This window comes from Brassica napus, chromosome C4, assembly GCF_020379485.1.
Source record: "Brassica napus cultivar Da-Ae chromosome C4, Da-Ae, whole genome shotgun sequence".
NCBI classification, from domain to species: domain Eukaryota; kingdom Viridiplantae; phylum Streptophyta; class Magnoliopsida; order Brassicales; family Brassicaceae; genus Brassica; species Brassica napus.
Window position 1 is genome coordinate 32773054 of NC_063447.1, and position 144179 is coordinate 32917232.

Here is a 144179-nt window from a genome sequence, read left to right on the forward strand (position 1 = left end):
TTTCGGTCACACTGAAGTCGGAATCAAAGAAGAGTCGTGGGGAATCTGTGAAGCTAAGGGTTACAACACCTGAAAGTATAGATGGAATGGTATTAGTAATGATACACATCCGTAGAGAAGTCTTTAAATGTGTAACTTTTCAAGTCTATGAATAACTACAATTACTATATGAAACATAAAGATGGAAAGAGACGTACCTCCAAGTATTTTTTTTGAATTTAGAGTGGTTAGCAAGAGTATTGACGTTTTTGTCTCAGTATCATTCCACCTACCTCGGAAAGTGGCTGCAAAACCAATCTAGACCCACTTTTAATCTTCTCACAGAGTCGGAACTTCTCTAACTGCATTATGATTTGTCTCGACGCTTTCTCCTAAAGTATTCACTGTCTAAATAATAGCACTCGAAGCAATGCTTATAGCTTCAACTCTGTCCATGAAAGCAACCTTCGGGAAGAAACAGATATTGTTTGAATCCGCAAGAAGAACCCATAAGCTTTTCTTTTTGCGGAAAGGGAAGTAAGCCGAATGAAGAATACCGCCTAATATTCCACTGAGGCGTTTCAGAGTGGCCACTGTCGTAAAGTTGCTTTCTCGAAAACTTCTTCACCTTTTGTTTTGCAAGTGACTTCTACATTCAGAGAGGTATCATTCTTACACCTTCACGATGTCCACAACATCGCTCTCCATCAAACCAGCAACCTCCGTGAGTGGTTAAGAATGTTCTTCCAGGTGCACCTCTTGAAACTCTCAAAATAATCCAACCTGCAACCCTATCCTTTTAGCATTAAATTTATTTAAATAAGGAAGTTGTAAGAAAGGAGCACTGAGAGAAACATCCTACAATCAAAGAACAACATTAATATACCTGAAAAATCCTTAAACGTTTTGGGCAAAACTGCAAAAGTATATTTGCAGAAAAAATCTTAATTCCTGAACAATGCACTGAGAGAGCTCCATTAATCAGAGTTGAGGATTTAACCATCCATGGCCTTGCTTATAGCGGGACTAACCCACCATTTGCAATAAACTCCATGATCAAGCTTCCGTGCACCTGATAAACCAGAGATAATTTCACAATTTTTTTTGATTTTCAATCAAACCCATTTTTCATAACAGGGAAAAAACCCACGATGCTTTTGATCAAATAATCAGAGGAAAAAGCTTACTTTATTGTATAAGATGTTAGGTGACGAAGTTTTTAAGCAGACATTGATAGAGTTAAAGAGAATTAGGTTTACAGATAGTCAAGTAATGAGAGAGAGAGAGAGAGAGAGAGAGAGAGAGAGAATTCGCCATTAGTAGAGTTGATGTTTAATAGTGATTGACCTTTGGGATTTGGTCGAATTGAGGCTGTTCATCGCAGGGACGGAACACATTTACGGAGCTTCGAACGGTTACGTTGGGGGATGATGAGGCCGAGTTAATGCGAAAGAGTGGGAGGAGTGGCAGGATCGACGTTAATGCTTGAGTAAATGGTATATGTTTGCCGAAAGCTGAATACGTTACAGAGCCATTGTTTGGTGTTTAGAGCTTCAGAGAATGAAGGTGCTGGTGATGAAGATTAACCAAACCTAATAACAACTGGGCCTAAGAGAGTGATAGCCCATCAAAGTATTAATCGTTTCAACATCGAAATCGAAACAAAATGAAAATAAATGAGGACAGGTGTCACAAAATGCCCGAAGCACATTGGTGAGGTGGCTCAAGGAGGAGAGAGACAAGCCAACTTTATTGTATAAGATTGCCCTACACATCTCAATTAATGAGTGTAAAGTTTTCAGTATATTGGAAACTGATAGTATCCACACGATTAAAAAATTCTATTTTGATCTAAGGATTGTTTTTTTATTATTTTAAATTTCCACAAAAAATTTCTAAACAATCACCTTACAACCACAACCATCCCCATAACCATCACCACCACCACCGCTTCCACCGGACTGAGCTCCGTTCATAGCCACCAACGCTACCTCCATAACCACCACCGCCAACGGTCTCCACATCCACCGCCTACGAGACTGAACTTCGTTCATAGCCACCACTGCCATCTCCATTACCACCACCGCCACCTCTACCACGGTCTCCACATCCACCGCTTCTACGGGACTGAACGAACTCTTAAACATTACGCTCGTGAAGGCCGGTTTCCGATTCTTGGATCTGACTTTAACAATTTACTTTTCTATTGCCCCATGGTTGGACCTGAAGTTATGAGATCAATCAAATCGATTTTGTGTGATAAAGTTTAGTTCTTTATTTCTGGGTTCTTTTGTATGCGAAGCTCTGAGTCCATGGGAAGCAATTAGGTCGTTGGGCAAGAATAACTTTATGCTGTGTGAAAAACCAGAGGAGGAGAAGAAGAAGACGAAAAAAAACAATAGAAAATCGAATTTCTCAATTAATAGAAGTACGAAATGAAACTTTAAGGCTTAAATTAACAAATCTTAAAAAGAAAGATCCATTAAAGTGAAAATCCAAAATTGATTAATTTTTCTGGGTTTGTATAACCTTTCTCTCTCGTACATAAGAAAGAGAAATATGATTAAAAAATATAACGACAAAAGAACAAAGACAACGAAATTTGATTTAGTTAAAAAACAAAAATGACATTACACATACTGAAAGTGTCTTTAGCAGAAAGTGTTCATTTATGTAATTAGAAATTGAAAAAGTGTCAATTGGAGTAATTTTTTCGTTAAGTAAACTACTACTTGATAATAGAGATCGTGTCTACTTTCTATTACAAGTTTTACGGTAGCTATATATATGCTATTGTGAAATTGCTTTTTGTCAAAAAAAGTGTCAAGAAAACTATTTTACGTTGGTTTTATAATACAAGAAAAAAAGATAAAGAGAAAGGAAGAGTATAACTACTGGTACATTAAGACCTGATAGAGAGGAAAGAGCTTCAATCTAAAAAGGCCGGCGTACGGCCGGTGCGTGAGCGTCCGTGCCGTCGCGGGGACCTTTGTTTCTGGTGAATAATGATCGCATGTGTTTCTCTTCGCCGCTTCTCACCACCGATAGCCTTATTGGAGCTCTGAAGTTTGTCTCCTTCCTTTTCGGTCGCGAGTAGTTTGGAGTAAAGACGCATCGGTGTTGTGTTCCAGGGCGTGGAGGTTTCGGCTCTTTTGCGCAAGTGGTTGTGGTCCGAGCGATGGAGGCTCTCTCAGCTTCGTCGACGTCGGTTTAGGTACCCGTCGTGTCTCCTGTTACGATAAAGGAGAACGGTCGGCTAAATTTTCCGCGTCGCCATACTCCTCGGTTGACGGCGGCTCTGTGTTGTTTTTTATGTTCGGTTTTATTTGCGGTTTCTCGTTCTGTGTCTTAGGCTCGTACGGTTTGGTTCCGACGAGGTAGAGGCGCAGATGGAAAGGGTCCATGGTGTAAGCGATGAAGTGGTAGTCGGTTGAGTCGAGAAGCTCCTCGACGGTGTTTTAAGATGGTTTCACGCGAAGTCTTCTTCTCGGTGTTGGCGGTGATTAGTGGTGGAGGAGATCTCGCAGGTGCGATTGAATCACTCCGATTAAGGAATCACCTGAGTCGAGACGTTTGCGGTGAAGAAGTGTTGGAGTGGTTGGCCTCCGGAGAGTTCTGGCGGTACGGTCAGGGGCTCGGAGGAGAGTTGCATGCGGCGGCAACACTCTTCGTTTCTAGAGTTTTCAATGTTTGGGCCTTTGGGTCGTATTTCGAGTGTGTTTGGGCTGGTGGCCCGGTTGTATGTGGGCTTTACCCCTTTTGTATTTTTGCTAGGCTCGGCCCGTTTCATTAATAAAATTGACGGAAAAAAAACTATTTTACGTTTTCAAAAGTTTTATACAGTACTAGTAACATTTTTGTTCACACCGAAATCCGTGAAAAGTCAAAAGCTGATATAACCCCATTTATGGCACTAACTGGTGATAATAATAATATACGACGCATTTATTGATTTTATAATTTCAACTTATAATATACTACTAGTACTAGGATAAGATCCGCGCCTTGCGCGGAATTAAGTTATTATTTTTATTATATTTTAGAGAATGAAACAATAGTTTGGCTTCATTTGGATTAGGGGTGTTCAATCCAGATATCGGGTTGGTTTCGATTCGGTTCGGTTTTTTTCGGTATTTTGGTTAGTAAAATATAACTACTATTCTAAATCCATATTTACTTTGACTTTAGTCTTTCACATACTTTTGAAAGATTTCAACTGGACAACTAAATTGATCAGCCAATCTTGTTGCTTTAAATCATTAGTATATATATATATATATATATATATATAAATATATATATATTATTTAGTTTGAATATTTATTAAATAAAAATTCATATGCATTATATTTTATGATCATTTGTAACTTATTATAACAAAAAAAATAATCTATTGATCACAAAATTTTCAGAGTGAGAATCTTCAAATTTCTAATAATATATAGACGTTTTGAAAAATTCAAAATATAACATATAAGAAATAATATAAATGTTTTTATTATATATTTAATGTGATTTTTTTAATATCTTTTAATAATATAAAATTAAAAAAAGAACTAAGATACCAAAATTGTTATCAAATATTTATTATTCATAATAATTAATTTTCATATATACGTTAATCATATTAGGTAATTTCGTAGCTTCTAATTAAGGAAAGTGCAAAAACAATATTTGGTATTTTATTTATCAATTCGAATATTCGATAGTTAGTTTAATAAAAAATATAATGTAAGTTAAGATGGACCAACCTATTTTTTTAAGAATAGTATATTTTATATAGTCATTTATTAAATGAGAATTTATAATCATACACTTCTATGAACATTCATATCGTTTTATAACTGAATATTTAAATCATCGATAACAAAATTTTCAATGTGAAATCTTTAATAAGTTTATAATTTATAAATGTTTTTGAAAATTCATTGAAAGTTTTAATATTAAAATATTTATGTAATCTTGTGGTATATAGTTTAATCTATATATATATATATATATATATGTTTTATTATTAAATGATATTTTTTACTCATATGGTTTTAAAATCATGTATATCTTCTTATAATATTAAATAAAAGTTCATATTAATACAATTTTATGATCATTTGTAACTTATTATGACAAAAAAAATAATCTATTGATCACAAAATTTTAAGAGTGGTGATCTTCAAATTTCTAATAATTTATAGACGTTTTGAAAAATTCAAAATATAACATATAAAAAATATAAATGTTTTTTTATTATATATTTAATGTGATTTTTAATATCTTTTAATAATATAAATTTTTTAAAAAGAACTAAGATACAAAAATTGTTATCAAATATTTATTATTCATAATAATTAATTTTCACATATATGTTAATCATATTAGGTAATTTCGTAGCTTTTATTTAAGGAAAGTGCAAAACATTTTTTGGCACGTTATTTATCAATTCGATAGTTAGTTTAATAAAAAGTGTAATATAAGTTAAGATGGACCAACCTATTTTTCTAAGAATAATATATTTTATATAGTTATTTATTAAATAAGAATTTATAATCATACGGTTCTATGATCATTCATATCATTTTATAACAAAATATTTAAATCATCGATAACAAAATTTTCAATCTGAAATCTTTAATAAGTTTATAATTTATAAATGTTCTCGAAAATTCATTGAAACTTTTAATATTAAAATATTTATGTAATCCTATGGTATATAGTGTTTAATCTATATATATATATATATATATTTTTTATTATTAAATGATATTTTTTACTCATATGGTTTTAAAATCATGTGTATCTTCTTATAATAAAAATGTTAAACCATTGATCATTAATTTCTAACATAATAATTTTAATTGTTTTAGTCATTTATTGTCGTTTTTAAAAATTTAAAATATAACATATACGAAAAAATCTAAATTTTACTTTTATAGCTAATTTGATTGTTTAATTTATTTTAATAATATAAAATTAAACAAAAAATGATGGAGGAGATATAAATTGTTATCAAATCTTTATTATTAAAATCATTAATTGTCATATATATATTAGTCATTTATGGTAATTCCGTAGGTTTGATTTAAGGAAAGAAAATAACATATCATATCATTATATCATATAGTTTGACCAACTTATGTATCTAACAACATATAAAAATCGAATGTGGACCTACTTATTTTTCAATTGAATGTAATTGACTACCTAATTGAGTGTCACCTATACATTGGAGCCTATTTTAATTAATACAAAATTGAGGTTACATCTTTTCAAATGTTCCTCAATTAATATATAGGGAATAGGTCAGAGACAGCAGGCTGGTCCTGCGGTGGGAAGAATAAATCAAATCCACCAATGGGATTAATTTTGTGCCGTTATCTGGTACGACCTATAAATTATTTATATTCAATAACTATATTTGATAAAAAAATATATTTAAAATAATATTAAGAATTTTATTCAAAATATCCCCAATTTATTTTCAAATTAACATTAATGTGACTCTTAAAAAACCAGTAATAACAAAAATAAAAGATAATCAGTGAAAATATAAAGGGTAAATTTGCGAGATAGCCAAAATCAAAAATGTAATTAGGAAACTGACTATGATTTTGACGTAATTGAATCGATGACATTTAATCTTTATATGATCCGGTTCTACCCTTTATTACAACAAGTTGCCGGTGAAGCAGGAATATAGATGACGTCGACTGTAATCTATGCGGCCCAACAAAAAAGTGAGTTGGTGGTAACTTATAAAAGAGAGGAGAACCACATGACTTATATATTTACCGTATACGGATTTGCTATGCGCAGTAATTGGTGGATTAAAATATATCTCCTTCCAATATATCTTGTATTCCATTTACCAACCTCAGTCACTCCATTTTTAAGATGAGCGCACGAAAAAGTTAATGTTTACCAGATTGTGCGTATACTATTCTATCTAGGTTGCATATATGCTATTTTATCTCTCGGACATAGTACATCATCCAAACATCCGCTGGAAACTATACATATAAAACCAACCACAACAGCTAAATAATATACCCAAACCCCTGTTTAGTAAATCTAAACCCTAGTAAAAAAACTATAAACCTAAATATAATCTATAAATTATTTTCCAATATTAAATCCAAATATAAATCCTAATCCCAAATAGAATGAAACAAAATAAATAACATAGTACATATTTATGAAATTCTGAAATGTCTATGATTGCATAGAAAAAGTTAATGTTGATCCCAATCATCCTCTCTTACCTTCTAAAAACTAAACCCTAAATTCTAATCACTAAACCCTAACCCAAATATAAACACTAAACTCAAATATCAAAATCTAAAAAATACATAATGTTATGTAATATTCAATTATATTATGTTATATTAAATTATATTATGTAACATGCCAATTATATATCACCAAAATTAAAACACATGATATGAAAGTTCAGAAGTGTTCTATTCCATATCACCGAAATAGTATATAACACCAACCCCATATCAGCTCCTCAATAATAAACCATATTTAAAACTTCATCACAAACCCCTTAATACTTAACATTAAACCATAATCACTACACTCTAAACTCAAATATAAACCCTACACCCAAATATAAACCATAAACCCAAATATTAAAAATATGTAAAGTTATTAATTTTCTTTAAATCATAAACCTAACCCCTAATTTCACTCAAGTTTACACTTATATTGATCTGGTAAACGAAGTGATAAAATTGAGTTTTAAATGCTAGTTTTGATCAATACGCATAAACTAAGATTCATATCAATGATACCGCAACAACAACAAAAATATAAATGGTAAAGATCATATATATATTCCATTTCACATGTATGGTCTTTCCATTTTACGATCTATTCTAGTTATATACACATTGCATCATTACATATAAATAAAAATATATTCACCACATGGCTCAAATCCAGTTTGGAACAATCTATTTGGCAGCCTAAATCTTCCATTAGGATCCATATAACAAAGTAAATGTTAAATAAAATGTATAGTATAACAATAATGTGGAATGAAAACAATGTAAGACATATCGATAACATAGATAACATATGAATTCAATGCATCTGCAAGACTTGTCCAAACTGTGACGCATTCAACATCGTCAGGTCCTCATCCTATAATACACTCTTTATCACCTCAATTCAACGGAGGTTGAAATAGCTGTTAACCCTTTTCTTTTTAGTGGGTTCAAACCCTATCTCAAACAATCTACTTCGAATGCCTAACTCGTCTATGCCAAACCTGACAGATGAAAATAAGAAGGGAAAATAGTGAGTATGGAGGAAGCTATACTATTGTATATATAAATTAATTTTTATGTAAAACAAAACAAGTATGGATAACGAATGGAAATGCATAAGATATGAATCTACAATTACATATGAAGTAGATAGCGTGCATTTATATTTAATTCCATTCCACTTCACATGGAATAGATCTACAACATACCATACTATATACAAACGACGAAACAACTATGTAATGCAAATGCTATTCCACACAACAATCAATCTGACAAGATTATGTATATGTGTATATTTGATAAAAAAAAACATCAAACAAACTTAAGAAAGAATAAGAACATACGGGGGAACCCCAACCGACTATAAATTGTAGAGGCCATTTCATCTAACAAATCTGACATTCAAAGTCGAAAAGGTTTTAGATTTAATAGTTATAGTATCCTAGTTCCGAGTATATCCAAAATAGAAAAGAAAATAACATGAGATGAAGAGAAGCGAAGGTTAAAACCCAAGAACTTAATTACCGTGGGTGAAGAGATCCGAGAAGAATCGAGTTTGTTAAATGGAATAGACACGGGTTGTTGGGAGGCGCCGCTGCGGACTTAACGCCGTCGATTGGGAGCCGACTTCAGAAGCGGAGTAGAGGCGGAAGTTTATAACAGAGAAAGAGATGTCAAAAATCGAAGAGAAGCAGGCAGAGGCGACATGGTTACTCCACTCTGTGCCGAAGACCTTTAAAATTCTACGAAATTACCTAAATAAGTAAAAAAGAAGATGTGGAGAAAAGTAAGCCACGATTTACTGTTTTACACCTAATAATTAACATCAAAAATTATTTTTTGTGTTGCAGGTTTCACCGGTTGACATAAGGAGAAACACAATATTAATATAGAAAAGTAACGACGTATATAAATCTGTTAGGGTTATTGTGTAGATAGTGAATTAGGCTTTTTTTGTGGCTATTTGGCCCGGCTTCCCAAATATAAATCATCAGATAAAGCCCAAAAGGCCCGACTAATATCGTGTTTAAAAAAAAACCCGTACCGTACAATAACCGAAACAGGTCTCTCTCTCTCTCTCGTTTATTTAACAGAACAGCTTAACGTTGCTTTCGTCCTACTCAAAATTGGCTAATTGGAGTAAAAAGCTTTTCTTCTTTTTTCTCTCAGACAAGACAGAGAAAGAAAGAGTCTACAGAACAACAATTCCTTCTTCTTGAAGTCTTCTGGAAGCTCTGTAAGAAAGAAAGAAAGAGCTATTTTAGTTCAGACTCTTTGACCGCCATTGATTCACCTTCTTCGCGTTAATTTCATCTACTCAAGCCTCTCTCTCCTTGGAGGTTCGTTTCCTGAGATTGTGAGGTTCCACGGCGAACGGAAAGTTTCTGAATTTGGTTTCCGACATCGTCGTAAGACGTCAGACGGTGGTGTTTATGGATCTGTCTGGACGATTTGGAGCTAGATCCGGCAACGGTGTGCCGTTCCGGGAAGTTACAGGGCTTGAATCGCTTCATCTCGGCGGCGGCGACGAGTTTCGGCAAATGGTACTTCCGGAGAACGGCGGTGGGTTCACGGCGTTGCTTGAGCTTCCGCCTACACGAGCCGTGGAGCTTCTCCATTCGTCTTCTTCTTCTTCTTCTCAAGCGACGCTTCACTCTGTCGGGACATTGACTTTTCCTTCTAACCCAATCCTCATGGAGCGAGCAGCTCGTTTCTCGGTGATTGCCACCGAGCAGAATCCAAACGGAAATATCTCCGGCGAGACCACGACGAGCTCTGTACCTTCCAACGAACACATTAAGACCGAGCCTGCCGAGACCGAGACTTCTGATCAAGCGGCGGTGGAGAAGCAGAACAATCGATGTGGCAAGAGGAAAGATTTCGACAAGAAGGTGAGAGAGAGAGACACAAAGTTAGTTTCTTTACATTCTGTTCCAGACACTGATTCATTGTCCCTAACATGTCTAGGTTAACAGCTCAACGAAGAAGAAGAGCAAAAGCTCTGAAGAGAACGAGAAGCTGCCATATGTTCATGTTAGAGCTCGTCGTGGTCAAGCAACAGATAGCCATAGCTTAGCAGAACGAGTAACTTTTGCATCTCTCACAAATCTTTATCGTTTAAAAAAAAAATCTTAATTAGTTAATTAATCGCTAATTTTTTGGATTAGGCAAGAAGGGAGAAGATTAATGCAAGAATGAAGCTGCTACAAGAACTGGTCCCAGGCTGTGATAAGGTTTGTCTCTCTCAGATATTGACGTGTTAATAATCAAATACGCTAATTAATCATTACCTCTTCATTTGTGATAATATTTCCTTAATAGATTCACCCTAAAAGTAAGAATATTGTATAGTTTTCATGATTTAGTTAAAGTTCTTAGTAATTCTTTTTTTTTTTTGTTCTCCACAAAAAGTGGCTTGCTTAATTGCTTTTTAATGAAGAAAAGTGGTTTCTGGTGTGATAAAGTGGCCAGTTAGGTAATTTATGTAAGGCCTTAAAGATCTTTACTTTATTATTTTGTGGAAAGGGTACATACTTAGTTTTAAGGTTAAAACTAGTCACACGGACGTGAGTGGAGATGGCTTTTTTCCTCTTCTCAATGTGTGCTTAATGTATTAGAGAATGACCTTAGGCAATGGAGATGCTAGCTGTGATGTGCCATTAATGTTTTGGGTTTAGGAGACAGATTTTGGTGGAAAGATGAAGATCAAAGTGTGTTATGGGGTCCATCTAATTGCAAGCTTTCTCTGGAAGGTGAGGAAGGGGTAGTATCGTCTCTAACACGTTAGGTATCTATCAAGAGAAAAAAGAGACAATGACTCTTAGAAGGACGATTAAAGCAAATGATCCTTTACAAAAAAAAATATGATATTGATTCTGAGTCCCACATACCTAATTAGTTGGAAACATGGATGTGACACTCCCCTCTAGACAACTAATTTAATCAAATGCATCCCTTATGTTAGATGTTAGAAGTTAGCAGCAATTATTGGTGAGATGAATGGAGATTTTTTGGTTTTTATTGGTGAGCAGTGTGAGTACTTGACTGACTGTTTCATGAACCACTAGAGTACTAATTACTTTTGCAAGTGATAAAGTTTAATTGTGATTGGGTATGCCTTTTATGTTTAGCTTTAGATTAAAGAATCATCTTCTTGATGTTTCTTTCACAGTGTATTTTAGAATCTTGGTGTCTTAACAAAGAGGTAGCTACTCTGTAAGGAATGTACCTAACATGAATCCTAAGCTCACCAGAAAGTTTTGACCTGCAGATTCAAGGTACCGCGTTGGTGCTGGATGAAATCATTAACCATGTCCAGTCTCTACAACGTCAAGTAGAGGTAAGACTTTCCGTGGTCCAATTTTGTTATTTATACCTATATATATTGTACAATAGCCACACAACCAAAATGTCAACTCAAAATGAATAGGTTTGTGTGTCACAGTCTCATCAAAGTTTAACTTGTTTTTTCTACAGATGCTATCAATGAGACTTGCTTCGGTAAACCCTAGGATCGACTTCAATCTCGACACGATATTGGCTTCAGAAGTAAGTGTCTTCACTTAGGTCCCTCTTAATACTCGTGTTTCTTATTTGAGTAAGCTATATGAAACTATACCTCTTTGAGTAGCTTCTAGTTTATATCACAAAAGGAGAAAATATTTGTGTATTTATTGATACAAACATTAAGTTAGACCATTTTAGAGCAAGGCGTAGGAAGATCAACGTCTAGTCTTTTGAAGGAAAACTCAGGGAAAGTAAATACACAATACACACACCGTACAAATTTACAGTACACACAAACAGCTTAGTGTGTCAAAACTAGGGCCACCTCTGTTCTGTAAACCTTTCTGTGTGTTTCTGTGACTTATGTCGGATGTGTATATTGCTGAGCTTTGATGGTTTAATTTTTTTTTATTTTATCCCTCATTAATGTTTGTGGGTCTCTTCCAAAGATCTTGTTGTTTCAAAGTTTTTCTTTTTTCGCCTATCTAATCTCATTCAATCTACAATACCAGACTTAAATTTTTCTCACCAAAAATCGTTTGGACCAAAGTTCATAAATGCTTGTACAAACCAATAAATAGTCATGGTTCCTCTCATGTAGTATAATACTCCATCCGTTTCTAATTGTAAGTAGTTTTGCTTAAAAGCACGAATATTTAAAAAATTGTTATTTAAAAAAATATATCATTTAACCAATTAATTCAACCAATTATTAAAAACCTAACATTATTTCATTGGTCACACAACATTCAATAAATGAAAAAGATGCATTGAAATATGTAAACTATTTGTATTGTGAAACAAACTGTTTTTACTAAAACTACTTAAGTTTAAGTTTAGAGAGGGAAGTAATAAACACATCAACAATTGTTGACTTCTTTTGACTAGATCAAGATCTCTACGAATGAATGATCCCTGAGCTGATATCTTTTCCGGGTTTGGCTCCCTTTTTTCTTTCTTTCTTTAACAGAACGGTTCTTTAATGGATGGGAGCTTCAACGGTACAACAATGCAGCTAGCGTGGCCTCATCAAGTGATGGAGACAGAACAGTCCTATCATCACCGGCAACTGCAACAACCACCACCACAGCAGTGGCCTTTCGATGGCTTGAACCAGCCGGTTTGGGGAAGAGAAGAGAATCAAGATCATGGCAATGACCACAACAGTTTGATGGTTGGTTCTGCTAGTTTGCACCCAAACCAGGTCAAAATGGAGTTGTAAGTTTGGGGGAAAACAGTAGATTATGAATGTGTAAATATGTCGTATAAGCTTTGTCTCTACATATATATTATAAATATATAAGAATTTGATCTGTTAAGAAGGTATTAGTCATTTGATTCGGAGGACAACCGGTATATGATAATTTCTTACTTTTACCAGATTTTCACAATATATAATCTAGAACATGTCTGTGCTACTGCTCAATTAGTAGATTATATTCTCATTTTAATTTTGTGAAAATCTTCAAATTAATTCCATGAAAGACGATCAAATAATCGGTTAAATTTTTATTGGCTAATTTTACACAGCAATAAAAAGGTAAAATAAAAAACATCATATATATTTTTGTTTATTAAAGGAGCAAAGTCGTTATGGTATAGGAAACAATAATACCTAAACCGACGTAATAGATAAGGAGAAATTCAAATATAAATACATACAAAAAGTGTGTATCACAGGAAAAAGAAGACAAACACCAAGTCAAATGAAAGAAAAGAGAAAGAGAGACCCTGTAGAGTTCGAACAACTACCACTAGTTCTTGTAGAAGAGCTCTAACCGAAACCTGAAATAAAATCGATTCACATCTGTTTCTAAGCAACGGAACTCACATCTGTTTCTAAGCAACGGAACTCACATCTATTTCTAAGCAACGGAACTCGATGATCAAATCAAAATACTTTGCATGAAGACATCTAGTCAGAGTGCAGTCATGAGTTCCTAATATCCTTATAGGCGGTGACTTTCACAATGAATCAAATCCTTACCCTTGTCTACGGACTTTGGAATCACATTATTCATCCACAAAGGTCAATTTTATCCCCAAACCCAGTAGATGAAGTCTTGCAGTTACTAGAAACTGTTAATTATAGTCTTGTTTGCATCTACGACTTTAGAAAAGTGATCTATGTCTTCAATCCAGTGATTAGATGGTCTCGATTTCTTCCTCAAGCTAAGTTTCAACAAACCAATTACATTAGATAAAATATAAATAGTAAAGTCTCACTTTTATATTATTTTCTAGGGCAAATCTCCAAAATAACATTTTCTAAGTTTATATCACAAAAATAGCACTCAAAAACTAAAATGACCAAAATAACACCTTTCTAAGTTTATCCTTTTAAAATTTTAATTTTTTTATTTTTCAAAATTTGAAATCTTATCCCCAAAACCTCATTTCTCAACTCTAAACCCTACACCCTAAACTCTAAACCCTAAACCCTAAACTCTAAACCCTAAACCCTAAACCATAAACCCTAAACCCTAAACTCTAAACCCTAAACCCTAAACTGTAAACCCTAAACCCTAAACCCTAAACCCTAAAATCTAAACCCTAAACTCTAAACCCTAAACCCTAAACCCTAAACCCTAAATCCTAAACCCCACCCTTTAACTCTAAACCCTAAGTTTGTGACTTTTGATAAAACATTAAGTGCTATTTTTGTGACTTTTGACCTTGAGTACTAGTTTGGGAACAAAAACTTGATTTAGTGCTATTTTTGTTTTTTTCTCTATTTTCTATTCATGCAAGTCTGTGAAAGGGGTGTTATTATTATAGGTTATGAAACGAAGTCTGAGAGGCAAGTATAATTTTTTTGGCTCACCAAGCTGGCACCATAAGCTGAAACGGTCTAACAACTACATTCTTCAGCATAATCTTCATAATTGCTCATTTGTAAATGTTTTCCAACAAGTTTTCAGGATTATGTTATGGTCATAAATGTTGTATCCTGTGAAATGATTCTCTTCCCTCTTTTCTTCTATCCATGTAGGAAGTTCAACGCTTGTGCAGTTTTTTGGGTGAGTGGTTAGATTGCTCTGAGCATCGAATTTGTTTCCACATGGGCAAGTGAATGCTAGATTATCTTTGAATGGCTCAATCGAGGAACGTGGTTTGCTAATCAATCGTTTCAATCAATGGTAATAAGAAGAAGAAATGCTGAGGAATCTGTAGCTAATCCTACTTTGAAGCAAGTTACTGGAGATTGCAATGGAGATGTTACACGCTAACTGGAGTTTCTGAAAAAAATTATAATCAAGATCACAAGAAACTTATTATTCAATCAATCAATCATTCAGTTTCATTCAAGAAAAGCAGAGGAATCAAGCCCTAAGTTACTTGCGATCTAAACAGACGTACATGCTGGAGTTTTTGCGAACTCGAAATCTACCTCTGCCTCTGACTTAGATACTTTGGTAGAATCAGAAATCATCTTCTCAATGATTGATGTCTTCGGTGGATCTTCTGCATCAAGAGGAGTTACAAAATTAAGATCACAAATAGGTGTACGATTATTACTCTAATCAGTCGTTTTTAAAAGTGGAATTTGTAACCTAAATTTTCCTAATCGGAATCCCTAAAAACTACTGGAGAACTACGATCGCAAAGTCTAGTAGGGCTGGCAAATAAACCGAATCCGATCTGATAAAAATGAATCCGAACCGATCTGAACCCGACATAAATACCAAATGGATCATGTTTTATGGTATTTCGGGTTATGAGTATTATCTGAACCGAACCCGAACCTAAATGGATACCCGATAGAACCCGAAAGATTCAATTTTTTTTAAAAAAACTTGTAGCAAACATGATCTCAATTCCTGATATGTATCCAAAATACACTATGATATTATTGAACATCTGAAATAATTATCTATTACATGAAGGTTGATGGTTGAAGGTGGCGGTTGAAGCTTGAAGTTCTTAGATTTTAGTTTTGTTTTCATTTAATAATGTTATTCATTTCATGAGAACTTGGTTTTTCGTTTTATGCTTTCATTGATTTGGTCTTCTTTCTATCAATAACTATGTTTACCTTTCGTTTGATTTTGAATGATCACGTGTGATGTTCCTTTTTTATTTTTGAATCGATTTTACTTATGTTTTGGTTACAAAATAGGTATTAATCAGGTATTTTTTAAACGAAAACCGATTTTACATATTTTTGTTACAAAGTGGATACAAATTAGTTATTTTTAAACATAAGAACCTATTGGGATCCGAACCCGAAAGTTGGGTTGTACGGGTTCGTTGAAGATGTACTAACCCCGACCTGAACCCGACAGAACCCGAACCGGTACCGAACTTTCATATAATCCGAATGGGGCTGATTTCGATAAATTTGAAAAATCGAAATCCTATTGGACAAAACTGGATTGGGACCCGAATGCCCAAACCTAAAGTCTAGTTCGATAGAGCAACAAGGAAGTTTCTTAAAACAGGTACCTTTGGGAGGTTTTGTGCGTTGATCTTTGTGATTGGCCATTAAAGACAGAGAGGAAAGCTTCGATGGGAGATTTTGAAGAAGAAGACTTGTGGAAGAGGGTTATGATTGTGTAACAAACTCTCACCATTTACTTTAGCTGAGCTAGGCCTGGGCATAAAATCCGGAACCCGAAATCCGAACCGAACCCGAACCGAAAAATCCGACCCGTTATCCCCCCGAAATGTAAAAATACCCGAACGGGTCTTGTAGGGTGGTACAAAAAATATCCGAACCTGAAATGTTATTAACCGAACCCAAACGAGTAACCCGAAAAATACGAAATTAATAGTCAATATAAATATTTTGAAATATATATAAGTATTTCAATTATTAAATTCAATATTTGTGGTAATATGATATATAATAATAAATATTAAAATATTTGTGGTAATATGATATATAATAATAAATATTAAAATTTTAATAAATGGTTTAAGTACCAATTAGTAATAAATAAGTATTTTATAATTTGCTCATTAAAATAAAAAGTCTACTCTCTATAAAATAATACATATTGTTTACAAATGATGTTTGTTTTCATACTTGATTTAACATTTTATTGTTATTTTATCAATTTTATGTGTGATAGATTAATTTTTATTTAATTTAGATGCTTTTCTTTATGTTTTGGTTCAACAATTTTGTTTTTTACTTCGGTTATATCCGAACCGAACCGATATAACCCGAATCTGTACGATATATGATTACTTTATGGGTTTTAGGACGCAATACAATTTTGAACCGAATCCGAATTGTTATTATCCAAACCCGAGCTGTACTAATAAAATTTTAGTATGGGACCTAAGAGCGTAAATCCGAAAACCCGAAAAATCCGATCCGAACGCCAACGGGTATCCGAACGCCCATGCCTAAGCTGAGCCATCCCAATTTTACCAAAATTAATGAATTTATTTTATTAATTTTTGGTCAACAAAAAAAATTTATTGGACTCAAGCGGAAAGATATAAACGTTACTAGACTCCATTGCTACATCATCAGTTTTTTTTATCAGGTGATTTTCAAATTCAAAATAAATGGTTTTCCTTTGCTACAAAAAGCAGATTTAAGGACCAAATTGTAAATAGTTTCATATGCGAGTGATTATTAGGGGTGTCAAAATGAGTTACATCACTCAACTCAGCTCATCTCATAGTGAGCTCAGCTCTATCATAAGGTAGCTCAGCTCATTTATTATATGAACTTCAATATGTAAACTCGAACTCAGATCATCTAGATCATGAGTTAAATGAGCTAACTCGTGATCTAAATAAAAATAATAATTATAAAATAATTATAAAATAAAATAGTGATAGAATAACTTCTATAATATTGTTCAAAATTTAAATATTAAAAAATCCAAAACATAAATATTAAATACTAAATAAAAACCAATACATGACAAAAATTAAAAAAACAACACCTAATATAAATTAAATTAAAACAAAACCAATGATCCAAATCCATATTCTTCGTGAGAGTCTTGAAACAATTCATCTTCAATGTTTTATATGTATGTTTTACATTTTAATTTTAGAAGAAAAATATGATTAATATAGATATTATCTTTTAAGAAGATTTGGTTTGACATTTTAATTTTAGAAGATAAATATGAAAATATAAAAAATATATATTTTTACATAAAAAATAGAAGTTATCCAAATATAATATATATATAATATTATATATAATTGTAAATATAAAAATGAACAAGCTCATGAGTCAGCACATGTTCATTAAAGATCGTTCATATAACTCGTGATTTAATTTAATCTTGATCATTAAACTCATTTATTAAATGAACTTAAAATATAGAGATCGTATTCATGAAAAAACGAGCTGAGCTGTTAGATCATGAGCTATAACTCATTTTGACATCCCTGGTGATTATACAAAACAAAAATCAAGAAAATCTACTAATAATCGACATTTAATATTTCACTTATTAAACGAACACGATTTATTCACCAACAATCACAAAACCAATACTAGAAGGGGAAATTACTAAGAAGTTTTTTTTTTAATAGAAAATGAGGGACTTTGGGTCGGTTTTGACTTTGCAAAAGAGTGTAGTTTTATTTAGTTCTTCTTACGAACTACAAAGATAATTTAATTTAACCCACATATTTTAGAATATTACAGATTTACTTACTAAGTTTACAATAACGATCTACCTTCCACTGTAGATATCTCAATTGACACTACACTTTGTATTTATTACAGATTTGACCAATAAAGTTTACAAAATATGTTCTATGCCCATCTCTCAATCCTTTTTAGTTCTTTTGCCACTTCCATCATCTTTGGAACATCATCTCTACGTACCTTTTCTTCTTACAGCCACCAATAACTTCGATCCCACTTGTTTCATCGCCTTCGAGGGGCTTCCTACGTGGTGGGGTAGAGGCATTATCGAAAACATAACTTACATGAGGTACCTTGCGGATAAAGGTATCGAACCTAAAGTGGTTGAGGTTACAATGATTTTCTCTTGTCTGCTCGGATGAGCAACCACGTCAGCTTTCTCAAACTATTAGGATGCTTCATGAAGTGATTGATCCGTGTTATAAAAATATGGAGAAAGACATGACAAGTGGTCAATGATTTAAAGTGGAAGCATGTGTTGCACTTGATCTCAGATGCTGTGAGAAGATAGATTAATACATACCGAAGATGATTGATGTAGCTAAAGAACTCAGGCGGATTCAGACATCACGTTAGAGATCCTCTCTGTTCTTGGACTGTAAAGCTAAGTTTTAAATTCATACATGCATAACATAGATTGTCACAGGGAAACTCCAAAATGAACGTGAGATTAATTAATCTGTTACATGACCGTAGTTGTAACGTTGGACGAATTATCCGAAGAGGATCGCTTAACGCTTAAGTACTCTGTTTCCACCTTCTGTGTCCTAAGTGTTTATAACCTCCGATGAAGTTTCATATGTTTATTTCATGCCAAATTATCCTTCTGAGTTGCAAACTTCAGAAGGAAATGATTGGATTGATAGTTCAATAACAGAGGATCTAACTTAGTCTGAGCATGATCTCAATCATGAGTCTGAATTTCCTTGTCCACTTGGCTGTATCCTCCAGCGTCTCAGACTTTAGATGTTAGAATCTAGTGTTCTATTCACTCAATCCGTTTGAGTTCTTTAGCTACTTGGATCATCTTCAGTCTGTCTTCATCTCTCTCCTCGCAGCATCTCAGAGAAAGTGTAATACACGCTTAATGTCTCTATGTATAATGATCTTAGGGAAGGCCAAGTGAAGATATGTCATTGTATTAGCAATCTCTTTTCCAATCTTCAACCTTAGACTCAAGGGCAGTACAGATTCTTGCCCATTAACCATAATACGTCCTGAATGACGTAGGAATCCATGCTCTGCGTATTCAAACACAAAGACTAAACTCGAAACAGCTTCTATATAGTTTGAGAAAGTTGTGGTTCATCATCCTAGCAGACAAGACAATGTCATTGTAAGCCTCTCCTATATTTTATGCTATTTATAATTCCTTACTTATAACTCCTTAAATTTGATTTCTTTTCAATTTGCCAGTTTATCTTGAGATTCATCGTCTCTAACTTCCTGTCGTTATGACTTTTGAGGGCTATATATTGGAGAAAGTGCTTAGTAGTTACATTGTATGATTCATTTATGGTCTGGTTTGTTTCTGTAAAGCTGTTTATTGTTAGTCCCTTGTCTTATGACCCTGCACATTGAGTTTATCTAGATTCACTTCAGTGATATTCTGGAGAGTAGGGGTGGTGGATGCTTTACCCAATATCCGAACACGTATCCGAAACCCTACCAAAAAACCCGAACCGAAATAGCAAAATACTCGAACGGGTATTGAATTAGGAGAGATTGGATATCCGAATCATGGATAATATCCGAACCCGAATGGATATCCGAATATAACCGAACATATGAATAATTGACCATATATTTCAAGTTTACTTCTTTAATTTTGTTCAAAATATTTATATTGATTCTGCTCATGGTTCAAAATATATATCATTTAAGTATATATTTTAAATAAAAAAAAATATATATTTGCTATTCACTTAAAATATATATCAAGTTCTTGTTTCTTACATTAACAAAAGTTGCATCCAAAATTTTAAAATAACAATTAAATTAGTGTATTTATATTTTTAAAGTTTTATTTTCAAACCTATTTATAGTTTAATCTATTAAAAATTAGAAACCAAGTTAAGTTAAAAGTATATATTTTAAATAAAAAAAATTTAAACAATGAATAATTTATTTTTTTCCTTCAAAATTTAAATATTCGAACCCGACCCAAAATAACTGAACCTAAACTTAAAATACCTGAACCCGACCGGAAATGTAGAAATACCCAAACATGTTCTATACTTCTATACCGAAATACCTGATCCGAATCCGAACGCCTACCCCTACTGCTACCGGAGAGTCTACAATAGACTAAACTAGTTTTTGTTATGGAAAGTTCTAACCTTCGTTTTGTGGTTATGGAAGCCTCAAGAAAGTTCATGACAATAGCTTAAAAGTCTACCTTGTAGGTAATCATATAAGCAATTTTTAGGATGTAACACGCTAGAATCATGTAATTTCATTTCCAAGCATACCCTGCCACATTTTCATGGTTTGACCAAATAGGCTCAACTGAAAAAGTTGGCATTTAATTTATTTGGATATTTGTTAGCTCCTTATGATTGCTCTACTTATTGTTGTTGCTAGCTGCATCGATGATAGTATTTATTTTAAATTGTTTGCATCTAGTTCCAAAAACATCATTTGCGTTATGTCGGTATTACTACTCATTTAAATTGACTTCTATTGAAGCAAACACTATTTTCTTGTTGTATTCTAATATACTCTCTGCGTTTCTAAATAATTCATGTTCTAATACTTTTTACTTGTTTTTAAAATCAATGTTTTAAATTTTCTATGTATTTTTAATAATGAATTGTAAACTTAAAAAAATGTTAATTAACAATTTTAGATTTATTGAATTGCTATTGGTTTAAATTTATGGAAAATTGTTATAAATTTAAAAGTTAATGCATTGAAAGTTAAATATTAATTTTTTTTAATATTTGTGAAAAAAATCTAAAACATGCATTATTTAGAAACATAGAGAATATTTTTCTTGTCGTCGACCAAACTCTCTCTTGACTTGTCTACAAACTTCTAAACTCAAATAATAAATACAGCCCCTTAAATAGATAATCATCTAAGTTATGCTTCTACATTGTCTTAAAATAAACAAAAGATATTTACATTTATTTCTTTGTGGATATAAAAACATAAAAATCCGAATCTGAATCACAATCACTGTTTGAGGAAGTGGAAGGCAAATAAGATCTGAAATGACGAAAGTGAAAGTGACAATACAGTCATCAATCATCATTGCATCGGTTAACTTAAAGTAAACGAGTACAATGTGACCGACAACTCTCGGTAAACCACTTGAACCACCGACAAAGCTGCCCGGTTAACATTAACGGCATCACTCACAACGACCACGATCTTCACGGTCCGTAATGTTATTAAATGCCTCTCATTTAAATCATGTTCTCCTATGCAACCCGCGAGCCAGATAAAGTTGCTTTTACGGTTTCTAGATAACGAAAGCTCTTTTGAGAAACTGGTGTATTGGTGATCCCCAAGTGAAGTAGTTGTTTTCTTGTTCTTGTTTTTGTGTTCTTCTTCTTTTTATGCTTCATATATTTCGATATTATGCACTTTACATTCTTCTTGTTTCTCTCTGAAACTGAACCATGATCATACTTCTTTGAAGTGAAGTTGTGTGGGTTGATCAAATCTATATGATGAAAATCATTCTTGTGATCATTCACTAGATACAAAGAGAATGCACTCATTTCTATAAACAACTAGGAACTTGTGAGAATCTATTTGATTGCTTGCCTTTTTAGTACTAGTATTATATAAATCTTTTTTTATGTGCCAATAATGTCGTTTTCCTTTTTATATCCTAATTTGCCTTGGGAATATACACAACTGATTGTTTTGTCATTTTCCTCTGTTCCTTTTCAGGCTTTTTAACTTGGAAGTTGTTAAGTAACTGCTGCATTTTCTGCAAAGGAGAAGAAGTGAAGAGAGTTTGGTGATATGATGAAGGGAAGAACATCTAACACTGCACCGTCGAATCGGTCTACAAAGAATGGGAGAAGAGATCAAAAGCCACAGAAGACGAACGGTGCTAAAAGATCTTTAGAGCAAGAAAGACTTAAGTCTCTAGAAGCTAAGGAAGAAGCTGAGGTCTCTGAAGCAGTAAGTGTTACAACCGCACAAGCAAATGATGATGCAGTGAATGGGTCTTCCGAGAATCATCAAGACTCAGAGTCTAGTGAAGTCACAGATAAACAAGAGAGTGTGAATGGTTTGGTGAAGGATGTTGATGATGATAAGAGAGCGGATCATTTGGTAGAAGAAGTTAAAGAAGATGCTTCAGACAATGACATTGGTAGTGGAAGTGAGAAGGAGGCAAGTGAGTATGACGAAGCATTGAAACAAAAGGTTGAGAGTTTGGAGACAAGAATTGAGAAACTTGAAGAAGAGCTAAGAGAAGTTGCAGCGCTCGAGATTTCTCTATATTCGGTTGTACCAGACCACTCTAGCTCAGCTCACAAGCTTCACACGCCTGCTAGAAGAGTTTCAAGACTCTACATACAAGCTTGTAAACATTGGAGTCAAGAAAAGCGAGCAACTGTTGCTAGAAACACAGTCTCTGGTCTCATTTTAGCTGCTAAATCTTGCGGAAATGATGTTTCCAGGTAACACAAAACACAACTTGACACCATGAGTCTAGTAGCTTTCAGGATCATGATTATCTCAGTTTTTTTCTTGGTTCCTTATGTTTCAGATTAACGTTCTGGTTATCAAACATAATCACTTTGAGAGAGATCACTACTTCACATGCATTCACGCAAACCTCTAAATCAAATGGGAGTGAAACCTTCACTCCAGCATTAGAGAAAGTCGAGTTCTGGATCTTCTCTAGAATTGTTGAATCTGTTTGGTGGCAGGTGAAGTATCATTCATTGAAATCTTAAGAAAGATCTTTTCATTTTCAGGTATCTCAAAACTTTTTTCTTGTTCTGTCCTGTCTTTCAGGTCTTCACTCCTCATATGCAATCCCCGGAAAATGTCGGTAAAAAGAATGAGAAACTAATGGGAGAACAAGAGAAAGGAAGCTTTTCAATTAGCTTATGGCAAAACGCTTTCAAAGTTGCACTATCACGTCTTTGTCCTACGCGAGGTGAAGGACATGAGTGTGGTTGCTTACCTATCTTGTCTAAAATGGTACTCATACTCTACAATTTTAAAGTCCAAGGTAATAGCATAAATAAGCTATTGTAGTCTTATTTGTCATCTGTCTTTTAACAGGTAATGGAGAAGTGTATAGCTAGAGTTGATGTAACCATGTTCAACGCTATACTACGCGAATCAGAACACCAGATTCCCACAGATCCTGTCTCTGATCCTATTCTTGATTCCAAAGTTCTGCCTATAACTGCTGGAGACTTAAGCTTTGGATCCGGGGCACAGCTTAAAAACGCGGTACAACTTCAAGAAACATGAATCATATCATTCACTTCACATAAGAACGTTTCTTGAATGTTATAATCTCTCACTTGTAGATTGGAAACTGGTGCAGATGCCTCGCTGAAGACTCTGTAGAAGAAGATGAGAAGTACTTCAGCTTGTTAAACGAACTTAGCGATCTACTTATGCTCCCTAAAGACATGCTTATGGACTTATCCGTTAGAGAAGAGGTTCTTGTTTTGATATCTATATGAATCTCAGGTTCTTGATCAACATAATGACTTTTTTTCTTTGATTGATTCATAGGTATGTCCATCGATCAGTCTTCCACTGATCAAAAGAATACTCTGCAACTTTACACCTGATGAGTTTTGTCCTGATCATGTCCCTGGAGCTGTCTTAGAAGAGCTTAACACCGAGGTAAACAAAATTCAAATTCTTCTTTCTTACTCTGTGCTCTTAGACACTCACTATAATCTTTGTTGTTGTTTGTTTGGTTTCATCAGAGCATTTCGGATCAGAAGTTATCAGGAGTTAACTTCCCTTATGAAGCTTCACCTGTTACATACATTCCTCCATCATCAATCAATGTAGCAGAGAAAATTGCAGAGGTAGGAGGAGACATCTCTAGAATGAAGAGGAATGCGTCTGTGATACAAAAAAAAGGATACACGAGCGACGAGGAGCTTGATGAGCTGGATTCTCCTCTTAGATTTGTTATTGACAAAGTGTCTGTATCACCAAGTTCGGGACACAATGGGAAGGTGAAGCAGAAAGATGAGCAAGTAGGTGCAGTGGTAGCGAATGTAAGATATGAGCTTCTTAGGGAAGTATGGTCGATGTGAGTGATTGGAAGCAAAACATGTTTAGATTTTTAGTGAAGCTCTTGTTACTTCTGAAACAAATTAAGTATTTTTCCAAGTTATTATATGTAGCTGTAAGGATTTTAATGAATACAGCGTCTGAAGTGGCAATAAACTCTTTTAACAACAGTCTCACACAGAGAAACTGATAAGTAGCAAAAGAGATGGAATGAACCCACTGAAAATTTCAAGGCTGTTTTGTATGAACTCAGTGGACAACCAATTTTATCCGTTTCTGCTTTCCAAGAACTCTTTTGAAGTTTCTGTGACCAATGGGAAAGAACCGACAGTTGAAACTTGAAAGTTAATCTGTGGAGACTAGTAGAGAGGCATTGGTCATAAGATAGAAAAGGATATTAATAGAGTCCCACATCGGTAAGATAGAAAAGGATATTAATAGAGTCCCACATCGGTAAGATAGAGAGGCATGGGTCATAAGCTAGATGGTATAAAAAGAAAGCCTAGCCTCACCTCCAAATCATACCTTTCTCGGCCTTTTGGCTAAGATCAAGTGTAGTAGTATCTGTTCTTATCAGTTTAGTATCTGATATGTGGTCCATCGGACCACATGATATTAACTTTATTTTTTGAGAGAGAAAGCCCATTAAGATAGCTTGCTACCTGCGCGAGTCGCCCATGCGTTGCACTTTTGCATGGGCTGGCTTAACCCACCAATCACAGTTCAACTCTTACCCAGTAGCTCTTGCCAAACGCTATGTGGAAGTGTATGAAACACATAAACAACCCACTTAGCTTTGCAGTTCTATTTGAATTCAAGAAAATGTTTGAAGACAGCTGTTGTGAAGGTTCTGCATATTCACAAACTAAGACCTGATATTCACTAATTTGAGGAAGTTTTTGTAACATATAAATTCCGTACAGGTGACACTATAATCTTTGTTGTTTGTTTGTGTGGTTTTCATCAGAGCATTTCGGATCAGAAGTTATCAGGAGTTACCTTCCCTTATGCAGCTCCACCTGTTACATACATTCCTCCAACATCAACCAATGTAGCAAAAAAAATTTCAGAGGTAGGAGGAGACATCTCTAGAATGTCGAGGAACCCGTCTGTAATACAAAGAAAGGATACACGGGCGACGAGGAGCTTGATGAGCTGGATTCTCCTCTTACGTTAGTTGTTGACAAAGTCTATATGTATCACTAAATTCAGGACACAATGGGAAGGTGAAGCAGCAAGACGAGCAAGTAGGTGAAGTGGTAGCGAATGTAAGATATGAGCTTCTTAAGGAAGTGTGGTCTATGTGAGTGATCTGAAGCTAAACATGTTGTGACTTTGGTGAAGCTCTTGTTACTACTGAAACAACGAAGTCTTATCGAAGTGATTATATTTAGCTGTAAGGATTTTAATGAATATTTTGTTAGCGAAAACTGTATATAGCGTCTTATGAAGTAATAAAACTCTTTTTAACAACAGTGTCACAAGAGGCACCAATAAGTATAGATGGAAAACTATTGGAGGAGAAAGGGTGAACAAAATCTTTTGTATAAAGTTTCCATTTTCTTCTTCTGGGTTTGTGAGGTTTCTGTGACTAATTGCAACAGTTAACATTTTTATGTAGTCTAGAACGTCATCGTACTGTCTTTGCTGATGCCTTCGACACTACAGAATTTAATTATATACTTCTAAGACCACTTCCATTGGAGAGTCCAATAAAGAGGTTTTTAAGAAAAACACAAAAAATAAATAAATCAAAAATTGTTATGAACATTGTGGATTGCCATTAACCAAGACAAGAAGAGATGGCCCATCAGGCCACGACCAGGCCCAACCACAGCTGTGTCCAAGAGAAGAGAGAGTCGGCGGCTGAGGAGAGAGAGTCGGCCTATCCTTTGGCCGACATTAGATATATGATGTTTTCCTTTTCTATGTTTTAGATCTTTTCCTATTTCATGTTGTATTAGGTTTTGAATAATTTCTTTTTTCCTATTCCTTGTAACCCCTATATAAGGGAACACTTTGGTTGAGTAATAATATACAGACACACACGAAATATTCAGTCTCAAACCCTTCGTTCACAACACGTTATCAGCACGATAGTCTCTAGACCCTGAGACAAAACCTAACCTAAAATCCGTCACACATAAACCCTAAATCAGGCGGAACTTCAAATCGATCTATCTCTCCAACCCCGAGGAACCAGAAGACGAGCCACATATCAAATTGAAGCTCTGGACGAGACGAATCTATCTGCGAAAACCGTTCGTCAATCCGATCTCAGACGCGTCCACAATCGCAGAAACAACAGACGGCGCCGACTTAGTTCTTAGGAACCCTAATCCGAATCTACAAGATTTTCTCGCCAATTTCAAATCATGTTGAAAGATAAGTTTATCATACCTCAGTTATTTGATGATACCTTGTTTAGAATATGCTGTTCATGTAATCTAATACCCCTTTGTTTTGTTTCATGAGCTGAGAGGAATTGGTGCAACAATGAGAGCACACATCTGTGACCAGACGCCAAACCGTCCGAAACAGCTCGCGATCCGATAGGAGCCAGCGTCCGTCCGCGTGAAGGATAGAGGTTCATCAGCTCTCTTGGTGGTTCGGTTCAACCCTTCAAACAGAGGTATACCGTGATCTGAGAACCTAGAAAGAACAAACCCTAAAATCCTAATCCATGATTATGGACTCCCTTTGTTCTTGATGAAACCCTAAATTGATATAACCTAGAATTGATCATCTCATAAATCACTAGATTAAAATCGATTCCCTAGAACATGTTTGATTGTTTGATTGTTTCTGATTTGAATTAAAGAAACCCTACATTTGGAATCGTAATCCTAAAAACCCTAAAACCCTAAAATCGGTTTTGACTTCATCTGATCTATTGATCATTGAGGTTTCTAAATTAATTTATTGATTGATGATCTGAGATATGAGGATTGTTTGATAGATTGATTGATAGATCTAAATCTCTAAATTCAAAATCTTTAAGGCCTTAAAACCCTTAATCGGCTACTTGAAAGTTTTAAGATCCTAAATCTCGTTTTGATTTCCTAAAGGTTTTGAAATCTTAAATCTAATAAAAGTTTTAAAAGATTGAAAGTTTAAAAATGGTTTTTGAATGTGAGTTAGGTTGCTAGATTGATTGATTCTAAAATCTAGTTGAAACATTACCAACCTTGAAATTGGTAAACTTGATATGTATTGTGTGGCATTGTGTTTTGTCATGAATCATATTGGACGACCGTAAGGTCTAATGCATTGCACACACACGTGGTTTTGTACACTTAAAGCCTTTTGGCTTAGTGCATATCTATGTAGCCATGTGGCCAAGCATCCGGATGGTTATAGAAACCAGATTGCATAATGATCCAATCCTTAGGATTGTTGTATCACATAATAATCGTAAAAGTCTAAGGCAAAGCCGTATGGCCTTATATCCGGATTGATATATAAACCGGATTGTATCATGAACTAATCTATAGGATTGTTGTATCACACTAACATGGCCGTATGACCTAATTGACACCATGATCGATTGTTTTCATAGATGTGTAAGACTTGTTTGTGGCCGAGCTTGTTAAATATCATGCGGCTACATGACCACATTGTGAACCTAAATTTTAAATGACAATGTGACTCAGATATCGAAAAGGGACTTGGTGATACAATCACCAAGGACAACAATGAGAATGAATTGGTACAGTATTCCATCATCTCATTGAAGGTCTAAAAGATCAGTACATCACTATGGAAAATCCACTAGACTTTGGGGATGCTTTACAGCATAGAAATTACCACCAGAAAACGGTGTTGCTTCCAAAGGCTAGAAATGACTAGAAGAATCTAAGATTCTTGGATTACAAAGTCATGGATGAGTACAACTCAGTCTTGTTTAAGATAGTCTCGATGCTGAGACTTTGTGGTGAAGTAGTAACCAAGGAAGAGTTACTAGAGAAGTCCTATTCCACATTACATATGTCGAAAGTCATACTGTAACAACAGTATAGAATAAAAGGCTTCGCCACTTATACTGATCTAATTTTCAAAGGGACCAAATTTCGATACGACTAGTCTTATTGCTTTATGATTGCATTCGTGTTTACTTTAACCTAAGGATCATTCACGATTTATATGGAATTGGTTTTAAGTTTATTAAATCTTGCCTAATCTTACTTAAACATATGAATGTTTTAAAGAGTTGCCTAAAGGGCAAAAAACCAAGTAAGAAATCATGAATGGTATAGAAAGCCTAGTAGGAAACTATGGCTAAGGCATTTGCCTATAAGGCATTATATACACCCAAAGAAATGTGGTCCATTGAAAGTTATAATGAATGGTTTCCAAATAAGAAACAATGGGCAAGAAAGGTAACAAAGTTCCTTTAGATCTTTAAGAATAAAAACGCCTAAGACCTTTGAAAGAAAGTGGTCGAGACTATACCGATGATCTCTACTGATTTATACTATGCTAAGGATCAGTATGATAAGAGGCAAGAGATGTGGTGACCATATTGAGAAACACCACGAAATTTTACATGGCATGATAGGATTAGCCATCCTAGTATAGAACTTGATGCAAAAGATCAATATTGAAAAGACACAGAGTTATCCCGTAAAGATCTCACGTTGTGAAACATGTACACATAGGGAAACTCATTAGGCTTAATTATCCCAAAGCACCACGACCTTATAGTATGGTCATGAGGGGGAGAGAGGATAAACCCATGATCAATACTACAAGTTCGTGTACTATGGTCTAAACACCATGATATATGGCTCGGCCATTACTAGACCATAAAGGGCTATTACCCGGCCAAAGAGAGGCCATGATACAAACGGTCAAACCAAAGAGGCCATCACCTATAAACAACTTGGCCATGACTTGGCCGTGACTTGTCTAGTGCAGGCTTGTCCGCACACAGTCCATGACTCGGCCAAAAGAAGCCGAAGAGACCATGAGAGACAACTGTCTGGCCGCAAAGGCCATAACCGGCCGGAAAGGCCATTACCTATAAAAGGTTCGGCCATTACCTATATGCTTGGGGACATTATGAATATACATGTACAGAATGATAATAAGCATCAGGCCATATAAGTGAGCATAGATATTCCCATCTAAAGAATGAATACGGGTCATTAAAACCAGACAAACCATCTTATGAGATTCTGATATAAAACCACCACATACATATATGTGCCGTATAAGATGGAACCTGATGCGGCCATCAGATCAGAAACTGAACCAGAGGTCAACCAAAAGCCCTACTCAACCAGTCCAGGCGCCAACCAGGATATACGTGCACTAAAAATGCCATATCTTACAAACCAGGAGGGTTTAAATCATGAGTCTAATTTTTATGGATTCTACACTCAAGAAGGAGTCCAGTCCAATTGGAATTGGGCCAATATATTCACGGAGCAAGAAGTTATGAATTATACAATTCAGAGGTTTCTCAACCCGTCCATCTGCAAGTACCCGACTTTAGAAGAAGATTCAAGCTCAATTAAGGAGCGGCCTGAAGAAAAGCCCATCATAGGAGTCAAGAGGAGTTTATCAGCTTTCCAGAAAGCCCAAGATCAGGAGAAATGGCCACGGAAATTAGGAGTTATGATCAATTCTCCAGAACCGGCCAAACCGACGTCATCTATGGAAAGTCTTCAACCAATTCAACTTGGTTCGACCCAGAGCTATTTATGGGAACCAGGAGATCATCTTAACAAATCAGGAGGTATTACAGAAGTCCTTTGCTGCACCAGAACCCAGAAGATCAGTTGGTTCAATGGAGAATCACTTAAACCCAACCGGAGCTATTTATGGAAAGATTGGACAATCTTTCGGTTTGATCCATTCCAAGCAATTCCAATCCAACCAGGAGAACCAGACGACGTCCAGACAAAACCAAGACATCCAGGAGAAATTATACATGAGCCAGAAGAGTTCTACAACTTCATCCCATGCACCAGCCCACATAGGAATAAGAAGATCCCCATTATCACCAAACTGCCTTATTTGGAGTCTCAAGCATTAAAACTCCAACAGCTCTTTTTCCTTCAGTCTATGCACGACATCAGCACCTACCATTAAGAAGATTCCCAGGAAGCTCACTTACCCCCTCAAACCGTCCAGATACAAGGAGGACACCATCTACATTCATTTGGCCAAGATTCTCATCATTAAGCCTCCAACGGCTAGTTTTCAAGGAGCCATCAATTCCTTTGCTTCCAAGTTTATTATTTTGATTTTATTTCTTTCCTTATGTCATTTTATGACTGTTAGAGAGTCCTTGGTCGAGCCTATAAAGCTCTAGTCTTTGTTTCATTGTAAATGACCCCATTTTGAAAGTAATAAGAATTATTCAGTTTTCTAGTTTTCTTAAAACTATTGTTTCAAGTTTTTTGAGTTTGTGTGAAGCAACTCCAAAGCACCTTGACTTATCAAGGCTCCTTTCCATAGAGTCTTGTGGCGTCCTCAACCCCCCCATCCTTCCATTCCAATTCGTTTGCCAAGCTTGAGAGTGATACACATCCAGCAAGCAAAGCACCATCTCAATCCACTTCAATCATCAACTGATTAGGCTGAGAGTGTCACACGATCAGCAGCCTAATTCCATCCTATTTATCTTTATTTATCTTGTTTTATCATATTAGAAATCATATCTCATTTGTTTTTGCATTTGTTTTCAGGATCATAACTTGCATTCCATCCTATCGCCCATCCGATCATATCTTTGGTCGATCCATCAAGCTTCCATCAACCATTTTGCCAACCCTGAATCCCAGCCTGCAACAGAACCTCAGAAGAGGATTGGGAATATATGTTGGATAGGAGTATTACTTTCTCCCCGAATTCAAAGAAAGCTTGAGCCAAAACATGGGTGATTAAAATAGTGGCCAAGTACGGATTGCATGATCAAATGGATCCGACTATCCAAACATTAAAGGAGAAAGATTATAAGCTGGATAAAGAAAGAGTAAAGGAATGATAAGAATGGTTTTTAACCATCATTGTCTTGGCAAGATCCTCGGACTATACATTATGATATAAGACGTCCAAAGAAAGATAATATAAAGATAGCCAATTGAGAAGCTAATCGAAATGCCAGACACTGACCCGAAAAAGAATGACTAACCAGCTTAGCACCAAACGAAATTTAAAGTCCTAGAAGAGACATAATCAAGTTGCTATATAGTCTATGCAAGATAGACCAAGTGTTCCATAAGAGTAAAGAAACTCGGATAGAAAGAAAAGGTGCATAGACAGATCCGAAGTCATGATAAGAGAAACCATACCAGACATAGAGATAAAGGCTGGCCAGCTACACATCTAAGGTACCAAACTAAGTAGTCTTGGGACGCCAAGCTGCTAGGTAACAAAGGTCCTGGATAATGAAATCTCAAAGTGATCAGATCATGTCTGGAACATAGTGGAATCACATGAAAGTGTCGACACACACATTTGTATAAAGATACATAAAGAGAATAGCACTTGAACATAAGCGAGGATCATGTACCCACGAATGAGTACTCATCATACAATCATAGAATCATAAAGATTATAAAGAATAGAAAGATAAACGTGGAGGTTCAAAGTATCTAAAGAGAGATGAGCGTATTGGCCATGTACATATACAGAAACGCCATCTGATAAACCAGTGAAATAGATGGATCTTGTGAGATAAAGAAACCGTGAGAGAGGACACATGATCACGTGGCCTAGAGTGTCTATGTCTTCATATTAATAGCATTAGATCATAGCTTGTTTACACAAGGTACTCACAGAGATCAAAGGAACAGATTATAAGGAGATGAACTCCTATGTGGTGATTGCTGCTACAAATTTTCGATATTAAACCAAGTCTGGTCATAAGAAAGAAAATAGATACACTAAATGTAGTAAGCAGCATATAGATCACTGGATAAAATAAGATAAGAGAACAGCTTTGTTCCTAAGCTGATTCATAGACTGAAGCAAAAGCAGCTGCATAAAGTATATAAAAGAAATTGATCAGACATGATCATTGATCTTGGAGTTGTGTAAAAGACAATCCAATAACAGTCCATATATATATGAGAATTTATAAAGAAATTCCTTGTGCTTATACTAAACCTAAAGAAGGTTAGTAGATATAGAATGAAATCTATGTGGGTGTCTGGCTAAAAACGTCCAACACACCAGCTAAGAGCATCCGGCTCTCTGGCCAAAAGCGTCCAGCCCTCAGGCTATAAGCATCCGGTCCTTTCTACCAAGGATGTCCGACTCATATCCTTTGATCACGGCTAGTATAAAAGATCAACCAACAGGTTGTAACCCGACATCAGATCCCTTAAGGATCCGGGATAGCATAATAGTTTACAGCTGCTGTGTAACCTACACAAGACTTTGTCGTGAGGATAATAGGAGATATTTGATCTACCCTTCCCGGTCGGATACCAAAAGTATTGTAAGCCCATGGAGTCAAGATCCATGACCTAACAATATATATTAAGCGTGTGATATGATCCACAACAACTAAGGTCATGAGACGCCATCATATGGCATTACCTAAGGCAAAGGAATCAATGTCCACATCCATGAGTGTGTTCGGCCTAAGAGCCACATCAATGATTGATCTTGAACACTCATGAAACAAGTAGTGAACATGTATAGACAAGGTCTATGACCTGGACATAGATCGACCAGATTGAAACATGGTCGAATGATAAACCATATTTAGTATGCTCTCCATAAGAACTTGGTCTGTCCGACCTAAGTAAAGGAGTTTGATAAGTAGACAGTCACATCTAGACTATGGACAGATGCAAACACGTTTTGCAAAGACAAACATGTGATTCCCGAGGACAATGTGGTTCACATTGCTTAACACACATGCTTAAAACGGGACACTCAGTGTCAAAGGACATGAGAAACGACCTAAGAGGTCTAAGTGGTCTTAATTACGGTGCAGTAATGAAACTGGCCGATTACTCCCTTCCTACACAGACATGATAGATCACGCATCAAGATGCGTAGTATGTAGAACCTACACCGAGGTTCACATCAGGGGGAGTAGTGCGTGTTGTACTTTTTTTCCTTCATCATGGTTTTGTCCCACTGGGTTTTCCTGATAAGGTTTTAATGAGGCAACATTAAGCGTACTACAAATCCTGTATGGTTATGACATCCAAGGGGGAGTGTTATGAACATTGTGGATTGCCATTAACCAAGACAAGAAGAGATGGCCCATCAGGCCACGACCAGGCCCAACCACAGCCGTGTCCAAGAGGAGAGAGAGTCGGCGGCTGAGGAGAGAGAGTCGGCCTATCCTTTGGCCGACATTAGATATATGATGTTTTCCTTTTCTATGTTTTAGATCTTTTCCTATTTCATGTTGTATTAGGTTTTGGATAATTTCCTTTTCTCTATTCCTTGTAACCCCTATATAAAGAAACACTTTGGTTGAGTAATAATATACAGACACACACGAAATATTCAGTCTCAAACCCTTCGTTCACAACAAAAATGCATTAAAAGAACAGAACCGGTGTCGAACATGGGACTTTAAGAATCACAGCCATTTTGTATTGGCTATTCGTTAAAGACAAAAGGGAGAAAAAGTTCCCATCTCTCGCTCTTTTTCGTCGGTTCTTCTTTCTCTCTTCTTCTTTCTCTGTTCGTCGTGCTGCTGATGGAAGGGCTTAATTTTGAGAAATGGTACTGCTTTCACCTCTCTCTTAAAGTCTTAATTTTTTTGATTTGTCGATTTGAGTTTTCTTATGGCTCAATCTTAGATTTGTGATACTCTGTTTTGGGATTTGATTCTAGTGAGGAATGTGGAGTTATGATCGCGATTGCTCTGTTTGATATGCACGAGTGCGGAGAGAAACGAAGTGAAGTGAAGAGATTCAAGTGCGTTTCGAGTGGCAAGTACGAGGAAGTCTCAGTTCCAGTAGTGGATGATCTCATCTTGATCTCTGATAAAGCTTACACTAGAAGAGAAGTACTGGATATGGTGAGTAATCATATCTCTCTTGATCATTAATCTAAAATATGGTTTGAGTTTCAGTTTCGGTTTACCTGTTTCTGCCTTGTATTGCAGGAGAAGCTAATGGCCAACACCTTGCAATTCAATTTCTCTTTGCCTACTCCGTATGTGTTCATGAGACGGTTCCTCAAAGCTGCTCAATCTGACAAAAAGGTAGCTTCAATCTTTTTTTTTTTTTGCAAGGAAGCTATCTCTAGCATTTTGTATCTAAAGTTGTGTGATGTGAAATTGTGGTTTCAGCTGCACTGTGTTTGCCTATGGACAGACTGGAACTGGGAAGACTTACACCATGGAAGGCGGCATGCCTAAAATGGTATATCATTTTTCTTGTGACTTGATTCATTTATGTTGTTGTTGTTGTCTAGGGAGGGGATTTACCTGCGGAGGCTGGAGTGATTCCAAGAGCTGTTCGTCACATTTTCGAAACTCTCGAGTCCCAAAAAGCTGACTACAGTATGAAAGTCACATTCTTGGAGCTGTACAACGAAGAAGTCACAGACCTGTTAGCTCAAGAAGACTCTTCAAGATCTTCTTCTGACGATAAGCAGAAGAAGCCTGTTTCTCTGATGGAAGACGAGAAAGGCTATGTGGTTCTACGCGGTCTCGAGGAAGAAGTTGTGTACAGTGCTAACGATATATACGCTCTTCAACGAGGCTCATCAAAAAGACTCACGGCGGATACGTTGTTGAATAAAAGAAGCAGCCGCTCTAGCGGGCTCCGAGAATATTTTGCGGTCAGGAAGAGTCTATGGGAGATGAGGAGTTGATCAAATGTGGGAAGCTTAACCTTGTGGATCTAGCGGGCTCCGAGAATATTTTGCGGTCAGGGTCGAGGGATGGTAGGGCGAGAGAAGCTGGGGAGATTAAGAAGAGCTTGCTTACGCTGGGGCGTGTGATTAATGCGCTTGTGGAACATTCTTCCCATATACCTTACAGGTACTTGCCCTTGTCCTACAAAACATTTGTGTGTTCTTGGAGTATAACGGTAGATCTTTGTCTTTGTAGGGATAGTGAGCTGACAAGGCTTTTACGAGACTCTCTAGGAGGGAAGACAAAGACTTGTATCATTGCTACAATCTCACCATCTGCTCATTCCTTGGAAGAAACTTTAAGCACTTTGGATTATGCCTATCGTGCCAAGAACATTAAGAACAAACCTGAGGTACTATCATATCTCAAGTTAGCTATATTAGTATACCTTTTATTTCCATCCTTCTAACTTAACGTTTCTCTGCAGGCAAACCAGAAGTTATCTAAAGATTTGTTGCTTAAAGACCTTTACTTGGAGCTTGAGAGAATGAAAGAAGGTTTACACATTACTTTCTCATGTATATCATCAGATGTAGATTTGTTATAACTGCTGTAAAATGGATGCAGATGTAATAGCGGCAAGGGATAGAAAAGGTTTACACACATTACTTTCTCATGTATATCATCAGATGAGCTAGTAGATTTCCAATACTGCTTCAACCATTTTCAGTAACATCTACAACCAAGCTCACACCAACAACTTGCAATTCAATTTCTCTTTGCCTATGTATATTGCCTATGTATGCTTTTCTTTCATGTTATGAAATCCAATAATTCAACTTACAAAAAAAAAAAAAACTTTTAAGAAACTCCCATTGGACGATGAGAAATTAATTACACTAACAAGAGTTCTAAACTTTTCAAATCACAAAATTAATTACTAATTTATTCATTAGAGTCCATACGGGTCTCTAACCAATGGACTTGCTCTAATGTCCCACATCGGTAAGATAGAGATGCATTGGTTATAAACTTCACATATAAAAAGGAATCTGAGCCTTTGTTGCAAATCATACCTTTCTCGACCTTTTGGCTGAGATCAAGTGTAGTATCTTTTCTTATCAGTTAATATCTGATATGTGGGCCACTGGTACGCTTGATATTAACTTTATTATTTTTGGGAAAAAGTCCACTACACTAAGATGGGCTTTCAAGAGTTGCCCATGCGTTGCACCACTGCACGCCTTGGCTCAACCCACCAAACAAAGTTTAACTCTTAACTGATAACTTTTGTCAATTGGTGTGTGGAAGTGATACAAAGATAGACAAATCCACTAAGCTTTGTAGAAGTTGTAGTTCTTGAGAAGGCAGTAACATTCCCAAACTTGAACTGTTGCAATGTACTCACAAACTAAGACCGGATTTTCAAATTCAAAATAGCATCCTAACAATTTGAGGAAGTTCCAAATTTTAGCAAAAAAAAAAAAAAAAAAACAATTTGAGGAAGTTCTTATTACCACTCATTGATGACTGCTGTAAGGATTTTAATGAATATGCTCTTAGAGAAAAACCCGTATACAGCGTCTGAAGTGGCAATAAACTCTTTTAACTAAAGTCTCACACAGAGAAACCGATAAGTAGCAAAAGAGATGGAAAACCATTGGAAGAGAAAGAATGAACCCACTTGAATATTTCAGGACTGTTTTGTATGAACTCAATGGAACCAGCGTCAAATCCTTGAACAACCTAGTTCATCCTGTTTCTGCGTTTGAAAAACTTTTGTGAAGTTTCCATCGTTCTTCTAGGTTTGTGAAGCTTCTGTAACTAATGGGAAAGAAAAAGGCATTGGAAATAAAATAAAAAAAAGGATATTTCTAAGAGTCCCACATCGTAAGACAGAAAGTCATTAGTCATAAACTTGACGCTATAAAAAGAAAGCCGGAACTCCACTAAGAAATCGTACATTTTCCAGGTTTTTGACTAAGATCAAGTGTAACATTTGTTCTTTGTCTTGTTATCAAGCAATCCATCTTATGATCAACACATGAGTACCCAAAAAAAGAAAAACTTTTTTCATTTTTTGTTGGCATCTTTTTATCGAAAGCCGCAAATGGGCCAGAAAAATACAACGAAATACAAGCTTTCGATACATATCTTATACAATTTAAGCCCATTAACCTACGAAGCCCACAAACCAATGGATAAGGATGGACGAGAAGTAACACGTGTCTTCCTTCCTTCTAGCCTCTTCTCAGATATCTGATATCGGACGCCACCGACATGAGCAAACAACCACTTTGTGTCACTGTCCAGAAGCGTTCAAGCTTGGCTTTCGTTGGTCACCTTCTGTTAATCACCAAGTGAGATGAACGGATTGACCAGCTGCAGCGTCGGATTAATTTATCCCACAAGCCATTCGCGTCGGTCATTCCTCTAAGCTCCGTCAAAACACGACCAGATGCTCTGAGTCTTCATGAACGGAAACGAATAACCCTAATCACTTGAAGAAACAATCAGAGAAAAACTTTTGCTCTTAGTCGATCTTAACAAAGCGAGCAGAGATTTACTTTCCCGTGACTGAAATTCAAGCAATTCCGAAGAGACATAGATCCTAACATCACACTGGAATGATTTCCAAAAACTAATCGGAAAAGAATTAAGGGCTTAGAAGGTTGTAACAAAAGATAAGCCGATATTTCAGAAGAAAACCGAAACAAGTCGAAGATTAAAGAAAGCAAAAGATAAAACTAAAGCCGGAGCATGTCGGAGATAAACCGATCTACTTTTATACATGATCGGACTACGTTCAAAAAACAAAAGGTCGGGTGGTTGCCGACGGCAAAGAAGCCCGCCGGCTACCGGAAAACAAAGCTTTTACGGGAAGGCTTCTAGAGAGATGTGAGAGCAAATAAGAGAGAGAAAGTTTTTAAGTGATGTTTACTTAACTGGAGTTTATTTCTTTAAATGAAAATATAAGATGGTTCAAGTTTTATCGGAAAATGAATAGCATTATAAAATATACCCGCCGCATGAAGAATGTAACACTGATAATGAAAGATAATGTGTTATAAGAAGAAGAAGGGATGGTGTATTACAATTGATCGAAACGATAAACTGAAAAAGTAGGATTTACTGTACGTGCATAGTGATGCGGACTCCACATAATATTCATACACAAGAAAATGTCAATTTTCGGTGCGTGTATTCTTGACATTCATCATTCAAGTTCATAACACTCCCCTTTGGAGACCGATGTCACTATCGTCTCTTGCTTAACGTTTTTTGTTGCTTCGTTAAAAACCTTTCAAGGAAAACCCAATGGGAAAAACCATAGTAAGGTAAAAAGAGTACAACTACGTAAGCTCCCCTTCGAATGAGCAATCATAGATCCTTCTGATGATGCATTCCAATGTTATGGACATGTTTTCTGAATACTGAAGTCGGGAGTGATTTTGTGAAGAGGCCAGCTGCATTGTCGCATGATCTGACATATCTCACTTCAATCTCTTTCTTCTTCTCGAGCTCTTGAGTATATGAGAAGAACTTCGGATGTATATGTTTTGTTCTATCACTTTTGATATATCCTTCTTTCGTTTGAGAAACACATGCCGCGTTATCTTCATATAGAATAGTTGGCTCCGTATTTTCGTCAATCCCACTGCTTGAACAGATGTGTCGACATATTTGTCTTAGCCATACACATTCCCTACTTGCTTCATGGAGTGCAATGATCTCATCATGATTTGAAGAAGTAGCCACGAGCGTTTGTTTCTGAGAACTCCAAAATATAGCAGTGCCTCTGATCGTGAAAACGTATCCTGTTTGCGATCGGGCTTTGTGTGGATCTGAAAGATATTCTGCATCTGCAAAACCAACCATTTGACCTTTTGAACTTTTAGGATAAAACAAGCCTAAATCAATGGTCCCTTGGAGGTAACGAAAAACATGTTTAATCTCATTCCAATGTCTTCGAGTTGGAGATGAGCTGAATCTTGCCAAAAGATTCACAGCAAATGATATATCAGGCCGTGTACAATTTGCAAGGTACATCAACGCTCTAATTACACTTAAATATGGTACTTCCGGACCAAGTATCTCTTCTTTCTCCTCAGGTGGTCGAAATGGATCACTTTCAATATTAAGTGACCTAACGACCATCGGGGTGCTAAGAGGAGTTGATTTATCCATGTTAAATCGTTTCAACACTCTTTCAGTGTATGTGGATTGATGCACAAATATACCATTTTGTGAATGTTCTATTTGTAGGCCAAGACAATACTGTATCTGTTCAAGATCTTTCATCTCAAATTCTCCTTTGAGATAGTCTGATGCCTTTTATATTTCCTTTTGTGTCCCGATAATGTTAAGATCATCAACATATACCGCGATTATTACAAATCCGGATATTGTTTTCTTGATGAAAACACATGGGCATATAAGATCATTCACATATCCTTCTTTTGTTAAATGATCACTGAGGCGATTATACCACATACGTCCAGATTGCTTTCACCCATATAGTGATCTTTGCAATTTTATTGCACATAACTCTTTAGGTTTGGAACTTAATGCTTCTGGCATTTTAAATCCATCAGGAACTTTCATGTAGATATCATTATCTAATGATCCATATAAATAAGCTGTAACAACATCCATGAGACGCATCTCTAGATTTTTATCAGCTGCGAGACTCATCAGGAATCAAAACTTGATTGCATCCATAACTGGAGAATACATTTCTTCATAATCGATTCCAGGTCTTTGAGAAAAACCTTGAGCCACTAGACAAGCTTTGTATCTCGTAACCTCATTTTTCTCATTTCACTTTCGAACGAAAACCCATTTGTACCCATCTGGTCTCACATCTGCAGGTGTGAGTACAATAGATCCAAATACTTCTCGTTTATTAAGCGAATCAAGTTCGGCTTGTATTGCATCTTTCCATTGTTCCCAATCATGTCTCTTTTGACATTCATAGACAGATCTTGGTTCTGGATCATCGATTTCTTCATTTATTTCACTTGATACAATATATGAGAAAGCATCATCAAGATCATCATGTTCATTTCTATTCCATATCTTCTTATTATGGATGTAGTTGATAAAAATTTCATGATTACTTTCCGACTCATGATGCTCAACTTTCTCAGTATCCTCATTATTTGTTTCTTCCAAAATACTTTCTGCTATTTTGGATGTGTCATTTATCTTGACATCCTTCTGTTTTCTAGGATTTTTATTCTTAGAACCAATAGGCCTGCCACGCTGCAAGCGTGTTTTAGACTCTCGTGTATTGTCTGCTTTTCCTTGATCATTTGATATTTTGATACAAGCAGGAGCATTCACGGCTGGTATATGAGATTTAGTTACGGTCTTGGTATCCGCAAATGCATCAGGTAGCTGATTAGCTATACTCTGTAAATGCATGATTCGTCGAACTTCTAGTTCAGATTCTTTAGTAGGAGGATCAAGAAATAGTAATGAAGGTACACTCCATTTGATATCATTTTCTACATTTTTGTTTTCTCCCCCTAGAACTGGGAATAATTTCTCATCAAAATGACAATCGGCGAAACGTGCCGTGAAGACGTCACCAATCTGTGGTTCTAGATATCGTATAATTGATGGAGAATCACAACCAACATATATTCTCAATCTTCTTTGTGATCCCATTTTTGTACGTTGTGGTGGTGCTATACCGCACAACCAAGGATTCTAAAGTGGGAAATGTTTGGTTCTCGACCAAACGCTAACTGTAGTGGGGAATACTTATGGTATGCACTCGGTCTGATCCGAATGAGTGCTTCTGCATGCAAAATGGCATGTCCCCATATAGAGGTTGGAAGTTTTGATCTCATGATCAATGGTCTTGCAATCAATTGCATATGCTTAATTAAAGATTCAGCCAAACCATTTTGCGTATGAACATGAGAAACCAAATGTTCAACTTCAATTCCCATTACCATACAATAGTCATTGAATGCTTGAGATGTGAATTCACCAGCGTTGTCTAGTTTAACTCTTTTAATAGTATAATCAGGAAACTGTGCTCGCAGTTTGATTATCTGAGTTAGAAATCTCACAAATGCCACATTTCGAGATCATAATAGACAAACGTGTGACCATCTACTGAATGCGTCAATTAATACCATAAAATAGTGGAATGGTCCACAAGGTGGGTGTATAGGTCCACATATATCACCTTGAATTCTTTCAAGGAACTTTGGTGATTCTTTATCGATTTTGGTTGGCGATGGCCTTACGATCAATTTTCCTAGAGAACATGCAACACATGTTATTTTATTCTTTTGAGAAATCTCCTGGATTTTTAGTGAATGACCATGTGAACTTTCTATGATTTTACGCATCATTGTAGTGCCTAGATGGCCGAGGCGATCATGCCATAATGTGAACTCTTCTGGGTTCCGTTTTACTACAAGATTTGATTCGATCTCATCGATATAAGGATGGTGTAGCCCCGAAGGAAGTTCTGGGGACTTTTCCAATATGTGTTTTCTGCCACATTACTCAGAAGTTACATACATGTATTTCTTTCCATCCTCAGTTGCAGACTGAGTATCATATCCGTGAAGATATATGTCTTTAAAACTCAACAAATTCCTTTCAGAACTCGGAGAATATAGAGCATTATTTATGGAAAATTTTGTTTCATTCGGCAACGTAAAGTTTGCTTTACCAGTTCATTCAATCACGTCTGCATGACCTGATATTGTATTGACGACAATTCTTGTCAGTTTTATATTAGAGAAATATCTCTTTTATCTCAGAATAGTGTGCGTTTTTCCACTATCTGGTATGCATATTTCACGAATCCGTTTCTTGGATTTTGCTCCATTAGCATTTTGATCCATTTCTGAAATTTTCATAAATATTAATAAAAGAAAACATAAAATTCATTCATATAATAATCATATAAGGAAACACACAATAATTATACACTAAGGTGACGTTAAAAACATCACTATTTGTTTAAAACAGGAAATGTAATAATTATACACGATAATACTGGAAACTATTCAATAGTCTTATTATAAGCATTTCAGCTCTTTTCAGGAGTAATATAGTCCAGTTCATTTGCGAAGTCGGAGGCATCGAGGTACGATGTCCCTTCAAAGTTTTCAGTGAGGTTCACTTCTTTAGCTTTGCCTTTCGTGGACTCTTGATATAACTTACGGAAGTGTGGAGGAGTACGACAGGTACGGGACCAATGTCCTTTACAACCACATCTGTAACACACTGTCCCATGCTTCTGGGTGATATCCTCTTGAGTTTCTTTACCCTTAGAAACTTGTTCGGATCTAACCCACTTGTTAGATCCCTTCCATTTGGGATTGTAAGTTTTTCCACGTTTGTTATTGAAACGGCGACCATGACCTCGGTTGGTCTAGTTTCTCATTTCCGAATTTTCTATCGCCATAGCATTCACTTCAGGAAATGCTTTGGCTCCCGTAGGTCGGGAATTGTGGTTTTTGATCAGGAGCTCATTGTTATTTTCAGCCAACATGAGCGCAACCATCAATTCAGAAAATCTCGTGTACCCGCATTTTCTGTAAATTTTGGGCAAGAAGTGAAGCTGTTTGTGGAAAGTATTGTATGTTTTATTCATCATTTCTGTCTCAGAGACAGGGTTACCACAATATTTCAAGAGTGAAACTATCCTCAGGACAGCAAAATTGTAATCCTCAACCTTTTGAAAATTTTGGAACCTCAGATTTTTCCACTCTTCTAGAGCGTGAGGGAGGTTGACTTCTCTCTGGTTATCAAACCTTACTTTTAAAGCTTGCCACAATTCAGCTGGGTCTTCTACGCTTGCATAGTCGTGCGTTAGATTCTCATCTAAATGTTTCTTCAGGAAGATTATCGCTTCGGCTATATGCTCGGGTGGCGATTTGTTACCGATTTTTATCGTTTTGGTTATCTTTTTCATTACAAGGTAAGGTTTCACATTTTTGACCCATCCGATGTAATTTTCAGAGTCGGGAGCTGAAGTTTCTCGATGTTTGCCATTTGTATTTCTAAAACATAAAATAATATATTTTATTAGAATTTCGTAATTTTAAAACGAACCATTTATATTAATAATACATGCAATTACAAGGAGAAACAACACATAGAAAAGTAAACCGACATTAAGCGTAAGTTCTTCATGAGCAAATTCTCCAATAAAAAGAACGTACATAGAAGCAAAAATTAAAATTGCACATAAAACCAAAAATATGCGAATCATCTTTCTTGCAATGAAAAACCAGAATGAAGCGATTTGAAAATATTTGAGAGAAGATGAAATGTTTTGGATGAAGTACATGAGTGAAGTATGAGTGTATTTATAGATGAAAAACATTGTTAATAGCCGTTGAAAAAGGTAAAAATTTTGAAAATTTTTCTTTGTGACCGTTGGGATTAAATCGCATGAACCAAAAATCAATCTGATAATACTGTAATAATCAGTCAACCAAATTCCGTAAATTTCATAATATTTGATATAGGTGACCACACATTTATATAATAACCATAATATAATAAACAAACAAATATCAATCATATTATGGGGATATAAAAATTATAACATTAAATAAATTATGCGGCGGCACAGCCAAGCCAATAATTATAGTGTAATTAACGATCAAAGTTTATTAACGAGGCGACATACCGCCCGCATTAACATATATAAATAATAATAATTAAAACAACCACTATAAAATTATTAATAATAATATAGGCGGTATACCAACCATTATAGCAGAGTAAATATGATACATATAAATAATATAGGCGGTATACCGGCCATTATAGCAGAGTAAATATGATACATATAAATTTTACCGAATCGCAGATTGATCGTGCTGATAACGTGTTATAAAATAACTTATAATTTTATAGTATCAAGAACTTTTAAATATGACAAAATTTTATACCCGTAGAAAGAAGATAACACTGATAATGAAAGAGAATGTGTTATAAGAAGAAGAAAGGATGATGTATTACAATTGATCGAAACGACCGTTTATATAGAAATGAAAAAGTAGGATTTACTGTGCGTGCATAGTGACGCGGACTCCACGTAATATTCATACACACGAAAATTGACTTGAGTGTATTCTTGACATTCATCATTCATAACATATAGAAGTAAATTTTGTTAACATATGTTGAATAATCAACATCCAATACGAAACATATAGACTCTAAATATTCATTTATTTCCTTTTGACTTGACTCTTTACCATACAAAACTTTTCCTTTGAACCATCCTCATTTTTTTTTCTCATCAGAAGAAAAAGGAAACTAAGAGTCTATCATTCACAAGGGAGATGGAATTTTGGAGAAGGAAGAAGAAGGCGAGAAAATGCTTCCTCAAAAGTGGAAGTATGTTTCTTCAACAACTCATAGCAGACTGTAATGGCATGTCAAACCCTATAAGAATGTTCTCTTCCGATCAAATGTCCAAGGCCACAGATCACTTCGATCCCATGTCTGCCCTCCCTAATTCATTTTGGTTCACCTTGTACAAGGGCGTTATCGAAGGCAGATCTTACGTGATCAAGAGATTTTCAGAGTATGTGGTCCGTGCAGAAGAAGCGAATGTTTACAACGACATAGCCTTGTCTGCTCGGGTAAGTAATCACAGTGGTTTCCTCAAACTCATTGGTTGCTGTCTCGAATTTCCTCGTCCGATAATGGTATTTGAAGACCTAGAATATATAGCCGTGAATGAGCGAGGAAGTCTTGGTTCGGAGGACGGGCCGTTGCTGCCTTGGAATGTACGATTGAAGATAGCGAAGGAGATTGCGACTGCTATAACTTATCTTCACTCTGCCTTCCCTAGAATCATTATACACAGAGATATATGTGCAAAAAATGTTTTCTTGGATAAGAATGGGACTGCTAAGCTCACTGATTTAACGGTTGCCGTAACACTTCCTGAAGGTAAATCGTGGATTGAAGATAGGGTGACTGGAATAATCGGATACATAGATCCTATTTATGCCAGGACGGGCATAGTGACAGAATATTCAGATGTGTACAGTTTTGGAATCTTTATGTTGGTTCTTCTTATGGGAAGAGAACCACTTTTTGTTGCATCTAGTGGTGTTCTTTGTAATATTCTTGAACATGTTGAGGATCTGCAGGAGAGAGGAGAACCTGTTGCGTTCGGGGGCGATTCCAACGACATGAGGCCTTGTCAGATGAAAATGTTTCTTGACCTGGCAATGAGATGCTGCGAGAAGAGGAATGAAGACAGGCCAAAGATGATCACGGTGGCAAAACAGATTAAGCTAATAGAAAAATGGATCACTTAATTGTTATGAGGATGCTCAAAATTAATATTTGAGATTATGCTCATACATAGTAGGGTTGTGTATTGCTGGATTTCTTTCAGTATATGATTTTCTAATAAGACTTTCATTTTGATTAAGAAAGAGTTTTGAGGGTACATAAATCTTTCTCTGAGGTTCTGAAAGTGAACCTAAAGACTAAGTAAGGATACTAGCAAGCATAGTTTCGAGAACTTACTTCAAATTGTTATTATTAAAACTGTTTTTATAGTCTCTGATTCATGAGCAAAACTTCATTTTAATCAAGAAAGACTATATAGGGTAACTATCTCAAGTCTGAAAGATCTCAAGTGAACAAGTTTGCGTTCAGATTCTGCGCGAAGAGTGTGGATAAGAGGCCAAAAATGATTGATGTCGCCAAGGAGTTTAATGTAGCAGAGAAAATTGCAGAGGTAGGAGGAGACATCTATAGAATGTCGAGGAATGCGTCTGTGATACAAAGAAAAGGATACGCTAGCGACGAGGAGCTTGATGAGCTGGATTCTCCTCTTACGTTTGTTATTGACAAAGTGTATGTATCACTAAGTTCGGGACACAATGAGAAGCTGAAGCAGCAAAATGAGCAAGTAGGTAAAATGGTAGCGAATGTAAGATATGAGCTTCTTAGGGAAGTGTTGGGACTATGGTGAAGCTCTTGTTACATTGAAACAACCAAGTCTTAATTATCAAAGTGATTATATTTAGCTGTAAGGATTTTAATGAATATGTTGTTAGAGAAAACTGTATTTAGCGTCTTAAGAGGCAATAAAGCTTTTTTTAACAACAGTCTCACTAGAGACACCCATAAATATATATGTAAATTAAACTGTTGGAGGAGAAAGAGTGAACAAAATCTTTTGTTTGACTTTTCAAAGTTTCCATTTTATTCTTCTAGGTTTTGTGAAGTTTCTGTGACCAATTGCAACAGTTTAAATTTTTATTTGTAGTCTAGCACGTCATTGTTTTGTTATTTCTTATGGCTTATAGGCACTACAGAAGGAAACTTCTAACATCCCACATCGGTAAGACAGAGATGCATTGGTTATAAGCTTCATACTTTTCTCGGCCTTTTGGCTAAGATCAAGTGTAGTATGTGTTCTTATCAGTTTAATATCTGATATGTGGGCTATCTGTCCACAAGATATTAACTCTATTTTTCAAGGGAGAAAGTCCGTAAAGATAGCTTGCTATCTGGGTTTTAATGAGTCGCCTTTGCGTTGCACTATTGCATGGGCTGGTTTAACCCGCCAAACAAAGTTCAACTCTTAACCAATACCTTTTGTCAATTGGTGTGTTGAAGTGAGACATAGATAGACAACCACTTAGCTTTGTAGAAGTGGTAATTCTTTTGAAAGAAGTAGCATTCCCAACTTCGACTGTTTTAATGTACACGTTCAGCATACTCGCAGACTAATATTGGATATTCAAATTCAAAACAGTATCCTAACAATTTGAGGAAGTTCTTGTGATCACTCACCATTGATGAGACCGCTCTATCGGGAAAGATCTGTTCTAACATATTAGATGTGTATAAATTCCTTATGGATCTTTTGATTAGGAAATGCCTGGTTCTCGAGAACACCTCTGTTTTGTACATAAACACTCCCAAAGAAACATGTGACTGCTCTCGCTGAAGTTGTTGGTGGACTATGATTAGATGATTTGGTTTGCAGATAAAGTTTTGATTGGATTTGATTTGCCATGCAAAACTTGATGAAATTTTCTAAGGTGACCTGTGTCTTAAGGAACAATAGCCGTTGATTTGTTTCTGAGTTTTTTTCTTCTTCGTTGTCTTGTTCATCAAGCAATCCATCTTCTGATTTCAGCACAGAAAAATGCTTGTGTGGAGATAATTTATCGAGGATGGTTCAAAGGGAAAGTGTTGTCGTGTGACAGGAATATCTATTAGCTATCCGGTTTACTAGACATTGGTTTAATTATTGTCTTTATGCATTTTGATTTAGCTTTATGGTTTAGTCTTTTGGTTTACAAAAACACTATATGTAATATCTTTCTCATTTATGGGAAATCAATAAAACATTAAAACAATCTTCTAAACCATCTCTGTTCATCATCCACCATTAAGAATCTTTGCTCTTCGGGTTGATCCTTCTTCCTTCGTGGTCATCCTCTAGGCTTTGATTCTCCGATCTACGGGGTTCTCGGTGAACCTCTGGATTGGGTTTATCTATCATTACTGGTTTTCCTGTCTCAGAGCCGTCCATCCTCGGCAAATCGGTTTCCATGGCTGCTCAACGCAAGATGCCTCTGAAATATTCATGTGAGGAAGTTTATGACCGGGTGTCAAATGGGTTATGCATATTTTGTGATGATCGAGATACACCTGGTCATCATAATTTGAAGCACAAAGGAGTGAAGATTCTCGTGACTGAGACAACGACGAGCTCATCCTTGAAGAAAGCTTGGTCGAATCTGATGAGTTTGTTACCAAAACTGTGATGAAGCCAGATTCTTTCTATGAATCGCTGGAGAGTTTCACTTCAGATTTGCAGATCTTTGATGTTGCAGGACAGAAATAAGAACAAAACAAAAGTGATGTAGATGATAACATGAGTTTCTCTCTTGGTAATAAGATCGACACATGGTGGGCGAACATACTCTAAAGGCTGATCGTATATGGGAACCAGGTGGATGTCTGGTCAAGACAGATCGACAGATGCTTCAGACTGAAGCAGTTTTACATGGCCAGGTACAATTTTCTGGGCCAGACAAGCTGAAGAACGATAAATTGCAGTCATGTATTGGTCTGAACTTATGTGAGTTTCGCGTTGATCATGGAGTTGATATCTTGTTTTCTCATCAAATGCATCGTGTCAAGGACATATATGTATTGCCTAAGAAAATATTAAGCCAAGCTTGTCCGTATCAAAAGGCTCATCTTGTATGGGAGCCAGGTGGGTCTGTAGGCAAGCAAGCACCGTGGAACTGCTCAGACAAGTACCTCAAGCATGGTGTAGTGCTAAAGTTAAACGCCAAAACTCATGAGACTTGTTTACATAATACTTTGGAGGTGTTCTCGGCAGAAGAAACCCAGACTTGGATGGTGAATGAAAAGATGAGCTTCAAGGTACTTCCTGATCTTAATCTAGAAGTATGGGTTAAGCTAGCAGTTTATGGTTTTAAGTATCAGAAGCTTATGTCACTGCTTGTTCGTGGAGGATTAACAGCTATGTGTGCTCTTGCGATCGTAACGCCTCCGTTTGATATTAGCTTTGACGATACGGTTATCCAAGAGATGAGGAAATCATGTGTTCTAATAGTTGTAGGCTCTGCAACTATGAGAATGATGAGATGGCTTCACATGATAGAGTTGGTGTGTTCAATGATGATAAAGCTTGATGTGAAGATATTCTCAAGGCCTTTTGGAGATATGGATGCTCGGTTTCAAGAGGAGATCGTGACTACTGCTCTTGGGATTGGAGTTTCTCTTGAATGTTTAGAGCCGTACCTCAGTCATGATGAAGTGTTGGGGTTAACTACAAAGACTCATTTGGCGAAGGAAACTCGAGAATGGAGTAATCAATCGACGTTAAAGATTCAGGTATGCACTGATTTTAACTTAGCAGCGTTGATTGAGTTTGAGAGCTATGACTGGAAGTGTAAGGAGCAGATGATCATTCTCGTTGATCACAGTCCAAGAGTATGGGAACCTGGTGGAGTAGTTACTGAACATGATCAGTGGAAAGAGGTAGAGAAAGGTTACGCTTACGGTAGATTGACGAGCTTAGTGCAAGAGATGGTCTTTGAAGTCAAAGTCATGTATATGATTGTGAAGAACAAGACTGTGATTGTTACTGATTCACACGCTCTGGTACTTGCGCAGAAATGGTTGCTTCATCTCTTACATATCCAGGAATGTAGAGGTTTTTCTCTGTTAACTGCTATGCATTTATCCCAAGAAGAAGAAGAGTTTCATTATTCTAGAGGGATGGAACATGACTCATCAAGTTGTGTTACAAGACAAGACAGAAGTTGTGTGATATTGTTAATGAACTCTAGTGTAAGTGTTTTTGAGCAAACGAGACAGTCTGGTTTCTGAGAAGAAGATGACAGAGATCTCCACGGAAGTTTGTTATGACTCACGTTACGGCTCTTACTCTAATATTGGGGTATCAGCTGCTACATTCCAGGGTGAGCTCAATTCAGTTTGCAGACTTTTGCTTGGTGTTTTCTTAACACAACAAAGAAGGGACTGTGGCTTCTTCGGAGTCCTTAGGCAGTGGAAATGGTACCCTCCAGAACAGTTTTACAAGGCTCTGAGTAACAGGTCTGTACTGTTGTGGACATGGCTGAAAACAGCGAAGTTCTTTCCATGGTTGGTCGTTGATATAGCGAAGAAGAAATTAAAAGACACCTGCAACGTTTTCTGCAAAGCTCTTGTTCAGTGGATAGAGCATCCTCCAGACCAAGCTACATGGAGGTTTCATATATTTTCTGTCCAATGGATGAAGCATAAAGCTTACAAGAGCTGTGAAGGTGACACTCCCTGAGGGTAAGTCGTGGATGAAAGAGCTGGTAGTGGGAATTAACGAATACGTTGATCCTATTTATCACTTGACGGGAATTCTGTCAGAATATTCAGATGTGTACAGTTTTGGAATCCTTATGTTGATTCTTCTGATGGGAAAACCATCACTTCTGGATGATTCAGATGGGCACTTGGTTTTTGATACTAATATTCTCGTACATGTGAAGGATCTGCAGCAGAGAGGAGAACCTGTTGAATTCGGGGGTGATTCGAACTGACATGAGGCCTGGTCAGATTCTCGACCTGGCACTCGGATGCTGCGAGGAGAGGACTGAGGACAGGCCTAAGATGATCTTGGTTGCAAAAGAGATTAAGCTTAGCAAGCATCACTAGATTGTTAAAAAGTTCAAATTCTGAGGATGTTCAGACAGGAAGTTTGAGATTATGCTCATACTTTAGTTGTGTATTGTGTATTGCTGTCTCATTTCTTACCTTTAATACTATGTAACATTTGATTCTTGAGTAAAACTTTCATCTTGATTAAGAAAGAGCTTTTAGGGTACATAAATTTATCTTTGGGTTCTGAAAGCAGGCAGAACATGTGAGATGTTTCTCATTTTCAGAAAAGCTTGATGTTGAACTACTTAACAAGTGATGATCTTAGCACTGATTAGATCAGAAAGCAGGAAGCAGAGTTTTGAAAACTTGCTTAAAAATGATTCTTGTTGATATTGTTTATCAAGGATTACGCTATAAATCTGAAACCACATGAAATTTTGGTGTTGATCATTCAGACTCCATATGCAAAAGGGTGAACTTCAAACTTGTTAACTGAAAGATATGGACCTACTTAGGCCTCGTATAATATTTTCATGAGGAGGCAACTTTGATTGCCATTAACATTTTAAGACTGCAAAAGCATTTCCTTTACTGATCTCCGAGGAAACAGAGGGTCGTTGGACAACGGTAGCACACTTCTCAATGGCTCATTGCTTGATGCAATGGTATAACAAATCCTCCCCGAAGCTTTTCTTCTGATCATGATCAAGATGTTTCCTGAGGAGATGAATATGGAAATGTTGGGCCCGCTTTGATACCATGTAAACTCAGAGAGAAACTGTATTTAGTAAACTGTGTGTGGATCTCATTGATCACGTTGGATACATATACTCGACCTTCGTATCTTTACAAGGAGATTCTACTTTATCTACATCTACCGTGCATCTTTATCTTCTAATACATTGTACTTATCTCAACAACCTTAACAACCCGAGTCTCGGTTTGGTTTAGTAGACCTTACTAAACCATACCACTCTTAACACCTTTCACCTGGTCAAAGATACATACGATTAGGTTCAGGAGACAAGTACTAGAGGGAAAGAAAGCTTTGTCTTCTAGCGAGAAAAACCAACAAACTGATTTCAAACTTTTTCCCAGTCCCTTGGTTGAATATTCCAACCACTGACTTACATTTTTGGGTCCACATTTGCTGATAGTTCAATCCGTGTCAGGCAGAACTAATTAATTAAAAAATGTTTTACTGGTAATATGCAAAAGGAAAAATATATTGTGTCAATATTGGTGCACATAAAGCATTTCAGTGCAGGCTATCTCGACTGTCAACACTGTGATCATTTGTTTATTTGCATAATTTTATATTTTTATTTAGTACAATACGTCAAATCAATGTACTTGTTGACGTAGTTGACTATTTGCACAATCGCTACGTAAGAGCAGGATTAACCCTGAGCCCCATTAAAAATATCTTAACTAATATTTAATAGTAATTGTGGGCTAACAGACTTAGTTAAAAGACGGCCCAATTAAATGTGGTACAATGCTAGTCTCTTAATTTAGGGTTCTTAAAAATTAAAAATTAATATATATAAAAAAAAATTATTTCTTAAATAAAACATGAATATAACATTTTAAACATTGATTTGAAAATAAAAACATGAAACAAAGATGAAACAAAGATGAAAAAACATGAAACATGAAACGAGAATAATTTGAAAGAACCATCGTAGTTCAGTTGTTGTCTTCATCACGTCCAAATTTACGCCATATATGTTCGACCAAATCATTTTTCAGCTGTTGATGCATTTGTCTATCACGAATTCTAGTGCGAACACCCATCATATTGGCGATGTTTGTAGGGACTGTATAATATGTGGAATCGACATGTGAACTTCCGTTGTCTTCTGCTTCTTGGAACTCTGAAATGTCAAATTGAGTGTATCCATCTCGTTCGTCTTCTGCTATCATATTATGGAGTATGATACAAGCTTTCATAATCTTTTCAATTTTGACTTTATCCAAAAAAAGTGCTGGATTTCTAACAATGGTAAAGCGAGCTTGCAGGACTCCAAAAGCACGCTCGACATCTTTTCGGACAGCTTCTTGTTGTTGAGCAAATAAAACTGCTTTCAGACCTTGTGGTAATGAAATTGATTGGATAAAAGTTGCACATTTCGGATAAATACCATCAGTGAGATAGTAAGCCAAATAATACTCTCTTCCATTGACAGAGTAAGTAACTTGTGGAGCTTGACCATTTATTATGTCATCAAAAACAGGTGAACGATCAAGAACATTGATATCATTTAAGGTACCTGGTGGTCCAAAAAACGCATGCCATATCCAGAGATCATACGAAGCAACCGCCTCCAAAACGATTGTTGGTTTACCCGAACCCCGAGAATATTGCCCTTTCCAAGCGGTGGGACAATTCTTCCACTCCTAATGCATACAATCGATGCTTCCTATCATCCCGGGAAATCCACGATACTCACCAATATCAAGTAGACGTTGAAGATCAGCAGGTGTAGGTCTTCTCAGGTACTCTTCGCCGAATAAAGAAATTATTCCGTCAACAAAATTCTCCAAACATGACCGAGTAGTAGTTTCACCGAGTCGGAGGTATTCGTCGACCGCATCAGCCGCACTACCATATCCCAAGACACGAATGGCTGCTGTACACTTTTGAAGTGGAGAGAGACTACGCCTGCCGAGACCATCTCTCTTTTGTTGAAAGAATTCAACTTCATTGGACAGTCGAGTAACAATGTGCATGAACAATGTCTTGTTCATTCGAAAGCGTCGTCTGAATAGATTTGGAGGATACGTTGGAGTTTCGCTGAAATAATCATTCCATAAACGTATATCGCATTCTTCACGATTTCTTTCGATATAAATTCTTTTTTTTCTTTTTTTCCCCTGTTCTTCTTGATCACCAAAATCGATGGAACATTTCTCGAACGCTTGCTCAAAATGTTGATCTAATTGTTGATCAAAATATTGATCAAAAGTATCATTATTTGATCCATCAAATGTGTTATGAGAAGAAGATGCCATTTTGTAAATTTATCTTGTTTGTTGACGAAGGGGAGAATGAGTTTGAATGATTTCTAGTTTGGTGAGAAGGAGTGAATGAGTTTGACAAATTTTGTAAACGATGAGAAGGAGAGAATGAGTTGGTTTGATCTTTGTATGGTAAGAATGAGAAATTATGAAACGGTTTGATCTTTGTATGGTGAGAATGAGAGATAATGCGTTGTTTTGAGAATGAGAGAATGAGATATGAGTTTGTTACACAACTACAACATAACTTTATATAGATATCAGATAATTTGGCACAACTACAATCCGTGACACAAGTACTACAACAAAACAAGAAAAAAAGTCCATGACACAAGACTCCAAGACTACATGAACACAAGACTCCAAAAGTACATGACGACAACAAGACCACAAGAAACAGAGAATCCGTGATACTTCCACTCCCAACGCTCCACTTGACCTGAAAGTAAAGACAGCTAACAAGTCAAACTTTAACATTATACCAAGAATTTATACCATTTCTTAAGAAACAGAAAGTTAAACTAATCATCATTTAAGCATTTCTACCAAGAACAATAAACACAGAGTTAACAAGCCCAAGAAACAGAGAACTTACACTTACCTAATTGAACATTAAATCACTGATGAGTTTCTTTTTGAGGGTTTCTTCATACTCGGCTAGAGGTTCTTTTCTTGCAACAAGAGAGTCAAGTAGACTCAGCTTGTGCAACCTTTCCTTCTGTGCGAAATCCTTCTGTTTAATGTCCCATATATTGTGAAACTCATTAAGCGAACGCTCCTTTTCCACACTCTTCTTCCCACTGGCCTTTGCTGCCTTTACACCCGCGGGACGTTTGGTTTCAGTTGATTGAAGGCTGGGTGAATCTTCATTGTCTTCACACTTTCTTTTCTTACCATCGTTTTTAGCAGTAGAAACTTCACACCACTTTTGATCGTTACTCAATTCCTTCCAAGCGTGCTCTAAAGTGAATTTCTTCATATGGTTAATATAGAATATTTCATGAGCCCTTTTGAGGACATCATTCTCATTGCAACCACTACTTTTCTCCCTTGTTGCCGCCTCGTACGATCCACAGAACTTGCAGACCAAGTCGTTGATCCTGTGCCAACGTTGCTTACAGTGAGAAGCCTCTATTTTTTCGCAGCCAGCAAGCTTGGGACTTGCTGCAAAGTAGGCTGCAATTCTCTTCCAGAATGCGCCTGATCTTTGCTCGTTTCCAACCACTGGATCTTTGCTCGTGTTTAGCCAAGAGCTTATCAGCACAACATCATCTGTGCGAGTCCACTTCCTTCGTTCCCGACGCTCACCAACATCATCCACGCCTTGAGAAGGAAGTTGAGATGAAGATAGATCGACATTATCTTCATAGTTACCAAAGGAGATATTTTGTTGGCTATAAAGTAGCCCAACAAAGTTTGATGTTTGCGTAAATGGATTGGAATCCATCTCCAAAACATGCGCAAGTAAGAGATAGGAGAAGGAAAGAGTGAGGAAGTGAGACGAGAAGGAAAGAGTGAGGAAGTGAGAGAAGCAGAACAAGGTTAGAAATGAATTCAAGAAAGAGGAGGAGAAAATGACTTTAACCTTAGCACCGAGTTGACATCTAGCTACCACATTCATCACTACACCATTGATTCCTATCTAACTACAACCTAACGATAAGTATGACATTAATTACTCTCGATTCTATTAACAGCAGAAGCTAAAACATTATAATTAAGACAAGAGCAAAGAGTAACAATAACACAGAACAAAGACAGAAGTATCAATGCACAACCAAACCGAGGTGACATCTATCTACCACATTCAACACTATACCATTGATTTATACCTAACCACAACCTAATTACCCTCGATTCTACCATAACATTAATAACAATTCAAAGCAGAAACTAAATCGATTCTAGACAGAACAAGGACAGAACGCTAACCTGAATAAAATCCTTCTCCTTTGTTCGATGAACTTGGTTACTTCTCTTGATCATTCGAGTTTCAGACACAAATCAAAAGCATTTTGATCCATCCATCTGACAAACAAAGACACAGAAAAATTAGTCAACAGCCACAAACAAACTTGAAGAAACAAACTTGCAAAACAAATAAATCGAACTTGATCCATCTATCTCTGGCAACAAAGAAAGGAAAAAAAATTTAATCAAGAGACAGAATCGCACACTACAAAAAAATCTACACACAGAATCGAGCACCACAACCAAATCAATTTTCTAAAACTTGAAGAACATGAATCAGAGCTTTACCTTTCCATTGGAGGAGAGCCACCGAGCTTGATGTCCCTCACCGTCGCAGAGAACCACCAAGAGACATAATCAAACGGACAAACCAATCAAAAGACATGCAACTTGATCAGAATAACAACAAGCAGAATCTAAAGACATGCAAAATTGAACACAAAAACAATTGATTTACCGTTTGATTCGAGGAGAGCCGCCGAGAGGGAGGTCCGTCGCCGTCCAGGAGAGCCACCGAGAGAGATGTCGCTGTCGAGAGCCACCGACTGAGAGATACAGAGAAATCAGAGAGACACCGAGAGAGAGGAGAAGTCGCCGTCGAGAGAGAGAATCCAGAGAAACGAGAGAGACCGACGGTTAGGTCTCCGACGAGAGCTACCCAGAGAGAGGGAGAAGCCAGAGAGCCGCCGATGTGTAGAGACTTCGCCGTCGAGAGAGAGAAACCAGAGAAAGAGAGAATAGAGGAGACACAGAGAGAAAGAGACAACACCGTTTCAAACACCCTCTACCCACTCTGGCTAGGACACCTGTCTCCAAGTCACCGTTCCTTCCAAGTCCTAATTAGGAGGCGTCCCTAACGTAAATCACTTTTTCCTTTTTATTTTTAATGTTAATTAACCTAGAGACATCATTAAGGCACCCGGTTAATCCTACTCAAGTCGCAAACACTACAACTTGACCGGTTGACCCCGACGACGCTTAGGAGGAAAATAAATAAAAAAAATAAAAAAATAAAAAGAAATGGTATTGAAAGTTGATTAGTCTAACATACTTTGAGATCCACTCATTGCCATATTAACTGATCACTGGATCTCGATCCGCACAACCGCACGGTTTTTTTTTCAATTATTTTTATATAAATATTTTAGTTTTCAATTCTAAATTGGTATATATTATAATACATATGTGTCTATCAATTTTTAAAACACAATAAGTTTACGGTATATTTTTTCATTGAATAGATTGTTTCAAACTTTTACATGTATTCGTATCTTCTTCTATATATATATTTTCGGATTATTATTTCATTATAAAAATCGTAACTATATATATAAAGATTAGTAAAATATTTTTTTATTGTCATATTCAAAAATATTGTAACATTTCACAAATTTAGAAAGTTTTTTAAAAATTAAACATTTAGTTTTTGTTTAATTTTTAAAATAAACTATATAGTTTAAAATTTGTTTTCATTGGTTTAAGGTAGTATAGATTAATCATTGTTAGATAATATGATTTTTGTTATTTAAAAAAAATCTTTATAATTTTAAAAGTTAACATCGACAAATATTTAAATAATTAACATATGGAGGTATAGTATTACAACATTAAATTATATCTATTTAATTTATACTATCTATAAATCCAATGAATCATCTATTGTTTAAATCCAATGATTGATAGCCCAATAAAAATTTATGGTAGGTCCAAAATTTAAATGATAAGATTATAGATTAAATGTAAGATGACTTTCTATCAATAGGTCCATTAGGTCTATTTTTTAAAATATCACACATGAATCAAGGTTGTGACTTCTTATATAAGATATACTAGGTGATAACCCGCGTCCTGCGCGGAATTATGGATTAAGGAGATTATAACTTTAAAACTACACTTCTTAATTTATCGGTGTAATTTAAATATATTTGAATTAAAAAAACTGTGAAAGTAAGCAAAGACTTATATAAATTTATTATGAGTTTAAGATAAAACAAAACATAAGCAATAGAATTATTGTCTTCATAATATAAATTATGAATATAAAATAAGAAAAACATAGACAATAAAACAATAAAATACTAAAAAAACAAATTATAAAAAAGAAATTAAATTCATAATTTTGAGAAGGAGACAGTGGTGAGGACTTTGTTTTGAGAAAGAGATGACCTAGTATTTATATATGCAATGCGCTAGTCTAGGGTATGTTTGCATAACTAATCGTCCTCGTAATTTTTGAAATTCAAATTAATATTAAATTTTGAGAACTTACCTTATTCCATGCTCGTCGAATCACATGGAATATTAAAGGAAACAAAGAGTTAATATGGTCAACTAAATTAAATTTTAAATCAATCAATTTTGATCAAAAATACATATTTTTATATCTTTTATTTTAGGAAAGCTTGTATATATATTGCTACCACTTTAAAAATATGAAATAGGACGGTATTGAGCCTATATGGCAATTCTGCGAATTTGATTCCTAGATTGGAGTTCTATAACCAGAATGAATTATATTCAAAGACGTATATTGTGGCTAATATTAATGGCATGATTATGCTGTTATGATAGTAATTATTGTGATGAGTGATTGTCAAAGTAAATATATGCCTATGGCTGGCGGATGTTTTGCAGTTTCCTGTTCGGACTATATTTATATTAATGAGTTATTGTCAATCAATATTTATGCCAATTACTGGCATCTTTTTTTTAATATATATTTATTAATATATTCATCCGTTAGATCTCGTTTTGATATACATGTATCATGCGTGAGTATATCTTATGTGATTATATGATATAATATATAGTAACCGGTTTTGATATAGTGTAATAAAAAGTATTCACGAAAGTAACATTAAAAATAAATGTTCTTTACGTATTCTTAGAAAACGTTCTTGTTCGAACCGGTTTTAAATAACATCTTCGTTTAGATCGCTAATTACCAATTAGTATGATTAAAACATTATGTTAAGCTCTACTATTTATATCAACACAGATCGTAGGTTTTTACTCTCCACGCCAAATTCAATCGAAGAAACCAATATTAATGCTCCTCCTTTAATACCATATATACCACTTACCTAATTTTGTTATTGCGTGATGCGTTTTCGTGAAATAGGTATTATAAGATCCGTGATGGTCACGCCAAAAATATATCAGAAATATTCCCCTATCGATTAAGGTAAGTATTTCGATTCTTTGAATTTTGTTTCCTTTTATACGTTAACAATATTATTGTGTTTCCTTAATATTTTGACCAATTAAGCGTAGGTTATAATTTGGAATATCGAGTTTGCATCGAGTATATTGAAATTCAATTGTGTTTCCTTTTTATTTTGACCAATTAACCAAAATATATCTGATATCCGTAACGTATAATTTTTTTTTCAACGTTGACAAAAATGTTGCCTTTTACAAAAGAGTTAATATTGCATTATAATTAACATTGACAAAAATGTTCATAAAACGTTCGATTATAATACTTGTTCCTAAAATAAGCATAAAATTGTTCATAAAATTATTCCCGTTTCTTTAGTTGCATTATAAAGAAATTTGATATTAGTTTATAAATGTTCATAAAATGTTGCATAAAAATGTTCATAAAATGTTGACTCGGTTTCAAAAAGGTTCATAAAACGTTGCATTATAATACGATTTGATATTAGTTTAAAAATGTTCATAAAATGTTGCATTATAATTAATGTAAACAAAAATATTCATAAAACGATTTGATAGATGTCGAACTTATTTTGTTGCCTTTTACAAAAAATTTAATATTCTGCCTGTCATAAATTCCCTTTTTTTTTCAAATTGGATTGTAATCATATAGTATAATGTATATGACCAATGGCATTTGGTTGTAATTATTCTAGTTCACAAGGGTTTTTTTTATAAAGTTAGTGAGAGTGCATGAAGTGATGACACATAGGAAATGACACTCATGTAATAAACACATGAGGCCAAGGTTTATTTATATGAATGTTCCTCCTTTAATAAGAAAGGGATAAGATTGTTCTTTAAAGATCGTCCCTCTCCTTGACTGTATCGGTAGAGATTGCAATCTGAGGCATCTTCCGCCATGAAATGCTGGAGAATAAAGGAGAAGGAGGAGTCAGAGAAGGAGGCAGGGAGAAAGTGTTTCCTCAAAAATGGAAGCATGTTTCTTGATCAACTCATAGCCGACTGTAACAGCATGTCAAACCCTATACGAATGTTCTCTTCCGATCAAATCTCCAAGGCCACCAATCACTTTGATTGTTGAGATAAGCTTGAAGATCAAGGAAACTTGGGGAGCAAGTAAAAGACCTAATCCTATTAAGATTGAGATTCATAATATATTTAGGAGTCATCTAGATATGTTTTCTAAATAGGATTAGGAAAATATAATCTCTATATAAAGGATATGTCAAAGTGTGACATAACTTGTGGATTAGAGATTGAGAGTTTGAGAGCTTAAGTTTTTGAGTTAGTTTTCTTAAGCATTAATAAAGAAGAGTTAGTTCTTTATATTGAGATACTTTCAATCTTTGATTCTAGATTTGGTATCAGAGCTTAGGGAAAGATGAGTGGTGAGATCGTTGCTACAGATACAAAACCGAAGGAAGGAGGTGGAACCTCGATCAAGTGCCCTATGCTTACACAAACGAATTATACGGTTTGGGAAATAAGAATGAAGATCGCTTTGAAGGTTCACAAGGTTCGGGAAGCTGTCGAAGAAGAAACCCTCGAAGGAGACAAAAACAACATGGCCATAGCTCTTCTGTTCCAGTCTATACCGGAGTCGCTGATTCTACAAGTAGGTGAACTCAACACGGCCAAGAAGGTTTGGGAGGCCATAAAAACTCGACATGTTGGGGGCAGAGAGAGTCAAGGAGGCAAGGTTGCAGACATTAATGTCCGAATTCGAAAGATTAAAGATGAAAGACACAGAGAAGATCGATGACTTTAGCGGGAAGTTATCCAAGATTGCATCAAAATCTGCAGCCTTAGGAGTGAATATAGAAGAACCTAAACTAGTCAAGAAATTCTTGACTAGTCTTCCAAGGAGAAAGTATATACACATCGTTGCTTCGCTTGAACAAGTATTAAACCTCAATGACACAAGTTTTGAAGACATTATTGGCCGGTTAAAAGCCTATGTAGAGCGTGTTGGCGAAGAAGAGGAACAACAAGAAGAGCAAAACAAGTTGATGTATGCAAACTATGAATCTAACCAAGACTATAACAAGAACTATCGAGGCAGAGGACGAGGAGGCCGGTCATATTACAGAGGACGTGGAAGAGGACGGTATAATGGAGAGAGAGATACTTCGAGAATCATGTGCTACCGTTGTGATAAGCTAGGTCATTACGCCACAGACTGTCCTGGCCGCCTTCTCAAGCTCCAAGAAGCCTAAGAGAATGATAACAGTGACACACAAGATGCTGATGAGTTGATGATGCACAAAGTTGTATATCTAAATGAGAAGAACTGCATACCCGAGAAGTACGAGACAAACACCGATACTGCCGACATATGGTACCTAGATAACGGAACCAGTAACCACATTACGGGAGATCAACGATATTTTTCTTCTCTGGATGATGGAGTGACAGGAAAGGTGAGGTTCGGGGATGATTAAGAGATCGATATGAAGGGAAAAGGTACCATCTCATTCACCAATCTTAATGGAGAAGCAAGAAAGATGAATGATGTGTATTTCATACCCAATCTACGAAGCAATATTATCAGCCTCGGTCAGGCAACAGAGTCAGGTTGTGATATAAGGTTGAAGGATGATTATCTGACGATGCGTGATCAGCAAGGAAATATCCTTGTGACTGCTAAAAGATCAAAGAATCGACTTTATAAGGTGCATATGGGAATCAGAGATACAACAAAACTTCACTTAAGTAAGATAAGCGAATAAAATAGGTGGCACTATAGACTTGGACACATAAACACGGCTACAATGAAGTTGATGATACAAAAGGAACTAGTTCTTGGAGTCCCTAACGTTGCCGTCTCAAAGGAGCTGTGCTCATCATGCCTGCTTGGAAAACAAGCAAGAAAGATTTTCCCTCTAGCAACGATGTATAGAGCAACTAAACCACTCGAACTAGTGCACGGAGTACTTCGGGAGGAAAATGGTACATATTTTTTGTGATTGATGATCACACACGTTACATGTGGTTAATCCTGCTTAAAGAGAAAGGTGAAGCTTTCGAGAAATTCAAAAGGCCAAAGGAGTTGATAGAGCAAGAAGTCGGAGAATCCATAATCACTTTCAGAACAGATCGTGGTGGAGAATTCACCTCTCGAGAGTTCAATATGTACTGTGAGGACAAAGGAATAAGAAGACATCTCACGGCACCATACACTCCTCAACAGAACGGGGTGGTAGAGAGAAGAAACAGATTGATAATGGAGATGGCGAGGAGCATCTTGAAGCATATGCACATGCCAAACTACCCCTGGGGAGAATCGGTGAGACACGCAACGTACTTGATCAACCGGATAGCAACAAGATCGCTTAAGGATCAAACTCCTTATGAAGTTCTGAGAGGTCGAAAGCCAAACCTAAATCATCTTCGAGTTTTCGGGTGTATAGGCTACACAAAGGTTGGTAAAGTCCATCTAAAGAAGCTAGATGACAGATCACGTGTGCTTGTCCATCTTGGTATCAGAGCGGTTGACGAGAAATCTGCAAGAAGACCAAAATACCCTTCGAGTAGGAATGAGACCCATCGAATTAGGATTGGGAGGTGTGTGTGGCAGATATCAAGGCCAGGGTCTAAGGCTTATAGGCTATATGACCCTGATACGAGAAGAATTGTGGTGTCTCGTGATGTTATCTTTGATGAAACCAAATGATGGAACTGGAAGAAGATCGACAGTGAAGCAAAAAATTACAATGACTTTGAGGTTATACTCGGAGAGTTTGGCAATCATGGGATATCTAAAGCAGGTGAAGCCATCAACAACAACCAACATGTGACAGAGCATCATAGAGGTGAAGATGATGTCACAGAAGGAGATGAGAATGTACCAGACACTCTAGAGACAAGTGTTACTCAAGATGAAAGTGAAGAAAATGAGAGTGATCATGAGGAAAGGCATTGAGAAGGAGTGAACGAGCAACAACAATGCCAAAGTACCTTGATGATTACGTCTTGATCGCAGATGGGAAGGAGAGATGATGTTGTTGTGTTTGAATGATGAACCTGGAAACTTTGTGGAAGCAAGCGAGCTTAAGGAGTGGATAGATGCGTGCTTAGATGAGTTAACTTCAATTGAGAAGAATGAAGTGTGGACTCTAGTTGATCTACCAGCTGGTGCAAAGCCAATTAGCCTCAGATGGATCTTTACGATCAAGCGAAACTCAGATGGGTAAAGTACAAAGCACGTCTTGTGGCAAAGGGCTACGTACAGCAATACAGAGTTGATTTCGACGAAGTTTTTGCACCCGTAGCTCGACTTGAAACCATCAGACTACTTGTTAGTATTGCAGTAACCTATGGATGGGAAGTTTATCACCTAGATGTCAAAACAGCATTCTTGCACGGAGAGCTTAATGAGGTCGTTTACGTTAATCAGCCGGAAGGCTTTGAGGTGAAAGGAAGCGAGATGAAGGTTTATAAACTTCATAAAGCACTGTATGGTTTGAAACAGGCTCCAAGGGCGTGAAACCACAAATTGAACCAGATTCTACTTGAGCTTGGGTTTAGGAAGTGCAGAAAGGAGGCCTCGGTGTATAGAAAGACGGTCAATTCAAGTATACTCGTGGTAGCTGTTTATGTCGATGATCTATTTGTTACCGGAGCTAATGAGAAGATCATTGATGTTTTTAAAAGAGAGATGGCCTCTAAGTTTGACATGAGTGATCTCGGTAAGCTGAGCTACTATCTAGGAATCGAAGTAAGTCAAGAAGAAGGATGCATAACTCTAAACCAAAGACGATATGCGCTGAAGATCCTAGAAGAAAGTGGTATGAAGAACTGTAACTTGTCTCACACGCCAATGGAGAGTGGACTCAAGCTGGCCAAGTCGATTGATGAAGCTGATGTTGATGATACGAGGTATCGAAGAAACGTTGGATGCCTGAGGTATCTCTTGCACACTAGACCAGATCTCTCTTTCACTGTTGGAGTCCTAAGTCGGTATATGCAATGTCCAAAGCAATCACATGAAGCAGCTATGAAACATTGTCTGAGATACTTGAAAGGGACGACATCACTTGGCCTTGTGTTCACAAGATCATCACCAAAGATTCCCAAGATCATAGGCTATAGTGATAGCAGCCACAACATCGATCCGGACGATGGAAGAAGCACCGCAGGTCATATATTCTACCTTGGAGATAGCTTGATCACATAGTGTTCTGCAAGCAGGATACAGTGGCCTTGTCGAGCTGCGAAGCTGAATTTATGGCTGGTACGGAGGCGGCCAAACAGGCTATATGGCTGCAAGAGCTATTAAGCGAGGTCATGGATCAAGCAGTCGAGAAGGCAGTGATCAGAATCGACAATCAGTCGGCTATATCCCTTACAAAAAATCCGGTGTTTCAGGGCAGAAGCAAACACATTCACTCAAGGTATCATTTCATTAGAGAGTGTGTTGAGCAAGGGAAAATCATTGTGGAGCATGTTTCCCGTGATCAACAAAAGGCGGACATTTTGACTAAAGCTCTTGGAAGAATCAAGTTCAAGGAGATGAAGGATTTGATTGGAATGCAATATTTGGAGAAGAATGATTTTAAGCTTAAGAGGGAGAATGTTGAGATAAGCTTGAAGATCAAGGAAACTTGAGGAGCAAGTAAAAGACCTAATCCTATTAAGATTGAGACTCATAATATATTTAGGAGTTATCTAGATATGTTTGTTAAATAGGATTAGGAAAATATAATCTATATATAAAGGATATGTCAAAGTGTGACATAACTTGTGGATTAGAGATTGAGAGTTTGAGAGCTTAAGTTTTTGAGTTAGTTTTCTTAAGCATTAATAAAGAAGAGTTAGTTCTTAATATTGAGATACTTTCAGTCTTTGATTCTAGATTGATCCCATGTGTTTTCTCCCTAATACTTCATATTCGTGGCCATCTGGTACAAGGGAGACACCGAAGGCAGATCTTACGTGATCAAGAAATTTACAAGGCCAGTGGGTGGAGAAGAAGAGCATGCATACAAGGACATTGTCTTGTCTGCTCGGGTAAGTAATAACAATGGTTTCCTCAAACTCATAGGATGTTGTCTCGAATTTCCTCATCCATTGATGGTATTTGAAGACGTAGAATATAAAGCTTTGAACATTCGAGGAAGTCTTGGTTCCGAGGACGTGCCGGTGTCGCCGTGGAATGTACTATTGAAGATTACAAAGGAGGTTGCGACTGCTATTACTTACCTTCACACTGCTTTCCCTAGAATCATTATACACAAAGACATCAAGGCAACTAATATTTTCTTGGATAAGAACTGGAAGGCTAAGCTCACTGATTTCTCCCTTGCTGTGACACTCCCTGCGGGTAAATCGTGGATTAAAGATAGGGTGAGTGGAACTCCTGGATACTTAGATAGTACTTATTCGTCTACGGGCAGCATAGTGACAGAATACGCAGATGTGTACAGCTTTGGAATCCTTATGTTGGTTCTTCTTATGGGAAGACGACCAGATATGGATGGACCAGAGTTTACTTATTATATTCTTGATTATGCGAGGGATCTGCAGGAGAGAGGAGAACTTATTGAATTCGGGGGCGGTTCGAAGGACATGAGGCCTGGTCAGAAGAAAATGTTTCTCGACCTGGCACTCAGATGCTGCGCGATGAGGAATGAAGACATGCCAAAGATGATCTTGGTTGCAAAAGAGATCTTGGTTACAAGTATCACTCTGAGGATACATCAAAACATTCCTCCATCATCAATCAATGTAGCAGAGAAATTTGCAGAGGTAGGAGGAGATATATCTCAAATGTCTAGGAATGCGACTGTGATACAAAGAAAATGATACACAAGCGACGAGGAGCTTGGTGAACTTGATTCTCTTCTTACATTTGTTATTGACAAAGTGTCTGTATCACTAAGTTCGGGACACAATGGGAAGGTGAAGCAGCAAGATGAGAAAGTAGGTGAAATGGTAGCGTATGTAAGATATGAGCTTCTTAGGGAAGTGTGGTCTATGTGACTGATATGAAGCCAGAACATGTTGAGATATTTTGGTGAAGCTCTTGTTACTTCTGAAGCAAACTATCTTTTTCATGTTATTATATGTAGCTCTAAGGATATTAATGAATATGCTCTTAGAGAAAAACTCTATTCAGCGTCTGAAGAGGCAATAAACTCTTTTAACAACAGTCTGATACAGAAACGCCAATAAGTAGAAAAAAGATAGAAAACCATTATATAAATGAATGGAACCAGCGTGAGTTTCCTGAGCAACCAAGTTCAACCGTTTCTGCTTTTAAATAATTTTGTGAAGTTTCCATGTTCTTCTAGGTTTGTGAAGTTTCTATGACCAACGGGAAAGAACCGACAGTTAATATGTAAAAGACTAGAGAGGCATTGGTAATAACTAATAAGATAGAAAAAGGATATATATGAGTCCCACATCGTAAGACAGAGAGTCATTAGTCATAAACTTCAGACTATAAAAAAAGAAGCCGAGTCTCTCTTCTAAAGCATACCTTTCTCGGCTTTTTGGCTAAGATCAAGTATATCTGTTCTTATCAGTTTAATATCTGATATCGGTCCACATGATATTAATTATATTTTTTAAAGGATAAAGCCCACAAAGATAGCTTGCTATTTGGGCTTTCACGAGTCGCCCATACGCTGCACTATTGCACGGGCCTGGCTCAACCCGCCAATATTCAAAGTCCAATTCTTAACCAGTTCCTCTTGCCATATGCTACTGTGTGGTAGTGAAACACACAGACACCCGTTTTACTTTGCAGAGTTCCCAATTGAATCGAAGAAAATGTCAGAAGGTTGTAGTTCTTCAGAAGACGGTGTGGAGCTAAGAAACCGCTATAGCTACCTCTTTTGCCGTCTTAATTCATCTTGCCAAACTTGGAGTGTCGTAATGTACACGTTCAGCATACTCGCAAAACTGAACCGGATATTCTCAAACTAAAGACATCATCCTTACAATTTGAGGAATTTCTTGTAACCACTCACCATTTATTGAAACAACTCTGTCATCAGATCTTTTCTAATGTATCATTTCTTTATGTTTTTTTCAAGCACACCTCTGTTTTTGTACATAAACACTCCAAGCGAAACAGGTGATTGCTGAAGTTTGTTGGTGGATTATGATTAGATGATTTGATTAGGAGCAAAAATTTTGATTTGTCAATGCAAAGCTCGATGAGATCTTCTAAGGAGACATTTTCATTCTCTTAAAACGATCTTAGCTGTTGATTTGCTTCAGAGTTTTTGTTGATATGCCTTGAATCTGGATGTTACATCTAGGCGATGGATGTTACTTCACATACATCATACCGACTCGGTTGCATCAAGAGCGTTGCATCAAGAGCGTTGCATCAAGTTATTATGGATGTTACATCTGATCGTGGGCTTAGGCCCATGAGTCCATAAAGTCTAGGGTCTTAGATACGGGATGCTACTATATGTATCCTGTATTCAAAGTAACCCTAAATTTGCACTTTGTAAGCTCAATATCGCCTCCAATAATAATATCTCTCTTTGCCCGTGGACATAGCCCTAGGAGTGAACCATGTTAAATATTTGTGTCGTAGTTACATCGTTTTTATTCATCTGTTTCCGCATCTGTTCCTTCTCACGTCCGTCACAACAAACTGGTATCAGAGCTCGGGCTTGGTGATCTGGTGAGAAGATGTCTAGAATAAACGCAAAGATCGACAAGTTTGATGGGAGAAATAGCTTCAGTCTTTGGCAGATTAAGACCATTGTCAGGAAAGAAATCTGAAGCAGCTGATTTGGAGGCTCTGGAAGAGAAAGTGTTCTCAACAATTTTGTTGTGTCTAACAGACAAGATTATCATCGAAGTGTCGGATGAGAAATCGGCTGCTAGTTTGTGGCAGAAGTTGGAGAGTTTGTACATGACAAAATCTCTGACGAATAAGCTACTTCTGAAGCAACACCTCTTCGTCTTGTGTATGCAAGAAGGTATTGAGCTTCGCGACCATTTTGACAAGCTAAATTCGATATTACTGGAGCTGCGTAACATCGATGTTAAAGTGGAGGATGAAGACGCGACACTAATCCTGTTGGTATCTCTGCCGAACTTCTTCGAGAACTTCGTGCAATCGTTCATTGTTGGCAAAGATACAGTGAAACTGGAAGAAGTTAGGTCAGCGCTTCACAGTCGGGAATTGCACCATAAGGCATCCAGCTCAGGGACATACAATCAAGCATCGGGGTTGTTTGTCAGTGGTGTGAAGGGGCATGGGAACAAAAGTACTTTGAAAGATAGGAAGTCGTTTCCAAGAGGTCCTAAAGCATCTGATATTTGCAAATATTGCAAAGAGAAGGGACATTGGAAGTCAGACTGTCCCAAGATGAAAGAGCAGCAGTTTGGGTCTGTTGCAGTAGCCGAGGATGAAACCAAGTCTGACGACGACATCGCTCTTATTGTGCATAGACACACACTCTTCTGATGTGTGGGTTCTTGATACGAGAGCATCCTACCATATGACACCGAGGTGAGAGTGGTATCAGAGTATACAGAGGTACTTGACATCAAGATTAAGATGGCAAACGACTTTGTCTGCAAAATTGTTGGGATCGGCTCAATCAAGCTCATGACACATGATGTTAGATTCTGCACATTGAACAAGGTTAGGCATGTTCCATCAATGACGAAGAATTTGATATCCGTGAGTCTTCTGGACAGGAAAGGGTTCAAATATTCGGGTGGCGATGGAGTTTTGAATGTCTACAAGGGTTCTGATGTGATTCCGGGGGGGTTTCATGAATGGTACTCTGTATTTACTGAAGGGTACAACGGTTACCGGTTCAGCAAATGTTGCTTCGCCAGAGATCCCAGAGGAAGATATGACTAAGATATGGCATATGAGGCATGGAAATATGGGTGAGCGTGGGATGCAACATCTGTCAAAGCAAGATATGTTTCATTCTGATATTGGTTTGGAACTCTGCTCGAAAGATTTTAAACAGTTTTGTAAGTATGCAACATCTGCCAAGCATCTTACAGACAGGGGAACACCATAGCGGGATGATGTTGCAAAATGGATAAACCAGATAATCCTAGAGAGAGCGATGTGCATGCTCTCGAGTGCTGGTTTGGAGAAGCGGCTTTGGGCTGAAGCAGTTAACACGACTTGCTACTTGATAAATTTTGGTCCCCACACAAGCATCGAGTGCTGGATACCTTCTGAGGTGTGGTCAGGTAGATCTACTGAATATTCACTTTTAAGAGTGTTTATGGGCTACAATGATGGAATCAAGGGATACATGGTATGGTCTCCATCAGAAAACCGAGTGGTTCTAAGCAGGAATGTTGTCTTTGATGAAACATCTATGGTTAGAAGCTCAAGGTCTAGTTCAGAAGCAGAAAAGGGTAGCACTGATAAACAGGTGGAGCTGCAAGATGATCTTGAAGTGATTGATGTGCATGAACTCACAGAAAATCAAGAGGAGCGTGTAGAAGATGTTCAGTTGGAGTCTACGGAGACTCAACCGCTTGACTCTACAGAGCGTAGCATCGCGAAGGATCGACCAAGAAGGGTTGATGTCAGGCCACCAGAGAGATAATGCTTTGACGATATGGTCGGTTATGCACTTCAGGTTGCAGAGGAAGTGAATGCGTCATCCACTTACATGGAAGCTGTTTCTAGTCCCGAGTCTGAGAAATGGCATGTTGCAACGAGAGACGTGGAGTCTCATCAGAAGAATCATACATGGGATCTGGTCACATTATCATCGGGGAGAAGGGATGTTACATACAAGTGGGTCTTCAAGATTAAGGATGGATCATCATCGGCAGAAGAAGTTAAGTATAAAGCTTGTGTTGTTGCAAGAGGGTTAAGTCAGAGAGAGGGAGTGGACTGCAATGAGATGTTCTCACCTGTGGTCAGAGATACTTCCATCAGAGTGTTGCTAGTGCTGGTAGCACGTCAGGACTTGGAGCTTGAGCAATTTGATGTGAAGACAGTGTTTCTTCATGGAGAGCTAGAGGAGATATACATGACTCAGCCGGATGGTTGTCGAGTTCCTGGAAAAGATTACTATGTGTGTACATTTCAGAAGTCACTTTGTGGATTTAAGCAGTCTCTCAGACGATGGTACAAGAGATTCGACAGCTATATAATCAAGTTGGGCTACATCAGAAGTCCTTTTGATTAGTGTGTTTACGTGAGTAAGTTTAAGGATGCGACGTTCATCTGTTTAGTACTAGATGTGGATGACATGATGATAGCTAAGGAGAAGTGTGACAACGAGAAGCTGGAGCTTTTGGGTTCTGAAGTTGAGATGAAGGACTTGGATGCAGCAGATCTTCAGAGATATGGAGAAGGAGTTGTTCTTGTCACATAAGGCCTACATTAATGAGGTGTTGACAAGGTTCGTGATGTCTTCAGATGAACCTATCTGTATTTTGTGCACTGTAAATGTTCATCTCACCATGTATATGGTTTAGCCCGTTGGGGCATCATGCCCGTCGGGGCATCTGGTCCGCAAGGACATCTGGCCCATTGGGGCATCTGGTTCGCAAGGACATCTGGCCCGTTGGGGCATCTGGTTCGTAAGGACATTTGGCCCGTTGGGGCATCTAGCCCGTTGGGGCATCTGGTCCGTTGGAACGTCTTGTCCGTTGGGACATCCGGCCCGTTGGGGCATCTAGTCCGTTGGGACGTCTGGTCCATTGGGACATCTAGTCCGTTGGGACATCTGGTCCGTTGGGACATCTAGTCCGTTGGGACATCCATTTGATGACGAACGTCTGGCTCTAGTTGAGCGTTAAAGGGCGTCTGGTTCGTCATAGCAACACATCTGGTCCGAAGGGACATCTGAGGCAAAGAGAGCGATAGTACATTTGGCGCTTGAAGAACGCATCTGGTACATTTGGCGTTGATGACGCATCGGCACTTGAAAGTGCATCTGGTACATTTAGCGCTGATGGCGCATCTGGTACATCTGGCGCAGAGACACGCATCTGATACATCTGACACTTGAAGGTGCATCTGGTACATCTGTTATTGGAAGGATTCAAGTCAAGGTGGAGATTTGTTGATATGCCTTGAATCTGGATGTTACATCTAGGCGATGGATGTTACATTACATACATCATACCGACTCGGTTGAATCAAGAGCGTTGCATCAAGTTATTATGGATGTTACATCTGATCGTGGGCTTAGGTATATGAGTCCATAAAGTCTAGGGTTTTAGATACGGGATGCTACTATATATATCTTGTATTCGAAGTAACCCTAAACTTGCACTTTGTAAGCTCAATATCGCCTCCAATAATAAGATCTCTCTTTGCCCGTAGACGTAGCACTAGAGGTGAACCACGTTAAATATCTGTGTCGTAATTACATCGTTTTTATTCATCTGTTTCCGCATATGTTCCTTCTCACGTTTTTCACAACAGTTTTTTTTTTGGTCTTGTGATCAACAACATGAGTAAAATAATTTAAAACAACTTAACTCGAGATGGCTTCTTTCGGAGAAAAGACGAGGATGGTTCAAAGGAAAAGTGATGTCGGAACACAAGTTGAGTCAAAAGGAACAATAATTGAAATATAAAATATAGATATTCCGTGAACTGTTTATTATTTCCCACAACACTTTCCCTTTGTCCTTTGAATTACAATCTCATCAAGAAAAAAGAAACTGTAAGATCGCCTCTCTCACTCACAAGGGCGATGGAATTCTGGAGAAGGAAGAAGGAGAAGGGCAAGGCGAGAAAGTTGTTTTTAAAAAATGGAAGTATGTTTCTTAAGCAACTTATAGCCGACTGTAACGGCATGTCAAACCCTATCAGAACAGAATGTTCTCTTCCTATCAAATCTCCAAAGCCATCAATAACTTCGATCCCAAGTATTCTCTCCCTGATATTCCATCACCCTTACGCTGGTACAAGGAAGTCATCGAAGGCAGATCTTACGTGATCAAGAGATTAACAAGGCAAGTGGGTGAAGAGAGTGCTTACAACGATATTGTGTTATCTGCTCGGGTAAGTAACCACATTGGTTTCCTCAAACTCATGGGATGCTGTCTCGAATTTCTTCATCCGGTGTTGGTATTTGAAGACCTAGAATATAGATCTTTGAACACTCGAGGAAGTGTTGGTAGCTTGGAGACGCCGGTGTTGCCGTGGAATGTACGTTTGAAGATTGCCAAAGAGGTTGCGGTTGCTATAACTTATCTTCACACTGCTTTCCCTAGAATCATTGTCCACAGAGATATTAAGGCAACTAATGTTTTGTTGGAAAAGAATGGGAGGGCTAAGCTCACTGGTTTCTCGCTTGCCGTTACACTCCCTGAGGGTAAGACGTGGATTCAAGATAGATTGGCTGGAACTTTCGGATACATAGATCCTATTTATCACTTGACGAAAATAGTGTCAGAATACACAGATGTGTACAGTTTTGGAATCTTTATGCTGGTTCTTCTGATGGGACGACCACAACTTCTATCAGATGGGCACTCAGTTTTTGGTACTAGTATTCTTAAACATGTGAAGGATCTGCTGGAGAGAGGAGAACCTGTTGAGTTCGGGGGTGGTTCGAACGACATGAGGCCTGGTCAGATGAGAATGTGTCTCGACCTGGCACTTGGATGCTGTGAGGAGAGGAATGAAGACAGGCCGAAGATGATCTTGGTGGCAAAAGAGATTAAGCTAATAGAACAAGCATCAATTTGAGATTATGCTCATACCTAGTAAGTTTGTGTATATGTGTATTGCTGGATTTCTTGTAGTATATGATTTTCTAGTAAGACTTCATCTAATATATTAATTTAGGGTCCTATTTTTATCTACTTACAAATAGTCTAGGTTGGTTCATTACATTTAACTATCTTTCCTATTATTTCTATTTATACCTAATTTAATTATTATTAAATATATACCCTAACCTAAAATTAAGGAACTAAATAACTAATCTATTTTTTAATAATGAATTGAATTTATGTTGACACTACTTTTAAGTAAATAATCAATTATATTTTATTTATTAATATAAAAGAATTATATATGCCTATTAATTCATATATACAGTTGTACTTTAATTCAAATGCAAAAAAACAATTTTTTTTAAAACCCTCACCAATTACATAATAATATAATTTTTTATACATAAAAGTATTAAAATTAGATATATATATATATATATATATATATATATATATATATATATTTTATAAAATAAATAGTGATAGTCGTTAATATTTAATGATATGTTGGAACATGTTATCATTGATATTTTTTATGAGTATAGTTTTACGGGTTATTCCAACACATATAAAATATTTATCAAATATAAAATTAATTGAACAAAACATAAAATATACTTAAAGTTATGCTTGAGCGTTCATGTACCCGTTGCGATACGAATTGGGTTTTTGGAATTTTGATTCTAATTTATTTCACATCTTAGGTCTCATTCTGTTAAATTTGTAAGTACAAAACAAGTTTGATATAACACATAGGTTTTACTTCTAAATTGTATCATATCTAAAATCCATAAAGTAACAATATATTGTTCCGATTTAGGTTATATGGGATCGGATATATCCGAAGTTAAATCCAAAACTGAAAAGCAAAACGTAAGAAATAGGATTGGATATTTAAGGTACTCATTGAAGATTTAAATACTTATTTTTATATATAATTTCAAAATAAGTATAGAATTGAATATTTGAAGTACATAGTTAAGTTTCATATATTTATATTTGCTATTGATTTAGAATTTTGGTCGGTTTTTGGATTTTTTTGGGTTTTTGGGTTTTCCGTTCGGGTTCGGATATTTGATGCACCACACTATAATACCTATTATGGGATTTTCTTATATTTCGGATTGGGTACTGATCACGTTTTTTGGGTTTGAGTTTGGTTGGATTTTGGATTACAGATTTTATGTCCAGACCTATTTTAAATGAAGAGAAAATGCAATTATATAAAAAATTACCAAAAAATATCATGCGCTTTAGCGCGGGTTAAAATCTAGTTTAAATTAAAAAAGAGTTTTGAGGATACATAAATCTTTCTTAGGTTCTGTTCCAGAATCCAAGTAGTAAGTAAGGATACTAGTAAGAACTTACTTCAAATTATTCTTATTAAAATTGTTTATCAGGATTAAGCTAAAAATCCAAAACCTGATGAAAATTTTGCGGTGGTCACTCTGATAAGCGATCAAGTACTCTTCTTATTGCTTATGGAACCAGTTACAATCTCAAGTCACCAAACGATGCCTTGAGCCATCAAATCCAGAGAACAATCTCTCCGAATCTGCCTTTTTGAAGAGATGAACTCAACAAGCCTATTGATCAAGTCTAACAAAACCGATCACCAACAAGAAAGGTAAAGCTTCTATTTATACTCTTTCATTAATCTTCTCCTCTCTAGCTGTCATCTCTTTTTCTCTTGCCAGCTCAACAACCCTCAGCCACATCAGCACTAGCATTCAGATCTATCACAATCAGACCCCATGGGATAAGGTAGTGTCTTGAATGCACTTTCAAGATTGACTCTTAGAGCCTTTAGGCCTTTCTTGTCTTTGGAGTTACGATACAGCATCTGATATTATAGTACTGTCTTGAATTCATTATAAAGATACGTTACAGCATCTGGAATCTTCATGGAGATCTTCAGTCTCACGTACCAATGTAAGTGATCTTTTTTTGTTTCTTCTTCTTCCCACTTGAAGATACTACAAGTGTTAGGTACAGATTATAGTAGCAATCTTGTGTTTCTATCCTATTTCTGCAAGCCAAACAGTTCATATACATAAACCTGGTTGCGAAACAAAAGCACCACTTTCATTTAACAGAAGTTGCGTTAAGAATCCAAAACAAGTTGTGACACCACTGAGAAAAGATATATCTCTCAAGTATTATAGTGCAAGCATATACACACACAACAAAATAAACAGGGGATCTTTAAAAATAATCATATCTCTCAAGTAGGTTTCTCTATCTTCTTGAGTTCTTCTGCAACATCTATCATGTGAAGCTCTTTTTCTCCTGGTCTTACACATCTAAAAGCAAGCTCAATGAATGCTTCCATTTGCATTCTTACATCCTCAGGTACGTCCCAACTCGCTGTCCAAGACGGGTCTATCATTTCAATCAAAGCAACTTGCCAACATAGACAGGCATACAGGAAGATATTCTGACTTTCCTGTCAAAAGGATAAGCATGATGATCCAAGGCTATATATGTTTACATTAATCTCAGAATGTTCTGTAAAGATCGATGAGCCAACTTTGGGCCAAATCAATGTGGATTGGGTTGAAGTATTTGGATTGGGCTGATACCATGTTAAGTTAGATAAACTTTCAACCTAAAACAATCGGTGATAAGTGTATTGGCTCATCTATCTTAAATATTGCTTAGGATCTCTTCCAACTACCGATGTTGGAGACTTAGTCTCTAATAAGTAATAACCATGTCGTTTACACTAGATTCTTCTTCTGGAATCAGTACACTGATACTGAAAGAAGAGAGCTTAGCAGTCAAGTTCTCACCCAAGAAGATATTTGCAAGCTTTTAGTTTCTATGGATTATAGTTCTTGGGAACTCGGTATTGAAAGAATTTGAGGATAAAGAGATTTAGATGAAGAACATTGAAGAACAGAGAGAGAGAGAGAAAGTAGATCTGGGAGAAACTCTATTCCCTTAATTTTTGAATTATGGATTTGGATACAAGTCTTTTAAAGGCAAGTTGCCTCATTACACAATACAATAAAATATTTATTGTTTAAAATATCTTCAACGGTCTCCTTCTCTCTTCTTCTTCTTCTTTGCTTCTCAAGTCTGGTCTTCTGATTCTAAACTCAAGTGTGGTGCTTTACTCAAATCTAGTGATCCTTATAAAGCCTTATAAAACCTTATAAACCTTATAAGTATTTTCAAGTCTGACAGCTTAATTCTCAAGTCTAGCAGCTTAATTCTGCTTCATCTCAACACTCCCCCTCAAGCTTGACCATGTGGAACAAGTCAAGCTTGGAAGCCATGAAGTATTCCCTCATTAAAACCTCAACTAGGTAAAACCCTTTGGGAGAAAACCCAAGTCAAGAAAAAAGAGTAGAACACTTCATGAAGGAGAGATCATTGACATGATAGGTCTATGAGTCCCTATTTTGGATGAATGAACTCACATACCTTAGTGCTTGCTGCCTTGGTGAAGATATCAGCTAGCTGATCTTCACTCCTTGTGTAGCACGGCAATATGATCTTCTGCTCCACGGCTTGTCTCACTTTGTGGCAATCTACCTCTATATGTTTAGTCCTTTCATGGAAGACTGAGTTGCTAGCAATGTGTATAGCAGCCTGGTTATCACAATGCATCGTGATTGGCGTTGTAACTTCAATTCCCAAGTCCTTAAGAAGTCCCTTGATCCAAATCAACTCGCTTGTGAGCTTCTTCATAGCTCTATATTCTGCCTCAGCACTTGAACAAGACACCACCTTCTGCTTCTTGCTCTTCCATGTTACCAAATTGCCTCTAATGAAGGTACAATATCCAGTAGTTGATCTCCTATCAACTCGATCTCCTGCCCAATCCGCATCACAGTACCCAACAATCTCAGTGCTTCTATTGCATCCCATCCATACTCCTTGGCATGGTGCCTCTCTTAGGTACCTGAGAATCCTCTCAACCATGTTCCAGTGGTGTACCTTGGGAGCTTGCATGTGTTGGCTTACTTGGTTTACTGCAAAGCATACATCTGGTCGGGTAATGGTAAGATAAATGAGTTTTCCCACCATTCTCCTATAGTGCTTTACATCTTCATATGACTTGTCTTCAATCTCCCCCTCACGCATCACTTTGTATCCTTCCTCTAGAGGTGTTTTGGCAGCTCTTCCACCAAGATCTCCAGTCTCATTTAGTAAGTCAAGGGTGTATTTCCTTTGAGATAGAAACAACCCTTCCTTAGACCTACACATCTCGATCCCTAGGAAGTATTTGAGCTCTCCCAAGTCCTTGATATCAAATGAAGCCTTAAGGAACGTCTTGGTCGAGATGATCCCTTCTTTGTCACTGCCCGTGATGATAATGTCATCAACATAGATGAGAATGATAATGATTCTTTGTTGGCTAGTGAGAGTGAATAGGGTATGATCAGCTTCAGACTTGGCAAAACCTCTTCCATTGAGTGTGGTGCTTAGTTTGTGGTACCACGCTCTTGGTGATTGTTTCAAACCATAGATGGCTTTCTTCAGCCTCAATACATTTCCTGGTTTGGTAAGGTGTTCCATACCAGGTGGTGGTCTCATGTAGACCTCATCTTCTAACTCTCCTTGTAGAAAAACATTCTTGACATCCATTTGCCACAGATCCCATTCTAAGTTCACAGCCAATGAGAGTACAATCCGTATCGTGTGAAGCTTAGCTACTGGTGCATAGGTGTGAAGGTAATCTTCACCATAGACTTGAGTGTAGCCTCTTGCAACAAGTCTGGTTTTTTTCCTTTCTGGTTGCCCATTAGCCAAGTACTTGATAGTGAATAATAACATGCTTGTGACAGCCTTCTTGCCTTTGGGAAGCTCACTCTCAAACCAAGTTCCATTTAGGATCATGGCACTGACCTCATCATCTACTGAGTCTCTCCATTCCTTTATCTCCATTGCCTCCTCATAGGTCCTCAGAATATACTCTTGATCTATGTTGGTGATGAAGGCTTGATGATCTCTTGGATAGTAAGCAAGGGAGCAAGTTGCTTGAGTGGGATGGGCTACTGCTTGACTGTTGAAATACTTCCAATTTGATGGACGCTTTCTCACCCTTGCGCTTCTCCTAAGCGGCTGGACCTCTCCAACAATCTCAGCTTCAACTTCATTTTGTTGATCTGATTCCTCTTGTTGTTGACTTTCATCCTGATCATGAACCTCTTGCTCTTGATCAGTAGTCTGCGGATCCTCTTGACCCATGTGTGGTTCCTCTTGACCAGTAGACGAATCCTCTTGATTCCCCCCTTCAGGATTAGGATGAGAAGCCTCTTCAGCCGCATCCATACCATTGGCTTGATCTAAACTATTTGCTGAACCAGTAGTTCTTTCATTTGGTGTCATGATGATACCTAGGCTCTCCATGATAATCCGTAGGTTGTTTGCCCTATCTGAGGCCCCTTGAGATAGATCCTTGAGATTGTCCCAACTTTTCTCCTCATAATAGCCTCTAGATTCCACAAACTTGACCTCTCTGGATACTAAGATTCTTCTTGTCTCTGGAGTGTAGCATTTGTAGCCTTTTTGAGTGGTAGAATACCCAATGAACATTGCCTTTGTGCTTCTGGCCTCAAGTTTTTTCCTATGATCACCTGTTTGCAATACATAGCACAAGCACCCAAATACCCGTAAATGGTCAATAGATGGTTTTCTTTTGTTCAATACCTCATAAGGTGTGGCATCATCAAGGACTCTTGTTGGAGTTCGGTTGATGAGATAGCATGCTCTCATGACTGCATCACTCCAGAACCTCTTAGGCATGTTGGTGTAGAACATCGTGGACCTGGCCACTTCCATCAGATGTCGGTTTTTCCTCTCAGCTACACCATTTTGTTGTAGAGTGTAAGGGCAGCTGGTTTGATGGCTTATTCCATGCTTGGCCAAGTGGGATTTGAAAGCTGTGCTTGTATATTCCCCTCCATTATCTGACCTGAATACTTTGATCTTAACATTGAACTGATTAGTTATGTAGCTCTGGAAGTTTATAAATGCATCTAGTACTCTATCTTTAGATGGTATCATAGTCAGCAATGTATATTTAGATTTCTGGTCTATGAAGGTGACAAAATATCTATGATTTTCCCTAGAAGTGCATGGTGCAGTCCAGACATCAGAGTGTATAAGATCAAAGCATTTCTCATAGATAGTAGATGACTTGGGAAACACAATCTTGCAATGTTTGCCAAGAATACATGCTTCACAACCATCAGTTTTGAAATAAACATTAGGCAATAACAAGACAGGGATTCCCCCTTGCATCAGAGCAAGGTGTCCTGAACTTCTGAGGCTTGAGGTGTGGGTGCCGTGACCTTTTTTCTTGCAAGGGTCACACACCCACACTTTCTTGTCTTCTGGCTTGTAATACCTCTTGTTAGCTATGCCCTCATGTTTGTGCTCATTTCCTTCAGCCTTGTTAGCTATGATGAGGTCTCCTTTGCCACCAAAGAGTCCCACTGAGCCTTGCTCCTTTTGAATCTGAGCACAAAGCTCCTCAAGTGATGGAAGCTTCTCACTTCTTAGAATGTGTTTGATTAGATCACTATAACCCGGGTTGAGAGTGAACAACAAAGCAAAGACCATGTCTTGCTCCTTTCTCTCATTAAGTACATCCGGATCAAGACTGGCCGGTCTTAGCATCTCTAACTCGGCCCACAACGATCTGAACTTCCCAAAATGCTTGGAAAATTCAGTGTCCTCTTGACTGAGAGTGTTGATAGCCCTCTTGACTTCAAACACCCTACTGAAGTTAGATATATTTCCATATACCTTCTGGAGAGTATCCCATAGCTCCTTGGAAGTTTCACAGTAGGAGTAAGCTTTCAAGACTATTCTGAATGATGGAAAGAACCATGAGATCCTTCTGACTTCTCTTTCCACCTCCTTCAGCCCCAGCAACAACTTCTTTACCATCCTCTCCTAGGATGGTCTTCTTGGTGTCTTTGCCGTCAACAACATACTCCCAAAGACCTCTGCCTCCAAGAGCGGTTTTGACAAGTCTAGACCACAGTAAGTAGTTGGTTCCCTTGAGGGTAACTAGAATAGACACGGATTTAAAGACATCAGTGTAGGAGTTTTCCATTTTTTTTTCTGGGAATGAAGAACAACTCAAGAATAGGATGAATTTTACCATAAATAGAAAGGGAAAATCAGAGATTTGCGGAAGTAAAGAGAATAGAGTAGAGAAGAATGAATCTCAGGAGCTTACTTGCTCTGATACCATGAAAGAATGTGAGGATAAAGAGATTTAGATGAAGAACATTGAAGAACACAGAGACAGAGAGAGAGAAAGTAGACCTGGGAGAAACTCTATTTCCTTAATTTTTGAATTGTGGATTTGGATACAAGTCTTTTAAAGGCAAGTTGTCTCATTACACAATACAATAAAATATTTATTGTTTAAAATATCTTCAACGGTCTCTTTCTCTCTTCTTCTTCTTCTTTGCTTCTCAAGTCTGGTCTTCAGATTCTAAACTCAAGTCTGGTGCTTTACTCAAATCTGGTGATCCTTATAAAGCCTTATAAAACCTTATAAAACCTTATAAGTATTTTCAAGTCTGACAGCTTAATTCTCAAGTCTAACAGCTTAATTCTTCTTCATGTCAACATGTATGACGATAGGTCACAGCTTCTGCAATCTCCTTATCAATCTTCAACCTTGCGTTCCAAGGAAACGGTCTTGTGGCTCCATATCTAGCACGTTTTATACAGTTTAAAGCTCAGTTCTCCGGTATTCACACACGAGAACGGGATGTTGAAACTCTAGACAACAGCCTAAGAGCTTAACAACGTTCTTATGGCTACTCATCAAAGATGGCAGTGATGTCATGGTGAGTCGAAAAGGGAACAGTCTTGGTATTTCTTGATCACTACGGGCTTGTTTTGGATCGTACCTCTGTACCATAGGAATCTGTCTTCGGAGGTTATATAGTTCCAGTCGAAGTTGTTTGTGGCTTGAAGGATTTGGTGGGAAGTAAATGTACGGATAGGGTTGTATATCTCTCCGGAAGATGCAATGAGTTCCTCCAACATTAAGCTCTCATTCTTCTGGAAATGAATCTCCTCTTCTTTATTCTTATTCTTCCTCTTGTACAAACCCAACATCTCTAAACACAGAATCTGAAGTTTGAAGATCGTCTAATGGATGCAAGAAAGAAAGAGAGAGAGTCAACTTTGGTAGGCTATGGTTCGGTAGGACCTTCCTTCCCCATCAGGTCAACTAAATATACTCTTGATATTTGAAGCATAATCTTTGTTAGTTAGGCCTTGTTTGCATTAGGAGGCCCATATACCTAAACCAATCCTTGGTTGCTTTTTTTTTTATTTGGAGTCTTTTTGATGGTTCTTCACGGATTCTTCTAATGGCAAAGAGAGAAGGAGTTATTGGCTGGCTTCATGAAAGACTTGTATGAGAAAGATAAGCTTGATGAAGTGACTGACACATTTTATACAAAGATGGTGAAAGACATGACAAGTGGTCAACGGTTTCAAATGGAAGCATGTGTTGCACTTGCTCTGAGATGCTGTGGGAAGGTAGATGAATCCAGGCCAAAGATGATCGAAGTAGCTAAAGAGCTCAAGCGGATCCAGACATCACTTTAGAGATCCTCTCTGTTCTTGGACTATAAAGCCAAGTAATAAATTTATACATGCATTGTCTTAGGGAAACGGACAATGAACAAGAGATTAATTAATCTGTTACATAAACTTAGTTATAACGCTTAAGTACTTTGCAAATTGCATCATTGCTTGTGACAGAATATATGCATGTGTACAGCTTTGGAGTCTTATTGATAATTCTTCTCAATCAGTTACTTCACAGGATCTGAAGCCTATCCAGTAGGTATTCTTGAATGTGTGAAAGGTTTATATGGGAATAAGATGCTCAATGAAGTGATTGACTCTATGATGATGAGATACACAGTACAAGTGCTCAAATCTTACAGGTGGAAGCTTGGTTTTTTTTACTTGCACTGACCGAAGATGATTCAGATAGCTAAAGAACTCAAGCGGATTTTGACATGATTTTTAAGAGATACTCTGTTCTGAACTTTACACAAGTTCTGTTACATTTGCTTGGACTATATGTAGCTACGTAACAATCATTGTATTATGTATATTATGAAGTATGGAAATTCAGTTTCTTTGCACCCTACGTATATCATTACAATATTTCACTAGTAAGACTGCATAATAGATAGATAAATCTGTTTTAAGTGTCTTACCAGAGAAGTTTGTCTTTTTGGTTTGTGAAGCTTCTTTGACCAATGTGAAAGAACCTACAGTTGAGGATGTCAGTTAGGCTATCCATGTCCAAATGGATTTATCCAGTTGGACAATTTCATTTTCTGGACATATTGGTCAAAGTCCAAATAGACCACGCCGAAATAAGACTAATCTAGACCATAACCGATTATCCATGGAGCCCAAAAAAATAAAAGTTTTATATTTTTGTTAGAATATTTTTTTTTTGTGATTTTATCAAAATACGTAACTTCACAGTTTTAGCAAAAAGATATAATTTTATGTTTTCGACGGCAAAACGTGATCTTACAATTTTACCGGAAAAACATTATTTTGCAGTTTTGGTGAGAAAAATTGATATGACATTATTAATGGGAAACATTATATTGGCGGTTTTTGCAGAAAAACATGATTTTGCGGTTTTGGCAGAATAACGTGATTTTGCGATCTTGACATAAAAAATGTGATTTTGCGGTTTTGGCGAAAAACATGATTTTACGAATTTTCCGATTGGGGGGGGATTTGATTTTACGATTTTGCAGGAAACATGATTTTACGGTTTTGGCGGGAAAATGTGATTTTGCGGTTTTGACGGAAAAATGAGATTTTACGATTTTGGCGGGAAAATGAAATTTTATAGTTTTGGTGGAAAACACGGTTTTGCGATTTTGGCGGAAAACGCAATTTTGCGATTTTGGCGAGAAAACATATTTTTGCGATTTTGGCAGAGAAACGTAATTTTACGATTTTGGCGAAAAATATGATTTTGCGACTCTGGAGGGAAAATTGATAGAACCCAGATCGAGCATCGACCGGTTCGGATCATGGACACGGCCCAAGGAGTTATTTCCCGACCAACTCAACAAGTTAAGACTGATGGTCGAGCTAGAATCCACTTTGGATGAGCTGGACGAAGTGTCACTTACTTGGATGAGCTGAGTGAGCTAAGTGACACTAGCTTGAAGCTGAATGAGCTAAGTGACACTGAACATGGAGCTGGTTTAGTTGCTGGGCGAAATGAGCCTTTTTCAGCCCTCGGAAAAATTCATAACAAATTCAATTTGGGTTTGTTTTACTCCAAATTTGACCAGGCCTTTGGTGATGGTCTTCTGCCCATTTGCATCAAGAAATATCAACAAAGGGAGTCAAAGTCGTGGTCATATCAAAGGGCATTCAACAACACACTTATTTCTAGTCAAAAAGTCTTAGTCTTTGTTTATGTTTTCTAAGTTTCTAGTTTTCTACAAAACTCTTAAATCTTTATTTGACTCATTGTACTATAAATATGTAAACTCTTCCATGAATAAAATCAGTCTATGTTTATGAGTTTATTTTCGTTTCTTCTCTTACTGAGAGAGAGAGTTCTTTAGCTAGTTCATTGGTGTGAACCGGCTTGTTGATTTGGTGGTCAACCATTTCATTTTTGTGTGTTGTTTGGTGGTTAGTCAACACACTACATTCTTTCTTAGGTGGTTAGCCTTAGATCGTGGATATATCAAGAGCCATTCCGCATCTCTTGACGATCCTTTCAATCCATCTCAGTTCCGGAAGAGCCATTTGCCTTCTCAGATCATATCCAACACACAGCTAAAGCGATCCTCCAATTTAGGGCGTATCAAGTGGTATCAGAGCCACTTTGGCTGGTTTGTTTTCATTTCATCTTTTCATCTTCTCACCTCTCCACGATTTTCTTTTCTTATTTATTGTTGGATCCGGGATGTTCCTTTACTCCCTTGTGATCGCCAGTTATTAAAAATAAAACACGATTAAAAAAAGAGAGTAAAAGTTTTGGCTTGAATCACTTCTGAAGAGAAATCCAAGGGGAGTGGTGGAAGAGAAACCATGCTGGCTGAAGAGAAACCCAGCTTTAGGACAGTTAAGGCGGATCCACATAAAAATTTGTTCATCTTTCTCTCTTTTCTTTTACCTATAAAAGGTTGTTTTGGTTTTTGATTGCTAAATTTTGACTGCCTATCATGCTTTGAACCAGTAAAAAGAACTCTAAGTGATCACCTAAAAATCGTGAGCTAAACACTTTGAGAGTGTGAGAATTTTTATTTGCTAACTCGTTTATTAAGTGTTTTCAGGATGTTTGGACTTCTAAGGAAAGAAAATCAGGCTTCAAAACCACAACAAGATGTTTTCTACCCTTTTAAAACCGTGTCTGAAAAAGAGCAATTGATTTTTAGAGATAAGAAACAGTTTGCTTCTAATGGATTTGATTTTGTGCAGAAGCAAAGAAACCAAAGGAAGAGGCAAGACATGTTCAATGAAGATGAGAAGAGGGTCAGAAATGGTGATCGTCCCTTCACCAAAGTCAAGAGAAGCAACCGAGATATGCTTGATCAGAACGAGCTTCAGACTTATGCTAGTTTGGAGAAGATGTTGCATAAGGCAATTTTTGCTATTCAGCAACTCAAAAAGAAGGGAAACACCAACACTTCTTATGCACCAAAACAGCAACATAATTTTTCTTCTCTTTCAAATTCCGATTTGAAAACTAATGTGTTTTCTTTTGATAAAAGGAAAGCTGTGAAACCCACAAGCAAAGCTCATTCTACCAGGTGCTTCAAATGCCATAGGATTGGTCATTATGCTAACAAGTGCCAAAACCAGAAACCGTTGGTGACTTTGGAGAATGACAAAGTTGAAACCGTGCCAGAAAAGGAGGAATTTTCAGACCTATTGCCAATTTTCGATGACTATGCACATGAGCCAATGGCAGTTTTGAAATCTTGTGAACATAAGAACTTATTTTCTTGTCAGTCTGAATCAATTCTTGACGAGTCTTGTTTGCAATTAAACATTTTACAACCAGAGAATCCAAGTAGTTTTGAATTAATTTCTCAGTTCGAAAAGGATTCTGAAAATGTTTTGAACAAGGATGAATTTTCTGGTCCTTTGAATGCTCTTGATATTGGTGCATATGTCCTTGGTCTTGGAAGCTTTGTGTCAATGCAGGAAGGGCCAGATGAAGAACAAAACAGTGGTCATCAAGCAAACCAAGAAAGATCTTCTTCCATTCAAAAACTAGACCAAACTCAAGGTGAGCATTGTGCTGATTATGATTCTTTTGCTTATAATCCTTTTCCTTTTAATGTTCCAGATTTGAAGACAAATATTTTTGAAGAGGGAGGGAATGATAGAACCCAAATCGAGCATCGACCGGTTCAGATCATGGACACGGCCCAAGGAGTTATTTCCCGACAAACTCAACAAGTTAAGACTGATGGTCGAGCTAGAATCCACTTTGGACGAGCTTGACGAAGTGTCACTTACTTGGATGAGCTGAGTGAGCTAAGTGACACTAGCTTGGAGCTGAATGAGCTAAGTGACACTGAAGATGGAGCTGGTTTAGTTGCTGGGCGAAATGGGCATTTTTCAGCCCCCGGAAGAATTCATAACAAATTCAATTTGGGTTTGTTTTACTCCAAATTCGACCAGGCCTTTGCTGATGGTCTTCTGCCCATTTGCATCAAGAAATATCAAAAAAGGAGTCAAAGTCGTGGTCATATCAAAGGACATTCAACAACACACTTCTTTCTAGTCAAAAGTCTTAGTCTTTGTTTATGTTTTCTAAGTTTCTAGTTTTCTACAAAACTCTTAGATCTTTCTTTGACTCATTGTACTATAAATATGTAAACTCTTCCACGAATAAAATCATTCTATGTTTTTGAGTTTATTTCCGTTTCTTCTCTTAGTGAGAGAGAGAGTTCTTTAGCTAGTTCATTGGTATGAGCCGGCTTGTTGATTTGGTGGTCAACCATTTTATCTTTGTGTGTTGTTTGGTGGTTAGCCAACGCACTACATTCTTTCTTAGGTGGTTAGCCTTAGATCGTGAGTATATCAAGAGCCATTCCACATCTCTTGACGATCCTTTCAATCTATCTCAGTTCCAGAAGAACCATTTGCCTTTTCAGATCATATCCAACACCCAGCTAAATTGATCCTCCAATTTAGGGCGTATAAAAATGTGATTGTGCGATTTTGGCGAGAAAATGTGATTTTGCGATTTTGGCGGAAAAACGTGATTTTGCGATTTTGGCGGAAAAACATGAGTTTTACGGTTTTGGCGGAAAAACATGATTGTACGATTTTGGTGGGAAAACATAATTTTACGGTATTTGTAGAAAACGCGATTTTGTGATTTTGTGATTCTTGCGGAAAAATGTGATTTTGCAAATTTGATGAAAAATATGACTTTATACGAAAATTTAAAAACCCTAGTTTTTAGTGTTTATTGGACAGCCCAGTCCAAATGTGTGCGACTCATTTATTTTTGGTTAAAGTTGGTTTTCGCCCATTTGGACTACTAACAATTTGTGTCTGATTATATCGAGCCCATTTTAATTTGGATTGGGTTAGCCCATGATCATTAGGGCCAATTGACATCCCGACCTACACTTTGTTGAAAAATAATATGTAGATGAAAACGTTACCGTTTTGTCTTTGCTTCTAGACAAAAGGATACTACTAACGTCCAACATCAGTAAGATAGAGAGGCATTTGATATAAAAGCATCTTCAACTCCATTCTATTATTCCTTTTAAAATAGAGTTTAAAATACAAATATTCCAATGGTATACTACTTTCCTCTTTATAATAGAGTAAAAAGTGAATTTACACTATATATAGAATAATCCATTTTTTTTGTTTTTAGCTTCAAATTCTCCTCTAAAATAGAATACCATTAAAGAAGAACTCAACTCTATTATAGAATAACTTTATTTTGAAAGAAAAAATAGAGTGAACCGTTGGAGATGGTCTAAGTTCGCTAGTATATTAAAGAAGAGGATCTGGACTTAAAATTCATACCTTTCTCGGCCTTTCGGCTTCTTATCAATCTAATATTTTCTATCGAGGCCACCAAATTCTTATCAATTAAATATTTGCTCTCTGGGCTATCAACCTAGATATCTGGACTTTTGCTAGTCGCCTTTGCGTTACACTATTGCATGAGCTGGCTTAACCTGCCAAACCTAGTACAAATCTGTTACATTATCTGTCTCTCTTTGCGGAAAATATTTATTTATTTTTAAAACCCGCTAACAAAACCTATTATAACATCCCTACTTGTATCTTAGGAAAACTCAGAACTCTGCTGTTTAAGACAGACAAAATGAGCATGCCTGACTTCAATTATGGCTAATCTGATCTCCATATGCAGATTTCTCAATCATGCTGAGCACTTTTGCCACTTGGACTATGCTCGTCAACGGCTCTCATACGTTGCATCCATGTCAACGCTTTAACCAGCAAAGCAACAACATTGAATATGTCAAAGAAGTATAAATAAATAGATGTTCTTATTAATATTCCCTTGAAACATTATTGTTTTAATTTTTCATAATTGGACAATGAGACCCGGGAAGAGCAAGAATGTGAAGGAGCAGAGATAATGGTTCTTCAAAAATGGAAGCACTCTGCTTCATTCAAACCCGATCCGGTTCTTCTCTTCAGGCCAAATTCTCAAAGCTACTAATCGATTCGATCCCAAACTTTATCTCTCTCGTCTAGGGATGTTACCTATGGGTTTACCCAAACCCCACTAATAATGGGTTGAGTTTTTACCCAAACCCACTAATAATGGGTTGGGTTTTTACCCATCTAAGACCATGATTATCCGTATAATTGATTTTTGAGTTTCTTATATATATATATATTTTTTTTAAAAAAATTATAAAGGGAATCAATTGCGAGCCGCCACGTGTCAGTGGGGCCCGCAGACAGTACAAGGATCAGAACAAAAGCGATCCTTATTTCATCTTCTCTATTACCGATTTTTACTCAAAATATGGGGTCCATCACTTTAAAAACCCCCTTGTAACTCCCGATAATTGTGCTCTAAGATTAATTGGATCAACCACGTGTATTAATTTTAAAACTCATATTTATGTTGAGTAAATACAAAAGGGTAATGGTGTACCCATGAGTTTTCAATTATATATATAGATTTTCACCATTTTAATTAAATTATATAAAATTTGCAAAAACGTTTTTCCGTCAGAACCAAAAAATGATTTTTTCCGCCAAAACCGTAAAAATAAATTTTCTCACAGAAACCAAAAACGAGTTTTTCCGCCGATACCGAAAAATCGAGTTTTTCTACCGAAATCACAAAACCGAGTTTTCCCGCCAAAACCATAAACCTAAGTTTCCCGCCAAAACCGCAAAACCGAGTTTTCCCACCAAAGCCGCAACACTGAATTTTCCTGCAAAAACCGTATAATCAAGTTTTTCCGCTAAAATCGCAAAATCGAGTTTTCTGACTAAAAACCGCAAAATCGAGTTTTCCCGCCAATACCGTAAAACCCAATTTTTCCGCCAAAACCGCAAAAACGATTTTTTCCGCCAAAACCGCAAAAACGATTTTTTCCGCAGAAACCGAAAAAATGATTTTTCCCGCAGAAACCGAAAAATGATTTTTCCCGTCGAAACCGAAAAACTGAGTTTTCCCGGGAAAACCGAAAAACCGAGTTTTTCCGCCAAAACCGAAAAACCGAGTTTTCCCGTCAAAATCAAAAACGAGTTTTCCCGCCAAAACCGCAAAACCGCAAAACAGAGTTTTCCCGCCAAAACTGAAAACCGAGTTTTCCCACCAAAACCGAAAACCGAGTTTTCCAGCCAAAACCGAAAACTGAGTTTTCCCGCCAAAATCGAATAACCAAGTTTTTCCGCCAAAACCGAATAACCGAGTTTTCCCATCAAAATCAAAAACGAGATTTCCGGCGAAAACCGAAAAAACCGAGTTTTCCCGCCAAAACCGAAAAACCGAGTTTTTCCGTCAAAATCAAAAGCGAGTTTTTCCGCCTAAAAATCGCAAAAAAATTGTTCCCACCATAATCGAAAACGGGTTTCCCGCCAAAATCTAACAAATTTTCCCGCCAAAACCGTAAAAACAAGTTTTTCCGCCAAAACTCCAAAAACGAATTTTTCCGCCAAAACCAGAAAGATTATTTTCCCGCAAACCGCAAAAATGAGTTTTCCAACCAAAATCACAAAAAAAAAATTTACCGATCAAAAACCGCAAAAAGAAAATTTTCCGCTAAAACCACAAAAACAACTTAACAAGTTTCCTCGTTAAAACCATAAATGAGTTTTCCTGTCAAAATGTTTACTGCTAAAACCGCAAAATGAGTTTTCCGGTTAAAATTGCAAAATATTTTTTTTTTCGAAAAAGCGAGTTTTTCCGCTAAAATTGTAAACGAGTTTTGCGCTAAAACAAGTTTTCTATAAAATTGCAAAATCTTGTTTATATATTAAAGCTCACATTAATGATATTAATATTGTACATGATCTTCAGAATAAATAAGATAATACTTTGGGTACCCACGGGTAAAACCTATGCCATATTGGGTTATTTTCTGGGTTTGGATTTCAACCTTGATGTTTCTGGGTTTTTGCAGGTTGGATATAAATTGGGTTGGGTTATTTGTGGGTTGGGCTGGACTGGGTTATTTTACCCTACGTTAACATCCCTTGAAGATACTACAAAGTAAGTTCTAGTACTAGGTACATTTTATAGTACCAATATTCTGTTTCTGATGCATTTCCTGCAAGTCAGAAAGTTCATATACATAAACTAGGTTCAGTAACAAAAGTACCACTTTCATTGTACTGGAAAATGCATTAACAATCCTAATTTTTTGTGATACCATTGAGAGAAGATATATCTCCCAGGTATTATAGTGCAAGCATTACACACGCGCACATAAAAAAAACAGTCTTTAAAAACAGTCATATGTGCATCTGAGTCCCCCTGAGAGTCTGAATTCCATACTTCTGCCTCAGAAAGAAATGATTTTTAAACTTGGCTTCACAGTTCAAGAACAGAGGATATGTAGATGATTTCAGATATGTTTCTCTATCTTCTTGAGTTCTTTAGAAACGTTTATCATGTGAAGCTCTTATTCTCCTGGTCTAAATCTTACACATCTAAAATCAAGCTCAATGAATGCTTCCATTTGCACTCTTACATTCTCAGGGGCACAGCTTAAAAACTCGGTACAACATCAAGAAACATGAATCGTAGTTTGGCTTTTGGTCTAGATGCCTTGCTCAAATATTGGACATGAACACTAGAAATACTTCAGTTTGTTAAACGAACTTAGAAATCTACTTATGCTCCCTAAAGACATGCTTATGGACTTATCCATTAGAGTAGAGGTTTTGATATCTTTTCCGATCTCAAGTTCTTGATCAACCTAATGACTTTTTTTCTTTGATTGATTCATAGGTATGTCCATCGATCAGTCTTCCATTGATCAAAATAATACTCTGCAACTTTACACCTGGTGCTTTTTTTCCCCTGATCATGTCCCTGGAGCTGTCCCACAAAAACTTAATACCGAGATAATTAACAAGACTCTAATCCTTCAGTATACTCTGTGCTCTTGTTTGCACTGTTTATACCATTTTTATTTGTTTTGATCTGATCAGAGCATTTTGGATCAGAAGTTATCAGTTCACCTGTTACATACATTCCTCCATCATCAAACAATGTTGCAGAGAATATTTCAGAGGTAGGTGGAGACGTCTCTAGAATGTTGAGGAACACGTCTATGATACAAAGAAAATGATACACTAGCGATGAGGAGCTTGATGAACTGAATTCTCCTCTTACCTTTGTTATTGACAAAGTGTATGTGTCACTAAGTTCGGGACACTATGGGAATGTGAAGGAGAAAGATGAGCAAGTAGGTGCAGTGGTAGCAAATGTAAGATATGAGCTTCTTAGGGAAGTGTGGTCTATGTGACTGATATGAAGCCAAAACATGTTGAGATTTTTAGTGAAGCTCTTGTTACTTCTGAAACAAACAAACTCTTTTCAAGTTATTATATGTAGCTGTAAGGATTTTAATGAATAGGCTCTTAGAGAAAAACCTGTATACAGCGTCTGAAGTGGCAATAAACTCTTTTAACAACAGTCTGATACAGAAACGCCAAAAAGTAGCAAACAAAGATGGAGAACCATTGGAAGAGAAAGAATGAACTTAAATTTGAAAATTTCTGACTGTTTTGTACTTTTGTATGAACTCAATGGAACAAGCGTGAGATTTCTGAACAAACCAAGTTCATCTGTTTCTGCGTGTGAAGAACTTTTGATGAAGTTTCCATCGTTCTTCTAGGTTTGTGAAGCTTCTGTGACTAATGGGAAAGAACCGACAGTTGAAAAATAACCTGTAGAGACTAGAGAGACATTGGTCATAAGATAGAAAAAGGATATTTATAAGAGTCCCACATCGTAAGACAGAGAGTCATTAGTCATATACTTCACACTATAAAAAGAAAGCCGAACCACACTTTCAATTCATACCTTTCTCGGCCTTTTGGCTAAGATCAAGTGTAGTATCTGTTCTTATCAGTTTAATATCTGATATGTGGATCATTGGTTCACATGATATTAACTCTATTTTTTGAGGGAGAAAACTCAATAAGATAGCTTGCTATCTCGGTTTTCAAGAGTCACCCATGCGTTGCACTGCTGCACGGGCCTGGCTCAACCCGCCAAAAACAGTTCAATTCTTAACACACAGAAACACCACTTAACTTTGTAGTGTTCCCATTTGAATCCAAGAAGAAGGTTGTAGTTCTTGAGAAGACGGTTTGGAGGTAAGAAACCGCTATAGCTTTCTCTTTTGCCATCTTAGTTCAGCATACTCACAAAACTAAACAGGATATTCTCAAACTAAAGACAACATCCTTACAATTTGAGGAAGTTCTTGTAACCATTAGCCATTTATTGAAACCGCTCTGTCATCAGATCTTGACTAATGTATCAAAGGTGGTTTTCGAGCATATCTCTGTTTTGTACATAAACTCTAAGAGAAACATGTGATTGCTGAAGTTTGTTGGGGGATTATATGATTAGATGATTTGGTTAGCAGTTTTTGATTTGTCATTGCAAAGCTCGATGAGATTTTCTAAGGAGACATTTCCAGTCTCTTGAAACGATCTTAGCGGTTGATTTGCTTCTGAGTTCTTCTTCTTTGTCTTGTTTATCAAGCAATTCATCTTATGATCAACAACATGAGTAAAATAATTAAAAACAACTTAACTCGAGATGACTTTTTTCAGAGAAAAGACGAGGATGGTTCAAAGGGAAAGTGATGTCGGAACACAAGTTGAGTCAAAAGGAACAATAATTGAAATATAAAATATAGATATTCCGTGAACTGTTTATTATTTCCCACAACACTTTCCCTTTGTCCTTTGAATTACAATCTCATCATGAAAAAGGAAACTGTAAGATCGTCTCTCTCACTCACAAGGGCGATGGAATTCTGGAGGGGCAAGGCGAGAAAGTTGTTTTTAAAAAATGGAAGTATGTTTCTTGAGCAACTTATAGCCGACTGTAACGGCATGTCAAACCCTATCAGAATGTTCTCTTCCTATCAAATCTCCAAAGCCATCAATAACTTCGATCCCAAGTATTCTCTCCCTGATATTCCATCACCCTTACGCTGGTACAAGGAAGTCATCGAAGGCAGATCTTACGTGATCAAGAGATTAACAAGGCAAGTGGGTGAAGAGAGTGCTTACAACGATATTGTGTTATCTGCTCGGGTAAGTAACCACATTGGTTTCCTCAAACTCATGGGATGCTGTCTCGAATTTCTTCATCCGGTGTTGGTATTTGAAGACCTAGAATATAGATCTTTGAACACTCGAGGAAGTGTTGGTAGCTTGGAGACGCCGGTGTTGCCGTGGAATGTACGTTTGAAGATTGCCAAAGAGGTTGCGGTTGCTATAACTTATCTTCACACTGCTTTCCCTAGAATCATTGTCCACAGAGATATTAAGGCAACTAATGTTTTGTTGGAAAAGAATGGGAGGGCTAAGCTCACTGGTTTCTCGCTTGCCGTTACACTCCCTGAGGGTAAGACGTGGATTCAAGATAGATTGGCTGGAACTTTCGGATACATAGATCCTATTTATCACTTGACGAAAATAGTGTCAGAATACACAGATGTGTACAGTTTTGGAATCTTTATGCTGGTTCTTCTGATGGGACGACCACAACTTCTATCAGATGGGCACTCAGTTTTTGGTACTAGTATTCTTAAACATGTGAAGGATCTGCTGGAGAGAGGAGAACCTGTTGAGTTCGGGGGTGGTTCGAACGACATGAGGCCTGGTCAGATGAGAATGTGTCTCGACCTGGCACTTGGATGCTGTGAGGAGAGGAATGAAGACAGGCCGAAGATGATCTTGGTGGCAAAAGAGATTAAGCTAATAGAACAAGCATCAATTTGAGATTATGCTCATACCTAGTAAGTTTGTGTATATGTGTATTGCTGGATTTCTTGTAGTATATGATTTTCTAGTAAGACTTCATTTCAATTAAGAAAGAGTTTTGAGGATACATAAACTAGTAGCAATGTTCTGTTTCTGATGCATTTCCTGCAAGTCAGACAGTTCATATACATAAACTAGGTTCCGAAACAAAAATAGCAGTTTCACAGCCAAAAAAACAGAGGATCTTTAGAAACAATTATATGTGCTTCTAAGCCTGAACATAGGATATCTAAATGATGTCAGGTACAAATTTATACATGAATTGTCTCAGAGAAACCGGAAAATGAACAAGAGATTAATTAATCTGTTACATAAACTTAGTTATAACGCTTAAGTACTCTGTTTTGCCTTCTATGTCCTTTGTGTTTATTTATAGCCTTTGATGAAGTTTCATATGTCTACTTTGCAAGTTGCATCATTTCTTGTGACAGAATATATGCATGTGTACAGCTTTGGAGTCTTATTGACAATTCTTCTCACTGGTAGATCAGTTTACTTCACAGGATCTGAAGCCTATCCAGTAGGTATTCTTGAATATGTGAAAGGCTTATATGAGAATAAGAAGCTCAAAGAAGTGATTTGCTCTATGATGATGAGATACAGTACAAGTGCTCAAATATTTCAGGTGGAAGCTTTTGTTTTTACTTGAACTGAGATGCTGTTAGGAGAGGGACGAAGACAGACCGAAGCTGATTCAGATAGCTAAAGAACTGAAGCGGGTTCTGACATGATTTTTAAAAGATACTCTGTTTTGAACTTTACACAAGTTCTGTTACATTATTATGTATATTAAGAAGTATGCAAATTCAGTTCTCTGCACCCAACTTATATCATTACAATATTGCACTAGTAAGACTGCATAATAGATAGATAAATCTGTTTTAAGTGTCTCACCAGAGAAGCTTGTCTTCTTGGTTTGTGAAGCTTGTTTGACCAATGTGAAAGCACCGACAGTTGAAAAATAATCTGTAAACAAAGACGTCATCGTTTTGTCTTTGTTTATAGACAACAAAAGGATACTACTAACGTCCCACATCAGTAAGAGAGGCCTTGGTTAAAAGCTAGATAGTGTATAAAAGAACCCGAGCCTGACCTAAAATTCAAACCTTTCTTGGCCTTTGGCTTCTTATCAGTTTAATATTTAATATCTGCACTATTGCATGGGCTGGCTTAACCTGCCAAACCTATTACAAATCTGTTTTTAATATCTATCTCTCTTTGCCGAAAATATATATTTACTTGCTTGTCTCTTAAGAAAACTCAGAATTCTGCTGTTTAAGACAAGACAAAATAAGCATGCAAAAAAAAAAAAAAAAAAATGCAGATTTCTAATGATGGCTAATCTGTGATCTCCATATGCAGATTTCTCAATCATTCTGAGCACTTTTTCCGCTTGGACTATGCTTGTCAACGGCTCTCTTACGTTGCATCCATGTCAACGCTTTAACCAGCGAAGCAACAACATTGAATATGCCAAAGAAATATAAATAAATAGATGTTCTTATTCATATTCCCTTGAAACATTATTGTTTTGATTTTTCATAATTGGACAATGAGACCCTGGAAGAGAAAGAAAGCGAAGGAGCAGAGAGAATGGTTCTTCAACAATGGAAGCACTCTGCTTCAGGATCTCATCGCTGACTCTTAACGGTATTTCAAACCCGATCCGGTTCTTCTCTGCCGGCCAAATCCTCAAAGCTACCGATGGTTTCGATCCCAAATGTTCTCTCTCACGTCATAGATTGTTCACCTGGTAAAAGTGCGTCATCGAAGGCCGACATTACGCGATCAAGAAGTTCACAGAGTCCGAGTTTACACCTGAGAGGGAGTGAGAGGTTTACAACGACATTGTCTTATCTGCTCGGGTAAGCAACCATAGTAGCTTTCTAAAATTTCTAGGATGTTCTCTCGAGTTTCCTCTTCCGGTTATGGTATTTGAATACCCAGAGAATGGAGTTTTGAACGAGCCAAGAGGTTGCGTGGAGGGGGCGTTACTGCCTTGGAATGTTCGATTGGGGATTGCTAAGGAGGTTGCGGTTGCTGTGACTTATCTTCACACGGCTTTCCCTAGTATTATCATACACAGAGATGTCAAGCATACAAATGTTTTCTTGGATAAGAATTGGAAGGCTAAGCTGACTGATTTCACGTTTTCAGTAACTTTTGGATACATAGATCCTGTTTATGCTATGACGGGCTTTGTGACAGAACACACTGATGTGTACAGTTTTGGAATCCTTATGTTGGTTCTTCTGATGGGAAGACCAGCAACTTTTGCTTCATCATGTGGTGTTCTTTGTAATATTCTTGATTATGTGAAGCATTTGCGAGCGAGAGGAGAACCTGTTGAGTTCAGGGGCAATTCGAATGACATGGAGCCTAGTCAGATGAAAATGTTTCTCGACCTAGCACTGAGATGCTGCGAGGAGAGGCATAAAGACAGGCCAAAGATGATCTTGGTAGCAAAAGAAATTAAGCTAATACATAGATCACTAGATTGTTAAAAACTTCAAATTCTGAGGATGGTCAGATTCAAAATTTGAGATTATGCTCATACTTTGGTTGTGTATTGCTGGATTTCTTACCTTTTATAGTATATGATTTTCACAGTAAAAACTTTCATACTGATTAAGAAAGAGTTTGGTAAATAAATCTATCTAAAGTTTCTAAAAGCAGGCAGAATATTGACTTGAATAAATCTCACTAATTTATCGGCTGCCTTGACACATGGATCCTATTTATCAGACGAGCATAGTGACAGAATACTCAGATTGTACAGTTTTGAAATCTTTATGTTGGTTCTTCTGATCGGAATGGAACCAATAATGGATGCAACAGATCATGATCATATTCATAGTTATGTGAAGTATATGCAAAAGAGAGGAGAACCTGTTGAATTATGGGGTGATTCGGACAACATGAGGCTTGGTCAGATGAAAATGTTTCTCGACCTGGCACTGAGATGTTGCGAGAAGAGGACTGAAGACAGGCCAAAGATGATCACGGTGGCAAAAGAGATTAAGCTAATAGAACAAGTATCACTCTGAGGATGGTCAGGTTTAAGATTTGAGATTAAGGTCATACATAGTAGGGTGGTGTAATATGTATTGGTCGATTTCTTGTAGTACTTGATTTTCTAATAGGACTTCATATTTTCATTAAGAAAAGAGTTTTGTGGGTACATAAATCTTTCTCTGAGGTTCTGAAAGCAGGCAGAACCTAAGGAGTAAGTAAGGTTACTAGCAAGGATAGTTCCGAGAACTTACTTCAAATTATTCTTATTAAAACTGTTTATCAGGATTAGGTTAAGAAAATCTAATCCGTGGCTTCTCACCGGATCAAATCCTCAAGGCTACAAATAATTTCGATCCATGTCTTTCAAGTTTTTGATTGCTGGCATTATACCTGGTACAAGGGTGTGATTGAAGACAGGAAGTGCATGATCAAGTAATTCTCAGAAGGAGAGGTCTTATGACTCGGAGAGGGAGATGCTTACAATGACATGGTGATATCTGCTCGGGTAAGCAACTACAAAAACTTCCTCAAGCTGTTAGGATGTTGTCTCGAGTTTTGGCTTCCGGTTCTAGCGTTTGATGGTGCAGAAAATAGGGTTTTTTTTTAACCAACTGGTGGTAGCCTAGGGGCAATTTCTTGGAGGCTTGTTGTGTATGCACATTAGTTCTGGGTTCGACTGGGAACTAAATTATTACTACTTGGCTAGTCTGGGTTTGGGTTTCGGCCCAAGTGATTTATATGGTGGACCATAACAGATGATTGGTCCACCTCTTGGTACTAGCCGGAAGATATTCTAAATTCGGGTCAGGCAGAGTGGTTTATCAAAAAAAAAAAAGGGGGGGGGGTTTTAGACCAGCATGGAGATGCATCTAACGGGAATAATAAAATGGTATTATCTTGGAACCAAAAGTTAAAGATTGGAAAGGAGGTAGCCAACGCTCTGATTTACTTCACACGCCTTTGTCTTGTTTATCAAGTAACCCATCTTTTTATCAACATGACTACCAAAGAAAAAACTTGACTGGAGATGCTTCTTTCGGAGAAAAGACGAGGATGGTTTCAAAGAGAAAGTGATGTAGGAACACAGTTGAGTCAAACAGAAAAATAATTGAATATAAATAATGTTTATTATTCCGACAATACTTTCCCTTTGAACTATCCTCAGTCTTTATTTTTCTCATCAAGAAAAAAGGAAACTGTAAGATCACTCACAAAGGCGATGGAATTCTGGAGAAGGGCAAGGCGAGAAAGTGTTTCCTCAAAAACGGAAGAATATTTCTTGAGAAACTCATAGCCGACTGTAATGGCATGTCAAACCCTATCAGAATGTTTACTTCCGATCAAATCAACAAGGCCACGAATCACTTCGATCCCAATTGTTCTCTCCCTGAGCTTTCATCCAAATATTCATATTTGTGGTTCACCTTGTACAAGGGCGTCATCGATGGCAGATCTTACGTGATCAAGAGATTTACAAAGAAGACAGGGGTCGAAGGAGAAGAGACAACTTACAACGATTTTGTGTTATCTCTTCGGGTAAGTAATCACAGTTTTTTTCCTTAAACTCATTGGTTCTTGTCTCGAGTTTCCTCTTCCGGTGCTGGTATTTGAAGACCTAGAATATAGAGCTTTGAACATTCGAGGAAGTGTTGGTCCCGAGGACGGGCCGGTGTTGCCTTGGAATGTACGTTTGAAGATTGCCAAGGAGGTTGCAACTGCTATAACTTATCTTCAGACTGCTTTCCCTAGAATCATTGTCCACAGAAATATCAAACCGACGAATGTTTTCTTGGATATGAATGGGACTGCTAAGCTCACTGCTTTCTCGCTTGCTGTGACACTCCCTGAGGGTAAGACGTGGATTAAAGATACAGTGGCTGGAACTTACGGATACGGAGATCCTATTTATTTCAAGACGGGCGTACTAACAGAATATTCAGATGTGTTCAGTTTTGGAATCCTTATGTTGATTCTTCTGCTGGGAAGACCATTATGTTCCGACGGATCAGATGGAAACTTTTATAATAATATTCTTGATTATGTGAAGGATCTGCGAGAGAGAGGAGAACCTGTTGAATTCTGGCGGGGTTCTAACGACATGAGTCCTGGTCAGATGAAAATGTTTCTCGAGCTGGCACTCAGATGCTGTGAAGAGAGGAATGAAGACAAGCCAAAGATGATCTTGGTTGCAAAACTGATTAAGCTTATAGAACAAGCATCACTCTGAGGATGGTCTGATTTAAGATTTAAGATTTAAGATTTGAGAATTATGTTCATACCTATTAGGGTTGTGTAATAGTGTATTGCTGGATTTCTTATCTTTTATAGTATATGGTTTTCAAGCAAAACTTCATTTTGATTAAGAAAGACTTTTGGATAAAATAAATCTATGTTTAGGCTCTGAAACCAGGCAGAACATGTGACATGGTTCTCGTTTTCAGAAAGGCTTTGATGTTGAACTAATAAGGAGTAAATAAGGATCCTAGTATCCTCTATTAGATCCGAAAGCATGAAGCATAGTTTCGAGGATCTGCTTGAAATGATTCTTGTTGAATTTGTTTTTCAGGATTAGGCTACAAAGCTGAATCCTTATGAAAGTTTTGTGTTGATCATTCATAAAGAATATATGAATTGTTTTACTGAAGATGTCTTATTACATTTCCCTTATTAGTTTTGTGTTGATCATTCATAAAGAATATATGAATTGTTCTACTTTTGTGTACAAGAGGTCTTAATATATAAGCACACAAAACTAATAAGGGAAATGTATAAATGATAGAAATCGAAGAAAGAAATCATAACTGTATGGAATAATTAGGGGTGGGCGTTCAAGTTCGGGTTTGGATTCGGTTCGGATCTATTTCAGATTTTGGGTTTTGGGGTTAAAAATTTCAGCCCCATTAAATTATTTATAAATTTTGGTTCCGGTTCGAGTTCGCTTCAGATCTTTGCGGGTTCCGTTTACATTATTTTAAAAAATTTTAACTCATAAATACTTTAAATTTCTTAAAATATGAAATCTAAAAATAAAAATAATATATAACATATAAATTTGAGCTATGTATGCAAAAATACCTAAATTTAGCATAAAAATTGGTTTGACATGAATATTTGGATGGAGAATCAATATATATATTTTAAGTATTTTTGATGTTTTGAATATTATTTAACTATTTTAGATATTTGCTTTTGACTATTTGTATATATTTTCAAATATTTTGAACAACTTCAAAATATCTTATACATTTTGGATATTTTTTGGATATTAACTCTAAAAGTAGCTAATATATATTCAACTATATAAATCTGATTCAGATATATTTGGATAACCGAAAAATTTCAGTTCGGATCGGGTTCGGTTCTGGTTCTCTAGATACCAAAATTTTGAATTCATTCGAATATTTAACCAGTTTCGGTTTTGGATTCAGTACTTCTTTTTAGGAACGGATTTGGTTTGGTTCTTCGGGTTCAGATTTTTCGCCCAGCATAGGAATAATCATAGGATCTTGATTGATAATTATCCTTAATAACTCCATGTGCAAAACAGTAAGTTCAAACTTATTGACTGAAAAACTTTACTTTCTGAAACTTTAGTAATAATCCATTATTTAAAAATAAATATTTTTCTAAAAGGAAGAATTTACCGGATATTCATAAGGACTAACAAAATGAAGAATATAGCCATGCTACAGTTTGGGCCCACAGAAGAGACATGTTTGGTCCAAAATGACCGAAAATAACCTTCCAATCGCGTGTACGTGGAAAGCAGACGGAAGAAAAAACCCATGTGCTTAATTGTGATGTACCATAACTAAACATAGAATAGTCTGTCACTTCTATAACCTAACTACTAACTTAATAAATTTAAACCATCTGCATTTTCTGACCATAGTGTTGGTGTGCCTCATGTTAGTTTATGCTATACAATATATATTATATGTAATACAATATGGGCAGATGAGGAACAAAAATACAATAAGACGAGTATGGTTCATGCAATGGAGGATGGCCGCACAATCAAACAAACATATGGTAGCTAACTTCGAGCTGTAGAAACTTGAGTATGTGTTGGGAGAAAGTTAATCGGATCCAAATGGAACCCCACATATATCTGATGCAAATAAGGGTAATGACAATTGGTGAATCAAATGTATACGAGCAGTGTAAACAACTAACTATATTAACATGCATGGCTACAAAAATGAGATAAAATTGTGAATTTACGTGGTCCAAACAATATCAGACTGTAATGTTGTGGGAAAACATTTTTTCTGTTTTATACCAACTCAAGGTCGGAAAACTATACTATATGGCATATAATGTGGTCATATAGCTAACAAATAGAGGATATATTTTTGTAGAGGTTGTGAGCAAAATGAAAAAATAAGAGGCAAGAGTTACATGGGAACGTGGCATCACCGACGGAGGGACCATATATATACGCATGTCCTTGTATGAAAAAAGGCTGGCATGCGAGTATACTATATTCAATATAGTATGGCAACACTAGATTTGGGTGTATTTGTCCAAACAAGCTGACAGATACTGTACTACATTAGTTATGTAATAGTCTCAGTATTTACATTATGTCGTACGTATAAAAGCATCAAGCTTTCGTAATGGCGAAAGATAAATAAATATGTTTCGTTAAATTAAAATGAAGATACAACCCAAAATAATACAAGAAATTCGAAGGACATAAAAGTCCAAAGTGCGCGCTTTAAAAAAAATTAAGAAAATGCGATAACTTGGTAAGAAAGTTAGGACATATGTAAGAAAGTTAACGGAAGAGGAATTTGAAACTGCAGTTAGGACATATGTAAGAAAGTTAACTGAGAAGAAAGCATCAAATGGATTATTACGGGAGTTGGTGTGGGCTAAATGTGGAGAAGGCTTCAATTACATATGTCCTAACTGCAGTTTCAAATTCCTCTTCCGTTAGGGTCACACACTGATTCATACACTATGTGCCATTGAGTTCAATGAGAAAAAGCGTTGCAACACACGATAAACCTGCGAAATAGAATCATTGTAAGTTAAACATACAAACCAAATTGGTTACAATTTCAACTATTCTATATGGCATATAATATGTTCATGTTCAATTATATATATTTTTATACTAAACATGGGTACTATACTATCAAAGTCGCTCATATAGTAGTCATATTACAACATACATAACTTACTCTCACAAATACGAACCCAAAAAATCATGTGGGAAAACTAACGAAGACAACACGGAAACATCCATGGAGAAACCCATGGTGAAGGAGACAAATACGAAAAATCCTAACTAAGCTTGTAAAATTAAAATTGTCTTGCAAATTACCTTTATTGGTCGGCCATCGATATACACATAAACCTGGATCTGCAAATAAGAAACAGTGTTAATGATGTTAATACACAGCGAGATGGGTTCAGAACAGAGGATAAGACTGATTATGCTCATTAATCAAACCGGACTTACTTTGGTTTGCTTAGACACTGACGGCGGTGGTGGAAGCAAAAACCAGTGGAGATGATGGCAAAAATGTTGGAAGCGCTGATGGCGTAGAAGAATTGTGGGAACCGAAATTCCCACTGTCGATTTCCGTTTAAATTAGGAAAGTAGGAGAACCCTAGTTTCCCAGAGGTCCCGGATATCTGCTAATACCACACGCTAAGCAATCAGAACACGAGATAACAACGATAAATTATATGAAATCGTAAAAAGAGAGTAAAGAGAAGTCTTATTCCGAATTTGCGTATGAGCGTTTACAACAAGGTATAAGCCTGGGCTCGAGAGCTGTCGGCGAAATTCCTAGTTCTAACAACCCTAAGACGGCTAAACCTAATTGAGTCACAGCTCGAATAACAAAAACGGAAAGTTGCCTAATTGCCCTAAGTGCTAAGTTTGCTCTGAGAAAAGTCTCCCCCCATGCTTCTCGCCTAGGACTCCTTATATACTGGCTCCTAGGTCGGTTTGTGCTTTTCCTCTTCTGCCCTTAAGCCGTCATAGCGTAAAAATGGAGATATTCCATTTTTTCCGATCTTCGTAATTATCTTCAAAATTTCGTATTTATCCGCGGAAACTTGACATTTATCTTCCCTTGCGAACCAAGCGTAAACCGCCATGCGGCTTACAGGCTGTCGGTTAAGAAATCGTAAGTTGGGCCTTGAGTCATGTCTTAGGTCCCTTTGGGCCGTCTTCTGACTCGAAGCGTTTATTACGGCTTCTTTCGATAAAGAACGAACTTTCCGCGGTTTTTGCCGTAAAGTTTGATTGATGACTTAGAATGGCGGGAAACAAGAAATGGGTTCGCTACGGTCTTCGGGAGATAGCATCAAAGGGTAGACGAGAATGCATGGACTAATTGTCGTATCGATGTTTCGGAAGATCTCGGTTGCTACGTAGCGACCGAGCGGAACGAACGCTCGGTCGCTACGTAGCGACCGGACAGCATGCATGTGCGGTAGTAGCGTAATGACCGAGCTTGGTTCGTCCGTGTTCCGATCGTCATACTCGGACCTATCCGTAACTGGTATGGGTATGTTTTCGATGGCTTATGTTCGATCTAAATAGAATTCGAACGAAGCTTTATCTCGGAAACATACGTTGAGATGTTCTCTTGACCGAGCATGATTTGTTGCGAAAAGACATACTTGTATTTTGCGGGGATTTGGACGTTAACTTCGTCGTAATCGTTTTCGACCCCAACAGTTAGCCGCCCAGCTCGTTAGGATCACGGATTTCTAGTGAGATTCCAATGTGCGGTATGGCGAGTTCGGACGAGATTGGTGTATTTGGGCGAAGTTCGTGTCCGAAAATCTGCAAGTAAATAGTAATTTCTCATGCCTATAAGAAGGGAGGTAACTTCTTCACAACCTTTACACTTACTCATTCTCATAGAGAGGTTTCTTGAAAAATTCCTTCTTTTTTTTTTTGTTTCTCTCTATCATTTCCTTCTTGATTAAAAAAGAAAACACGAGATGTCGAGTAAGAAGAGGAGTTCGAAGAAAGGGTCCTTGCCCGCGAACGTTTCTGAAGAGCTTCTTGTGCCAAAGATAGAATTCGTTCCTCATTCAGTAGACCCGACCGAGAACGAGGCATGGTGGGTGGCGTGTTATGGTTCGATCACGCCTCCCAAAGAGAAGTCGTTCCCGGTCATGAACCGTCGCCCGGTCGAGGAAGGTGCACCAAGTAGGAGTACTAGCGAATTCCTCGAGATCATGCGGTCGTTCTATCAGATTTCGGATGCGGTGGAGTTCCGGGTTCCTCGTCAAGGAGAGTGCGCTAGTAGTCCCCCGGAGGGTTACTTTACTTGTTACGAAGCATTCGTAGTGCGCTGTCGCTTGTGGTTTCCGATTCCCAAAATTATCGTCCGTGTGTTAGATCGTTTCGAGGTGGCGATAAGCCAACTGAATCCCCTTGGCATCCAGCACCTCATTGGAGTCTTGATCCTGAGCTACGAGCATGGTCTCTCCCTTACCGTCGATCACTTCGAAGCGCTTCTTAGGTTACAGATCATCAAGGATACGGACAAGTACATGCTGCTCCCGCGGAACTTCATGTCAGTGGTTAAGGGGTTTACTTCTAACTTCAACTCGTGGAAGAAGTTTTTCTTCTTCGTCCATGTTGACGCTGCGTCTGTTGAAAAGAGTTGTATCCCATTGTTCCGGAGGTTGCCGAACGATCGTCCCTTCATCAATCCTCTTGCTCCATTTCCTGAGGACATTATCGCGGTGAGGGATCTGCTCAGGAACGGTCCTTTTTTCTGGACTTTCCTTTACGCCGAAGAGAGTTCGAAAGGTGTTGAGGTTTGTGCATCCTAGTCCTGCTTTGGGCGGGGAAACATGGAGTGATTCCGAGCCCGATGACCAAGGTCCCGACGCTGCTCCCGCGGTCGCGACGGGGCTGAATTCTTCGAAGGGGAAAGATATTGACCTCGGGGACCTGGAGTTTTCTGTGGACGATTGCATGCTTCCAGGATGGGATCCAGACCTTGCTTTCGGCGATGGAAGCGGTACGAGCGAGGTCCCTATTCCGGACTTTGATGATTTCTTCGCTGGTTTTCCCTCGGGCTTCGATGCTCCTCCGGCTACGAACGAGTCAGGGAGGCCGAAAGTCATCGCGGAAGGATCTCGTATCATCAACGGGGTATAGGCTTTAATAATTTTGACGATCGTAGAGACCACGACCGAGTTTGCTGGTGACGATGAGGAAGTAAACTATCTCGCGGATGCATTCGGAGCTTCCTTGTCCGAGAATTTTAACTTTGATCTGTGAGTGTTTGACGGGAAGAAGTTTTTCCCTTATCTAGTCATTTTAGATTAAATCTTAGTCATCTGAAATAAAAATCTTATGCCCATCATTCCTCCTTTATCCATTTAATTGAAAGTTGCTAGTTAGTTGTGTTAGAACCATGTTAGCTTGATTGAATCACCTTATCATATTGATTGCATTTAGCTTAAGTGTGAACCTGAATTCTTTTTGCATCAAAACTCTTCGAAATGGATTAACATCTTAAATACTACATGATTTGAATCAGGACCCTTGAAAAGTCCATTTAAAATTTGGCGCCGTTGCCAATTCTAAGTTGATTTTGGCATTGAGATTTGGTCCTTACTTGAGACTAAGTCTTATTTTTCTTATATCTTCTCTCTCCTAGCCCTTTTGTATCTTAGGTGCATGAACTTGCTGAGTAGAGGCCCAACAGACATAGTTCCAAGAGTTGAAGACATTAGAGCACTTGAAAGGGAGATTGCAAGGAGAAGAAGAGAAGAAGAGCAACAGGCTCACTTCGACAGATTGGGGTTTGTGATGGATCAACATCAAAATCAGCCTCAAGATGGAGAGGCTAATGGACAAGGAGGTGCCAACCCTAGGCCACAACACTCACAACGCCAAGCTAGAGCTATTGGCCCCCATGATGAGCCCAATATCCATGGGCACAGAGCTGGCATTAGAGCACCAGCTGTGGAAAACAACAACTTTGAGATCAAGTCAAGCTTGATAAACATGATCCAGAGCAACAAGTAACATGGTCTTGCCTTGGAGGATCCACTAGACCACTTAGATAACTTTGATAAGCTGTGTGAAACAACAAAGAACATTGGTGTCTCTGAAGATGCATTTAAGCTAAGGTTGTTTTCATTCTCTTTGGGAGACAAAGCTCACACATTGGAGAAGAGCCTTTCACCAGATTCAATCACCACATGGGATGAGTGCAAGAAAGCTTTCCTCACCAAGTTCTTCTCTACTTCAAGAACTGCTAAGCTAAGGAATGAAATCTCTGGATTTCATCAAAGGAATCTTGAAGGCTTTGAGAAGCATGGGAAAGGTTCAACAGCTACATATCTCAATGTCCTCATCATGGCTTCAATATGGAGAGTTTGCTTAGTACTTTCTACAGAGGTGCTTTGCCCAAGTTTAGAAGCCAGCTTGATACTGCTAGTAATGGTTTCTTCTTGGGGAGAATTGAAGCAGATGCTTTGGACCTTGTAGAGAATATGGATAAGAGTGATTCAGTCTACAGTGATGAGCATGCTAGAAGCATCAGAGGCAGTAGAGGTGATGATACAAACACCAAGAGAGAGTTAAAGGCTCTACAAGACAAGATGGATATGCTTCTCTTGGATAGAGTTAAACAAGAGAAGGTGAACTTTGTTGGTGAGTAGAAACAAAAAGGGATTACTGTGCTAAATGAAGTTGATGGTCTAGAAGGTCAAGAAGAGTTGTGCTTTGTGAATGCTAATGGGACATGGTACAAGAAGGAGTCTAACTTTCAGTACAACAACTACCAACAAAAGCCCTTCTACAACAATAACCAACAAGGTGGTTACCAAGCTAGACAAAACTACTATCAAGGCTTCCCCTCCCAAGGAAATCAGTCTACACAAGGGCAAGCCGGATCTTCTACCTCTGCTACACAAGAGAGTAGCACTGATGCAATGCTGAAACAGATCTTGGAGTCTCAAACTAGAAATGAGAAGCACATTGGATATGAGCTGAAGAATCTTCACACCAAAGTTGATGGAAGCTACAATGATCTCAACAACAAGTTCTCAAACCTTGCTTCCAACTTCAAGGCTTTGGAGAACCAATTTGCCTCTATGAGTAGTAACTCCAAACGCCCTATGGGGTCACTTCCCGGAACATCTGAGCAAAATCCCATGGAGACAATGAAATCCATCACCTTTAGGAGTAGTAAACAGCTGCCTCCTAGAGTTCTCATTAGGGATAATGAGAAGCAAGATGGGGGAGGTGATCATCAATGTGGATGATGATGTGGTTATTATGAATGAGAAGACCAATGAAGAGATCTTGGAGAAGATAGTTGAAGCCAAAGGGAAAGGAAAGGTTGGAGAAGAGAAGAAGGTTGTGAACAAGAATGAAGCTGCTACTTCATCAAAAAGAGCTCCATTCATTCCTCCTCCATATGAAGCAAAACTTCTCTTCCCGAGTAGATTCAAGAGACAGCTTTTGGAGCAATACAAGGACTTGTTTGAGAAGCAAATGAGTGAGGTTCAGATCACTATGCCCATTATTGATGCCTTCATGCTAGTGCCTCAATACAGAAAGTTCCTAAAAGATGATGTAACTAAGAAGAAGAAGGAGATGGAAGGGATGATAGTTCTCACCCATGAATGCAGTTCCATTATACAGCGGCTAACCATCCCCAAGAAGCTGAAGATCCAGGAAGCTTCACTCTACCTTGTGCCATTGGAAAATTGGCTTTTGAGAAGTGTCTTTGTGATTTGGGAGCAAGTGTGAGCCTCATGCCTCTCTCCATTGCTTAAAGGCTTGGGTTTACACAATACAAGAAGTGTAGACTTTCTCTAGTGCTAGCTGATCGCTCAGTGAAGATTCTCATTTGTATCCTAGAAGATCTCCCTGTTATGGTTGGAAACTGTAAGATTCCTACAGATTTTGTGGTGTTAGAGATGGATGAAGAACCAACAGATCCTTTGATATTAGGGAGACCTTTCTTGGCTACAGTAGGAGCTGTTGTGAATGTTAAGGAAGGGAAGATTGATCTTCATCTTGGCGAAGAGAATATCTTACATTTTGACATCAAGGAGGTGATGAAGAAGCCCACTATCCAAAGCCAAGCATTCTACATTGAGGAGATGGAAGCTCTTGTTGAAGAGTATTTGGAGGAATTAGCTATTGAGGACTCTCTTCAACATGCCCTAACAGTTGATAGAGAGACTCAATTGATAGAATATGAGAAGAGTGCAAAATATGTGAGGATGCTAGACCACCACAAGGAGAAAAGTGGAGAAAACAACTTCATAGAGCTTCCACAAGAAGTTCATCATACTGAGAACCTCCAAGAAGATGATTGGAGTGAGCTCAAGGCACCAAAAGTGGAGCTTAAACCTCGCTTCCCCTTGGTGTAAGGTATGCCTTTCTTGGACCTAATGAGACATATCCTGTCAGTGTGAGTAGTGAACTGAATGAAACTGAATTGTCTAAACTTTTGAATGAACTTAAAAAGTATAGAAAGGCAATAGGCTACTCACTAGAAGATATTAAAGGGATATCACCTTCTTTATGCATGCATAGGATACATCTAGAGGATGAATCTATGACTTCTATAGAACATCAAAGAAGGTTGAACCCTATTTGAAAGATGTTGTTAATAAAGAGATTCTAAAACTCCTAGATGCAGGTGTAATCTATCCTATTTCAGATAGCAAATGGGTGTCTCATGTGCATGTTGTCCCAAAGAAGGGTGGAATAATTGTGGTTAAAAATGATAAGGATGAACTAATACCAACAACAACAATAACATGACATAGGATGTGCATAGATTATAGAAAACTTAACTCAACATCTAGAAATGATCATTTTCCATTGTCATCCATTGATCAAATGCTAGAGAGACTTGCAAATCATCCCTATTATTGTTTTCTTGATGGGTATTCAGGGTTTTTCCAAATCCCCATACATCCAAATGATCAAGAGAAAACGACTTTCACATGCCCTTATGTTACCTTTGCTTATCGAAGGATGCCATTTGGGCTATGTAATGCTCCAGCCACTTTCCAAAGATGCATGATGTCTATTTTCTCTGATCTTATAGAGGATGTTGTGGAGGTGTTTATGGATGACTACTCTGTCTACGGATCTTTGTTTTCTGCTTTTTTGTCTAATCTTTGCAGAGTCCTAAAGAGATGTGAAGACACCAACCTTGTGCTGAACTGGGAGAAGTTCCACTTCATGGTTAAGGAAGGGATTGTGCTTGGACACAAGATTTCAGAGAAGAGGATTGAGGTGGACAAGGCCAAGATTGAGGTGATGGTTGGGTTAGCTCCACCAAAGACAGTGAAAGACATTAGAAGGTACCTTGGTCATGCTGGATTCTATAGAAGATTCATCAAAGACTTCTCCATGATAGCTAGACTAATGACTAAGCTTCTACGTAAGGAAGCTACATTCAACTTTGATTGGGAGTGTCTAGAAACATTCAAGAAGTTGAAGGACAAGCTGATTAGTGCCCCCATTGTGCAACCACCATATTGTGATCTTCCCTTTGAGATCATGTGTGATGCTAGTGACTATGCTGTGGGAGCTGTTCTTGGCCAAAAGAAAGACAAGAAGACTCATTGTTGCGGTCAAAATCGGTTAAGACGGAATCAATGTCTGAAAGTACGTAAAAATCGTCATGAACGTTTTTACGAAAAATAAATCTTCGAAAAAGATTTATTTTTACGAAGACTCGAACAAGGTGTTGGGGTCCAAAACGGTTACGACGAAGTTAAGATCCAAATCTCCGCAAAATACAAGTATGAGTGTCTTTCCGCGACAAATTGTGCTTGGTCAAAAGAATGTCGTGACATATGTTCTCGAGATAAAACCTTGTTCAAATCCCGTTTGGATCAAACACAAGCTGTCCCAAGGTAACAGAAACATATCTAAGCCAGCCACGAATAGGTTCAAATGTGACGATCAGAACACGGACAAACCAAGCTCAGTCAGTACGCAACTACCGCACATGCACACTGCCCGGTCAATGCGTAGCGACCAAGCTCGAGCCAAGCTCGGTCGCTACATAGCGCCCGAGCGTCCGTCCCACTAGCGACCGAGCTCGAGCCAAGCTTGGTCGCTACGTAGCAACCGAGCGTCCGTCCCGCTCGGTCGCTACGTAGCGACCGAGCATCCGTTCCACTCGGTCGCTACGTAGAGACCGAGCTCGAGCCAAGCCCGGTCGCTACGTAGCGACCGAGCGTACGTTCCGTTCGGTCGCTACGTAGCGACCGAGCTCTTCCAAAACGTCGATACGACACGAATCCAGCATTCTCGTCTACCCTTCGATGTTGTCTCCCGAAGACCGTAGCGAACCCATTTCATGTTTTCCGCTATTCAAAGTAATCAATCAAACTTTACGATAAAAACCGCAGAAAGTTCGTTTTTATCGAAATAAGTCGTAATAAACGCTTCAAGTCGAAAGACGGCCCAAAGGGACCTAAGGCATGACTCGAAGCCCACCTTACGATTTCTTAACTAGCACCCCGTAAACCGTGCGACGATTTACGCTTGGTTCACAAGGAAATGTAAATGTCAAATTTCCGCGGATAAATACGAAATTTTGAAGATAATTACGAAGATCGGGAAAAATAGAATATCTCCATTTTTAGGCTATGACGGCTTAAGGGCAGAAGGGGAAAAGCGTAAACCGACCTAGGAGCGAGTATATAAGGAGTTCTAGGCGAGAGGCATGGAGAGGGACAACTTTTTAGACTCAGAATTCTCTGCACTTAGAAACATGAGGCTTTATTCTCGACAAGTTCGGTTTCTATGACTGGCACTCAATTACTAGACGAACTCGCCAAGGCAGTTCGATCTCTTGTCCAGCTCTATCAATTGAACTACGTTCGGGTTGATCCTCGAAAGGGGTACGTAGGCAGCCTTTAACAAGGTTCAGTCCGAAATCAATCAAAAACCTTTCATGTATCTTTTTCGTCTTTTGTTATCGAGATGCGACTCAACTAGGTTTAAGATTTTAGGCCGCTAGAACTAGGTTAATCGCTAACAGCTTTGCGGCCAAAGCTTTTATGATCTTTTGTAATGATCGCAACGCTCTTACGCAGATTCGAAATAAGATCTACTGTTTTCTCTAAACTCGTTTGTTATCTTTTCATTATTTCCGCATATATTTGGTCACTTGTCGTTGGCTCTCGCAGAGATCTGGGACCTCTGGGAAATTAGGATTTTCCTAGTTTCCTAATTTAAACATAAATCGACAGTGCGAATTTTGGTTCCCACAGTTTGGCGCTAGAAGGAGGGGGTACGGATTACTCTAACTCATAGCCGCAAAACGCTTGATCAAAACAATGTCTGGAAATACGAAAGAGAAGATCGTAGTTCGCAACAACGCTGGTAAGAAAACTCCAGCCGCCACTGCGCCTATGGCCAACGCCTACGCAAACGCCACAGTTCTTGAGAAAATCGAAAACCTTGCTGCGACTTTTCGCCACAGGAAGTGCAATGAAACGAGCTCGCGATTTCTCTTTTTAAACATAAAGGGAAACGATAAATCTTATCAAACCCCGTAAGTTTGGCTCATTACCGAACAAAAGATATCTCGATGCATAAGGGTTTTATCAAAACATGTTTTCCGAAAACATTTCGGAAGGGTAAAACTTGTTCTCCCAAAAACCGCAGAAAACCCCTAGGTTAATCGCGGAAAAAGGAAGCGCAACAAATCGATTACACAGCTTGGTCGCTACGTAGCGACCGAGAACGTACACGGCTCGGTCGCGACATAGCGACCGAGCTCAAGCCAACTCTCTATTCGCTACTTAGTGACCTGTCAGGCCTAAAAAGGGTCCTCCTCTGCGTTCTCTTTTGAATCCTCATCGAAACGCTTTTCGTTTCGTCTCAATCGGAGTTTCCGTTGAGATTTTACGACGAAAACAAGTAGGACTCTTCTTGGCTTACTTCTACTCGCTACATAGCGACCTGTCAGACCACCAGCTCGCTACATAGCGACCTGTCAGGCCTCAAAAAGCTTCTCTTCTCTTTTAAGTTCCGATTGAAACGCTTTTCGTTTCGTCTCAATCGGAACCTTTTTATTGCGTCGTATCAGTCAAGTTCAGAAGATAAATGTCAAGTTTTAAAAGATAAACACCAATATCGAAAAAGGCGAACATACACGAGAAGAGGAAGGGGAAATGAGCAAGCAAAACTGAGAAGAGACAAAACTGCATCTTCGAGAGAACTAAGGTATTTGCGACTTGAAATTTTTGAAATCAGACTTGGAATTTTCGTAGGAAATTACTAAGAAATAAAAACGCCTTTGAGACTACCATAGAACTTTGGGGAACGTAAAACCTAGGTGGATAGTCTAGCGAACTAAGTTTTAGGCGATTTTTCCTATCTCGATATATTGTCCCATAACTGTTCATCCAGATCTTGTAAACCGATCTAAACTCTCCCAAAATCGAGAAACGATCGCCACGCATATCAAGCTCGCTTCCTAAAGAGAGAAAAAACTAGAGAAATGAACGTCGTCTTAAAACCGATTCGTTTCTGGCAATTCTCTCGAAACCGACATATTCCAAGTCTTCAACGTGGAAACAACCAAATCACAGTCCAAGCGTCGTCTTCAAACCGACTCAGACTGTCGATCATTCTATTCCTCGAGAAAAAAGGGACGGAGTAGGTGCGTATACTATACTCGTATATTCCCATACTTCAAAAACATATTCAAACAATGCGATGTCTCGTCAAGATCATCCTAAAAGCAAACGACAATCTGAGATTCGTCTAAACGCTAGGAACTGATCCAAACCATCTTGGAAAAATTCTCAAAGACTATATAGCATCTATCATCGCAATCATTCGTTTAGAAAACCTCTGCCAAACTTCAGAATGAAAGTCGATGATTTGCTGATGTCATAAAGATCCTTTCCGATTTGATAAAACGAGTTTTGTACAAGAGTCATTATACGAGAAATCTTCAGGCATCAAAGCATCGCTCTCATTTTCCGTTGAACCAACCGACTCACGGAAAAACATCAAAAACATTTGCGACAAAGCAAAATCAAGAACAAAAGTAACAGAAAATACGACAAAGAGAACACGTCCTCCCCGCTCGTCGACTAAGTCTATCGCTGTTTAACTGATTCATTCAAGAAACCTGCAAAAACGTTTCGCGACTAGATCTCGGTGAAATAACCTTTGGTAAAACTCCATGAGTGACTCAAAGAAATTTTCACCGAAGAATAAAAACAAAAGCAGAACGTTTCTCAAAAATCTGCGGAAACATCGTTATTTTGACATCTCCATACGTCGCGTCAATTTAATAAATTCGTAAAAACCAGTCCCCCGTTACTTACGCAAAAAATCCTTCGTATAATCAGATCATGTCATACGAAGTAACTTTCGAAAGTAAACGTAACAGGTTTTACGAAAAGTACTTTCCTTATAGCAAAAACCAAGTTGTATGATCCGACATTGGACGACCAATATAAACTTTACTTCCTCGCACCACGATCTGAAAGGTCTCATTCTTTAGCCCCGCGACTCACAGGCATCCGCTCTCATTCCGCTTGGTCACGTCCGAGCAGGAAATCACCCCGCAACTGACTCTACACGGGCTCTGTATCGAGCTTCTTAGGCTTTATCTCCCTCGGAAACAAAGGAAACAACTTCCATACGAATAAAGGAAACATTATACGAAACTTTCATCGTATAAATTAACCCTAAAGTGGAAAATCGTTTTCTACCACCATGGGCATACTCGGCCTATCAATCTCGATAAACGCCATTCGTCACTCGCCCAATTACACCTTTCCTTCGAAGCCGAACTAGGTTACAGCATCCCCTTTAAGGACGATTCTAACTGACTTGACCTTATTGACAGAACAAAAGTGTCATGGTCTAATCCTTTGGCAACAATGTCCTTGGCTATAAAGCTGAGCACAACCTTCATGCAAAGCCAAAACAATTGAGCGACCACTGCTCCAATAACTTGACGGCTAAACTGTAATCTGGAATTTGTCTTGAAACGCCAAGTAACGACTACACAAACAATTATCGTACGACCCAAAAACAGGAATCATACGGTAAATTCGTCATAACAAAACTCAGTCCTAACAACCAAACAGTTAACGGAAAGGTTCCACTTGTCAAAAATCGACCAAGTTCCATATACTACGATTCACTTTAAGCCCGCTGTGTTTTACTCGTAAAATGCGGCATGTAAGGAAAACTCGTAACAGAGCTCCTATAGCTATATGGAACATCCTCAAATAGATACAAAAGAAATCTCGGAAGGCCAACACCACACAAAGCACGGTATAGGAGGATGCCTCTTTCCGGGGACAAATTTACGCCACCCCTTGGTCCTAACTTCTCGATCGCAAATCAAATCCAAACAGGAACAACAATTCTGGCTGCGAACATCCGTAGTCAAACCAGAATGTTTCCCAAACGCAGGGCTAAGACTAATCCCTTGCAACATCGTGAAACATCTTTAAGCCCGCGAACATTTCAAGCACGAAACGCGGCATACGAAAGAATAACAAATCTTCAGCATCGCGAGACGTCGCAGACGCCTGAAGATTCGTACTTCGATGAAATTTCCTTCCTCGATAAAAAAAATTTCTTGGAAGACCAGACAGTCATACACACTAACATCTTCTCAAAACATATCCTTCGCGAAGACTCAAAACGGTAATTTTAACCATTAAGTTTGTTGCTGATCACAACAAACTCTTAACGTCCTAAACAGACTTAGCCATCGCGTAGAGATGACTCTCGTACATCCGACACAAGGATAATAGCGCTATAAAAAAAAACCCAAAATTTTTGGTCAGCACTTCCAGGAGGCTTAAAATTGTCCTTGGAGAGATGCTCGGTTCCAACCATACAAGTCGTATAAGCCGAGAACCTATCACGGACTTTAAATCGGTATGAAATCAGGATGAAACTGAAACAGAATACGTAAGTCGAATTAGTCATCGCACCCTCTAAAACCAGGAGTAAACCTAGGTCTTCCCCTAAACCCAGCGCACTGGCCTCTAACATCTCTAGGCATAGTATCAAAAACCTTGATACGAGATCCCAAAATTTGTCTCTTTGCCAATATTCGAGCGTCTTCAGAAATCCCGCAAGTTTACACACTGCAGAAAACTCTCGAAACAGATCACGGATATAGCAGTTCACACAGAGTTAGATTACGAGATGACAACTCGTAGTCTTCCCTTTACACCCATATAAAATGCCATCGGCAGTAACACACCTGATAACCACTACATAAAAACTAGACCGTAAAGGTCTCGCTGGAAAACTAGTCATACGAACCTTAACAACAAGACGAACTACGAAAGGCTTGATCCTTTCAACAAGGGTACGTAGGCAGCCGTCATAAGGCGCAGCCCCAATCTTATCGCGTTCTACTTTTAGAAGAGCGAGAAGACCACTTACCACAGACCTTTTCGACCATTAATTTCGTCTAACTCACCTAACTTGCCAATCCACTCGCTAAAACCTCACGCTAGAAGCTCATGGTTCTAACGAGCTGGGGGGCTAACTATTGGGGTCAAAATCGGTCACGACGGAATCAATGTCTGAAAGTCCATAAAAATCGGCAAGAACGTTTTTACGAAAAATAAATCTTCAAAAAAGGTTTATTTTTACGAAGAATCTTGCGGAGAAAACAGATTCACGAAAAATCGGAAAAAGACTCGAACAAGGTGTTGGGGTCCAAAACAGTTACGACGAAGTTAACATCCAAATCTCCGCAAAATACAAGTATGAGTGTCTTTCCGCGACAAATTGTGCTTGGTCAAAATAATGTCGCGACATATGTTCTCGAGATAAAGCCTTGTTCAAATCCCGCTTGGATCAAACACAAGCTGTCCCAAGGTAACGGAAACGTATCTAAGCCAGCCACGGATAGGTTCGAATGTGACGATCGGAACACGGACAAACCAAGCTTAGTCACTACGCAACTACCGCACATGCACACTGCCCGGTCAATGCGTAGCGACCAAGCTCGAGCCAAGCTCGGTCGCTACATAGTGACCGAGCGTCCGTCCCGCTCGGTCACTACGTAACGACCGAGCTCGAGCCAAGCTTGGTCGCTATGTAGCAACCGAGCGTCCATCCCGAGTAGCGACCGAGCTCGAGCCAAGCTCGGTCGCTACATAGCGACCGAGCGTCCATTCCGCTCGGTCTCTACGTAGTGACCGAGCTCGAGCCGACCGAGCATCCGTTCCGCTCGTAGCGACCGAGCTCGAGCCAAGCTCGGTCGCTACATAGTGACCGAGCGTCCATTCCGTTCGGTCGCTACTTAGTGACCGAGCTCGAGCCAGGCTCGGTCGCTACGTAGCGACCGAGCTCGAGCCAAGCCCAGTCGCTACGTAGCGACCGAGCGTGCGTTCCGTTCGGTCGCTACGTAGCGACCGAGCTCTTCCGAAACGTCGATATGACACGAATCCATGCATTCTCGTCTACCCTTCGATGCTGTCTCCCGAAGACCGTAGTGAACCCATTTCATATTTTCCGCCATTCGAAGTCATCAATCAAACTTTACGATAAAAATCGTGGAAAGTTTGTTTTTATCGAAATAAGTCGTAATAAATGCTTCAAGTCAAAAGACGGCCCAAAGGGACCTAAAGCATGACTCGAAGCCCACCTTACGATTTCTTAACCAGCAGCCCGTAAACCGTGGGACTGTTTACGCTTGGTTCGCAAGGAAAGATAAATGTCAAATTTCCGCGGATAAATACGAAATTTTGAAGATAATTACGAAGATCGGGAAAAATCGAATATCTCCATTTTTAGGCTATGACGGCTTAAGGGCAGAAGGGGAAAAGCGTAAACCGATCTAGGACCGAGTATATAAGGAGTCCTAGGCGAGAGGCATGGAGAGGGACAACTTTTTAGACTCAGAATTCTCTGCACTTAGAAACTTGAGGCTTTATTCTCGACTAGTTCGGTTTCTATGACTGGCACTCAATTACTAAACAAACTCACCCAGGCAGTTCGATCTCTTGTCCAGCTCTATCAATTGAACTACGTTCGGCTTGATCCTCGAAAGGGGTACGTAGGCAGCCTTTAACAAGGTTCAGTCCGAAATCAATCAAAAACCTTTTATGTATCTTTTTCGTCTTTTGTTATCTAGATGCGACTTAAAAAGGTTTAAGCGTTTAGGCCGCTAGGTAAATCACTGACAGCCTTTGCGGCCAAAGCTTTTATGATCTCTTGTAATGATCGCAACGCTCTTACGCAGATTCGAAATAAGATCTATTGTTTTCTCTAAACTCGTTTGTTATCTTTTCATTATTTCCGCATATAATTGGCCACTTGTCGTTGGCTCTCGCAAAGATCCGGGACCTCTGAGAAATTAGGGTTTTACTAGTTTCCTAATTTAAACATAAATCGACAATTCGAATTTCTGTTCCCACACTCATGTGATCTACTATGCAAGTAGAACTCTTGATGAAACCCAAATGAAGTGTGCTACAAATGAGAAGGAGCTGCTAGCCATTGTCTATGCGTTTGAGAAGTTCAGAAGCTATTTGGTTGGGTCAAAAGTCATAGTCTACACTGATCATGCGGCATTGAGACACCTTTTGGCCAAGAAGGATGCTAAACCAAGATTGTTGAGGTGGATCCTGCTGCTACAAGAGTTTGATCTTGAGATCAAAGACAAGCCAGAAGTTGAGAATGGTGTAGCTGATCACTTGTCTAGACTGAAGATTGAGTGTGGGATCCCCATTGATGAAGGGCTTCCAGAAGAACAAATCATGGCCATTAGAGCAGTAGTAGCAGTTTGTGAAACTGGAAAAAAGCTTGAGGAGGGGAAGGCAACTGAAGAGAAAGGTCCTTGGTATGCTGATTTAGTGAACTACTTAGCTTGTGGAAGAGAGCCATTGGGTCTTGAGGCCAAGAAGAAGTTCTACAAAGATGTGAAGAAATACTATTGGGATGAATCTTACCTCTACATACTTTGTAGAGATCAACTCTATAGATTTGTAGTTGCTAAAGAAGAAGTTGATGGGATCCTTACACACTGTCATGGATCATCCTATGGAGGTCATTTTGCTACTTTCAAGACTGTTTCAAAGGTGTTACAAGCTGGGTTTTGGTGGCCTCATATGTTTAAGGACACTCAAGACTTTGTCTCTAAGTGTGATTCATGCCAAAGGAGAGGGAACATCACCAAAAGGAATGAGATACCACAAAACTCAATACTAGAAGTGGAGGTGTTTGATGTGTGGGGTATTGATTTCATGGGACCATTCCCATATTCTTTTGGCAACAAGTACATCCTTGTAGCTGTTGACTATGTCTCCAAGTGGGTGGAAGCTGTAGCAAGTCCCACCAATGATTCTAGAGTAGTGATCAAGATGTTCAAGAGCATCATCTTTCCAAGGTTTGGAGTCCCAAGAGTTATGATCAGTGATGGAGGCTCTCACTTCATCAACAAGCTGTTTGAAGGTCTTCTCAAGAAGAAAGGTGTGAAGCATAAGGTGGCAACACCTTACCATCCTCAGACAAGTGGCCAAGTTGAGATCTCTATGTCTCCAACAGGGAAATCAAATCTATCCTAGAGAAGATTGTGAGAACTAAAAGGAAAGATTGGTCTGACAAGCTTGATGATGCGCTTTGGGCTTATAGGACGGCTTACAAGACTCCTTTGGGAACCACACCTTTCAACCTTGTGTATGGAAAGGCTTGTCTTCTACCAGTTGAGCTTAAGTACAAGGCATTGTGGGCTGTTAAGTTGCTGAATTTTGACATCAAGAGTGCCAAGGAGAAGAGACTTCTCCAACTCAATGAGTTTGATGAGATTAGGCTTGATGCTTTTGAGAACTCAAGGATCTACAAAGAGAAAACTAAAGCTTTTCATGACAAGAAGATCTTGAAGAGAGAGAGTTCAGTGCTGTAGATCAAGTGCTTCTCTACAACTCTAGACTGAAGTTGTTTCCCGGGAAGCTCAAGTCAAGATGGTCCGGTCCTTTCAAGATCAAGGAAGTAAGGCCATATGGGGCAATTGTGTTATGGAACAAAGATGGTGGAGACTTTACAGTCAATGGACCGAGGGTTAAGCTCTACATGGCAGTCACGCCAGAGGAGGAAGGAACATCGGTTCTGCTCTCCGATCCTATCCTCGCCTAGCCAAAAAGAAAGGAAGTCAAGCTAGAGACTTAAAACAAGCTCACTTGGGAGGAAGTCCCATGACTATCCTTGTACATATTTTCTTTGAGTTTTTTTTGTTCTTGTTAATGTTTCCATGTTTTTAGATCACAGGTTTGCACTTTAGGCTCCTCACATACACTTGAATCGAGTTTGAAAACTCGATGGTGTTGATCGCAGCCAACCGCCGTGACCACAAGGTGCCCGCGACACCATCACCTCCATCGCAGCTCGTTACCGCAGCCTTCTCAAGCTCGCGACGCAACGTCGACGAAAATACACAGGGAATTTCGCAGGCTAACCTCGCGGGATATGGAGCCTTCGGTCATCACCTTTCCGTCACGACCTACGCATCGCGGGACTGGTAAGCCCGTGACAAAAACTTGACGAAACGGCCAGGGCGTTTTGCGGTCTTCGTTCGCGATGTTCAGAGACCGCGGCGCTATCCCCTTCGTCGCGACCTGGTACCGCGGTGGAGCGAAGCCCGTGACCAAGGTACTAAAACCGGATTGGCCCTTTAAATCGAACCGAAATCGATTTAAACTATGGCTAAACCGGACTAAACCCTTCTTCCTTTGTTTTTGACGTGAAATTGAACCCCTTTTCCCCTAGTTCTTGCTGAAACACTCTAAGTTCATCACCATCTCTTTCCTAACTCTGAAGAACTCAATTCTCTCAATTCTTCATCAAATTTAGTGATTCTTCTTGTTAATTGTCGGGTTTCTAATCGTGATTAAGCTTCCATAACTCGTTTCTTCTACCATTCACTACATATTCAAAGGTATTAACTTCAATTTCTAGGGTTTGAGAAAAATTTCGAAATTTCTTAGAACTCAAATTCTTTGATGATTGTTGATTCCTAATGATAGTAGAAGTCTCCTGAGCTGTTTATTGATAGAAATCGTGATCAATTTCTGTCTAAAATTGTGTGAATTGCAAATTTGTGAAGAGAAGTTCTTGAGTATTGGGGATTTTCGAAATTGTTAATAAAATTGGAAACTGATGCTTGAGATGGTGATACTTGAACATGTTATCAATAGACTTTCATGATTGAATAACTTTCATTTCATAAATTTTTTGAAATCATGCTAAGTCCTTAAGTTGATTCAAGATAAGCTATGATGATTATTTGCTTGTGAATTGTTGAAGCTTGATGTGTTCTGTGATTACTTATAAGTTAAATGACATGTAGCATGTTTGTTTAAGTGTTGATCATCTCTTGAATAAACTTAAGAAGCTTCTTAATGTGGGAACCGAAATTCGCACTGTCGATTTCTGTTTAAATAAGGAAAGTAGGAGAACCCTAATTTCCCAGAGGTACCGATCATCGATACTTCGCCTGAAAAGCCTGTGAGCGGTTTCGGAGTTGGAGTTACTTCTCCGAGTTCGATGCTCATCCGATTGAGAGTGTCGCGGAAGATTACATTGACCGTGCTTCCCGTGTCAATGAGTACTCTTCCGACTTCCAGATCTCGTATGACGAGGTCTATGACGAGCGGATCGCAGTGAGGCTGATCGATCCCGCCGGCTTCCTCCTTTGTGAAGGTGATTGAGCAGTTCTGATCATCTCGGGTAGGAGACCATGTAGGCCAGTTTACGCTTGACTCCGCCTTCCGCTGGTAAGCCTTGATGGCCGAAACCGTATCGTTGCAGAATTGCGATCCTCCGATGATCATGTTGACTCTACGACGATTGTTATCGTTCCATTTGTCGTCTGGCCTCCTGCCGCGTTTGTCCCCAGATTGGTTTCTTTGAGGAGATCTCTCCGCGGGAAGATTTCTGTCTGGCTTCGGGGGGCGATCGGTCTCGAGTATGAGATCTTTCACGCTGGTCACTTCTGAGAGTTCTCCGGCTAGTAGCTTCGCGGCCAGCCTTGCTCCCAAGACCTTGCAGTTAGTCGAGAAGTGTCCTCGGGACTGGTGGAACTTGCAGAAGGTGTTTTCATCATATACTTGATTGCGAGTCCACGTATTACCCGTGGTTCGGTCGTGGTCTGAGCCGATCGCGTAATTGTGCGCTCCTTGGAGTTCTTCCCCCTCGTGATGGACATACTTGTAGTTACGAGGGTTCTTCTTCCTCGTTTTTGGGTCTACATTTTTTGAGGACGATCTCACCGACTTATGTTTTTGCGATAAGATTTTTGTTTCTTCCTCGATCATGATGTAGTCTGTCGCCTTGTGGAGGGCGTCTTGGATCGTCCGCAATTTTTTGAGGGATATCCATTTTCTGAATTTCGACTTGTACCAGAGCGCCTTTCTGAGCGCATCGATGGCCACCTTGTCGCTTATCCCGCTGACCCTGGACATTACCAACTTGAATCGGCTGATGAACTCGCGGAGGGGTTCCTCTTCCCTCTGGGACAGAATCCAGAGATCGACATCGGAAGTTTCTCTATCTATGAACATAGAGTATTGCTTGAGAAATTCTGATGCGAGCTGTCGGAAACTTCCGATAGAGTTTCGCTTAAGGCGCGCGAACCATTTGAGGGCTGCTCCTTCTAGATTCTCGACGAACAGGCGGCAGTAGCCGGCGTCTCTCTCGCCGTCCTTCAGCCTCGCTCTTCCCATCGTGATTTGGAAAGCCTGAAGGTGCGCTCTCGGATCGGTCGTACCATCATTCTTCGGTACTTTGATTTTTCCTGGATCGGATACCCTCGTATCTGAGATGCGAGTGGTGAAAGGGGTCTTCCGAGCCCCTTCCATCAGCCTGTCGATCTCGGGGGCCGCGCTGGTAGCGTGATGGATTTGGGATTTTACGGCTCTTACTTCTGCCGTAGTCTTGGTGATATAGTCGCGAAGATCGCGTATATCCGATGTCTCGCCAGCAGATTTCCGTGCTTGTCGGCGTTTACTGCGAGTGAGCTCGGTTTGCTTCTCAGCCAGCTCTTCTTGTTCGTTCCAATAGAGGATTTCCTCCTCCTCTGTCTTTGGTTGGTCGAACGGAGAGCTTTCCCGAGTGAATCGGCTTCTGGTCCTCCTTGGATGTCTGTCGACGTCCTCATCAGTATTGTTGGAGACATCGCTAGGATCCAGGTCGACTTGCTCGACTCCGTTGTCCTCCAAAACCCTCGCAGGAGACGGAGGGCTTTTGGAGTTTCCCTTTTCGACGGGAGATTTCTCGCTAGGGTTTTGACCCGAAGGTCGTTCCTGCGCGGCTCCAGGCCTGTTGAGTGGGGTTGCAAAGTTGAGTCTTTTCCCGCGGACTTTAGTGGTTCCGCGGGGGCGGATTGCTCGAGTCCTTGCCGTTAAAGTTTCAACTTGTTTGGTCAAGGTACTCATGAGCTTATCATGTTCTTCCGACCTTTTTTCGTAGGTGGGGAACATCTTTTTAAACTCCTCGAGCGCCGCGGCGTTGGCTGGTTCGTTGGCCGTGGATACGTCCGCTGCGGGAGTGTGGAGATCAGTGCCGCTGCCTCTGTTAAGAGGAGTTTGCACGTTATCCGTGTCATCAGTTGACATGTCTGGTTGAGAGTGATGTGGTTGAGAGTTAGTTTGATCAGTACCCCCCTCCTTCTAGCGCCAAACTGTGGGAGCCGAAATTCGCACTGTGGGACGTGCCAAACTGTGCGGTACTAGCAGATATCCGGGACCTCTGGGAAATTAGGGTTCTCCTACTTTCCTTATTTAAACGGAAATCGACAGTAGGACGCACCTGGACCTCTGGGAAACTAGGGTTCTCCTACTTTCCTAATTTAAACGTAACTCGACATTGTGAATTTCGGTTCCCACAGTTTGGCGCTAGAAGGAGGGGGGTACGGATCAATCTAACTCTCAACCACATCACGCTCAACCAGACATGTCAACTGACGACGCAGATAACGTGCAGACTCCTCTTAACGGAAGCAGTGGCACTGATCTCCACACTCCCGCAGCGGACGTATCCGCGTCCAACACACCAGCCAACGCTGCGGCGCTCGAGGAGTTTGAAAAGATGTTCGCCACCTACGAAAAAAGGTCGGAAGAACAGGATAAGCTCGTGAGCACCTTGACCAAACAAGTTGAAACTTTAACGGCAAAGACTCGAGCGATCCGTCCCCGCGGAACCACTTAAGTCCGCGGGAAAAGACTCGACTTTGCAACCCCACTCAACAGGCCTATAGCCGCGCAGGAACGACCTTCGGGTCAAAACCCTAGCGAGAAATCTCCCATCGAAAAGGGAAACTCTGAAAGCCCTCCGCCTCCCGTGAAGGCTTCAGAGGACAACGGAGTCGAGCAAGTCGACCTGGATTCTAGCGATGTCTCCAACAATACTGATGAGGACGTCGACAGACATCCAAGGAGGACAAGAAGCCGATTCACTCGGGAAAGCTCTCCGTTCGACCAACCAATGACAGAGGAGGAGGAAATCCTCTATTGGAACGAACAAGAAGAGCTGGCTGAGAAGCAAACCGAGCTCACTCGCAGTAAACGCCGACAAGCACGGAAATCTGCTGGCGAGACATCGGATATACGCGATCTTCGCGACTATATCACCAAGACTACGGCAGAAGTAAGAGCCGTAAAATCCCAAATCCATCACGCTACCAGCGCTGGCCCCCGAGATCGACAGGCTGCTGGAAGGGGCTCGGAAGACCCCTTTCACCACTCGCATCTCAGATACGAGGGTATCCGATCTAGGAAAAATCAAAGTACCGAAGTATGATGGTACGACCGATCCGAGAGCGCACCTTCAGGCTTTCCACATCACGATGGAAAGAGCGAGGCTGAAGGACGGCGAAAGAGACGCCGGCTACTGCCGCCTGTTCGTCGAGAATCTAGAAGGAGCAGCCCTCGAATGGTTCGCGCGCCTTAAGCGAAACTCTATCGGATGTTTCCGACAGCTCGCATCGGAATTTCTCAAGCAATACTCTATGTTCATAGATAGAGAAACTTCCGATGTCAATCTCTGGAGTCTGTCCCAGAGGGAAGACGAACCCCTCCGCGAGTTCATCAGCCGATTCAAGTTGGTAATGTCTTGGGTCAGCGGGATAAGCGACAAAGTGGTCATCGATGCGCTCAGAAAGGCGCTCTGGTACAAGTCAAAATTCAGAAAATGGATATCCCTCGAAAAACCGCAGACGATCCAAGACGCCCTCCACAAGGCGACAGACTACATCATGATCGAGGAAGAAACGAAAATCTTATCGCAAAAACATAAGTCGGCGAGATCAACCTCGAAAGATGTAGACCCAAAAACGAGGAAGAAGAACCCTCGTAACGACAAGTATGTCCATCACGAGGGGGAAGAACTCCAAGGATGTGGGAACCGAAATTCGCACTGTCGATTTCCGTTTAAATAAGGAAACTAGGAAGACCCTAATTTCCCAGAGGTCCCAGATATCTGCTAATACCACACGCCAAGCAAATCAGAACACGATAATGACAACGAAGAAGTATAAAAATTGTAAGAAGAGAGCAAAGAGAAGTCTTATTCCGAATTAGCGTATGAGCGTTTACAACAAGGTATAAGCCTGGGCTCGAGAGCTGTCGGCAAGATTCCTAGTTCTAGCAACCCTAAGATGGCTAAACCTAATTGAGTCGCGGCTCGAAATAACAAAAACGGAAAGTTGCCTAATTGCTCTAAGTGCTAAGTTTTCTCTGAAAAAGTTCCCCCTCATGCCTCTCGCCTAGGACCCCTTATATACTGGCTCCAAGGTCGGTTTACGCTTTTCCTCTTCTGCCCTTAAGCCGCCATAGCATAAAAATGGAGATATTCCATTTTTTCCGATCTTCGTAATTATCTTCCAAATTTCGTATTTATCCGCGGAAACTTGACATTTATCTTCCCTTGCGAACCAAGCGTAAACCGACATGTGGTTTACAGGCTGTTGGTTAAGAAATCGTAAGTTGGTCCTCGAGTCATGTCTTAGGTCCCTTTGGGCCGTCTTTCGACTCGAAGCGTTTATTACGGCTTCTTTCGATAAAGAATGAACTTTCCGCGGTTTTTACGGTAATGTTTGATTGATAACTTAGAAATGGCGGGGAACGTGAGATGGGTTCGCTATGGTATTCGGGAGATAGCATCGAAGGGTAGACGAGAATGCATGGACTGATGTCGTATCGACGTTTCGGAAGAGCTCGGTCGCTACGTAGCGACCGAGCGGAATGGACGTTTGGTCGCTACGTAGTGACTGAGTTTTGGCTCGAACTCGGTCGCTACGTAGCGACCGAGCGGAGCACGTGTTTGGTCGCTGCGTAACGATACTTCTCGAGCTCTTGTCCAATGATTCGCGTTTCTTCCGCAAAGCTTTTCGTAAAGAAGAATCTATTTCGAAAAAGTATTTGTCGAAGTAGTTTTCTACGTTTTTCTTCTTCGGGGATTTGGACGTTAACTTCGTCGTAACCGTTTTTGACCCCAACAGTTAGCCCCCCCAGCTCATTGGGAACGTGGATTTCTAGCGAGGTCACAATGCGTGGTATGGCGAGTTTGGACGAGATTGGTGTATTTGGGCGAAGTTCGTGTCCAAAAATCCGCAAGTAAGTAGCAATTTCTCATGCCTATAAGAAGGGAGGTAACTTCTTCACAATCTTCACACTTACTCATTCTCATAGAGAGGTTTTTCTTGAAAAGTTCTTTCTCTTTCTCTTTGTCATTCCCTTCTTGATTTTAAAGAAAAAGAAAAACACGGGATGTCGAGTAAGAAGAGGAGTTCGAAGAAAGGGTCCTTGCCCGCGAACGTTTCTGAAGAGCTTCGAGTGCCGAAGATGGAATTCGTTCCTCATTCGGTAGACCCAGCCGAGAACGAGGCATGGTGGGTGGCGTGTTACGGTTCGATCACGGTCATGAACCATCGCCCGGTGGAGGCAGGTGCGCCGAGTAGGAGTACTAGTGGATTCCTCGAGGTCATGCGGCTGTTCTACCATATTTCAGACGCGGTGGAATTCAAGGTTCCTCGCCAAGGAGAATGCGCTAGTAGTCCCCCGGAGGGCTTCTTTACTTGTTACGAGGCATTCGTAGTGCGTTACCGTTTATGGTTTCCGATCCCCGAGATCATCGTCCGTGTGTTGGGTCGTTTTGGGGTGGCGATAAGCCAACTGAATCCTCTTGGCATCCAGCACCTCATAGGGATCCTGGTCATGAGCTACGAGCATGGTCTTTCTCTCACCGTTGATCACTTTGAAGCGCTTCTTCGATTACAGATCATCAGGGAAACGGACACGTACAGGCTGGTTCCTCGGAACTTCATGTCAGTGGTAAAGCGGTTCACTTCTAACTTCAACTCGTGGAGGAAGTATTTCTTCTTCGTTCGTGTAGACGCAGCGTCCGTTGAGGAGAGTTGTATCCCACTGTTTCGGAGGTTGCCGAACGATCGTCCCTTTATCAACCCTCTTGCTCCGTTTCCTGAGGACATTATTGCGATGAGGGATCTGCTCAGGAATGGTCCTTTTTTTCTGGACTTCTTTTACGCCGAAGAGAGTTCGAAAGGCGTTGAGGTTTGTGCATCCTGGTCCTGCTTTGGGCGGAGAAACAAGGAGTGATTCCGAGCCTGAAGACCAAGGCCCCAACGCCGGTCCCAACGCCGCTCCCACTATTGTGACGGGGCTGAGTTCTTCGAAGGGGAAAGATATTGATCTCGGCGACCTGGAGTTTTCGGTGGACGATTGCATGCTTCCAGGATGGGATCCGAACATTGCTTTTGGCGATGGAAGTGGTACGAGCGAAGTCCCTATTCCGGACTTCGATGATTTCTTCGCTGGTCTTCCGTCGGGCTTTGACGCTCCTCAGGCCACGAGCGAGTCAGGGAGGCCGAAAGTTGTTGCGGAAGGATCTCGCATCATTAACGGGGTATAAATTTTAAGAATTCTGACGATCGTTATTATTATTATTTTTTGCTTATAACGTGTCAATCGGTTTTATAGGGTTTGAACTCGCTTGGATTGGCCATTGAGGCGAGCCATAGAGAGGCCATGATCTATCGCTTTAAAGCGGAAAAGGTGGAAAAGGATCTTGCTCGCATGCGAGACGAGATGTTGGCGCGAGACGCTCAACTCGCTCGTGATAATGCAAGGGCTGTTCGCAGGGCGGAACGGAAGGGCAAGAGGGAAATTGTCGAGGTGATGAAGACTCGCGCTTCTCAATTCCAGGTTGAGTACGGGAATCTTAAGGGTGCTTTCAACTCGCTGGGCGACTTCCGTGAGTGTCGCGGCTCCGTCGGGAGCCTTTGGAAGACGCAGGAAGATGACTATGTTTTCGAGAGGGAGATGGAGTTAATGAAGGATGGCATGAAGGATCATGCTCACGCTGAGGCGACCATTCCTCCGATCGATGGGAAGATCCAGGGATTCTGGGATCCCATCCCGGTTTCCCCTGATACCGTAGAAACTACGACTAATTTTGCCGGTGACGATGAGGAAGTGAACTTTCCCGCGGATGCATTCGGAGCTTCCTTGTCCGGGAGTTTTAACTTTGATCTGTGAGCGTTTTGACGGGAAAGAGTTTTTCCTTTTATCTAGTACTTAGCGGCTGAGTGTGGCCTTTGTTCATATATGTCTGGCCGAGTGTGGCCTTCGAACTTTGTACGGGCCTTTTTTGGCCGCTTTTATCGGGACTGGCCATTGGTGGCTCTGAACCCCTACCGCTATGCGGTTTATAATGGATGTTTGTTTGAGTTACTTTGTTTTAGAGTGGGTTTTGAAGTAAACATGAGTTATCATCTCATATTTATCTTCGTTGAGGCGTTCAATCTGTTAGTTTGTTCGAGACGTGAGTTTTCGTAAAAATTATTTACGATCTTCCGGGAACGTTGAGATATGAACGAAGAGACATGTTTTAGGATCTCGTATCGTTTAGATATCATATCTTTGAGGTGTCTGAGACCAATGCGATGGGTTTAGGGCAAAACCTAGGTTTACTCTCGGTTTTAAGGTTTGTGCGGTGACTAGCCGGCTATCGGTTTTCCTGTTGCGATTTCTACCTGATTCGTACCGATTTAAAGTCCGCGATAGGTTCTCGGCTTATACGACTTGTTATGGTACGAATCGAGCATCTTTCCAGAGACAATTTTTTAGCCAACTGGAAGTGCTAGACCAAAATTTCAGATTTTGTTTTGTAGCGCGCTTTCGTCCTTGTGTTGGACGTTCGAAGATCAAAAGAGTGATCAAGTTGCGTTTGTTTAAGACGGCTGATGTGTTCGTCGGGGCCAATCGACGAACGGAATGTAAGATTTGTAGAGGTCGCGTTCGGACAATTTGTTCGTATCATCTCGATTTTAACTTGGCGACGTCTCGCAGTTATTTCGAAGACTATACGTATATTTTCGGTGCTGAAGTGAGATTGTTTTGCAATTTTGGGCCGTACGAAGCTGCTGGCATGAGTATTAACGTTTGTAGATTTTCTAGGAGTGTTCTGAGACTTTTGCAAGTGTCTTAAAATCTCTATAGAATGCGTCGCTCCTTTTTAAGACACTTGCAAAAGTCTCAGAACACGCCTAGAAAATCTACAAACGTTAATACTCATGCCAGCAGCCTCGTACGGCCCAAAATTGCAAAACAATCTCACTTCAGCACCGAAAATATACGTATAGTCTTCGAAATAACTGCGAGACGTCGCCAAGTTAAAAATCGAGATGATACGAACAAATTGTCCGAACGCGACCACTACAAATCTTACACTCCGTTCGTCGATTAGCCCCGAAGAACACATTAGACGTCTTAAACAAACGCAACTTGATCACTCTTTTGATCTTCGAACGTCCAACACAAGGACGAAAGCGCGCTACAAAAAAAATCCGAAATTTGGGTCAAGCACTTCAAGTTGGCTTAAAAATTGTCTCTGGAAAGATGCTCGATTCGTACCATACAAGTCGTATAAGCTGAGAACCTATCGCGGACTTTAAATCGGTACGAATCAGGTAGAAATCGCAACAGGAAAACCGATAGCCGGCTAGTCACCGCACAAACCTTAAAACCGAGAGTAAACCTAGGTCTTGCCCTAAACCCATCGCATTGTCTCAGACATCTCAAAGACATGATATCTAAACGATACGAGATCCTAAAACATGTCTCTTCGTTCATATCTCAATTTCCCGAAAGATCGTAAATAATTTTTACGAAAACTCACGTCTCGAAAAAACTAACAGATTGAACGCCTCAACGAAGTTAAATATGAGACGACAACTCATGTTTACTTCAAACCCACTCTAAACAAAGTAACTCAAACAAACATCCATTATATAAACCGCATAGCGGTAGGGGTTCAAAGCCACCAAAGGCCAGTCCCGAAAAAAACGGCCAAAATAGGCCCATACAAAGTTCGAAGGCCACACTCGGCCAGACATATATGAACAAAGGCCACACTCGGCCGCTAACTACTAGATAAAGGGAAAAGCTTCTTCCCGTCAAAACACTCACAAATCAAAGTTAAAATTCCCGGACAAAGAAGCTCCGAATGCATCTGCGGGATAGTTCACTTCCTCATCGTCACCGGCAAAATCAGTCGTGGTTTCTACGGTATCAAGAGAAACCGGGATGGGATCCCAGAATCCCTGAAGCTTCCCATCGATCGGAGGAATGATTGTCTCAGCGTGAGCATGATCCTTCATGTCACCCTTCATTAACTCCATCTCCCGCTCGAAAACGTAGTCATCCGCCTGCGTCTTCCAAAGGCTCATGACGGAGCCGCGACACTCACGGAAGTCGCCCAGTGAGTTGAAAGCGTCCTTAAGATTCCCGTAGTCAACCTGGAATTGAGAAGCGCGAGTCTTCATTACCTCGGCGATTTCCCTCTTGCCCTTCCGTTCCGCCCTACGAACAGCCCTGGCATGATCACGAGCAAGTTGACCATCTCGCGCCAACATCTCGTCTCGCATGCGAGCAAGATCCTTTTCCGCCTTCTCCGCTTTAAAGCGATAGATCATGGCCTCTCTATGACTCGCCTCAATGGCCAATCCAAGGAAGTTCAAGCCCTATAAAACCGATTGACACGTTATAAGAAAAAAAATAAATAAATAAATAAATAAATATAAAAAAAATAAATTCTTAAAGTTTATACCCCGTTAATGATATGAGATCTTTCCGCGACGACTTTCGGCCTCCCCGACTCGCTCATGGCCGGAGGAGCATCGAAGCCCGACGGAAGACCAGCAAAGAAATCATCAAAGTCTTGAATAGGGACCTCGCTCGTACCGCTTCCATCGCCGAAAGCAAGGACCGGATCCCATCCAGGAAGCATGCAATCGTCCACCGAAAACTCCAGGTCACCGAGGTCAATATCTTTCCCCTTCGAAGAGTTCAGCCCCGTCGCAATCGTGGGAGCAGCGTCGGGACCTTGGTCTTCAGGTTCGGAATCACTCCCTGTTTCTCTGCCCAAAGCAGGACTAGGATGCACAAACCTCAGCGCCTTTCAAACTCTCTTCGGCGTAAAGGAAGTCCAGAAAAAAGGACCATTCCTGAGCAGATCCCTCACCACAATAATGTCCTCAGGAAACGGAGCAAGAGGGTTGATAAAGGGACGATCGGTCGGTAACCTCCGAAACAATGGGATACAACTCTCCTCAACGGACGCGGCGTCTACACGAACGAAGAAGAAAAAATTCTTCCACGAGTTGAATTTAGAAGTAAACCCCTTTACCACTGACATGAAGTTCCGAGGAACCAGCCTGTACGTGTCCGTATCCTTGATGATCTGTAACCGAAGAAGCGCTTTGAAGTGATCGACGGTGAGGGAGAGACCATGCTCGTAGCTCAGGATCAGGATTCCTATGAGGTGCTGAATGCCAAGAGGATTCAGTTGGCTTAGCGCCACCCCGAAATGACCCAACACACGGACGATAATCTCGGGGATGGGGAACCACAAACGGCAGCGCACTACGAATGCTTCGTAACAAGTAAAGTAGCCCTCCGGGGGACTACTAGCGCATTCTCCTTGACGAGGAACCTTGAATTCCACCGCGCCCGAAATATGGTAGAACGACCGTATGACCTCAAGGAATTCACTAGTACTCCGACTTGGTGCACCTGCCTCCACCGGGCGATGGTTCACGACCGGGAACGATTTTTCTTTGGGAAGCGTGATCGAACCGTAACACGCCACCCACCATGCCTCGTTCTCGGCAGGGTCTACAGAATGAGGAACAAATTCCATCTTCGGCACTCGGAGCTCTTCAGAAACGTTCGCGGGCAAGGACCCTTTCTTCGAACTCCTCTTCTTACTCGACATCTCGTGTTTTTCTTTTTAATCAAGAAGGAAATGATAGAGAGAAAGAGAAAGAACGTTTCAAGAAAACCTCTCTATGAGAATGAGTAAGTGTAAAGATTGTGAAGAAATTACCTCCCTTCTTATAGGCATGAGAAATTACTATTTACTTGCGGATTTTTGGACACTAACTTCGCCCAAATACACCAATCTCATCCGAACTACGCCATACCGCGTATTGGGATCTCACTAGAAATCCACGCTCCAAACGAGCTGGGGGGCTAACTGTTGGGGTCGAAAACGGTTACGACGAAGTTAACGTCCAAATCCCCCAAGAAGAAAACGTAGAAACCTTCTTCGACAAATACGTTTTTGAAATAGATTCTTCTTTACGAAAAGCTTTGCGGAGGAAACGCGAGTCATCGGACAAGAGCTCGAAAAGGGTCGCTACGCAGCCACCGAACGCGTGTTCCGCCCGGTCGCTGCATAGCAACCAAGCTCGAGCCAAAGCTCGGTCGCTACGTAGCGACCGAGTGTCCGTTCCGCTCGGTCGCTACGTAGCGACCGAGCGTCCATTCCGCTAGGTCGCTTCGTAGCGACCGAGCGTCCATTCTGCTAGGTCGCTACGCAGCGACCGAGCTCGAGCCAAAGCTCGGTCGCTACGTAGCGACCGAGCTCTTCCGAAACGTCGATACGACATTAGTCCATGCATTCTCGTCTACCCTTCGATACTATCTCCCGAAGACTGTAGCGAACCCATTTCACGTTCCCCGCCATTCTAAGTTATCGATCAAACTTTACCGTAAAAACCGCAGAAAGTTCGTTCTTTATCGAAAGAAGCCGTAATAAACGCTTCGAGTCAGAAGACGGCCCAAAGGAACCTAAGACATGACTCGAGGCCCAACTTATGATTTCTTAACCAACAGCCCGTAAGCCGCATGACGGTTTACGCTTGGTTCGCGAGGAAAGATAAGTGTCAAGTTTCGCGGATAAATACGAAATTTTGAAGATAATTACGAAGATCGGAAAAAATGGAATATCTTCATTTTTATGCTATGGCGGCTTAAGGGCGGAAGGGGAAAAGCGTAAACCGACCTTGGAGCCAGTATATAAGGAGTCCTAGGCGAGAAGCAGAGGAGAGGACTTTTCTCACAGCAAACTTGGCACTTAGAGCTATTTTAGGCAATTTTCCGTTTTTGTTATTCGAGCTGCGACTCAATTAGGTTCTGCCGTCTTAGCGTTTTAGAACTAGGAATCTCGCCGACAGCTCTCGTAGCCCAGGCACTTACCTTGTTGTAAACGCTCAAACGCAGATTCGGAATAATAACTATGTTGCTCTCTTTTTCGATTTCTTATTTTATTACTGTTCTCGTTTCGTGCTCTGATTGCTTGGCGTGTGGTATTAGCAGATATCCGGGACCTCTGGGAAATTAGGGTCCTCCTACTTTCCTAATTTAAACGGAAATCGACAGTGCGAATTTCGGTTCCCACACAAGTCATATAAGCCGAGAACCTATCGCGGACTTTAAAACGGTACGAATCAGGTAGAAATCGCAACAGGAAAATCGATAGCCGGCTAGTAACCGCACAAACCGTAAAACCGAGAGTAAACCTAGGTCTTGCCCTAAACCCATCGCATTGGTCTCAGACCTCTCAAGACATGATATCTAAACGATACGAGATCCTAAAACATGTCTCTCCGTTCATATCTTAACGTTTCCGAAAAGTCCGTAAGAATAAATAATTTCTGCGAAAAAACTCACGAACAAACTAACAGATTGAACGCCTCAACGAAGTTAAATATGAGAAGACAACTCATGTTTACTTCAAACCCACTCGAAACGAAGTAACTCAAACAAACATCCATTATATAAACCGCATAGCGGTAGGGGTTCAAAGCCACCAACGGCCAGTCCCGATAAAAATAAAAACGGCCAAAACAGGCCCATCCAAAGTTCGAAGGCCACACTCGGCCGGACATATATGAACAAAGGCCACACTTGGCCGTAAAATACTAGATAAGGGAAAAACTTCTTCCCGTCAAACACTCACAGATCAAAGTTGAAATTCCCGGACAAGGAAGCTCCAAATGCATCTGCGGGATAGTTCACTTCCTCATCGTCACCGGCAAAATCAGTCATGGTTTCTACGGTATCAGGAGAAACCGGGATGGGATCCCAGAATCCCTGAATCTTCCCATCGATCGGAGGAATGAGCGTCTCCGCGTGAGCATGATCCTTCATGCCACCCTTCATTAACTCCATCTCCCTCTCGAAAACGTAGTAATCCGCCCGCGTCTTCCACAGGCTCCCGACTGAGCCGCGACACTCACGGATGTCGCCCAGCGAGTTGAAAGCGTCCTTGAGATTCCCGTACTCAACCTGGAATTGAGAAGCGCGAGTCTTCATCACCTCGGCAATTTCCCTATTGCCCTTCCGTTCCGCCCTACGAACAGCCCTGGCATGATCGCGAGCGAATTGAGCATCTCGCGCCAACATCTCGTCTCGCATGCGAGCAATATCCTTTTCCACCTTCTCCACTTTAAAGCGATAGATCACGGCCTCTCTATGGCTCGCCTCAATGGCCGATCCAAGCAAGTTCAAGCCCTATAAAGCCGATTGACACGTTATAAGCAAAAAATAATAATAATAATAACGATCGTCAAAATTCTTAAAGCTTATACCCCGTTGATAATACGAGATCCTTCCGCGATGACTTTCGGCCTCCCCGACTCGCTCGTGGCCGGAGGAGCATCGAAGCCCGACGGAATACCAGCGAAGAAATCATCGAAGTCCGGAATAGGGACCTCGCTTGTACCGCTTCCATCGCCGAAAGCAAGGTCCGGATCCCATCCTGGAAGCATGCAATCGTCCACCGAAAACTACAGGTTGCCGAGGTCAATATCTTTCCCCTTCGAAGAGTTCAGCCCCGTCGCAATCATGGGAGCGGCGTCGGGACCTTGGTCATCAGGCTTGGAATCACTCCTTGTTTCTCCGCCCAAAGCAGGACTAGGATGCACAAACCTCAGCTCCTTTCGAACTCTCTTCGGCGTAAAGGAAGTCCAGAAAAAAGGACCATTCCTGAGCAGATCCCTCACCGCAATAATGTCCTCAGGAAACGGAGCAAGAGGATTAATGAAGGGACGATCGTTCGGCAACCTCCGGAACAATGGGATACAACTCTCCTCAACGGACGCGGCGTCTACACGAACGAAGAAGAAAAACTTCTTCCACGAGTTGAAGTTAGAAGTAAACCCCTTTATTACTGACATGAAGTTCCAAGGAACCAGCCTGTACGTGTCTGTATCCTTGATGATCTGTAACCGAAGAAGCGCTTCGAAGTGATCGACGGTGAGGGAGGATTCAGTTGGCTTATCGCCACCCCAAAACGTTCCAACACAAGGACGATAATTTCGGGGATCGGGAACCACAAACGACAGCACACTACGAATGCTTCGTAACAGGTAAAGTAACCCTCCGGGGGACTACTAGCGCGCTCTCCTTGACGAGGAACCCTGAACTCCACCGCATCCGAAATATGGTAGAACGGCCGCATGACCTCGAGGAATTCACTAGTACTCCTACTTGGTGCACCTACCTCCACCGGGCGATGGTTCATGACTGGGAATGATTTTTCTTTGGGAGGCGTGATCGAACCGTAACACGCCACCCACCATGCCTCGTTCTCGGCCGGGTCTACCGAATGAGGAACGAATTCCATCTTTGGCACACGAAGCTCTTCAGAAACGTTCGCGGGCAAGGACCCGTTCTTCGAACTCCTCTTCTTACTCGACATCTCGTGTTTTTCTTTTTTTATCAAGAAGGAAATGATGGAGAGAAAGAGAAAGAAGAAAGAATTTTTCAAGAAACTTCTCTATGAGAATGAGTAAGTGTAAATATTGTGAAGAAATTACCTCTCTTCTTATAGGCATGAGAAATTACTATTTACATTCGGATTTTCGGACACGAACTTCGCCCAAATACACCAATCTCGTCCGAACTCGCCATACCGCGCATTGGGATCTCACTAGAAATCTACGATCCCAACGAGCTGGGGGGCTAACTGTTGGGATCGAAAACGGTTACGACGAAGTTAACGTTCAAATCCCCGAAGAAGAAAACGAAAAACCTTCTTCGACAAATACTTTTTCAAATTAGATTCTTCCTTACGAAAAGCTTTGCGGAGGAAACGCGAGTCATCGGACAAGAGCTCGAAAAGGGTCGCTACACAGCGACCGAACGAGTGTTTCGCTCGGTCGCTACATAGCGACCGAGCTCGAGCCAAAGCTCGGTCGCTACGTAGCGACCGAGCGTTCATTCTGTTCGGTCGCTACCTAGCGACCGAGCTAGAGCCGAAGCTCGGTCGCTACGTAGCGACCGAGTGTGCATCTGCTCGGTCGCTACGTATCAACCAAGCGTGCTTCCGCTGGGTCGCTAAGTGACCGAGCGTTCGTCCGCTCGGTCGCTACGGTCGCTACGAAGCTCGGTCACTACGTAGCGACCGAGCGTTCGTTCGCTCGGTCGCTATGTAGCGACCGAGCTTGAGGGTTGATAGAGAATGCGTTGTTCCCAAGCAGACTTTTAAAATCGTGTGACGAAAAAAAGTAGATTAATTTACTTAAAGAATCAAAAGATAAAGAGAGATGAGAGAACGAAGAAATGATTGGGAAGAAGAAGATATTGGTGGAGCCATGAGCCGAAGCTCGGTCGCTACGTAGCGACCGAGCTCTTCCGAAACGTCGATACGACATTAGTCAATGCATTCTCGTCTACCCTTCGATGCTATCTCCCGAAGACCGTAGCGAACCCATTTCACGTTTCCCGCCATTCTAAGTCATCGATCAAACTTTACGGTAAAAACCGCGGGAAGTTCACTCTTTATCGAAAGAAGCCGTAATAAACGCTTCGAGTCAGAAGACGGCCCAAAGGAACCTAAGACATGACTCGAGGCCCAACTTACGATTTCTTAACCAACAGCCCGTAAGCCGCATAACGGTTTACGCTTGGTTCGCGAGGAAAGATAAATGTCAAGTTTCCACGGATAAATACGAAATTTTGAAGATAATTACGAAGATCGGAAAAAATGGAATATCTCCATTTTTATGCTATGGCGGCTTAAGGGCAGAAGAGGAAAAACGTAAACCGACCTAGGAGCCAGTATATAAGGAGTCCTAGGCGAGAGGCATGAGGGAAAACTTTTTCAGAGCAAACTTAGCACTTAAAACGATTTAGGCATATTTCCGTTTTTGTTATTCGAGCTGCGACTCAACAAGGTTATTGCCGTCTTAGGGTTTTAGAACTAGGAATCTCGCCGACAGCTCTCGTAGCCCAGGTTCTTACCTTGTTGTAACGCACAAACGCGAATTCGGAATAAGATCTACTTTGTTCTCTTTTCGATTTCTTATACTTTATCGTTGTCATTATTGTGTTATGATTGTTTGGCGTGTGATATTAGCAGATATCTGAGACCTCTGGAAAATTAGGATTTTCCTAGTTTCCTTATTTAAACGGAAATCGACAGTGTGAATTTTGGTTCCCACAACGTCCCCACTTCTGACACGGACGATCCGCTCGGTTTCACCGAGCCTTGAGGTACTTCTCAAACCGCCTTTGTACATACAGTTTTTTTTTTAATTTTCTTTCTTTGATTTATTTTCGGCATCTCCCTCCTTCTAAGTCACACACGAGACTGTGTGATTCAAGTTTGAGGAGGTACCAAGTTCTAATGTTTAGTTGATTGAGCTTTGAGTCATGCATTATTAATAGATATTGCATTAGAAAATTGAAAAAAAAAAATCTTGAAAAATCACAAAACAAGCATGTAGATTCATTTGTTGCATAGATACACTTATCCATTAGAAAATCCAAAAAAAATTGAAAAAAAAACTTGAAAAATCACAAAAACAAGCATGTAGATTTATCTTTTGTCTCATTTGCATCATTATGATCGAGTCTAGAGCATGTAGGATTGCATCATGCATAGGGGATAGGATTAAACCTACCTTGCAAAGAACTCAAGCTTAGAACTCAATTTGATATCCTTTGTAATCATGGCAAGTAGCTTGAGCACCTTTGAAAGACTTGTAGACTTTGAGCCTTGAAAACTCCTCTTGAAACTCATTGATTGTTGAAACTTACTCATCTTTGAAGCCAACTCCAATCTTAATTGAACTAAATGAACTTAATGCTTCTTGCTTATGGTCTCTTGAGTACTAAGTCATAGCTTCATACACACTTGAGTTTGTCTCTCCATTTTTATCATTTCTACCTATCTTTTGACAACTCAAGTGGTAGTTGTTGGACCCAATTTTGGTCAATACCATAATGGGCCGCGATCAAAGGCATGGGCCTTAAAGGGCCTGCGCCCGTAGCAAGGATACAAGCTCGAAAAGGAGTCGTCGAGGTCGCGGAGATCGCGCAACAAGAAGCTGAGATTGCGCAACAAGAAGCTGAGATTGCGGAGCTACCACAGAGGTCTCGAAGTCAGCTTACTATAAAGGAAGAGGAATGGAAACAGAAGAGGACACGTTGAAAACCGTAGAGAGAGCTACACATTCACATCGATCTTGTTATCTTCCCACTTTTAGATTCTTTCTTTACCGATCTCATTTTGTATCACTCGATCTAGTTCAATCCATTGTATTTGATCTTATTCATCAATAAAGTCCATTTTCACCTATTGGAAACTATTTAACATCGCTGTGTTCTAAAGATATCGTTGCCTACATCATTTGTCTTCCTTAGATCAAACCCCGATCACTATCAAATACTTTGTGTAGATTTTAGGTTCTACATTTTGGCGCCGACTGTGGGGAAGATAAACGAAAAACATCTTTGCTAAGAAACCGATCTAAGTTTCCTAAGCGCGACTATGGATCCCAACCAAGTCCAACCTGATCGCATCGGATCTATCGATCTCGAACTCCTCAGATCGGACAAATCGATCAAGACAAGAGAGGTCGATAATTTCGAAAAACGCTCATGTACCTTGCGGGGAACGATTAACAGTCCCACCATCACCACATTCAAAGATACACCACAGAAAGGGGAAATCTTGACTTTCCACGAGCATGAAACTGTAAAACTCGATATGCCCCACGATGACGCCTTAGTGATCGCGCTAGAAGTAGGAGGCGTCGCCCTCTCGAAAATTCTAGTTGATACCGGAAGTGTTTCTAACGTTATTTCACAAGAAACGCTACGGTCCCTCGAACAACCGGCCCCAAAGATCAGACGGGAAGCGAACCCCCTCACCAGTTTCGAAGGAAGGTCTATCCTTTCACTCGGGGTCGTGTTATTAACAACGAAAGCCTGCGACCTAAAGCGAAAAAACAGAATTCACTGTAGTCGACCTTCCCATGCCTTTTGATGCCATTGGAAAGAATCCAGTTCAACATCGTCCTACTAAGCATATCGACATCAAGTATCATTTTGTACAAGAGGCTGAACAGAATGGGAAGATCAAACTTGAATATTGTCCAGGAGAGTCACAAATAGCAGACATACTGACGAAACCCTTAACCACAACAAGGTTTGAGTTTCTACGAGAAGAGCTAGGCGTAAAGATGAAGCAATGATCAAGGAGGAGTGTTGGATGTGATCAAGTCTTCATCTTATATTATTAGTTTAGAAGAGTCATATATTATATAGTTAAGTAATTAATTTATGTATTCGTATCACACACCGAACAGATACAAATATAATTGTTAACTGCAAAACAGTTACACATGTGTATGTACGTGTCTCTACAATGGGGGTGTCTTCAAGAGATATGACCCTTAGTTAATGTCTCATGTAAAACTATAAATACATTCTAAATATCTAATAAAGACATGTGGTTTTCCGTTATATAAGAATAAAGCAATATATTGAGTGTCAAGTAAGAAACAGAGAAAGAGAGATAAAACAGAGTAAAATCTGTGTTGTCTGATCCTTAATAACTTTGAGAGTTCGAAGATCTACAATCAAACCCTATCAGAATGTTCTCTTACGATCAAATTTCTAAGGCCACGAATCACTTCGATCCCAAGTGTCTTCTCCCTAATGATTCATTTTGGTTCACCTGGTACAAGGGCGTAATCGAAGGAAGATCTTAACTGATCAAGAGATATACAAAGCCAGTGGTCTGTGGAAGAGAAGAGATAGCTTACAACGATATTGTTTTATCTGTTCGGGTAAGTAATCACATTGGTTTCCTCAAACTCATGGGTTATAGAAATATAGGAACCGTTCGATTATCTTTGAATTTTGGTTCGGTATTGGATTCGGTTTTTCGGTTCGGTTCCGGTTCGGTTTTCGGTTTTTATGCCCATGCCTAGTATATGGTTTTCTAGTAAGACTTAGGGACGTTAATATGGGCTCAACCCCATAGGGTTAGCCCTAACCCTGTGAAACCATTTTTAGTCCTAACCTTTTTTTATGTAACAAGGTTAAAAAAGGGCTGGCCTTAACAAGTCTAGGGCTTAAATCTTAACCCTTTAATTTTGATTCACACAATTATTATACAATATTTAAGGGGCAATTTTCCATAATGGCACTTTTGAAGTTTTTGTCTCAAAAATAGCACTAGAAGGAGAAAGTCACAGAAATGACATTCATTAATGGGCAAAATGTCTCTAATACCCTTGTTTTAAAATTAATTAAACAAACAGAATAAAAAAGAAAAAAATCAGAACCGCCTCTCTCTCACGCGACGCGACGGCGATTCTTCTTCTCGATCTCTTCGACGCGACGCGACGGCGGCGACGCTCTCCGATTTCGTTTTATCATTTCCGATTATCATCTCACGAAGATTCGACTCTCCAAAGTATTATTCCTCTTCTTAGGGTTTCCTATTTGGGGATTTCGATTTGTTGTTTGAATATTTGATGTTCCGAGTTCTTTTTGTTGATAATTTGTTCCGATTTGATATTGCTTCAAAGCTGAGTGGTGTGTGTTGTTCTTCGTTTTGTTATAGTTCTCTTGTTAATCTAAAAATTTTAGAATTTCATAGTTAAGAACACACACAAAAATTGTAGCTTTTTCTTATGCTTTAATCGTTATTGATTATTATCAATGGTTTATGAAGAAAAAGTACAATTTTACTTTGTGTTTTCGACTTGAAATTTACTTAATGTTTTGAATGTTTTATGTTCCTATTTCTTCTCTTATCAAGCTTTAACTCTTTCATATTCAGATTTTTTATTGAGTCTTATTGTGTCATTTGGTTAGATTAGGTGATATGATACCGTTTCAAACCTCTGTTTTGATGTTTTAATTCTCTTGTTCCTATAAAACCAGGTTAGCAGTTGTTAGATTATAGTACCTTAAACTGAGTTGTGTAGTGAATTAGTCGTTAGTAGGGATGCGTTTGAAATGAGATTAACTTTGCTCATTAGGAGAATTTTGTACAATTATGTTATTGCCATCGTGAGTCGAAACTAGTTTAAATTGTAGCTCTTTCATTATGTCTTGATCTATTACACTACTCTTTCGTTGGTAGGCTCATGATTCCATTCATGACCATGTTGGTTGTTTGTTTATGATGTTTCTTTGATATTTCGAGCTCTTTTTGTTGCTAATTTGATTTCCGAAAGTTTGAAATTGTTTTCACGATATCTTTCCTGATTGGTTTCCATATGCTATTGTAAGATTTGTTTATGTTCTTTGGGTTTCATTTTTGTCGTAGCTTGCGTCTGGGACTCCAATAAATGGGAAGGGAGTGGTTATCTTCAAGTATCCATCTGATCCAACCGTTGCCTTGGTTTACCTTTCTGCTGCCTTTCTCCTTGCATGCATCGTAGCTGGTCTGTTCTCAAGTCTGTCTTGTTCAAAAAGTACCATCTTCTTTTGTCATCATCATTGGGAACACAAGCTAATAAGATCTTTGAGTCTTTGAATGAATGGGGTTTGGAGAAGAAGGTTTTCTCGATAACTTTGGACAATGCTAAGAACAACAATAGTATATTGAGAATCCTCAATGGAAAGCTTCAGACGATTAGTGGAAGCGATAGAGGTCTGTTCTGTGATGGTAAGATGTTGTGTTCATATTCTGAATCTCATAGTAAAAAGTGATTTAGAATTAGCAAATAATCTTTTGCATAACATATGAGAAAGTGTTAGATATGTTAAAGCACCGCCAGTAAGGAACTAAGCATTTGCAGCATGTGTAGAGAGAGTAGGAATTAAAAAGGGAGATGGGTTTTCACTTGACATTCCTACTCGTTGGAAATCTACGTATGAGATGCTTTTCAGAGCTCTAAAGTTTAAGGACGTATTTGCTAGCATGGAGTTGTATGATCCAAAGTATAAGACGTTGCCATCAGGGAAACGTGGAGCAAAAATCTGTGAATTTCTGAAGCCTTTCAGTGCTATCACAACTTACTTTTCGGGTATAAAATATCATACTTCTAATGTCTACTTCACGCAAGTTGATGCGGCCATCAAATCAGTGGTTGAACCAGAGATCAACCAAGCTGTCCAAACCGGCCACTTTGGAGATACCAGCGACAGAGGCTAAGTACAAGGCAAATATCTCAACAACCAGAAGGTATTTTTCCATGAATCTAATTTTGCAACAAGGCTAACTCATTAAGGAATCAATGAGGCTTGGAATTACGAGAAACGCTTCATGGAGGAATAAGTTATGAATTTTACAAACCGGAGTTTCCCCAGCCCATCCATCTACGAGTACCATTTTTGAAGAAGATTCAAGCCCAAAGAAGAAGTGGCCTGAACCAAATCCGATCATAGGATTCAAAATGGATCTCTCAGATTTCCAAAAAGCCCAATATCAGGAAAAATGGACACAGAATTATGAAGTTATGATCCAATCTCCAAAACCGGCCAACCCAGTTCTACACTTGCCTCAGCTAACCGGTTCAATCAGCTTCAAACCAGACATTGGCGACCAGGAGATCAATCTATACATTCAGGAAGTCCATCCAGTGATCCAGAAGAGTCAGACAATTCTGTTCCATGCACCAGCCTGTATCACAAGTATGGAAGATACAATTGTTGTTGACAAAATATGCCATTTGGAGAAAATGGTCAAAGACATGCAAGTTAAGTTTGATAAGTACTGAGAAAATTACAGTGTAATCTTGGCTATGGGAGAAGCTTTAGATTCAAGAATAAAGATTGAGATGCTTGAAGTTGCTTATAAGGAATTAGATCCTTCTACTTCAGGTTCAAAAATTGAAGAACTTAAGAAAAGTTTGTATGCACTTTATAAAGACTAAACTGTCTCAAACAAGTTCTTCAGATGTTTCACTGACTACAACTCTACATGAGATAGTCACAGAATCTCCGCTTGAAGATGATTATGATAATGTAAGTAACTTACTATAATTTTAGATAATCTCATAGTCATATTCATTAGCTTGAAATTGCTAATTTGATATAAATGTTCATAATCAAAGATTTTTTTGAGTTGCAAAAGAGAATTGAAGGTGGAGCTATCAACACAAAGACACATCTGGATATTTATTTGGAAGAGCCAAGGCTAAATAGAATGGCTAACTTAGATTTGGATGTCTAGAGTTATTTGAAAGAGAACCAACATCGATTTGGGGATTTAGCATCTATGGCACGTGACATCCTCAGTATTTCTATCACCACGGTAGCTTCTGAGTCTGCCTTTAGCATTGGATCCCGGGTTTTAACTCCTTACCGAAACTGTCTCTTGCCTAAAAATGTCAAAGCTCTTCTTTGCACTAGGAATTGGTTGCTCGGTTTTCCTGAATACGAAGGTAAAGCTTACAAAACCATTTATGACTATCTTTTTGTAACTGATTCATATTATAATTTGCAGGTACCATTGAAGACTTCTTTGATGAAAATGAATATGTTAGAAAGAAACCAAGCAGTTCAAGAGTGAAGTGTTCAACATCAAAAGATTGAAATGTTTGATGAACCAATGGTATATAGTGTTTTGGTTATGTTTTACATTAGTTTATAATTTTTTTGATGAAATAGGTTATGTTTTGACTATGGACAGGTCTTGGTAGTCCAAGAAGGAAAAGAGTAACGATAAGTTTATGTTGTGGAAGAGTGATAAAGGAAAATACTCCTCTATGATCGATCTAGTGTTCAAGAAACACCAAATCGCAGCTCAAGAGTAATAGATCTATGAAGAAGAAAGATCTAAATCCTCTTTGAACCAAGAACGAACGTTTATTAGAATTCCAAATGGATAAGAAGTTTTACAACTCAATTTTTGAATGAATCCAAAGAAGTTACACTAGCTCCCTTTATACTCTGTTTCTACACTCTGTTTCTAACTGAATCACAACCGCTCCGCTCTACAGATGACGCGTGTCCTTTACGAATCCATTGTAACAACTCTCAACGGCTACTTTTCCTCCTCTTATCTTCTCACACGTGTCATAATCTTTCCCTGTATCAAAGAGGAGTGATTGCCTCCAAAATGCGTGAACTTTACGTTTTAGTTATACTGTGATTTTTAAACTTTGAATTTTTAGTTGAAACAAAATAATATAATGCTCAATGTTATGATTATGGACTTCTATTTTATTTGACAGGTTTGATTGAAGAGAAATAGGTTGAAATGTTATGAAGAGAAATAGGTTAAAAAAAAAAAGAAACATGAACTAAACAGATTTCAAAGGGGTTTAATGTTAGATGGGATTCACGTAAACGGGTTTTAAACGGGCTTGGTTTAAAGGGCTCTGAACGAACATCTATTAAACGGGCTCGGACATAAATGGCCGGACAAGCCCGTTTTAACATGGCTATGTATAGGTGATGATGATTTATTTTAAAAATATATAAAATTAAATATTTTTTTAATCTGTATGTATAAAACTAAAACGACGACTAAAATTAAACGGATAGAGGAGTTATGAGGAGAAAACCAAAAAAATTTACTTTTTTTGAAACTTTAGTAATGATCCATGATTTTAAAATAAATAGTTTTTTGTACAGCAAATAAATAGTTTTCTAAAAACAAAATTTCATTTTAATGTTTACTCGAAGATAAGTTTGAAAGCAAAAAAAGTTTTCTGTCTGTCAATATTCTAGACTTCTAGTAAATTATGATTATTGACTTGGTCAAAGAGATTGAAGATTGAATTTGTCAAACATGACAGACGTTGACTTTGTGGTGCGGTGTGTCTTCAGCAGGAAGTAAAAGAATTGAAGCAAAAAGAAGAAATGTCATCGTCCGAACCAAAGATGAAATCCCAGAAAAAAGAGCGGAAAGGCGAGAGGTTCGAGTTGTTTTTACAAAACGGAAGTACCTTGTTACAACAACTCATAGCCGATTGTAACGGTAAATCAAATCCCATCCGTGACTTCTCACTGGATCAAATCCTCAAGGCTACAAATAATTTCGATCCATGTCTTCAAGTTTTTGATTGCTGGCATTATACCTGGTACAAGGGTGTGATTGATGACAGAAACTGTATGATCAATAGATTCTCAGACGGAGAGATCTTAGGACTCGGAGAGGGAGATGCTTACAATGACATGGTGATATCTGCTCGGGTAAGCAACCACAAAAACTTCCTCAAACTGCTAGGATGTTGTCTCGAGTTTCCGCTTCCGGTTCTAGTATTTGATGGTGCAGAAAATGGGGTTCTAGACCAGCATGGAGATGCATGTAACGGGAATAATAAAATGGTGCTATCTTGGAACCAAAAGTTAAAGATTGCAAAGGAGGTAGCCAACGCTGTGACTTGCCTTCACACAGCTTTTCCTAGGATCATTGTTCACAGAGACATAAAGCCGATGCATATTTTCTTGGACAAGAATTGGACTCCCAAGTTGTCTGATATGTTGTTTTCGATTTCACTCCCTGAAGGAAAAACGCAGATGGTAGATAAAGTTATAGTGGGAACATTCGGATACATGGATCCATCTTATCTCAGCACACGTTTAGTGACGGAATATACAGATGTCTTCAGCTTTGGAATCCTTTTGTTGGTTCTTCTGATTGGAA

General features: G+C 39.0%; 9 protein-coding genes, 5 non-coding genes and 3 pseudogenes across 25 annotated transcripts in view; 15 read left to right on the forward strand and 2 right to left on the reverse strand.

Moving 5' to 3' along the window:
- The first annotated feature begins 9302 nt into the window (after positions 1–9302).
- Positions 9303–13133, forward strand: LOC106390275 (transcription factor bHLH60). 3 transcript variants are annotated; one of them, XM_013830699.3, is made up of 7 exons: positions 9314–10141; positions 10218–10334; positions 10418–10483; positions 10928–11002; positions 11521–11589; positions 11727–11798; positions 12727–13133. In XM_013830699.3, exons 1-7 carry the CDS (start codon positions 9683–9685, stop codon positions 12976–12978), a joined length of 1110 nt encoding a protein of 369 aa, XP_013686153.1. In that variant the 5' UTR covers positions 9314–9682; the 3' UTR covers positions 12979–13133. The 3 variants fall into 3 exon arrangements, with proteins under 3 accessions (XP_048609690.1, XP_013686153.1, XP_013686154.1); XM_013830700.3 differs by lacking the exon at positions 10928–11002 and having other exon boundaries at positions 9321–10141; XM_048753733.1 differs by lacking the exons at positions 11727–11798; positions 12727–13133 and having other exon boundaries at positions 9303–10141; positions 10928–11037; positions 11521–11578.
- Positions 13134–21747: 8614 nt separating this feature from the next.
- On the forward strand, positions 21748–24791 carry LOC106391408. 6 transcript variants are annotated; one of them, XM_048753732.1, is made up of 8 exons: positions 21748–21766; positions 22288–23027; positions 23117–23279; positions 23368–23556; positions 23641–23814; positions 23895–24029; positions 24106–24219; positions 24306–24791. In XM_048753732.1, the coding sequence occupies exons 2-8, from the start codon at positions 22363–22365 to the stop codon at positions 24642–24644; spliced, it is 1779 nt and encodes a 592-aa protein (XP_048609689.1). In that variant the 5' UTR covers positions 21748–21766; positions 22288–22362; the 3' UTR covers positions 24645–24791. The 6 variants fall into 6 exon arrangements, with proteins under 6 accessions (XP_048609689.1, XP_013687491.1, XP_013687490.1 ...); XM_013832037.3 differs by lacking the exon at positions 21748–21766 and adding an exon at positions 21772–21907; XM_013832036.3 differs by lacking the exon at positions 21748–21766 and adding an exon at positions 21774–21904.
- Positions 24792–25142: 351 nt separating this feature from the next.
- Positions 25143–25334, forward strand: LOC125586495. Its single transcript, XR_007323024.1, has one exon. It is a non-coding gene; the product is annotated as a U2 spliceosomal RNA (small nuclear RNA).
- A 9227-nt stretch (positions 25335–34561) lies between these two features.
- On the forward strand, positions 34562–38134 carry LOC106393336 (kinesin-like protein KIN-5B). Its single transcript, XM_048753738.1, has 4 exons — positions 34562–34621; positions 34709–35590; positions 35660–35816; positions 35892–38134. Exons 2-4 carry the CDS (start codon positions 35403–35405, stop codon positions 36009–36011), a joined length of 465 nt encoding a protein of 154 aa, XP_048609695.1. The 5' UTR covers positions 34562–34621; positions 34709–35402; the 3' UTR covers positions 36012–38134.
- On the forward strand, positions 36477–36663 carry LOC125586497. The gene has a single exon (XR_007323025.1). It is a non-coding gene; the product is annotated as a U2 spliceosomal RNA (small nuclear RNA).
- Positions 38135–44736: 6602 nt separating the features above from the next.
- LOC106390863 (serine/threonine-protein kinase ZRK1-like) lies at positions 44737–45726 on the forward strand. Its single transcript, XM_013831402.3, has one exon. It carries the CDS (start codon positions 44737–44739, stop codon positions 45724–45726), a length of 990 nt encoding a protein of 329 aa, XP_013686856.2.
- Positions 45727–46794: 1068 nt separating this feature from the next.
- Positions 46795–46989, forward strand: LOC125586494. Its single transcript, XR_007323022.1, has one exon. It is a non-coding gene; the product is annotated as a U2 spliceosomal RNA (small nuclear RNA).
- A 6825-nt stretch (positions 46990–53814) lies between these two features.
- LOC125585153 (glutathione S-transferase T3-like) lies at positions 53815–56600 on the reverse strand. Of its 5 annotated transcripts, none has more exons than XR_007322077.1 (4): positions 55850–56371; positions 55523–55618; positions 54192–54913; positions 53815–54029 (listed from the first exon to the last, which is right to left on the reverse strand). XR_007322077.1 is itself a non-coding variant. In XM_048753736.1 (4 exons), exons 2-3 carry the CDS (start codon positions 55574–55576, stop codon positions 54192–54194), a joined length of 900 nt encoding a protein of 299 aa, XP_048609693.1. In that variant the 5' UTR covers positions 55577–55618; positions 55850–56372; the 3' UTR covers positions 53815–54029. The 5 variants fall into 5 exon arrangements, 3 of the variants coding, with proteins under 3 accessions (XP_048609693.1, XP_048609691.1, XP_048609692.1); XM_048753736.1 differs by having other exon boundaries at positions 54192–55037; positions 55850–56372; XR_007322076.1 differs by lacking the exon at positions 54192–54913 and having other exon boundaries at positions 55850–56600.
- Positions 56601–64630: 8030 nt separating this feature from the next.
- On the forward strand, positions 64631–67417 carry LOC106393335 (serine/threonine-protein kinase ZRK1-like; the record flags this gene model as incomplete). Its single annotated transcript, XM_048755785.1, has 1 exon — positions 64631–67417. A coding segment is annotated over one exon (918 nt), but the record flags the coding sequence as incomplete, so codon positions are not given.
- LOC125586496 lies at positions 66221–66404 on the forward strand (annotated as a pseudogene).
- Positions 67418–70817: 3400 nt separating the features above from the next.
- LOC106392377 lies at positions 70818–82716 on the forward strand (annotated as a pseudogene).
- Positions 82717–90988: 8272 nt separating this feature from the next.
- LOC125586492 lies at positions 90989–91184 on the forward strand. Its single transcript, XR_007323020.1, has one exon. It is a non-coding gene; the product is annotated as a U2 spliceosomal RNA (small nuclear RNA).
- A 249-nt stretch (positions 91185–91433) lies between these two features.
- On the forward strand, positions 91434–93273 carry LOC106392376 (serine/threonine-protein kinase ZRK1-like). The gene has a single exon (XM_022705830.2). It carries the CDS (start codon positions 91907–91909, stop codon positions 92930–92932), a length of 1026 nt encoding a protein of 341 aa, XP_022561551.1. The 5' UTR covers positions 91434–91906; the 3' UTR covers positions 92933–93273.
- A 1034-nt stretch (positions 93274–94307) lies between these two features.
- LOC125585155 lies at positions 94308–99587 on the forward strand (annotated as a pseudogene).
- LOC106393332 (serine/threonine-protein kinase ZRK1-like) lies at positions 95800–98216 on the forward strand. The gene is made up of 3 exons (XM_048755786.1): positions 95800–96009; positions 97424–97525; positions 97575–98216. Exons 1-3 carry the CDS (start codon positions 95800–95802, stop codon positions 98214–98216), a joined length of 954 nt encoding a protein of 317 aa, XP_048611743.1.
- Positions 99588–105245: 5658 nt separating the features above from the next.
- On the reverse strand, positions 105246–105351 carry LOC125586645. The gene has a single exon (XR_007323182.1). It is a non-coding gene; the product is annotated as a small nucleolar RNA R71 (small nucleolar RNA).
- Positions 105352–143392: 38041 nt separating this feature from the next.
- The window catches only part of LOC106394987 (serine/threonine-protein kinase ZRK1), a 1017-nt gene continuing 230 nt past the window's right edge, over positions 143393–144179 (forward strand). Inside the window, exon 1 of the mRNA XM_013835527.3 lies at positions 143393–144179. This exon is cut by the window's right edge and continues 230 nt beyond it. Coding sequence (XP_013690981.1) covers positions 143393–144179 — 787 coding nt within the window.

Coding starts and splice junctions, on each gene's coding strand:
- LOC106390275 (XM_013830699.3), top strand. CDS start 9,683: ATGGATCTGTCTGGACGATTTGGAGCTAGATCCGGCAACGGTGTGCCG. Junction 10,142..10,217: donor GGAAAGATTTCGACAAGAAG/GTGAGAGAGAGA, acceptor TAACATGTCTAG/GTTAACAGCTCAACGAAGAA. Junction 10,335..10,417: donor GCCATAGCTTAGCAGAACGA/GTAACTTTTGCA, acceptor TTTTTGGATTAG/GCAAGAAGGGAGAAGATTAA.
- LOC106392376 (XM_022705830.2), top strand. CDS start 91,907: ATGAAAAAGGAAACTGTAAGATCGTCTCTCTCACTCACAAGGGCGATG.
- LOC106391408 (XM_048753732.1), top strand. CDS start 22,363: ATGATGAAGGGAAGAACATCTAACACTGCACCGTCGAATCGGTCTACA. Junction 23,028..23,116: donor TGCGGAAATGATGTTTCCAG/GTAACACAAAAC, acceptor CTTATGTTTCAG/ATTAACGTTCTGGTTATCAA. Junction 23,280..23,367: donor TTGAATCTGTTTGGTGGCAG/GTGAAGTATCAT, acceptor CCTGTCTTTCAG/GTCTTCACTCCTCATATGCA.
- LOC106393336 (XM_048753738.1), top strand. CDS start 35,403: ATGGGAGATGAGGAGTTGATCAAATGTGGGAAGCTTAACCTTGTGGAT. Junction 35,591..35,659: donor TCTTCCCATATACCTTACAG/GTACTTGCCCTT, acceptor TTGTCTTTGTAG/GGATAGTGAGCTGACAAGGC. Junction 35,817..35,891: donor ACATTAAGAACAAACCTGAG/GTACTATCATAT, acceptor GTTTCTCTGCAG/GCAAACCAGAAGTTATCTAA.
- LOC106390863 (XM_013831402.3), top strand. CDS start 44,737: ATGGAATTTTGGAGAAGGAAGAAGAAGGCGAGAAAATGCTTCCTCAAA.
- LOC125585153 (XM_048753734.1), bottom strand. CDS start 55,211: ATGAATGTGGTAGCTAGATGTCAACTCGGTGCTAAGGTTAAAGTCATT.
- LOC106393332 (XM_048755786.1), top strand. CDS start 95,800: ATGGATGCAACAGATCATGATCATATTCATAGTTATGTGAAGTATATG. Junction 96,010..97,423: donor AGATTAAGCTAATAGAACAA/GTATCACTCTGA, acceptor ACCTTGTACAAG/GGCGTCATCGATGGCAGATC. Junction 97,526..97,574: donor ATTTTGTGTTATCTCTTCGG/GTAAGTAATCAC, acceptor TCTTGTCTCGAG/TTTCCTCTTCCGGTGCTGGT.